Source organism: Chiloscyllium punctatum, chromosome 18 (genome assembly GCF_047496795.1).
Source record: "Chiloscyllium punctatum isolate Juve2018m chromosome 18, sChiPun1.3, whole genome shotgun sequence".
NCBI classification, from domain to species: domain Eukaryota; kingdom Metazoa; phylum Chordata; class Chondrichthyes; order Orectolobiformes; family Hemiscylliidae; genus Chiloscyllium; species Chiloscyllium punctatum.
Genome location: NC_092756.1, coordinates 101,792,493 through 101,936,671, shown reverse-complemented (window position 1 = coordinate 101,936,671; position 144,179 = coordinate 101,792,493). Strand labels below are relative to the sequence as shown.

Sequence of the window (144,179 nt, the reverse complement as noted above, 5' to 3'; positions counted from 1 at the left end):
TTCATACAATTACACAATGAAACACAAAGAACAGAATAAAGAACCTCTACAGAACTCAACCCATCCAGCTAGACTTAATTATGCTGTTCTAAATACACACAACAGTCCCCATAAACAAACTCCCTTTAAAAACCATTTAAAAACTAGAGAGCTGACCATTCCCTCTCTCTTTTTACAGGTCACTCCTCAAACATGACCACTTTGGTCTAAAGTCTCATCTGTTTCCATATAAACAAAAGACCTCTCAAAATTCTTTTCATCACTGTACCAAACCAGACTGATCAGAGTCTGGCCCGATTTATTACCCCTCTGAAAGAAATCAAGGACAGAGTCTCCTTGAACCAAGGAACAGCTCTTAGAATAAAAGAGACTAGCTTTGTGACACTGCCCCCTTAAAAAAAAGAACCATCAATACCAAACGCTTGCTTCATTTTTAACCTTTCAATACCCCAGTTAGTAGTTTAAACACACATATACACTAAACTATGTTATCTATCTGGACTTCCAAAAGACCTGTGATAAGGTGCCTCATGGGAGGCTGCTGAGTAAGGTGAGGGCCCATGGTGTTCGAGGTGAGCTAGGATTGGGGATTGGCTGTCTGACAGAAGGCAGAGTTGGGATAAGAGGTTCTTTTTTTGAATGGCAGCTGGTGACAAGTGGGGTCCCACAGGGTTCAGTGTTGGGGCTGCAGCTGTTCACTTTATATATTAATGATCTGGATGAAGGAACTGGGGGCATTCTGGTGAAGTTCACCGATGATACTTGGTTAGGCAGACAGGCAGGTAGTACTGAGGAGGTGGAGAGGCAGCAGAAAGATTTAGACAGTTTAGGAGAGTGGTCCAGGAACTGGCTGATGAAATTTAACATGAGCAAGTGTGAGGTCTGGCACTTTGAAAAAAAGAACACAGGCATGGACTATTTTCTAAACAGTGAGATAATTCATAAAGCCAAAGTACAAAGGGATCTGGGAGTGCTAGTCCAGGATTCTCTTAAAGTTGAATTGTAGGTTGAGTCTGTGATTAAGAAAGCAAATGTAATGTTGTCATTTATCTTAAGAGGGTTGGAATATAAAATCAGCGATCTGTTACTGAAACTTTATAAAGCTCTAGGTAGGCCTCATTTAGAATATACTCTGTCCAATTTTGGGCCCACACCTCAAGAAGAACATCCTGGTACTGGAGCATGTCCAGCCGAGATTCACATGGATGATCCCTGGAATGGTAGGCCTAACATATGATGATCAGCTGAGGATCCTGGGATTGTATTCATTAGAGTTTAGAAGGTTGAGGGGAAATCTAATAGAAACTTACAAGATAATGCATGGCTTGGAAAGGGTGGATGCTGGGAAGCTGTTTCCATCAAGCAGGGAGACTAGGACCCGTGGGCACAGCCTTAAAATTAGCGGGAGTCAATTTAAGATGGAAATGAGGAGATGTTTCTTCAGCCAGAGAGTGGTGGGCCTGTGGAATTCATTGCCATGGAGCACAGTGGAGGCTGGGACATTGGGTGTCTTCAAGGCAGAGATTGATAAATTCTTGATCTCGCAAGGATTTAAGGGATACAGGGAGAGTGTGGTTAAGTGGAATTGAAACACTTATCAGCCATGATTAAATGGCAGAGTGGACTCAAGGGTCCAAATGGCCTTGCTTCCACTCCTCTGTCTTATGGTCTTATGGTCTAACTATAAACATGCAAACATGCACAAACATACAAACATGCAAACATGCACAACCACGTGCAAACTCAGGTCGTGGTACACCCACCACCAAATCCCTCCGTAGCTCATTCAAGTTTCGATAATGCATCAACAATCACATTTTCGCCACCTGCCACCTGTACAATTGTCAAATGGAATGGCTGCAACAATAAGTTCCATCCAAAAAGTCTGGCATTTTTATCCTTAAATTTTTCCACAAACATCAATGGGTTGTGACCGGTGTACATGATTGTCTTGGATGCATTGCTGGTAATGTAAACACTGAAATGTTGTAATGCCAACACCAAGCTTAAAGTCCCTTTCTCCACTATTGAATATTTCTGTTGATGAACATTCAACTTCCTGGAAAAATATCCGAAGGGTCTTCCTATCCCCTTGTCACCCTCCTGCAGGAGCACCATGCCGACACCCACATCACTGGCATCAATAGCCACCTTAAAAGGCTTCGTGCAATCCAGTGTGGCCAATACTGTGGCAGTGGTTAACACAGTTTTCAGGCTGTCAAATGTCTTTTGACAGTCCTCTGAAACTTCTTGCCATTTATTACCAATTTGGTGAGTTGTTAATTGCTGAAGTTCAGCACAAACCTTTGGTAAAATCCACTCAACCCTAGGAACTGCAGTACTGCTTTTTTAATCGACGGTGTGGGAAATTCCCCAATTACTTTCATTTTCGCATCTTGTGAGGCCATTTGTCCATGTCCAATAACATGGCCCAGGAAGGTGACTTGGGCTTTGGCAAATTCACTTTTAGCCAGGTTTACCACCAAGCCTGCCTTCCAAAGTCACTCAAACAAGTCCGATAAATGCTGTAGATGTTCCTACCATGAGGGACTTAAAATCACCAGGTCATCAATATACACCACACAGTCGGGTAATCCGGCAATTATCTTATTAGTCAGTCTCTGAAATGTGGCTGGAGCGTTTTTCATACCAAATGGCATGACGTGGAACTGGTACAGTCCATTTGCTGTTATGAAAGCTGAAATTGCCTTTGCTCTCTCTGACAGAGGTCCTTGCCAGTAGCCTCTGAGCAAGTCCAACTTAGAAATGTAAGTTGCTTGTCCCACTTTTTCGACACAGTCCTCCAGCGATGGAATTGGATATGCATCAGTCTTTGTAACGGCATTGACTTTGCAATAGTCCACACATAACCATTGGGTATCATCTAGCTTTGGCACCATGACTATGGGTGAGCTCCAGTCACTATAACTCACTTCAATTATGCCATCTTGGAGCATGCACTCTATCTCCTTCTGAACCTGTGCCAATTTTAGAGGGTTATGCCTGTAAGGATCAGAACAGCATCTCCTATATCTACATTATGCACAATTAGGTTAATACCTCCCAGTTTATTTCCGCATATCTCCCCATGCGATAGTAATAACTCTTTCAGGTCATTTCGATTTTCATGTGGAAGGTAACTCAATAATGTTTTCCAATTTTTGACAACTGCCTCATTGTCCAATTTGATTTGAGGAATGTCCAATTCAGAAACTTCTGAACTTGGTTCTTCCTTCTGTGCTGTAATAATTAACACCTTCTCCTCTTGCTTTCCTCCCCCATCAAAATACCTTTTGAGCATATTCCCATGACACACTCTGAGATTTCTTCCTGCCTGGAATCCTTATCAAGTCATTCACATCACTCAATTTCTTCTCAATTTGACAAAGTCCACTAAACCTCGCTTTTCAAGACTCACCTGTTACTGGGAGTAACACCAATTCCTTATCCCCAATTGCAAAATTGTGAATTTGTGATTTCTTATCCACTTCCTGTTTCATTGAATGCTGTGGTACTTTTAAATGCTGTCTAGCCAACTCTCTAGCTCTATTTAATCGATGTCTAAAATTTGACACATAGTCCAAATGGGTGGTCACTGAATTCTGACTTATTAATTTATACTTAATCAATTTTAACAGTCCTCTTACTTCATGCCCAAAAATTAATTCAAATGCACTGAATTTGGTCAATTCATTCAGTGCATCTCTGATCACAAAAAGTACAACCAGAACTCTCTTATCCCAATCATCTGGATAATCCTGACCATAAACCCTCAAAATGGTCTTTAGTGTTTGATGAGAAAGCGAGGACTGCAGATGCTGGAGATCAGAGCTGAAAATGTGTTGCTGGAAAAGCGCAGCATGTCAGGCAGTATCCAAGGAACAGGATGAAGAAGGGCTCATGCCCGAAACGTCGATTCTCCTGTTCCTTGGATGCTGCCTGACCTGCTGCGCTTTTCCAGCAACACATTTTCAGCTTTAGTGTTTGATGTTAGCTCTCTAGCGCTCTCTGTGATTCCAGATGGTACACAGCAGATTTGAATTGCTTTATTCCCAAGTTATCCATAATCTTCTTGAATAGTTTGGATGTGAAATCTGATCCTTGATCTGACTGGATCTCTATTGATGGGCCATATCTAGTAAAAAAAATGTAGTAGTTCTTCTATAGCCCTTTCAGCTGTGACGCTGCATAATGGGATTGCATTTGGAAATCTAGTCAACACATCCATTATTGTTAATAAATACTTACTCCCACTTTTTGTTTGAGGTAGGGGATCTCCTACGCAATCAATCAAGACTCTTGTGAAAGGTTCCTCAAACGATGGAATAGGTATTAAAGGTGCAGGTTTTACTACTGCCTGTGATTTTCCAATTAGCTGATATGGATGACACATCTGGCAAAATTCAATTACACCTTTATGTAGTCTAGGCCAGTAAAAATGTTTGTATTTTAGCCTGTGTTTTCCTCACCCTAAATGACCTCCAAGTAGTAGCTCATGTGCCACTCGCAACACGTCCTTTCTATACCCGACTGACAAAACAATATGATGAATCTCTGCCCATTTCTCATTTGCTTGAATGTGTGATGGTCTCCATTTCCTCATTAAGACATCATTTAAGTAAAAACACAGGAATGCAGTCACTTTCTTTCTCAGTAAATGCTTTTTGATATAACTCTTTTAATTCATGTTTCTGCTGTCATTCAATCAGCCTAGCAGATGTAAAGATACTGGCATGTTTACCTGTTTGCTCCTTCACTGTTCCACTTATCTGATCAACAAAAGTCTTGGATAACACTATGTCAGCTTCCTTATCTGTGCCTTTTGATCTCTCCTGCTTTAATTTGTGCCTCTGTGATCTTGTGATCACATAATCAGAGAAAATTCCTGGATAAACATGCTCCAGGTCTTCATTTGCCTGTGTCTCCACTGGCTTTTCAGCTAGAGTAGGCAGCACGCCGACCAGTGAATCATATATCATTTGCAAGGACAAATTGTATTCCTGGAGCTGAGAATTTGTCCAGTACTCCTACCACAAATTCTCCACTCTTCTCTGGACTCTCTAGTCTCACTTTACATAACTGAGCACTTTTTGTCTAACCATGAATTCCTGTTATCAGTACATTCTCTGGCAATAGTCTCTCAGGAGTGCGTATCTCCTTAGTCCTCAGCATCACAGACTGAGAGGATCCTGTGTCCCTTAATATTGTAATCTCCTGATCTATTATTCCCGGCCTATGTGAATAAACTTTACCCTTGCATGTATATGATTAGATTAGTTTAGATTCCCTACAGTGTGGAAACAGGCCCTTCGGCCCAACAAGTCCACACTGACCCTCGAAACAGCAACCCACCCAGACCCATTCCCCTACATTTACCTTTGACTAATGCACATAACACTACGGGCAATTTAGCATGGCCAATTCACCTAATCTGCACATCTTTGGACTGTGGAAGGAAACCCATGCAGACACGGGGAGAAGACACGGGGAGAATGTGCAAACTCCACACAGACAGTTGCCCAAGACAAGAATTGAATCTGGATCCTTGATGCTCTGATGCAGCAGTGCTAACCACTGAGCCACCGTGCCACCCCCATACTTTTTACGTAGATCTAGCACTTCCTCCTTAATCAACATATGATCATTTGTCCACTCTGAGGCAGTTGTCTAACTTCCCTTGTGCTTTTTGTTACTAGTCCAACAAAACTCCCAGCCTTTTCTGGTTTTCCTACATCTGGCTTTCTCCTCGCCCACCAACACTAGGATTTTGTGTGGCCCAGTTTATTACAATGAAAACACTGGAGCTTTTTGACTTCTTTGTCCTCTTCAAGGGTTTCTTTTTCACTCTGTGATAAGAAATCCACATTAGGATTTCTCTTTACCCCAACTTCTATCCCTCATGGACTGAAATTGATTCTGGAAGCCAAACCGTGTTTTATTGACCAGCTCATAGCCACCAGCCCCTTCAGCTGCTAACCTCGCTGTTTTAACTCTCTGCTCTTCCACATGAGTTTGCATTACTTCAGGCAGTGAATTTTTGAATTCCTCCAAAATACTAACCTCTCTAACGGCATCATAAAGTTTGCTTGATGTTTAAAGCTGTTATCCATCTATCAAAATTACTCTGTTTGATCCTTTCAAACTCAAGATAGGTTTGACCCGGGTCCCTCCTGAGGTTCCTGAAACATTGTCTCTAGGCTTCTGGCACAGGCTCATTTGTACTTAAAATGGCTTTTTCACCTCCTCATACTCCAGAGATATCTCCTCTGATAGGGATGCAAATACTTCACTAGCCCTACCTACAAGTTTCGTTTGGATCAACAAAACCCACATGGCCACTGGCCATTGCATTTGTTTAGCCATCTTTTCAAATGAGATGAAAAAGGCTTCCATATCCTTCTCATCAAATTTAGGAAATGCTTGAACATGCTTAAGCAGTTTCTCACTAGCCTCCTGACTAATGGAGCTTCCTCATCCTCACTAAACCTACCCTCAGCCTTTATCACTGACTTTCCTTTTTAAGTGTCAGTTTTTGAAGTTCAACGCTCTCTCTTTTTTTCTTCCTCTGCTCTCTCCTGCTGCTTTCTCTTTTTCTCTCTGTTCTGCTGCTCTCTGTTTTTCCTTCTCTTCTGCTTTTCATCATAACTCAAACTGTTTCATTTCTGCTGCCCTTTCCTTTTCTCTCACCTCCAAATCAAGCTGCTTCATTTACAATTGAATCCTTGCCATCTCTATAGATTCTCCAGCGAGTTTAAATGCTGAGCTACTGCTGTAATTATCTCTCCTTTCCTCACATAAGCAGGCAGTTCCAATTTCAGCTTCTCTGTTAATTCTTGCAACTTGGTCTTATTCATTTTTTGGAGGAGAAAGTGAGGACTGCAGATGCTGGAGATCAGAGCCGAAAATGTGTTGCTGGAAAAGCGCAGCAGGTCAGGCAGCATCCAAGGAGCAGGTGAATCGACGTTTCGGGCATAAGCCCTTCTTCGGGATCTCATGCCCGAAACGTCGATTCTCCTGCTCCTTGGATGCTGCCTGACCTGCTGCGCTTTTCCAGCAACACATTTTCGGCTCTTATTCACTTTTTGCAAAACTTCCAAAGTCACCGCATCCACATCCAGAAAACTTTTGGCAACTGCAAGAGCCATTCTTATCCCAAGCTTTGTCTACCCAACCAAACCAACACCCGAAATAAAGACACACACCTATCACTCACTGTTCAAAATCCCACAAAGAGTCCCCAGTCTGTAATGGACTAGGCCAGACCACTCAAAACATTCTTAAGCAGATAGCCCTCGACCTAGCTTTGCAATTTGTTTTAGTAAGTATACAGTGAAAATAACCCGGGGTAAGATAGCTAAGTTGACTACTAGATTTTAAAACAGACAAAAAAATTTATTCACACAATGAAACACAAAGAAAAGAATAAAGAACCCCGACAGAACTCAGCCTATCCAACTAGACTTAATTATGCTGTTCCAAACACACACACATCAGTCCCCATAAGCAAACTGCCTTTAAAACCCAGAAGAATTTTTATTTCTTTACTGGGGACTAGTTAAAAAATTACTTCGTGTTTTTTTTTGTGTGTATACATCAAGTCCTTACTTAGGGTAAAAAAAAACTATAGCAGAGAGGTATCAGAAGGTATTCTAACTCATACTTGTACTAAGTAAGTAATTAACTAACTAAGCAGAGATGGCTGGGCAGGTGATGTGCTGTTGCTGTATGATGTGGGAGCTGGCTGATCCCATTGTGAACGGCAGTGACCACATCTGCAGCAAGTGTTGGTTGCTGGAAGAACTCCAGATCAGAGTTGATGATCTGGAATCTGAGCTTCAAACACTGCGGCATATCCGGGAGGGGGAGAGTTACCTGGACGCTTTGTTTCAGGAGGCAGTCACACCTGGGAGATTAATTAATTCCCACTCAGCTAGTGATCAGGCACAAAAGAGTGTGACTGTAAGTGAGGCAGGTAGGGGGACCCAGAGTTCAGGAGTGGAGGAGCCTCAGCCCTTGACCTTGTCCAACAGGTACGAGATTCTTGCTCCCTGTTCGGATGAGGAAAAGGGCTCTGGACAGGATGAGCCAACTGACCAAGGCACCATGGTGCAGAAGGCCATTCAAGAGGGGGGAGCTAATAGACAGGTAGTGGTTATAGGGGATTCTATAATTAGGGGGACAGATAGTATCCTTTGCAAGCCGGATCGGGAGTCTCGCATGGTGTGTTGCCTGCCCGGTGCCAGGGTGCGAGACATCTCTGACCGGCTTGAAAGGATATTGGAGTGGGAGGGGGAGGATCCAGTTGTTGTGGTCCACGTTGGTACCAACAACATAGGCAAGACTAGGGTGGAGGACCTGTTTGGGCATTACGAAGCACTAGGCAGGAAATTGAAGCACAGGTCCTCAAGAGTCATAATCTCCGGATTACTGCCCGAGCCACGTGCCAATTGGCATAGGGACAAGAAAATTAGGCAAGTAAACACGTGGCTAAGGGATTGGTGTGGGAAAGAGGGATTCCACTTCATGGGGCATTGGCATCAGTTTTGGAACAGGGGGGATCTGTACCGATCAGGTACCAATGTTCTGGCGAAGAGGATAAATAGGGTGGTCAGTAGGACTTTAAACTTCTGAGTTGGGGGGAAGGGAAAGTGAAAGCGACAGGGAGTATGGAGGTAAATGGAAAGATAAGCAGCAGGATAGCATGTTTCCAGGCGGATTTAAAATTGAGGCAGACTGAGAATGCAGAAAAAAGCAAGGATAACTTAGGACATATGACTTACAACATCTCTAATAAGGAAGTTAGCATTAAGGCACTTTACCTGAATGCTCGTAGCATTCATAACAAAGCCGATGAATTAATGGCACAGATAATAGTGAATGATTATGATGTAGTAGGCATCACAGAGACTTGGTTACAGGGGGGTCAGGACTGGCAGTTAAACCTCCATGGTTTTTCGACTTATCGAAAAGACAGAGAGGTGGGCAGAGGGGGTGGGGTTGTCTTGTTAGTTAAGAACAAAATTAAATCTATGGTATTGAATGACATAGCGTCGGATGATGTGGAGTCTGTGTGGGTGGAATTGAGGAACCACAAAGGCAAAAAAACCATAATTGGAGTTGTGTACAGACCTCCTAACAGTGGTCAGGACCAGGGACGCAACATGTACCGGGAAATAGAGAAGGCATGTCAGAAAGGCAAGGTTACATTGATCATGGGTGACTTCAATATGCAGGTGGACTGGGTAAATAATGTTGCTAGTGGATCTAAAGAAAGGGAATTCATGGAATGCTTACAGGATGGCTTTTTGGAACAGCTAGTCATGGAGCCCACAAGAGAGCAGGCTATTCTGGACCTAGTGCTTTGCAATGAACCAGACTCTATAAAAGATCTTAAAGTAAGGGAACCCTTAGGAAGTAGCGACCATAATATGGTAGAGTTCAGTCTGGAGTTTGAAAGGGAGAAGGCGAAATCTGATGTAATGGTGTTACAGTTGAATAAAGGTAATTATGAGGGCATGAGAGAGGAACTGAGTAAAATAGACTGGAAGCAGAGGCTAACCGGGAAGACACTAGAGCAAAAATGGCAGGAGTTTGTAGGTATAATTGAGGACACTGTACAGAGGTTCATTCCCAAGAAAAGAAAGATTAACCGGGGAGGGATTAGACAACCTTGGCTGACAAAGGAAGTCAGGAAATGTATTAAAGAAAAAGAGAGATCCTATAAAGTGGCTAAGAACAGTGGGAAATCAGAAGATTGGGAAGGATACAAAAGCAAACAGAGGATAACAAAGAGTGTAATAAGAAATGAGAGGATCAAATATGAAGGTAGGCTAGCCAGTAATATTAGAAATAATAGTAAAAGTTTCTTTCAGTACATAAGAAACAAACGACAGGCAAAAGTAGACATTGGGCCACTTCAAACTGATGCAGGGAGCCTAGTGATGGGAGATAAGGAAATAGCAGGAGAACTTAACAAGTACTTTGCGTCAGTTTTCACAGTGGAAGACAGGAGTAATATCCCAAAAATTAAAGGGTGTCACGGGGCTGAGTTGAGTATGGTTGCCATTACGAAAGAGATAGTGCTAGAAAAGTTAAAAAGTCTTAAAATTGATAAATCTCCTGGCCCCGATGGGATACACCCTAGAGTTCTGAGAGAGGTTGCTGAGGAAATAGCAGAGGCATTGGTTGAGATCTTTCAAGAGTCACTGGAGTCAGGAAAGGTCCCGGACGATTGGAAGATGGCTGTAGTAACCCCCTTGTTCAAGAAAGGATCAAGGCAAAAGATGGAAAATTATAGGCCAATCAGCTTAACCTCGGTTGTTGGTAAAATTCTAGAATCCATCATTAAGGATGAGGTTTCTAAATTCTTGGAAGAGCAGAGTCTGATTAGAACAAGTCAACATGGATTTAGTAAAGGGAGGTCATGCCTGACAAACCTGTTGGAAAAAAAAAATTTTTTTGAAGAGGTAACAAGTAGGTTAGACCAGGGGAACCCAGTGGATGTGGTCTATCTGGACTTTCAAAAGGCCTTTGATAAGGTGCCACACGGGAGACTGCTGAGCAAGGTGAGGGCCCATGGTGTTCGAGGTGAGCTGCTGGGATGGATTGAGGATTGGCTATCTAACAGAAGGCAGAGAGTTGGGATAAAAGGTTCCTTTTCAGAATGGCAGCCGGTGACGAGCGGTGTCCCGCAGGGTTCGGTGCTGGGGCCACAGCTGTTCGCATTATATATTAATGATTTGGATGAGGGAACCGGGGGCATTCTAGCGAAGTTTGCCGATGATACAAAGTTAGGTAGACAGGCAGGTAGTACTGAGGAAGTGGGGAGGCTACAGAAGGATCTAGACAGGTTGGGAGAGTGGTCCAGGAAATGGCTGATGGAATTTAACGTGAGCAAGTGCGAGGTCTTGCACTTTGGCAAAAAGAATATAGGAATGGACTACTTTCTAAATGGTGAGAAACTTAATAAAGCCAAAGCACAAAGGGATCTGGGAGTGCTAGTCGAGGATTCTCTAAAGGTAAACATGCAGGTTGAGTCTGTGATTAAGAAAGCGAATGCAATGTTGTCTCTTATCTCAAGAGGGTTGGAATATAAAAGCAGAGATGTACTACTAAGACTTTATAAAGCTCTGGTTAGGCCCCATTTGGAGTACTGTGTCCAGTTTTGGTCCCCACACCTCAGGAAGGACATACTGGCACTGGAACGTGTCCAGCGGAGATTCACACGGATGATCCCTGGAATGACAGGTCTAGCATATGAGGAACGGCTGAGGATACTGGGATTGTATTCGTTGGAGTTTAGAAGATTAAGGGGAGATCTAATAGAGACGTACAAAATAATACATGGCTTTGAAAAGGTGGATGCTAGAAAATTGTTTCTGTTAGGCGAGGAGACTAGGACCCGTGGACACAGCCTTAGAATTAGAGGGGGTCATTTCAGAACGGAAATGCGGAGACATTTCTTCAGCCAGAGAGTGGTGGGCCTGTGGAATTCATTGCCACGGAGTGCAGTGGAAGCCGGGACGCTAAATGTCTTCAAGGCCGAGATTGATAGGTTCTTGTTGTCTAGAGGAATTAAGGGCTACGGGGAGAACGCTGGCAAGTGGAGCTGAAATGCGCATCAGCCATGATTGAATGGCGGAGTGGACTCGATGGGCCGAATGGCCTTACTTCCACTCCTATGTCTTATGGTCTTATGGTCTTATATGCTTACAGGTTGAAGTTGAAGGGCAGAAAAGAGAGAGAGTTTCCACACAGCTCCCTGTTGAATTTCCCACTTCAGGACTGAACTAAACTGCTCAGCTCAGCTAGAGAGCTTACCACTCCTCTCTTTATTCAGGTCACTTCTAAAACATGACCACTTTGGCCTGAAGCCTCATCTGTTTCCATATAAACAAAAGGTCTCTCAAAATCCTTTTCATCTCTGTACCAAACCAGACTGATCACAATGTGTCCCAGTTTATTGTCCCTCCGAAAAAGAATCAAGGACAGAGTATCCTTGAGCCAAGGTACAGCTTTTAGAAAAATAGGACTTGCTTTGTGACAGTATCTTCAATGTTTGATGGAGATGCAGAACTGGAACAGTCAGAAAGGAAGTCAAGGAGCTGAGCATATTTTGCACCTGCACCATTTTTAACTTGGCAGCTTTCCTATGGTCTACGTGCTTGTTCAGGACCATTACACCTACCCGAACTTTATATGTCACTGGATCTGACAAACTTCAGGCCCTCTCTCACTTAGCAGTGTCTTCTGTCTAGCATTGACATTCTTGATGCCATCGCACCTGCTCTCACAAATTAATTTTTTTAGAAAACTTCAAAGCCCAACTGGTGCAACTATTCGAGCAAATAAAGGTATAGTATTTGGGGTATTTTAGGAAGCTGATTAATGCTGCTGGATCAAAAGGAAGCCATTAAATGGAAATTCTCAGATCAATTAGAAATAATTGTTGCAAGTGTAGAGATATTCTCCCCAAAAACTTTCCTATTCATGAATTAATGAAGGGATTTGCTTTTAACCCCATAGGCTGGAGGGAAGAACAGAATCAAACATGTACACACATAAAACAAGCCCCCCCCCCGCCCCCCATGTCAGCCCCAACACTTGGATTATAAGACAGGAAGCAGCCTTCCAGGACCCTGCTGTTAACGGCAGTGGCCGCTGCAAGGCAGTAGTAACATAGACCAGGATTATCCGGTGGCCAGATAGTCATTTCTGCAAGTGTAAATAGTATCTGTATATCAAGACCCTGCAAAATCCCCACACAGATAATCTGAGAGAATTGTCTGGGAAATTGAAGATTCTGATCAGTCATTTCCTTCTTTCTGGAAATCTCTAAAAGTACCTATTTAAAACTGGAGAATTGGGACGATTTAGGTGCAGTTAACAAATAGTCACTTAGAAAAAGTTAGATTATTTAATACTTAGTTTAACTCTTGAGTAACTATTCAACTAACATTCTCTACAACATCATACACCCACCCCATCCCCGACACCCCCCACAATCTGATCCAACATAAAACATCCTGCACCCAGGACAGAAATCCATCTGTCACCTGACCCAATATCAGCTGCTACCATCCATCCAGTGAGTCCAAACCACTCTATTGCACCGTCACCCTGGCAGCCACTCACAACTCTCCCTAACAGCCAGACCTGACAGCAAACCCCTCAACTCCCCAATACCTGACAGAATCGCCCCCACCCTACCAGGGACATGCCTCTGTTTGGGATTCGACAAACCCTAGACTCAATGCCAGAACCCATTCCCCCGTCCCAAGATACCAATCAACCTAGCAACATCCTAAGACTACCTGACCTACCAAAATATTTAACTGGCCTCATTCCCATCCCACTCACCCGTCACCCTGTACCCCACTCGTCCGTCACCCTGTACCCCACTCACCCGTCACCCTGCACCCCGCTCACCCGTCACCCTGTACCCCACTCACCCGTCACCGTGTACCCCACTCACCCGTCACCCTGTACCCCACTCACCCGTCACCCTGCACCCCGCTCACCCGTCACCCTGTACCCTGCTCACCCTGTAACCCTGCACACCACTCACTCGTCACCCTGCACCCTGCTCACCCTGTCACCCTGCACCCCGCTCACCCTGTCACCCTGCACCCCACTCACCCTGTCATCCTGTACCCCACTCACCCTGTCATCCTGTACCCCACTCACCCTGTCACCCTGCACCCCACTCACCCTGTCACCCTGCACCCCACCCACCCGTCACCCTGCACCCCGCTCACCCGTCACCCTGTACCCCGCTCACCCGTCACCCTGTACCCCACTCACCCGTCACCCTGTACCCCACTCACCCTGTCACCCTGTACACCGATCACCCGTCACCCTGCACCCCACTCACCCGTCACCCTGTACCCCATTCACCCTGTCACCCTGCACCCCACATACCCGTCACCCTGTACCCCACTCACCCGTCACCCGTCACCCTGCACCCCACTCACCCTTCACCCTGTACCCCATTCACCCTGTCACCCTGCACCCCACATACCCGTCACCCTGTACACCAATCACCCTGTCACCCTGTACCCCACTCACCCTGTCACCCTGTACCCCACTCACCCTGTCACCCTGTACCCCACTCACCCTGTCACCCTGCACCCCACTCACCCGTCACCCTGTCACCTTGCACCCCACTCACCCGTCACCCTGTACCCCACTCACCCTGTCACCCTGTACCCCACTCACCCGTCACCCTGCACCCCGCTCACCCGTCACCCTGCACCCCACTCACCCGTCACCCTGTACCCCGCTCACCCGTCACCCTGTACCCCGCTCACCCGTCACCCTGTACCCCGCTCGTCCGTCACCCTGCACCCCACTCACCCGTCACGCTGCACCCCGCTCACCCGTCACCCTGCACCCCACTCACCCGTCACCCTGCTCACCCTGTCACCCTGCACCCTGCTCACCCTGTTACCCTGCACCCCCCTCACCCGTCACCCTGCACCCCGCTCACCCGTCACCCTGTACCCCGCTCACCCGTCACCCCGCACCCGTCACACTGCACCCCACTCACCCGTCACCCTGCACCCCACTCACCCTGTCACCCTGTACCCCACTCACCCTGTCACCCTGCACCCCACTCACCCGTCACCCTGTACCCCGCTCACCCGTCACCCTGTACCCCACTCACCCTGTCACCCTGCACCCCACTCACCCGTCACCCTGCACCCCACTCACCCTGTCACCCTGTACCCCGCTCACCCTGTCACCCTGCACCCCACTCACCCGTCACCCTGCACCCCACTCACCCTGTCACCCTGCACCCCACTCACCCGTCACCCTGTACCCCACTCACCCTGTCACCCTGCACCCCACTCACCCGTCACCCTGCACCCCACTCACCCTGTCACCCTGCACCCCACCCACCCGTCACCCTGTACCCCGCTCACCCTGTCACCCTGCACCCCGCTCACCCTGTCACCCTGCACCCCACTCACCCTGTCACCCTGTACCCCGCTCACCCTGTCACCCTGCACCCCACTCACCCTGTACCCTACTCACCCGTCACCTTGCACCCCACTCACCCGTCACCCTGCACCCCACTCACCCGTCACCCTGCACCGTGCTCACCCTGTAACCCTGCACACCACTCACTCGTCACCCTGCACCCTGCTCACCCTGTCACCCTGCACCCCACTCACCCGTCACGCTGCACCCCGCTCACCTGTCACCCTGCACCCCGCTCACCCGTCACCCTGCACCCCGCTCACCCTGTCACCCTGCACCCCGCTCACCCGTCACCCTGTACCCCGCTCACCCGTCACCCCGCACCCCACTCACCCGTCACCCCGCACCCCACTCACCCGTCACCCTGCACCCCACTCACCCGTCTCCCTGCACCCCACTCACCCTGTCACCCTGCACCCCACTCACCCTGTCACCCTGCACCCCACCCACCCGTCACCCTGTACCCCACTCACCCTGTCACCCTGTACCCCGCTCACCCTGCACCCTGCACCCCACTCACCCGTCACCCTGCACCCCACTCACCCGTCACCCTGCACCCCACTCACCCTGTCACCCTGTACCCCGCTCACCCTGCACCCTGCACCCCACTCACCCTGTCACCCTGTACCCTGCTCACCCTGTCACCCTGCACCCCACTCACCCTGTCACCGTGCACCCCACTCACCCTGTCACCCTGTACCACGCTCACCCTGTCACCCTGCACCCCACTCACCCTGTCACCCTGTACCCCACTCACCCTGTCACCCTGCACCCCGCCCACCCGTCACCCTGTACCCCGCTCACCCGTCACCCTGCACCCCACCCACCCGTCACCCTGTACCCCGCTCACCCGTCACCCTGTACCCCGCTCACCCGTCACCCTGTACCCCACTCACCCTGTCACCCTGCACCCCACTCACCCGTCACCCTGTACCCCACTCACCCGTCACCCTGTACCCCACTCACCCGTCACCCTGCACCCCACTCACCCTGTCACCCTGTACCCCGCTCACCCTGTCACCCTGTACCCCGCACCCCATTCACCCTGTCACCCTGTACCCCGCTCACCCTGCACCCTGTACCCCACTCACCCGTCACCCTGTACCCCACTCACCCGTCACCCTGTACCCCACTCACCCTGTCACCCTGCACCCCACTCACCCGTCACCCTGTCACTCTGCACCCCACTCACCCGTCACCCTGTACCCCACTCACCCGTCACCCTGCACCCCACTCACCCGTCACCCTGTACCCCACTCACCCTGCACCCTGTCACCCTGCGCCCCACTCACCCTATCACCCTGCACCGTCACCCTGCACCCCACTCACTCGTCACCCTGTACCCCACTCACCCTGTCACCCTGCACCCTGCTCACCCCATCACCATGCACCTCGCTCGCCCATCACCCTGTACCCGACTAACCCTGTCACCCTGTACTCCGCTCACCCGTCATCCTGTACCCCGCTCATCCGTCACCCTGTACCCCACTAACCCCGTCACCCTGTACCCTGCTCTCCCGTCACCCTGCACCTCGCTCACCCGTCACCCTGCACCTCAATCACCCTGTACCCTGCTCACCCTTCACCTTGTACCTCGCTCACCTATCACCCTGTACCCCGTCCTCCCGTCACCTTGTACCCTGCTCACCCGTCACCCTGTACCCCATCACCCTGTACCCCCTCACCCATCACCCTGTAGCCCCTCACCCCACACAATCTGACACCCATTTATCTAATACCACACCTTTCCATCAACCTGCCACCTTACCCACCTTGCACCTTCTTTACCTGACACTACAACCTCACACTTACAGGAGCTGGCAAAGCAAGTGTCTGTAATGTTGGACTTTTAAATCACAGAATATACGAATTGGCAACTGCTAAAGAGCAGCGTATGGTTTGTCTTCCCTCCAGTATCCCTGTCAGATTTAAAATAGGCTGTGTATTTTGTAGGAGCCTGATCAGAATCTCCTTTCAGAAATGTGGATCGCACTCTTAATGTAAATATAGTTTCAACAGAGTGCAATCTAACGGTCATTGTCACTTCTCAGAAAAACCAGGCCATAAAGATATGGGACCCAAGGTACAACTCTCCACAAAGGAATCTGCTGTAGTTACTGGAACTACCTGGTGTGTACAGAGAACATAGAACAACACAGCACAGTACAGGCCCATTGGCCCTCGATGTTATGCCAATCTTTTATCCTCCTCTAAGACCAAATTAGTCTACACACCCTACATTTTAAAACCATCCAAGTGGCTATCCAAGACTCGCTTAAATGTCCCTAATTTATCTACCACTATCTATCTTTACTACCACTTCTGGTACATTCCATGCACCATCACTCTCTGTGTAAAGAACTTCCCTCTGACATCTCCCCTAAACCTTCCTCCAATCACCTTAAAATTATGCCCCAAAAAGTCTCTGCCTATCAACTCTATCACTGCCTCTCATCATCTTGTACACCTCTATCAAGTCACCTCTCATTCTTCTTCACTCCAATGAGAAAAGCCTCTACTCCCTCAAATTTTTTTCACAAGACATGCCCTCCAATCCAGGCAGCATCCTGGTAAATCTCCTCTGCACCCTATCTCAAGCTTCCACTTCCTCCCTTAATGAGGCAACCAGAACTGAACACATTATTCCAAGTGTGGTCTAAGGACTTTATAGGGCTGCAGCATAACCTAGCAGCTCTTAAACTCAGTCCCCCTGCTAGTGAAAGCCAACACACTGTGTGCCTTCTTAACAACCCTAACAACTTGGGTGGCCAAAGTTAAAAATCACCCAACACCAGGTTATAGTCCAACAGGTTTAACTGGAAGCACACTAGATTTTGGAGCGACGCTCCTTCATCAGGTGGCTATGGAGGACACAATTGTAAGACACAGAATTTATAGCAAAAGTTTACAGTGTGATGTAACTGAAATTATACATTGAAGAATACCTTGATTGTCTGTTAAGTCTCTCATCCGTTGGTCATTCTAACAGGTAGATGTTAGGACCAGTAAGTCTGAAAGGAAGGGCAGGCAGAGACAAGTAAAGGAATATGACGGTACTATTGGACTGAAGTGTGTTTATTTCAATGGAAGAGTATTGTAGGTAAGGCAGACAAGCTTAGAGCCTGGATCAGTACATGGGACTATAATGTTGTGATCATTGCAGAGACCTGGTTGCAAGAGGGACAGAAAGGACTGACTGCTCAATGTTCCAGGGTTTTATTGTTTCAGATGAGGTAGAGAGGAAGGTAAAAAAGGTGGAGGACTGGCGAGTAGCTACATTGTTCCTCTGTTCAAGGAGGGAAATAGGGGCCGTTCAGAATATAGACCTGCGAGTCTCACATCAGTGGGAAAGAATTTTTAGGGATAGGATTAACTCATATTTGGAAAAGTATGGTCTAATTATGAACAGTCAGCGTGGCTTTGTGCAGAGTAGGCCATGTCCTACTAACTTCATTGAATTTTTTAAGTAGATGACAAAGATGATGGATGAGCAGTGGATGTTGTCTACATGGATTTAAGATAGGCTTTCAACAAGGTCCCTCATGAAAGGCTCATCCAGAAGATTAAAATGCATGGGATCCAAGGTGACTTGGCCATTTGGATTCAGAATTAGCTTGCCCATAGAAAGCAGATGGTATGGTGGAACAGTGTTTGTCTGGCTGGAGATTCATAACTAATGGTGTTCCACAGGGGATCAATACTGGGACCTCTGCTTTGCAGTGTATATAAATGACTTGGATGAAAACATAGATAGTTGGGTTAGTAATTTTACAGATGATACAAAAATCATTGGAGTAATGGATAGTTAGAAGGTTGTCAAAGGATACAGCACGATACGGGGAGAACGCTGGCAAGTGGAGCTGAAATGCGCATCAGCCATGATTGAATGGCGGAGTGGACTCGATGGGCCGAATGGCCTTACTTCCACTCCTATGTCTTATGGTCTTATGGTCTTATGATATAGATTAGTTGTAGGTATGGACAGTGAAATGGCAGATGAAATTTAATCCGGGCAAGTGTGAGGTGTTGCCCTTGGGGAAATCAAATGTTAAAGAAAAATATACAATTAATGGCAGGACCTGAACAGCACTGATGTACAGAGAGATCTTGGAATTCAAATCCATAGCTCCCTAAAAATGGCCACACGAGTAGATAGGATGGTAAAGAAGGCCTATGGCATGCTTACCTTTATTGGTTGGGGCATTGAATACAAGAGTCAGGATGCCATGTTGCAGTTTTATAAGACTTTGATTAGGTTGCATGTAGTGTATTGCATTCAAATCTGGCCACTGCATCACAGGAAAGATGTGGAGGCTTTGCAGAGAGTGCAGGATAGGTTTACCGGGATGCTGCCTGGATTAGAGGATACGAGCTTTAAGGAAGGGCTAGAAAAACGCGGGTTGTTTTCTCTGGAGCAGTGAAGGCTAAGGGGAGACTTGATAGTAGTATATAAAGTTATGAGATGCATAGATAGGGTTGACGGTCAGAATCTTTATCCCACAGTTGAAATGTCTAATACCAGGGGATATGCATTTAAGGTGAGACGGGGAAAGTTCAAAGGAGATGTGAGGGGCAAGTTGTTTTACACAGGGAGTGGTAGTGGCTAGAATGTGCTGCCGGGGAGGGGGGGGGAGCAAATATGCTACGAGTGTTTACAGGACTTTTAGATAAGCTCATGAATATACAAGGAACAGAGAGAGATGGATCAAGGACAGGCAGAGGGATTAGTTAATTTGGAATCACGTTCAGCATAACATCATAGGCCCACGGGCCTGTTCCTGTGCTGTATTGCGCTATATTCTAACATACTTGAATGAAACTGTTAAATACAGGTAGATTGCACAGTTCCCTTTAACAGCCAGAGAGGTACATGAGAGATAGTATTGCTATCAGTGGCCCAGTCATTGCAGGTAGTTAGAGATACAGATCCCAACAGTCAGAAGGCATTGAACACATAGGGTCTGGACATGAGTGCACATAAAATATTGCATTGATGGGTCCTAGCAGAACATGTGAAGGGATTGTTGGAACCAGTACGTCAACCCCAAAAGGCAGCTGTAAGAGAAGTTATGACACATCGGGAGGACCATGCCCAGTCCAAAGGGGAGATTGGTGAGCAGGTGGGTTAGTAAAGGGAATACCTGTAATAAGACCCTCAGTGACAGCCACTGGCCCAGAGTAGGTGAATGTTTTTTTTTTTCAAATCCCTCCAGTGGGGAAACAGGCTATTCAGCCCAAAAAAGTCCACACCCACCCTTCAAACAGTAATCCACCCAACCCATTCCCCTACCCTATTAGTCTACATTCAGCCCTGACTAAGGCACCTCACCTACACTATGGGCAACTTAGTATGACCAATTTACCTAACCTGCACATCTTTGGGCTGTGGGAGGAAACCGGAGCACCCGGAGGAAACCCACACAGACACGGGGAGAATGTGCAAACTCCACACAGACTCCTGAGGCTGGAAATGGACCCAGGTCCCTGGTGCTGTGAAGCAGCAGTGCTAACCACTGAGCCACCGTGCTGCCCAGAATGTACAAGATCAAACACCATTTTTGGGGGAAGTGAGGTTTGGGGTAGTGGTGTGCAAAGATAGATGTGGAATTTGAGAAAGGAGTGTTATTTACAACTGACTTGACTGCCTTTGGATAGTCCTTCACTTTACTATTGATCAAGAGTAGACTGATTGGGTAGTAATTGGCAGGGTTTGGTTTGTCCCACTTTTTGTAGACAGGACACACCTGGGCAATTAGATTAGATTAGATTACTTACAGTGTGGAAACAGGCCCTTTGGCCCAACAAGTCCACACCGACCCGCCGAAGCGCAACACACCCAGAGCCATTCCCCTACATTTATCCCTTCACCTAACACTACGGGCAATTTAGCATGGCCAATTCACCTAACCTGCACATTTTTGGATTGTGGGAGGAAACCGGAGCACCCAGAGGAAACCCACGCAGACACGGGGAGAATGTGCAAACTCCACACAGTCAGTCGCCTGAGGCGGGAATTGAACCCGGGTCTCTGGAGCTGTGAGGCAGCAGTGCCCACTTCAGATTGTCAAGTAGATGCCAGCTTTTAAACTATACTGGAAATGCTTGGATAGGGATGAAGCTAGCTTTGGTGCATGTCTTCTGTACTATTGCCAGAGTGTTGTCCAGGACCGTGGCCCTTGCTGTACTTAAACTGGAACATCCTTTACAGAGTTAAAGTATGGCGTTGGCCACATTAGAAATGGACAGTTCTACCAAAGTCCAGGTTGAGTTTTAGTGCGGCCAAATATTTTGCAGTTCTGCACACGTTTGTGATGAGTTTCAGGAGATGAGTAATAAATTATACAGAACACTCAGCCTGCAAGGTCTCAATCCTGACTGACATCACCTTTAAAGGCCACTTGAACAGTTCTGCACTCTGTCAGCTTGCAGCATTGCTGCAGTCTGTCTTAGTCACCCCCAACACATCCCACTGGAGATGTCTCAAAGTAAGCAGAAACCAGCCTCAAGGTTAAATGCTGCCTCATCTGAGGCTCTGCTCCAGGTCATACCCAAAAAGGGTTGCCCTCCCATCAGGGATGGCAGCCCAGGCCAAGGGCACAGTGCTGGCCAGCGTCTGGCACCCTTAAATTATTACCCAGATCCAGTGCAGGAAAAATGATGAACAATTTCCTGCACTCTGGAAAGGTATCAGCTCTTTGATACAAACTGATTCACACAGAGGCAGCACACAGTCCAACTGCTATTACATATCCATCGCAAAAACCCACAGCATCACATGGATGACTAAGATACACTGAAGGGTTGACATTCCTCTCAAGTAATCAATATTTCTAACATGTCCTGAGCACTGTGCCATTTACAGGGGAGGCTCATTCATGAGCCCAATGTGATCACAGTCAATCCTTCTGTTTCCATCTTTACTGGACAAGGTTGCCCAAACAGGTGGTAGAGGACTGACCGACAGACAGGAATGTACTAAGTACTCAGATCCTCTTTTGAAGAGCAGCCCATGGAGCTGGGAAGGGCAGAAGATGTCAGTGAGGAAGATTAGAATCAGTTCTTTGCAGACTCACACAGAGTTACACTCGGGATTCCGCATCTTTATCAACTAATTCTCTTTATTTTTCACTTTCACACAACACTCTCACATAAAATGCCACAACAGTTCGTCAGCAGCAGACCATCTATAAGGCCAATGACCCTCGAAAGCCAGAGGAGATTCCAACACAATATTCACCAGGAACTGCCACCAAATCAGAGACATTCACCTCAGTGTGTCTGTCCATCATGATAGGCTCAGGTTCCCAATCCAATGAGAAGTCACTGACATGGGTCCATGGGCAAGTATCAGAAGGAAAATCTGATGCTCTGTACCCTGGAGCCCATTGTATGTGACATATTCCTGAACTCCACAAGAAATAGGACTTTCAATGAACCTAGAGACAGGGAAAGGAAACAGCAACAATAAATTAGGAAATCTAACAGAATATATTATTTATTGTAAGAGGAATTGAACACAGAATGGGGGAGGTCATTGTTTTAGTTGTACAGAGCATCAGTGAGTCCTCAACTGGATTATTATGCACAGTATTGGTTTCCTTATTTAAGAAAGGATGTATATGTGTCAGAGGCAGTTCAGAGAACATTTATTAGACTAATATCTGAAAGAGGTGGGGTGTCTTAGGAGTAAAGAATGGACAAATAGGCTTATATTTGCTGTGGTTTAGAAAAATAAGAGGCCACTTGATAGAAGATCCCTAGGGTTCTTGACAGCATCGATGTGGAGGAAGGTTTCTCCCTGTGCGAGCATCTAGAACTGAGGGTTACTATTTAAAAATCAGGGATTGCTCAGTTAAAACAGAAAGTAAGCTTTTGTTTTCTCAGTGTGTCATCTGTCTTTGGAACTTCCTTCCTGAAATGGCATTGATGCAGAGTCCTTGAAGGCATCAAGATTCTTGTTCAGCATGAGGTTGAATGGTTATCAGTGGTATGTGGAAATGTGATTTGAGGTTACAATCAGATCAGCCATGATCTTACTGAACAGAAGAGCAGGCCTGAGGGGCCAAATTACCTCCTCTTGCTCCTGATTTGTCATTTCACCAGAGGCCCTCATTAGACTGAAAGAAAATACTCCATCCAAGTTCTGACCATCACTGTAGCTCTGGAATGTACGCACTTAGCTGCCCCAATGGAAAGGATAGCAGATGTCTTGGAGATCCAGTTTACAGATGTACTCCTGGATCTGATCAAACCATTGCTGCAACAATAGCAAACTGAGAGATGAACAAGATACCACAGTCTCTCTTCAGATGCCATTTCATGTCAAGGAGACAGAGAAGAAACAGAAGGAACCCACAAGGAAGCGGAATGCCAGCCAAGAACACTAGGGGTTTCATTTCAGGATACTCCAGAAGTGCCCTGCCTCTTTCTCACCATTGCCTACAGCAGGTCAAGTCAAGGAGAGTGCACTTGTATTTGTGCAAAAGACTCTCAGCAGCTGTGAATCTGTAGCCTTGAACCCCAGAGGATGCCTGCTCAAGTCATCACAGGCACCAGAGTGGACCTTCAGCAGAATCCCTCTAGGTCAGCTCTACATTTCAGGGCACAGCCTAGACATAATGAAGGCAAAGAAAGATGATGATAGTTTTAGGGCACATCGAATGTCCATTATATGTCACCCGGTAGTCTGAACGTTTTATGAATATACAGTCTAATAGATATTTCTATAAACTATAGAATCACTTGTAGTGTTCTATTTACTGCCGTCTCACTCTGCCTCCAGGTTCTAACTGTTGAATTGAAATCATACTGCATCTTCTCCCATTTCAAGGAGATGCTGGTTTTCATCACAATATTTTTTACTATCTCACACCATGTGTGGACCTACATTGTAATGACCCAGTGAAGCTTGACAGAGCTTTGGGATTGTAGTCATGATTCCTGAGGCTGTTTTCAAAGGGCAGTGCCTCAATCCAGTAATCATAGAATCCCTATAGTGTGGAAACAGGCTCTTCAGCCCAACAAAGTCAATAACGATCCTCCAAAGAGTAACCCACCCAGACACACACCCCCTACCCTGTATCTACCCCTAACTAATGCACCTAACCTATACATCCCTTAACACTATGGGCAATTTAGCACAGCCAATTCACCTGCACATCTTTGGACCATGTGAGGAAACTGAAGCACCCGGAGGAAACCCACACTGACACAGGGAGAATGTGCAAACTCCACACAGACAGTTGCTCAAGGCTGGAATCGAACCCAAGTCCCTGGCGCTGTGAGACAACACTGCTTACCACTGAGCTACTGTGCCACTGTGCCACCCAGTGTCCTGGGATATACCAAGCTGCATTTGGCAATGTCTCTGCCTGGATGCAAGTTTTGGCCAATGTCCCTTGTTGTCCTGAATGCTGCATTTTTACAGGCCTGAATGATAGCTGCAATTGAATTACTTAGATTAGATTACTTACAATGTGGAAACAGGCCCTTCGGCCCAACAAGTCCACACCGCCCCGCCGAAGCGTAACCCACCCATACCCCTACATCTACATCTACCCCTTACCTAACACTACGGGCAATTTAGCATGGCCAATTCACCTGACCTGCACATCTTTGGACTGTGGGAGGAAACCGGAGCACCCGGAGGAAACCCACGCAGACACGGGGAGAACGTGCAAACTCCACACAGTCAGTCGCCTGAGGCGGGAATTGAACCCGGGTCTCCGGCGCTGCGAGGCAGCAGTGCTAACCACTGTGCCACCGTGCCGCCAATTCTATCCCATTGGTTCCTCCTCAGTTGCCAGATGACCAGACCAATTACTCCATTGTGCTGTCGATTTCAGAAGATCTGTGAAGACTGCCATATGATGCATCCGAGCATCAGTCTGTCTGATTTTTACCATTCATGCCTGCTCAATAATTGTCTGAGCTAAGTTCAACACTGACCACTGTCCACAACACACCAAAGACTCCGCCCCCCCCGCCCCCCCCGCCCCCCCCGCCCCCCCCCCCCCCCCCCCCCCCCCCCCACCCTGACCCCGTTCCGTACCTCTTTCAGTGTGTTGCAATTCCTATCGGCCCTAGGACCAACAAAACTCCCCATATCCCGGTTTCTCTCACATTCTCTTCCAGCTGATCCCTCAACGTTACAACTGATTGCCTCATTTTCCCCACTGAATCCATAACTATGCAAGGCTCCTCACGCCCTTGCTTAGGCTCTCAATCCATTCTTGATTGAGGTGACTCGCAGCATCACATCTCTTAAGAATTGGTCCAGACCTGCTAAATTCCACCCTGACCAGATCCTATTCCTCAAATCATTACTGTGACTGTATCCTCAGAAAGCAAATACTTCCAAACATAGTCATACCAGAGCTTCTTGCAGCAATGGATAGATCATCCATCAACTTTCCCATTACACCCATGGTCTCATACTCCCCAGGACAGAGGACAGAACAGGACAGAAACTGCTGAGGTAATTTCCACCCTCTTCTCCCAAGAGAGACACTGTTCCACCTTGAGCAATCAATGACCAGACAACCACCCAACCCCTGATAATCCCTGCATTCACTCCCCCTTGAACCATTGGGCCCTTCAGCTACAGCTTGCCTCTTCTCCTTAGCCACTTGGGCTTTAACATGGTCCATGGGCACAGCTGCCTTCCATTCTTTGATGCTTCAACTACACATAGTGAGCTTGCACTGCAATCAATTCAAGGATTATAGAACCATAGAATGATTTAAAGGTGTACAATTACATGGACAAAGTAGCAAGCACTTACCCCAAAGTTCAAGAAGCACTGTCTTCCATTGGATTGGTCCATGCTTTTAGGATTTGAGGACTGACGTATTTTGCATTTGCTTTCAGAGAGATGGCTGACCAGGAGACTGGCCTGACCAGGAGACTGGCCTGCTCTTACTGTTGCCATTGGGTGTATTGGAAGGATTTTGACGCTGACAATCGACCTGTTTGGCCATGTCACAAAAGGACCTTCCACAGCTTGGGACTCAAACCCAAAGCTTCTGGCCCAGACGTAGGGATACTACCTACTGAGCCACAAGACCCTGCTCCATGAAGTATTCATATAAAACTCAGCTGAAATGTTATGGGCAAAAATACAGTTCCTCCCCATCACTTCAGTTATTTTGTATCAAATGAAACATTGCTGCACCAGCAAATGCAGTTGTTTTATTGAAAATTTCTATCCTTTTGCCCCCTGTTTTGGTTGGACTTGAGTTACACTCACATAGATGAGAGTTGAAGGATTGAACAAATTGTGTCCATGCTACCATTTTAATGAGTCAGTTTTCTGGCTCTAGAGGAATTACTGGCTGTGTACTCCTATCTCTGGGATTACTAGGTATTACTAGGATTCGTATCCCTGCTGGGATTACTCAGTTTACGTGGCCACTTTGAACTACTGGGATTAGTTGGCCTGTTGGGATCGGTTGGCTTGCTGGGATCATGAGAGGTACTGGGATTGGTTGACTTGCTGGGATCACTGGGATCAGTTGGCTTTCTGGGATCATGTGAGACACTGGGATTGGTGGGCATTTTGGAATCACTAGAATTGGTCATCCAGTTGGCATCACTGGGATCAGTTGGCTTGCTGGGAATTGTAGTTGCTGTGGAACTAGAGAATTCACTTGGCCTAGAAGATGAACTAGTATTACCGATGCTGGATTTTCTAAATGTAAAAGATTCTTCCAGATTTTTGTTACGCTCGTGAATTAAGTTCAGCATTGAGTCCAGCTTGATATTTTTACGATCTATCTCAACCTCCTCTTCCTCATCGTATGGTTCAATTTCACTGTCACTGTAACGAGGAGTGGACGCAGCAGAGAAGGATGGAGAAGGTGGGGATGATGTCGGCTGTGAATAGTGCAAACTCTGAAATAATGAAGAACAAAGATTATTGATCACACTAAGTAAATTAAAATGGTTCAAGAAGATCAATTATAAATATCAAGATCCTTTTACAAGTGCAAAGAAAATGATGTTCATGTATTTTTCACATTGAAAATCAACTAAAGGTCTTTTAATATTTTTAAAATTTCAACCAGTTTAATCCACTTCCACTGCTTGGCCAGCTCTCTAAATTAACCCACTTCAATATTAATGCAGTTAAAAAATGATCAGGTATTATGTTTGTTTTATGGGTGTACAGCAAAAAATGTCATAGAAACATAGAATAGCAGGAGTATGACTAGGCCACACAGCCTACCCCAATCATGGCTGACGCTCTATCTCAGTGTCATACTCCTGCTCTCTTCCCAACCCTTGACATCTTTACCTTCTAGAAATCAATCTTTCTTTCTTAAATATACTCAGTGTATACTTATCTATGCTAGAGAATTCCATAGGTTCACCACCCTCTTAGTCAAGACATTGCTCCTCATATTTGTCCGAAGTGGTTATCCTGTAAATGTGACCCCTTGTTCTGGCCTCTGCTGGCCAGGGAAACACCCTACCTTTGACCAGCCTGTTCAGCCCTATCAAATTATGTGTTTTCAATGTGATTCTCTCTCTTTCTTCTGAAGTCCATGGAATACAGGCCCACTTGGCCCAATATCTCCTCGTACTGCAAATCCACCACACAAGAAATCAGTCTGATGAACCTTTGTTGTTCGCAGGTAAAAGGAGGCTGGGACATGGTAAGCCTTCAAAGATGAGATAATGAGATTCCAGAGATAGTATATTCCTGTTAGGGTGAAGGGCAAGGCTGGTAGGTGGAGGGAATGCTGGATGACTAGAGAAATTGAGGTTTTGGTTAAGAAAAAGAAGGAAGCATATGTCAGGTATAGACAGGAGAGATTGAGTGAATCCTTTGAGTATAAAGATAATAGGAATACACTTAAGAGGGAAATCAAGAGGGTGAAAAGGAGACACGAGATATCCTTGGCCAATAGGGTTAAGGAGAATCCAAAGTGAATCCAACAAAGTACTCCTTCTCTGGCAAGTCTATCTATCCTTAAGTAAGGAGACCAAACTGCACATAATGCTCTGGTATGGTTTCACCAAGACCTTGTGCAGCCACAGTAAGATATCCTTGCTCATGAACTCAAACCCTCTTGCAAGGAAGGTCAACATACCATATGTCTACTTAATGGCTTGCAGCAACTCCATCTTTACTTTCAGTGACTGGTGTACAAGAACACTCAAGACCCTTTGTACATCAACCTTTTAAATAATATTGTACCATTCTGTTTCTCCTACCAAAGTGGACAACATCACATTTATCCATGTTACAGTGCATTTGTCACACATTTGCCCACTCACTCAACTTGTCTACACAGGTACTTGGAAATGCAAACATAAATATTACATTTAATTCCCTCATCAAAATAATTAATGTATATTGTGAATAGCTGTGACCCAAGCATTGATTCCTGTGGTACCCACTTGTCACAAACTCCCACTCTGAAAATAACCCATTTATTTCTACTCTGTTCCCTGTTTCCTAACTAATTCTCAATCCATGCCAGATAATTACCACCAATTCCATGGTTTTCAATTTTGCAAAATAGCCGCTTATGTGGGACTTTATCAAAAGCTTTCTGAAAAACTAAGTATGCCACGAATACTGGTTTTCCCTCATGAATTCTATGTCAATTGGTCTTTGTGCAGAGCTAACTGATCCAGACAGAAACAAATAACCAGTTAGGATCCCCACATTTCAGGAAGGATGTGCGAATCGTTGAGAAAGTCCCAAGGAGATTTACCAGAAAGATTGCGGGCCTGGGGGATTTTCATTACATTTTTACATTGCAGGAACAAGAAGAAAGGAGATCGAGGGAAGATTTGAAAAATGTCTACCATTGGTTTAGAAGCTAGACAAAGAAAAGCTGCTCCTGTTGATTGATTGTGCAAAGACATGGGGATATTAAAAGTTCTAGGTATGAAATAATTGGGGAAATGTGTCACAGTCATGCAGTCACAGCAACAGGCCCTTCAGTCTACCATGTCTATGCAGACCAGTAAACACACTGGTATTCACACTGGAAAAAGACAATGTTGTTGAGGAGAATACTGAGATACAAACTACTAGACTAGACGGTATTGAGGTTCACAAGGAGGAGGTGTTAGCAATTCTGGAAAGTGTGAAAACAGATAATAGGATTCTCTGGGAAGCCAGGGAGGTGATTATAGAGCATTTGGCTTTGATCTTTATGTCATCATTGTCTACAGGAATAGTGCCAGAAGACTGGAGGATAGCAAGCAGAGTCATAGAGATGTACAGCACGGAAACAGACCTTTCATCCAACTAGTCCATGCCAACCAGATATCCCAACCCAATCTAGTCCCATCCGCCAGCACCTGGCCAATATTTCTCCAAGCCCTTCCTTATTCATATACCCATCCAAATGCCTTTGAAATGTTGCAATTGTACCAGCCTCCACCACTTCCTCTGGTAGCTCATTCCATACATAGAACATTACAGTGCAGTAGAGGCCCTTCGGCCCTCGATGTTGCACCGACCTGTCATACCAATCTGAAGCCCATCCCACCTACACTATTCCATGTACATCCATGTGCTTGTCCAATGACGACTTAAATGTACTTAAAGTTGGTGAATCTACTACCATTGTAGGCAAAGCATTCTACACCCTTACTACTCTCTGAGTAAAGAAACTACCTCTGACATCTGTCCTATATCTATCACCCCTCAATTTAAAGCTAAGCCCCCTCGTGCTTGCTGTCACCATTCTTGGAAAAAGGCTCTCCCTGTCCACCCTATATAACCCTCTGATTATCTTATATGTCTCTATTAAGTCACCTCTCAACCTTCTTCTCTCTAACGAAAACAGCCTCAAGTCTCTCAGCCTTTCCTCGTAAGACCTTCCCTCCATACCAGGCAACATCCTAGTAAATCGCCTCTGCACCCTTTCCAAAGCTTCCACATCCTTCTTAAAATGCAGTGACCAGAACTGTACACAATACTCCAAGTGTGGCCACACCAGAGTTTTGTACAGCTGTAGCATAACCTCATGGTTGCACAACTTGATCCCTCTATTAATAAAAGCTAAAGCACTGTATGCCTTCTTAACAACCTTGTCAACCTGGGTGGCAACTTTCAAGGATCTGTGTACCTGGACACAGAGATCCCTCTGCTCATCTATACTACGAAGAATCTTACCATTAGTCCAGTACTTTTCATTCTGGTTACTCCGACCAAAGTGAATCATTTCATACTTGTCCGCATTGAACTCCATTTGCCACCTCTCAGCTTATCTCTGTCTCGCTATAACCTACAACATCCTTCGTCACTATCCACAACTCCACCGACCTTAGTGTCATCTGCAAATTTACTAACCCACCCTTCTATGCCCTCATCCAGGTTATTTATAAAAATGACAAACAGCAGTGGACCCAACACCGACCCTTGCGGTACACCACTAGTAACTGGACTCCAGGATGAACATTTCCCATCAACCACCACCCTCTGTCTTCTTTCAGCAAGCCAATTACTGATTTAAACTGCTATATCTCCCACAATCCCATTCCTCCGCATGCACGTACCACCCTCTGCATGAAAAAGTTGCCCTTTAGGTCTCTTTTATATCTTTTCCCTCTCACCCTAAACCTATGCCCTCTAGTTCTGGATTCCCCCACCCCAGGGAAAAGCCTTTGTCTATTTATCCTATTCATGCCCCTCATGATTTTATAAACCTCTATAAACTCACCCCTCAGCCTCCAATGCTCCAGGGAAAACAGCCCCAGCCTGTTCAGCCTCTCCCTATAGCTCAAATCCTCCAACCCTGGCAACATCCTTGTACATCTATTCTGAATCCTTTAAAGTTTCACAACATCTTTCCGATAGGAAACAGACCAGAATTGTATGCAATATTCTAACAGTGGCCTAACCAATATCCTGTACAGCTGCAACATGACCTCCCAACTCCTGTACTCAATACTCTGACCAATAAAGGAAAGCATACCAAACACTTTCTTCACTATCCTACCTACCTGCGAATCCACTTTCAAGGAGCTATGAACTTGCACTCCAAGGTTTCTTTGTTCAGCAACACTCTCCAGGACCTTACCATTAAGTGTATTAGTCCTGCTAAGATTTGTTTTCCCAAAATGCAGCACCTCACATTTATTTGAACTAAACTCCATCTGCCATTTCTCAGCCCATTGGCCCAACTGATCAAGATCCCATTGTAATCTGAGGTAACCTTCTTCTTTGTCCACTACACCTCCAATTTTGGTATCATCAGAAAATTTACTAACTATACCTCTTATGGTCAAATCCAAAGCTTTTATATAAATAATGAAAAGTACTCATCCTTGTAGCACTCCACTGGTCACAGGCCCCCCCATCTGAAAAACACCCCATCCACCATCACCCCCTGTCTTCTACCTTTGAGCCAGTTCTGCATCCAAACAGTGAGTTCTCCCTGTGTTCCATGAGATCTAACCTTGCTAACCAGTCTCCCATGGGGAACCTTGTCGAACGCCTTACTGACATCCAAATAAATCACATCTACCACTCTGCCCCTCATCATCCTCTTAGTTACTTCTCCAAGAAATTCAGTCAAGTTAATAAGACATGATTTACCACATACAAAGCCATGTTGACTATCCCTAATCAGTCCTTGTCTTTCCAAATATATCATAAATCCTGTCCCTCAGGATTCCCTCTAACAACTTGCCCACCACCAATATCAGGCTCACCAGTCTATAGTTCCCTGGCTTTTCCTTACTACCTTTCTTAAACAGTGGCATCACGTTAGCCACCCTCCAGTCTACTGGCACCTCACCTGTGACCATCAATGAGACAAATATCTCAGCAAGAGGCCCAGCAATCACTTCTCTAGCTTCCCACAGAGTTCTTAGGTACACCTGATCAGGTCCTGGGGATTTATCCACCTTTATGTGTTTTAAGACATCCAGCACCTCCTCCTCTTTAATATGGAAATTTTTCAAGATGTCACCATCTATTTCCCCACATTTATATCTTCTATGTCCTTCTCCAAAGTAAACACTGATGCAAAATACTCGTTTAGTATCTTCCCCCATCTCCCGCGGTTCTACACAGACTTCCTTGCTCATCTCTGTGGGGTACTATTCTCTCCTAGTTACCCTTTTATCCTTAATGTATTTATAAAACACTTTGGATTCTCCTTAACTCTAATGGCCAAGGACATCTCGTGTCCCCTTTTCAGCCTCCTGATTTCCCACTTAAGTACATTCCCATTTCCTTTATACCCTAAGGACTCACTCAATCTCTCCTGTTTATACCCAAAATATGCTTCCTTCTTTTTCTTAACCAAAACCTCAATTTCTCGAGTCATCCAGCATTCCCTCCACCTAGCAGCCTTGCCCTTCACCCTAACAGGAATATACTGTCTCTGGAATCTCATTATTTCATTTCTGAAGGCTTACCATGTTCCAGCCTCCCTTTACCTGTGAACATCTACGTCCAATCAGCTTTTGAAAGGTCCTGCCAAATACTGTCAAGATTGGCCTTCCTCCAATTTAGAACTTCAACAGTTCGATCTGGTCTATCCTTTTCCATTTCTATTTTAAAACTAATGGAATTATGGTTGCTGGCCCCAAAGTGCTCCCTCGCTGACACCTCAGTCATTTGTTCTGCCTTTTTCTCAAGAGTATGTCAAGTTTTGCACCTTCTCTTGTAGGTACATCCACATAGAGTCATAACTGAATCAGAAAATGTTCTTGTACATACTTATCAAATTCCTCTCCATCTAACCCCTTAACACTGTGGTAGTCCCAGTCTATGTTTGGAAAGTTAAAATCCCCTACAATTACCACCCTAATATTTATAGAATCACTACAGCATGGAAACAGATCCTTTAGCCCAACAAGTCCACAGTGACCTACCCAGAAACATTCCCCCTATCCATTATTTACCCCTGACTAATGCGCCTAACCTACAAATCCCTGAACACGATGGCCAATTTAGCATAGCCAATTCACCTGACCTGTGGGAGGAAACCCACACAGACATGAGAAGAATGTGCACGCTCAATACAGACAGTTGTCTGAGGCTGGAATCGAACCCAAGTCTCTGGCACTGTGAGGCAGCAGTGCTAACCACTGAGTCACCATGCCACCCACTATTCTTACAGATAACTGAGATCTCCTTACAAATTTGTTTCTCAATTTCCCGCTGACATTTGGAGTATCTATAATACAATCCCAATAAGGTGATCATCACTTTCTTATTTCTCAGTTCCACCCAAATAACTTCCCTCGGTGTATACCCAGCAATATCGTACCTCAGTACAGCTATAATGCTATTCCTCATCAAAAATGCCACTCCCCCTCCTCTCTCCCCCCTCTCTTTCTATCCTTCCTGTAGCATTTGTATCCTGGAACATTAAGCTGCCAGTCCTGTCCATCCCCAAGCTGTGTTTCTGTAATTGCTATTGATATCGCAGTCCCATGTTCCTCACCATGCCCGGAGTTAATCTGCCTTCCCTGTTAGGCCTCTTGCATTGAAATAAATGCAGTTTAATTTATCTATCCTACCTTGTTCTTTGCTTTGTCCCTGCCTGCCCTGACTGTACCAGTCTCACACTGATCTCTTTCCTCACTATCTCCCTGGGTCCCACCCCCTCCCCACCTTACTAGTTTAAATCCTCTTGAGCAGCTCGAGCAAATCTCCCTGTCAGCAAATTAGACCCCTTCAAATTCAGGTGTAATCCATCCTTCTTTTTCATGTCACTTCTACCCCAGGAAAGATTCAATGACCCAAAAATGTGAATCCTTCTCCCATCCACCAGCTCCTCAGCCATGCACTCATTTGCTCTATCCTCCTATTCCTACTCTCACTAGCTTGTAGCACTGGGAGTAATCCAGATATTACTACCCTAGAACACCTTTTTAAATTCCTGCCTAACTTTCTATATTCTCCCTTCAGGATCTCGGCACAGGGTGGCACGGTGGCTCCGTGGTTAGCACTGCTGCCTCCCAGCACCAGGGTCCCAGGTTCGATTCCAGCCTCAGTTGACTGTCTGTGTGGAGTTTGCACATGCTCCCCATGTCTGTGTGAGTTTCCTCTGGGTGCTCCGGTTTCCTCCCATAGTCCAAAGATGTGCAGGTTAGGTGAATTGGTCATGCTAAATTGCCCATAGTGTTAGTTGCATTAGTCAGAGGGAAATGGGTCTGGGTGGTTTACTCTTCGGAGGGTCGGTGTGGACTTGTTGGGCCAAAGGGCCTGTTTCCACACTAGGAAATTAAATCTAATCTCATCCTTTTTCCTTCCTATGTCATTAATTTCAATGTGGACAATGACCTCCTGCTGGTCCCACTCCCCTTTGAGAACATTCTGCACCCTTTCTGTGATAATCTTGGTACTGGCATCAGGGAGGCAACACAGCATTCCGATTTCTCACTGTCAGTGCAGAAACATCAGTCTGTGCCTCTGACTAGAGAGTCCCCTATCACAATCAATCGCTTGGAACCCAACGTACCCCTCATTGCATTACAGCCAGTCTTGGTGCCAGAAATTTGGCTGTTCTTGCTACACTCCCCTGACAGTCCATCACCCCCTACATGTTCCAAAACAGCATATCTGTTTGAGATGGGGGTAGTCACAGGAGACTCCTACACTACTTGCCTCCCTCTTCTATCTTTCCCGGTGGTAACCTGACTGTATCTGCAGCTTTTCTCCCTTCCTATAACTGTCATCTATCACACCCTTAGTTCCCATAAATCCCTCATTGCCTCTAACTGCTGCTCCAACTGATCCATGCAATATGATAGGATTCGCAACCAAACACATTTATTCCAGACATAATCATCAGTAATACAGAAGACCACATCACTCTACTAAAGGCCATCTTTGTACCTTAACATTCAACAGACCCACAAAACAGTGCAGTCTTACTATTTTAAAAATCACTGCTCCAGGATAACTTAGTACCATTGTTTTATATTTTTAAATTTTAATCAAGAGAGAGATCTCAATAAAACATATAACCAAAAATAACCCACCCTACTCACTATTAAAAAAAGACAGCAAGGTTGGACTTAAAAACCATGCACTTATCTGCACCTGTGTGCGAGCTCTCCCACACAGATTCCTCCAAGGTCATCTGTGAATTTCCCTGTTTATTCATTTTTCTCAGATGCATTCCGATGTTCAGAGATACTTGAACTCAAGCAGCAAAGGCAGTAGCTGTGCAGATTCACTGTGTCAGACAGTGGTGTAGGTTTCTTTCTCTCTCTCTCTGCTTCCCCATTCCCCATCCCCCATTCCATCCCCCATTCCACCCCCCCCCCACACCCCCCACACCCCCCACACCCCCCCCCCCACCATCCCCCACTGACCATGTGGTCGCTATCTTTGTCTCTCTTCCTCCTTTTTAAATTGCCATTGTTTTGATCTGTTTTTCCCCCCAAAGTTCCAAAACAACGCAACAGTTTATCAAACAGTAATTACTGCTCCTGGAATTCAAGGAAATATATTCTAAAACTTAAAATACCTCAAACAAGGATCGGCTCTTACAGCCACAATTTTTCCCATCCTCCATCTTGGATTACCCAGAATCCACCTCAGAGAAAATTTTCTCAAGTCTCGTCTAAACCACTTACTTCCTAAACTGATACCCTCTGGTCTTCTACATATCTGCCATGGGGAAGATTCTCACAATCTACTGCACGGTTCACGTACAAAATTATGACTGGCAATCAGATTCCCCTCAGCTTCCACTGTTCCAGGGAAAGCAAACCCAACCTATCCAATCTCTCCTCGTAACCGAGACATTTCATCCCAGGCAACATTCTGGTGAATCTTCTCCACACCCTCTCCAGTGTAATCTCATCCTTTCAATAATGTGCCAACTAGAACTGCACACAGTATTCTGTGGCCTAATCAATGTTTAATAAAGTTGAAACAAGACTTTCTTGCTCTTATTTTCTATGCCTCAGCTAATGAAGGCAATACAAATCTGTGATTATGGATGAGAAGTAATAATTTAAGACTTCACCCATGCCCACTGGCTCCATGCACAGGTTACTCCTTTGGATTCTAATATGTTCTTACCCTGGTAATCCTGTTACTCTTAATATACTTCTAAAAAGTGTTGAGGTTTTCTTGATCCCATCTGCAAAAAATATTTTGTGGCCCCTCTTTGCCCCCTTTATTTCCTTTTTAAGCAGGCTCTTACACTCTTACACACACCTTTGAAAGACCACCCCTCCCCCAGTTCTAAACTATCACACCCAACATATGGTTCCTTCTTGTTCTTTATCAAACTTTTGATATACTTTAACATCCATAATTCCTTTGCCCTTCATTCTTAGAGGAATACTGTAGCTCTGATTTCTTACCGTGCTGCTTTTGAAATACCCCCACTTTCCAAATGTAGATTTACCTTGCGAGTAATTGCTCCCAGTCTATGTTTGCCAGATCTAGTCTAACACCACCAAAATTGGCCTTCCCCCAATTTAGACACTTAAGTTCTGCACTATCCTTAACCCTTTCATATTGATTTACAGAGTTATGGTCACTATCCCCAAAATCTTTGCCCATTAAAACTTCAACCATTTGACCAGCTTCATTTCCTAGGATTAAGTCAAGCACCACCCCATCTCTAATTGGACTACCTATGTACACAAGGAGGTCTCTAGGATGCACTTTTAAAATTCTACTCCTTCCAATCGTTTCACACTAAGCTCAATGTTAGCAAAATTGAAGTCCCCTGCAACTAAAAACCTGTTTCTCTCACACCTCTCTGTGATTTTCCTACATATTTGCTCCTCTATCTCCCTCTTACTGTGGGAGGTCTGCAATATACAGAACAACCTCGATTATCTGAACAAGACAGGTAGGGAGTATTTTGTTTGGAAAACTGAGAGTTCAGATAACAGATAGTGCTTTTACAGGATCTCAAGATCCTGCTTGGATAATCCGAAATTCGGATAATCAGTGTTTGGATAATCGAGGTTGTTCTGTAATTCTAGTAATTCATCTCTTTTTTAAATTTCTAAGCTCTGCCCAGATGGCCTGATTTAATTTATTGTCACATGTACAGAAATACAGTGAAAAGTAGTATTTTGCGTGCTACCCAGACAAATCATACCTTACGTAAGCACATCAGAGTAGCAGACCAGAATGCAGAATATAGTGTTATAGCTAAACTGCAGAGAAATATCCACTCTAATCTATGAATTCTAATATATAATTTGAGACATTTCTAGGACATCATTCCTCCTTATGCAGTGATGATTTCCTTTATCAATAATGCAATGTCCCCACCTCCTTTATTTCCCTCCTCTCCCACATGAAGACTGAAACTTCCTTACCCTGGCATGTTGCCAGTGTTGCCCTTCCTTCAACCATGTCTCAGTGATTGTAACAATATTATATTCCCATGTGCTGATCAATGCTCTAAATTCATCTGCCTTACCGATCAAGTTCCTTGCATTAAAATAGATACAATTCAGCTTTCTAGAACTCACATGTGCCCTATCCTGCCTAGGTCTTCTCCGCCAACTAGACTGTTTCAACATTCCTTCTGTATCTGATTGGACCTTGCTCACAACTCTACACCTGCTCTGTCCCCTGTCTCCCTAAAATATTCCTAACAGCATAAGCAATCCTCCAGCAAGGATATTGGACTCATTCTAGTTCAGGAGCAACCCATGCAACTTGTACAGGTCCTACTTACCCTAGAAACTATCCGAGTGATTCAAAAATCTAATGTCCTTCCTCCTAGGCCATCACTTTAGCCAGATGTTCATCTGACCTATCTGCCTATTTCTATATTCAATAGCACATGGCATTGGAAGTAATCTAGAAATTACAACTTTTGTGGTTTTCCTCTTTAATCTACTACCTAACTCTCTAAACGCTTGCTACAAGTTGTTATTTCTTTTATTACCCATGTTGTTGGGCCGATATATACCATGACTGCTGGCTATTCACCCTTCCCCTTCAGAATGTCCTGAAACCGCTCTGACATGTCCCAGGTGGGCGGGGGGGGGGCAAACATACTATTCAAGAGGTGCATTTGTTGCCACAGAACCACCTGTCAGTTCCCCTTCTAATCGAGTCTCCGATCACTTAAGCTCTCCTGGTCTTTTTCCTCCTCTGTAGCAGAGCCAACCACGGTGCCACAAATTTAGCTGTTACTGCTTTCTTTAAAGAGACCACCTCCTTACAACAGTATCCAAAATGGTATATCTGAGAGAAGAATAGCCACATGGGACTCCTGTATTGCCCTCTCATGCTTCCCAGTATTTTAGTGGTCACTTAATGCTTTACTGCTGATTAACCCTTACTTGTGTGTAACCAGCTCACTAAACGTGCTTTCTGTAACATCCTCATCATCATGGATACTATCAAAAAGTGTGGTGCTGGAAAAACACAGCAGGGTAGGCAGCATCCAATAAGCAGGAGAATCACACTTTGGGCATAATCCTTTCATCAGGAATACCATCATGGATATTCCACATTGAGTCCACCTGCACCTCCAGGCAGTCCATGTGGCAAATCAGGAGTTGTAACTGATCACACTTCCTGCATATATAGTCATCATGGAGGCTTCCTGATTTGCCACATAATGCAGAAGCATGTCACAAGGCTGAGTTTTCCTGACCCACCAGCCTGACAAATCAGTTGTGAAGAAAGATTTTATTAGAGTAAATGGTGAATGCATACTGCCTTCAGCGGTGATGAAAGCAAAGATTTCTAATCATTTAAAAAGAAAACTGAATAAGTACTTGATGGAAATGTATTTTCAAGGCTACAGGGATAGAGTGGAAAATTGGGACTGCGTGTTGCTCTATAGAGAGCCATCAGGAATTAGATGGGCAGAAAATCCTCCTTCTGTACTGTACTAACTCTAGGGACTGGATTCACACCAAATCAGCTGACTCTGGAGAGATTTTAAAATGGCAGACAGACTCAATTCCAAGTTTCCTTCCCAATTCCCACTTCCAGCACTTTTTCCTGGAGCAGGTTAAGGACAAGATTGCCTCTAAAGTGCGCATATGCAGCTGCTCCAAGGTTCTATGGACAGTGTTCAGCATCAGAACACCATTGACTTCTGGTTCTGGAAGATGTAATATTTCAAGTCCACTATGGCTCTTTTTCAGAAATGAATGAACAGAAGGACAGTTCCAGAGAAGTCATTTTGGCCCCAAAACATTAACTCTGTTTCTCTCTCCACAGGTGCTGCAAGACCTGTGTAGTTTTTCCAGTCAGTCAGTCAGTCAGTGACCTGATTATCTACCAACCACTCACCAATCTCTCGGGTTAAAGTGTTCTAGCTCTAGAGTTTGGGTTGAGAACCCACAGCCACTATCCAAGGATCAGAAGCTAGTGGGAGATAACCAGGAGCTGAAAGAAGAGCTTTCAGAAAATATCAGGCACAAATAACAGGGTTTCAATCTGGAATTGTTTACAACTAGAAGTCAAATCCTGAAGTGTGGTGCAATCAGACCCTGGTAACTGATTTAAAAATTCCAAAGGCTCCAATTCTGCTTTTAGATCCTTTTTCATGTTGTCAGTGTGGGTGTTGTTCATCTCTGCAGAGGCACCATGTTTGCTACTTGTTATAACACACACAGATCACATTCTGTACCCTTCTCAAGCTGCTACTGATTACTGAGCAGATACGCATCCAAAAATGCTTCCAATCCTTCTCATTTTTTATTCTATGATTACTTACGGCAGAAATCTCCGCTAGGTCATCAGAAAAGTCACTGGGAAAGGCTTTAGAAAGGGCTAAGAGTCTGGCATGGGTGTAATACTGAAAGAGATACAAACACACAATTAAACAACACCACAACCCATACAGTAAACTAAGGAGACAAAGTTATGATCAAAGTGTGTCCAAATGGGACTTGATGTAATGTGCACACTCTATCAAATATGCTCACCAGCACCTGTCAGGGCATAAAAAGGTCAAAAACAGAAATCAAGTTAAGAAAATATCTGGCAGATATCCTACCAATACCCTAATGTTGATCAAACAAAATTCAGAAGGCCAAACCTTGGCAAAGTGAGGAGAATATTAACAAATCCCAGGAGGACAGCGATTGGGTGAAATTAGCAGGAGTATGGCAGATGCATTTTAACTCCGAGAAGTGTAAAGCAATGCACATTGTCTCTATTCATTTTTCCTTCCAATGTGAAGAAAATGGTACAAATTTAAATTTGGTACTGTAATTCAGGGTGAATGCATTGATCCAGCATGTAAAATGACCACAGATGCTACCAGATCTGAGTTTGCTCAGCATTGTGTGTTTGTGTGTGGGTGTGTGTTTGTAAAACTCCACTCTTCCAGCCGCACAAATCATATTTTTGCATATACTCCGTCTATTGGTTACACCCCCATTTCAGCCAAAGCATGTTATATGTGCATTAACAGTCAGCCTCAATTTTCCACTCCACAAATGGACGCTTTATTTCATGCTGGTTTATAACTACTTCCTTATCCAATCTGCCCACTAGTCCCACAGTGTTTATCAGCTTCCTGGATCTCGCGTCACTGGTGAAACTGATGCCTGATGAGAGATGGTACTATAAGGGATCAAAGATCTTTACTAAACAAAACAATTGTTTTCTATGGTTCCTTTCCAAATGAGTGCTTACCCGGCCAAGGTAGCGCCAGTCCAGCAAATCAGAGAGCCGCTCTGTGCGATTTCTCTGGATTATCCTTTGCCGTCGTGACTGTTGAGAGAAGCTGTAGAGGAACGAGGTTAACTGATTGCAGCACTCATCCAGGCTCTTAAACCGACGATCCAGAATATAGACTCCTGTCAGAAAAGTATCAATATTCTTAGGTTAACTGACATCCCTCAGGCTGGGCCAATCAAGTTAAAGTTTTCTTGAATACCAAGTTAGCAAGTATCTCCTGGAGTTCACTGATGTTTTCACTGAACTAATGCCTATTTCTAACAATTAAGGGCAGCATGGTGGCAGAATCATTAGCACTGCTGTTTCACAGTGCTGAAGTCCCAAGTTCAATGTTGTGGTTCTGTTCGCCGAGCTGGGAATTTGTCTTGCAAACATTTCGTCCCCTGTCTAGGTGACATCCTCAGTGCTTGGGAGCCTCCCTTCACAAGAGGCTCCCAAGCACTGAGGATGTCACCTAGACAGGGGACGAAATGTTTGCAAGACAAATTCCCAGCTCGGCAAACAGAACCACAACAACGAGCACCCGAGCTACAAATCTTCTCCCAAACTTTGAACCCAAGTTCAATTCCACCCTTGGGCAACTCCCCTGTGTGGAGTTTGCACGTTCTCCCAGCATCTGAGTTTCCTCAAGGTGCTCTGGTTTCCTCCCACAGCCCAAAGATGTGCAGGTTAGGTGGACTGGCCATGCTAAATTGTCCTGTAGTGTCGAAGAGCTGTGCAGATAGGTGGATCAGCCATGATACATGCAGGGTTGCAGGAACACGGTGGGTGTGGTGGTCTGAGTGGGATGCTCTTCACAGGATCGGTGCAGACTCAATAGTCAGATGGCCTCTTCTGCAATGTAGGGATTCAATGAATGCTGAAACTTACTATCTAATAGGATAGATTTTTTTCCCTGTCTCTGGTGCTCCCAGTTAGTTTAATTTGTCTAGACAGCAAAAATCAACACAACTCAGGGATAACAAAGGCAGATCGCACAATAAACATCAGAAACATGGCAAGTGCATCACAGAACTGCTGATAAAAGCTCACCATATGCAGAAGGGTCAGTGATGTGATGCTCCATGAAGCAACCAAAGCCGGACAAATTGGTAGAAATGCTAGGAATTCCCATAACTGTGCATTCCGCTGGGAGAAAAAGAATTATTCAGAAACACAATTAAAACAAAACAGGCATGAAACATCATTTTTATATCCTAGCCCTATACTTTTTTATAAAATTTATGAATCTATCTTCATAAAAAAGTACATGAGTCAATAAATATTACAATAACAGTTCAACATCAATGGTTCTCAAGCACATAGTTCCTCTTTACTGGATACAAGAATGGTATAAACAGATAATAATCTTGGCAGTGTGCAGCTCCAGACTTGACACTGCCACTCAACAGGCAGGAGCTGGATGCCCAGTAGTACTAGTGATGAACTCAAGAGAGATGCTCATTGGATTTCTCAGCCATGAAACCAAACTGACCAAATATCTGCTAGCTTCAATTATCAGCCTGTACTGAGTTCAAGATCTTTGGAGTGGTTCGTGGTTCTGTTCCATTTCTGATGCCTATTTGGGAGCTACCTGCTGGAAAATGCATCAATAGGCATCAATAGTAAGTGTACCCAACAGACCCAGTAGCAGCAGTGGATCAGGAATGAAATAACAAGCAGTTCCCAGAGTTTAGGGCAAGTGGGATAGGGACTCTCAGGGCCAGAGATTATAGGGTCGGATAAGGTGACAGAATGGTAATGTCAGTGGACTCATAATCCAGGGCACCAGGATAATACAATGCCATGAATTTCAATTTTCCTAGAATTCCTTATTGATATCATCTATTTCTGCCCTGATTGGAAGGGCAGTCATTCTCATCTAACCATCTGGGTTAAGCACTTTTTTGATCAGGTATATACCTAGACTGTAATCATCAGAATTGAAGCCAATGGGCCCTGACAGAAAACTTATAAACATTTATTCACAGACACTCCCCTCCAACTGAAAAACCATTAGTGTTTTAGAGTCATAGAGATGTACAGCATGAAAACAGACCCTTCAGACCAACTCACGTTCTAACTCATCCATGCCAGCCAAATATCCTAAATTAATCTAGTCCCATTTTCCAGCATTTGGCCCATGTCTTTCTAAACCCTTCCTCCTGATATACCCATCCAGGTGCTTTTTAAATGCTGTAATTGTACCAGCTTCCACCACATCCTCTGGCAGCTCATTCCATACACACACCACCCTCTGTGTGAAAAAGTTGCCCTTTAAGTCCCTTTTAAATCTTGCCCCTCTCACCTTAAAGCTATGCCATCTAGTTTTAGACTCCCCTATCCTGGAGAAAAGGCTTGTCTCTTTATCCTATCCACACTCATGATTTTATAAACCTCTATAAGATCATCCCTTAGTCTCTGACACTCTAGGGAAAACAATCCCAGCCTATTCAGCATCTCCCTATAGCACAAACCCTCTGACACTGGTAATATCCTTATAAATCTTCTCTAAACCCTTTCAAGTTTCACAACATCCTTCTCATAGCAAGGTGATCAGATGTGAATGCAGTATTCCAAAAGTGGCCTAACTGATGTCCTGTGCAGCTGCAATATGACCTCCCAACTCCTGTACTCAAAGCAGTGACTAATAATGGCAAGCATACCAAATAGCTTCTTCACTACTGTCTGACTGCAACTCTACTTTTAAGGAACTATGAACCTGCACTCCAAGGTCCTTCTGTTCAGCAACACTGCCCGGGATCTTACCATTAAGTATAGGGCCTGTCCTGATTTGCCCTTCCAAAATGCAGCACCTTACATTTATCTGGATTAAACTTCATCTGCCACTCTCTGCGCATCTGACCAAGGTCTTGTTGTATTCTGAGGTGAACTTCTTCACTGTCCAATACATCACTAATTTTGATGTCAACTGCAAAGTTGTTAACCAAATCTCCCATATTCACATCCAAATCATTTATCTAAATGACAAGTGGACCCAGAACCGATCCCTGCGACACACTACTGGTCACAGGTTTCCAGTCTGAAAATCAAGGTAACCATGTGTAGGATAAATATCCAGCTGTAGTTGCTGAAAATCCATGTTTCAGATCTGGAACTGCAGCTCAAGTTACTCTGGAGTACCACAAGAATGAGATCTTTGCAGATAGTACATAGAGTGAGGTAGTCACACCATACGTAAAGAGTGCACAGAGCGTAAGGGAATGGGTCACCACTCGACAGAGTAAAATCACCATGCAATTGATGCATGAGTTGCCTGGGGCAATCTCTTCTCTCTCTCTCGCAGCAAATATTTTAGTTTTGTATACTGCTGGGTGAGAGAGGAATGCAGTGAGAGCAGGTCCCAGCCACCAGAAGCTTGGGTGGGGAGGGGAGTGTTGGAGAAGAGCGAAAAAGTGCGAGAGCAGAGTCATGTGCATTCTGCTGTAAAGGGATAGAGGTTCCTCCATTTACAAACATTACACTAGGACGATACGTTGCGTCCCTGGTGCCAGGATCAAGGATGTCACTGAGGAGGTATAGGACATTCTGAAGGGAGAGGGAGAACAACCAGAGGTTGTGTCCAGACATACCTAAAAAGAAGAAGATGGGTCTGCAAGAAGAATATTGGAAATAAATTTAAAAGTCAGGACCTCAAAAATAGTAATCTCAGGTCAGGCATGGAAGAGTAGAGTGAAGGAATTTGCGGCTGAAAGCATGGTTTTGGACAGAGGAATTTAAATTCTTGAAGTGTCAGAACTGATTCTGGGGATAGTAGAACCTCTTGAAGCTGGATGGGTTGCACCTCAGTGGAACTGAGACCAATATCCTCGCAATGATATTTGCTAGTCCCAGTTGGAGAGAGTTTAAACTCGAGTGTCAGAAGGGTGTGAACCTGGCTGGGGAGACAAGACTGGGGAAACAGAGATGGACATAAAATCTGGAAACATAGAAAACAAAATTATAAGTCAGAGGAAACAAAAAAGTAAAATTTCAAAAAATTCAAAAAATATCTGAATGCATGGAGAAATCACACTAAAGTAGGCAAAATAACAGCACACACTGCTTGTAAGTGGGTTACAATGTGATTGGGAGAACAGAGACCTGGCTGTGGAGTAACTGACCAAGGTTGGAAACTGAACATTCAATAGTATCCAATCTTAGGAAGGACAAGCAAAACAAAAAAGATGCAACAGTTCATTATTGAGAAAGGATATTGGCACAGGAAATCTAGATGTGGAGTCAATTTAGGTGAAGCCAAGATACAACAAAGTGCAGAAAATATTTGAGAGAGTTGTCTATCAGTCTCCAAAAGTAACAGTGAGATAAGGGATGGCATTAAACAGGAAATCAGAAATGTATGCAGCAAGGGTGCGACACAAATCATAAATGATTTTAATCAATACATCGTTTCACACAGAGGGTGGTGCATATATGGAATGAGTTGCCAGAGAAAGTGGTAAACAAGACACAATTACAACATTTAAACAGGTACATGGATAAGAAAGGTTTTGAGAGATATGGGCCAAATGCAGGCAAAAGGGACAAGTTCAAGAAACTTGGTTGGTATGGACTAGCTGAGCTGAAGGGCCTGTTTTCTATGCATGACTCTATGACTGGGCAAACTCAAACTGCGGTGGATGAATTTCTGGTGTGTGCGCCAGATACAAGGTGGATTTTTACCAATAAATCCAACTTGCAAACAGGGTAACCTCAATGTGATTTTGTGCAATGAGAAAGGGTTATTTCATACTTTTGTTGTAAGAGGTCTTATAGAAAAAAAAGTGACAACAAAGAATCCTTAAATTGTGGAAACAGGCCATTTGGCCGAGCAAGAGTAACCCACCCAAACCCATTCCCCTTCCCTATTATCCTAGATTTACCACTGACTAATGCACCTAACTTACACACCCCTGAACACTATGGGCAATTCAGCATGGCCAATTTACCTAACCTGCACATCTTTGGATTGTGGGAGGAAACTGGAGCACCCAACGGAAACCCACACATACAGTCACCCAAGGCTGGAATCAAACCTGGGTTCCTGGTGCTGTGAGGCAGCAGTGCTAACCACTGAACCACTGTGCTGCCCCAAATATTACAGAGGTCTTCATTGGACTAGAAAGAGTTGTAAAGTGTGGTGCTGGAAAAACACAGCAGGTCAGGCAGCATTCCTGATGAAGGGCTTATGGTTGAATGTGAAGTATTGGAAAGGCACAGTAGGTCAGGCAGCATCGGAGGAGTAGGAGAGTTGACATTTCAGGCATAAGCCCTTTATCAGCATTCCTGATCTGCTGTGCTTTTCCAGTGCCACACTTTTCATCTCTGACTCTCCAGTATCGGCAATCCTCACTCTCTCTGAGCTGGAATAAAAGTGAAATTGACCAAACAAAAACTGGTTTCCAAAAAGGAAACCTTAAAGTTATCAGAGGTGAGTTATAGAATTTTACAGCACAGAAAGAGGCCCTTTGAGTCTGCACCAGACAAAAGGCATGTTTTCCAATACTTGATCTGTCGTCTCGTACGCTGTGGCATTTCATGTAACCATCTAAGTAGCTCTTCAGTGTTGACATGGTTCTGCCTCTATCACTCTTTCTGGCAGTGGGTTCCAGATACATACCAACCTCTAAAAAAATTCTTTGTTGTAACCCCTCTAAACCTCCTGCCCTTTATCTTAACGCTCTGCATCTCAGTTAGTGTTTACTAAGAGTTGTTGTTGTTGTGGTTCTGTTCGCCGAACTGGGAATTTGTCTTGCATATATTTGGTTGTTGAATGTGAAGTGTGTTGTGAGGCACAAGTCCAGTCATTTAAGTATGCCGTCTTTGTTGATAGGTTCAACGTCCTGTTGTCTGTTAGGAAAGGTTATTACTATCCACCCTGTATGTCCCTCAGCCTTCTCTGCTTGAAGCAAAACAACACCCTATCTAGTCTCTCTTCGTAGCTGAATCATTCCAGCTCAGGCAACATCCCAGTGAATCTCCTCTGCAATCACACCTTTCCTACAATACAATGACCTGAACTCTGCACAGCACTCCAGTTCCAGCCTAATGTCTTACACAGCTCCATTATAATCTCCATGTTCTTATATGCAATGCCTTGTATAAAGGCAAGTGTCACATATACCTTCTTAATCACCTGATCTACCGGTCTTGCTGCTTTTAAGGATCTATGGATATGTGCATCAAGGTTCCTCTGATCCTCTGCACTTCCTAGGATCTTGCCAATCATTGGGTACTCCCTTGCCTTGTCGGTCTTTACAAAATGCATCACCTCATACTTCTCATTACTACACTCTACTTACCACTGTTCTGTCCTTCTGAACAGCCCATACATATCGTCCTAAGGCTTTCCCCCTCAAAATATTTACCACACTACCACTTTTAGTATTATCTGCAAACTTACTGATCTAATCTCCTCTATTCATGTCTAGATCATTAATGTACACAATGAACAGCAAGGTACCCAGCACCAAGCCCTACTGGATACGGGCTTCCAGTTTCAAAAATAACATTAGACTATCCTCTCTGTTTCCTGTCAATAAGCAAATTTTGGATCTAATTTACCAAATTGCCCTGATCCCGTGGACTCTTATTTTCTTGACCAGTATCCTGTATGAGACCTTGTCAAAAGTTTCAACTCCATGGAGACTACATCAACTGCACTACCCTCATCCATACTTCTAGTCACCTCCTGAAAAACCCAATCAAACCTGTCAGACTTGATCTCACCCTGACAAAGCCCTACAAATTCACTGGCCTATAATTCCCAGGCTGATTCCTGCCGCATTTCTTGAATAATGGTACCACAGTAACAGTCCTCCAGTCCTCTGGCACTTCTCCTGTGCCCAAAGAAGACTTGAAAATTAAAGGCAGGACTCCTGCAACTTCCACCCCTTCATTAGCCTGGGATACAGCTCAGCTGAGCTTGGTTAATTATACAATTTCAAGTCCACTAAAACTGGCAATAGCTCCTCCATCTCAATTGTAATTTGTTCTTGTTTATCAAAGTCCTCTTCCATTACTTCTGTACCTACATTGTTCTACTCTGTAGTTAATAAAGATGCAAATGACTCATTTAAAACCTCACCTATATCTTTTGGCTACACAGATAAGTATCCAATCAGATCCCAAATGGGCCCCACTCTTTCCCTGGTTACCCTCTTGCCTCTAACACATTTTGGATAACTTTTACCCACCAGTGTTTGTTTCATGGCCCCTCTTTAGTTTTCAAATTTATTTATTAATGATTCCCTACACTTTTTATATTCTTCTAGGGCTTCTGCTATTCTGAGCTCCCTGTACTGACCATTACCTTCCCTTCAGTCCTTATCCAGTCCTGAACGTTCCTCAATATCCAGGGTTCTTTGGACTTGTTGGTCCCACCTTTCACCTTTATAGGCATGTTGACCCTGAAATTAAACTAGCTCCTTCTTGAAATTACTCCCAGCGATCTGATGAAAATTGTTTGCCAATAACTGCTCACAGTCCACTTTGGCCAAAAGTGACTTAACAAATTTTTAAAAAACTTCAATTTCAAACCCTTTACTATTGGTCAATTTTTATCCCTATCCACAATTACCATAAATCTTACTAAATTAGTTGCACTGTCACTGAAATGCTCTCCCACTAATACTTCTACCACTTGCCTAAAATTAGGTCCGTTTACCTCTCCCTGACTGGGGCCTATAGTACACTCTGAATTACATGATGGTATTGTTTTTACATTCTACCCTTGTGACTTCAATTGAGGAAATTTCGAAGATATTATTTCTCCAACTGTAATAATTGATTCATGGATCAATACTGCAATGTGAACTCTGCTTTTATGCTTCTCCCTGTCTCACCTGAAGATTCTATACTCCAAAATATTGAACTACTATGTCAGCCTCCTTCAACCATGTTAGCCATAAGTCTAATGGTGAGTCTACTCCGCCATTCAATCATGGCTGATAAGTTTCTCAATCCCATTCTCCAGCTTTCCCCCCATAACCCTTGATCTCTTCATACTCAAAAACCTATATACTTGATGACCTGGCCTCCACAGCCTCCAGTGGCAGTGAATTCCATAGACTCACCACTCTCTGGCTGAAGAAGTTTCTCTTTATCTCCATTCTGATAGGAAGACCTACTCTAAGGTTATGCCCTCGGGACCAAGTCTCTCCTACCAATGGTGTTACGACATGCTAGTGAACCCTACTGCTAATTAAACCAAACATAGAAAAGCTCACCTGGCCTCGTAAACTGTTAAAGTATGAGTGACAGCAAACTACCTAAATTCCACTATTTTAAGGAAAAATAACAATTTTATTCTTTAACTCTAAAATGAACATTAAACAATGATTATTTACATCTCTAAGCCTCTTTTCTCTTCAAGGTTTGTTATTTCCCTCCCATTCTATAGCAAGATACTGATCCAATAAAGTCCAAAATAAATCTACAGCAATTCAAGTGTCAAAACCAGACAGTGGCTATCATCTCTGGTGTCGATCTTCCTGTTTGTAGATGTCCCTGGATTGACTTCGGCCTTCTGCTGCACATATTTTTTATGAAAAAAGGTACCTCTTATAGAGTGTGTTTTGGCCAGTCTGTCTGACAGTGGCAGGTGGTGCTCTTTCTGCTAACTGCCCAAAATGCCTGCTTTTTATACCCAAATATTGGACGGTCTCATTGGTTTGATATTGTCAAAACAGTAAAAATTTGATTGGGTTTTATTATCTTGCAGTATAATTTAAATTGATTACTTAAATTCAAACAGCTGTGAAAACAACTGGTATCTAGGTTACAGACAAAATGTTAGATGTTTCAATTTCCCAGCACACTATGTGACAGAACAGGTGCTTTGCAGCTTTCACTCTCTCTTAAAGGTAAAATACACACCTTCAACTTCAAAACGATGGAAACATCTTCCCAACATCCACTCTGTCCAGGCCATTCAGTATTCTGTATGTTTCAATTAGATTGCCCCCCCATTCTTCCAAACCCCATCATGTATAGACCCAGAGTCCTCATATGTTGAGCTCTTCATTCCTGAGACCATTCTCTTGTTCAAACCTCTTCTAAACACGATCCATAGCCAGTACATTCTTACTGAGATTATGGGGCCCTAAACTGTACACACTACTCCAAATGTGCTCTGACCAGAGCCTTACAAAGCCTCAGAAGTCCATCCCAGGTTTTATGTTCAAGTCTTCTCAAAACAAGTGCCATCATTGCATTCGCCTTCCTAACTACTGACTCAACCTGCAGGTTTACCTTGAGAGAATACTGGACTAGGACTCCCAAGTTTCTTTGCACTTCAAATTTCAGAATTTTCTCCCCATTTAGAAAATAGTCCATGCCTCACACTTTCTCTTAATGTACTCCAACTGTCACTTCTTTGCCCCTCTTCCTTATCTATCCAAATCCTTCTGCATCCGCCCTGCCTCCTCAATGCTACTTGACCCTCTACCTATCTTTGTATCATCTGCAAACTTAGCCAGAATACCCTCCATTCCTTCACCTAGATCGTTAATGTATAAAGTGAAAAGTTGTGGTTCCAACACTGAGCCTTGTGGAACACCACTAGTCACTGGCTGTATCCTGAGAAGGACCCTTTTATCCCCACTCTCTGCTTTCTGCCAGACAGCCAACCTTCTATCCATGCTAGCACCTTGCCTCTGACACCATGGGACCTTATCTTATCAGGAGCCTCCTCTGTGGCCTCCTGAAGTCCAGGTAAGTAATACTCATTGGCTCTCCTTAGTCTAACCTGTTCATTACTTCCTCAAAGAATTCTAGTAAATTTGTCAGGCATGACCTCCTTTTGATGAAACCATGCTGACTCTGTCCTATTTTACCATACACTTCCAAGTATTCAGAAATCTCATCCTTCATAATGGATTCCAGGATCTTACCCATGACTGAGGTTAGGCTAATTGGTCTGTAATTTCCATCTTCTGCCATGCTCCCTTTTTAAACAGGGGTGTTATGTTGGGGAATTTCCAGTCACCTGGGACCCTCCCGGATTCTAGCGATTCCTGAAAGATTACCACTAACATCTCCACTATCTCTGGGGTGTAGTCCACCTGGTCCAAGTCATTTATCCACCTTCAGGCCATTCCATTTTTTTTAGCAGCTTCTCCTTGGTGATGGCCACCATACTCAGCTCTGCCCCCTCACTCTCTTGATTTTTTTGGGATATTACTCATGTCTTCCACCATGAAGACTGACACAAAGTAATTATTCAGTTACTTGGCCATTTCCTTGTTCCCCACTACTATCTCTCCTGTGACATTTTCCAGCGGACTAATGTACACTTCCTGCTTCTCTTTTGCCCTTTATACATCTCAAGAAGCTCTTAGAGTTGTCCTTTATATTACTGGTGTGCTTACCCTCATATTTAACCTTCACCCTCCATTTTTTTGTTGCCCTCTGTTGGTCTTTGTAAGCTTCTCAACTCTCTTATGTTGGTACATAAGACAAGCTTCCGGCCAGAATTTTGTCCTGTAAGGGATAGAAGTTGGGAGAAGGGGAGATCCTACACACAGCGCCAGAGACCCGGGTTCAATTCCCACCTCAGGCGACTGACTGTGTGGAGTTTGCACGTTCTCCCCGTGTCTGCGTGGGTTTCCTCCGGGTGCTCTGGTTTCCTCCCACAGTCCAAAGATGTGCAGGTCAGGTGAATTGGCCATGCTAAATTGTCCATAGTGTTAGGTAAGGGGTAAATGTAGGGGCATGAGTGGGTTGCACTTCGACGGGTTGGTGTGGACTTGTTGGGCCGAAGGGCCTGTTTCCACACTGTAATGTAATCTAATTCTGAAAGAAAGAGTAGAGAACACGTGGTAAGTGTTTATCATAGGTTAAAAAAGAAGCTCAAGAGGGTGGAAAGGAGGTGAAAGGCTCCGGTATTTCTATGGAGGTAAAGTAGAACATGTAAAGTCACAGTACTAGTCATAAAAGAATGGCACGGTGGGAAAAGACGTGCTAAAAGAAGCTAAGCCAGTGTCATTAGTGAAAGTAGTAAAGGAAACCCCAATAAGAGCTGAGGTGCTGCAGGAGAGTGCACAGCCTAGGCAAGGGTTGGGTATGGAGTTAGTGCCTCATCTTGACAAAGGATTCGACTCTGGGTAAAGTTTACTCAGAAAGAAGGACAAGACGTTATAATTTTGAGAGATGCAGGATCTAACCAGTTTCTAATAGTAAGACATGAACATATTTGCACTCTTTCTGATCTGTTACCTGAGAGAGTGGTAATATTGTGGGATAGATGGACAAAAAGCTAGCATTCCCCTATGTAAGATCAGGTTGGACTGCCAACTCAAGACTGGGGAAGTTACAGTGGGAGTGATTGACAGAGTGTCAGTTCCAGGAATCCAATTTGTTCTTGGGAATGATTTAGCAGGGTCCAAGGTGGGAGTGACACCCTTTGTTGTGGAAAAGCCCAAGGAAGACCAAGAAACCAAGGAGTTAAAAGAAAAATATCCTGGTATTTTCACAAACTGTGTGGTAACAAGATCCAACTATAATAAGTCACAGCACAAAGCAAAAAGTAAAGAGAAAGATGGAGGAGTTGAGGTTCAGTTAGAAGACATCCTGTTTGTTGTAATGGTGCAGGAAAAACCTGAACAGGTAGAGAGTCGGACAGAAGTGATTACTCCTGAAAGGCTATAAGAGTTGCAACAGAAATACAAGATGATAAAGAGATATACATATGGGTGCGTACTCTGAAAAGGAGGCCAAGAATATTCCTGAGAGCTATTATCTTAAAGATGGAATCCTAAGATGGAAATGGAGACCATGGCAGGTTAGTGCAAAGGAGAAATGGGCAGAGGTGCACCAGATTGTGTTGTCAGTAGCATACAGATAGGAAGTGTTATGGTAGCACATGGACTACCTGTAGGAGGTCATCTAGGGGTACAAAAGACTCAGGCTAAGGTACAAAAACATTTTTATTGGCCTGGAATGCACAAGTACCTGGTTAACTTTTGCGGTACGTGTCATGCATTGCCAAATGGTAAGTAACCAGCACCTTTGTTGCCCATTCCTGCATTCAGAGAACCTTTCACGTGGGTTATCATTGATTGGGTAGGTCCCCTCCAGAGAACTAGGAGAAAGAAAGAACTGGAGAAACATGTGTTAGTTACTGCCCCACAGAGTGAAGGATCAAATCCAGATGTTCTGGAATTTGGTATGCCTCAAAATACATTAAAAAATGAAGTCCTTGAGGAGAGGGATAGGTTAATAAACTATCTGTCTCAGGAGCATAGAACACAGTTGAAAGGTTTGTTACTGCAGTATAAGGATATATATAGGAATCAGATGGGGAGGAATAATGCTATTGTACATGAAATAGACGTAGGGAATGCTGTTCTGATAAAACAAAATCCATATCGGCTTAATCCTTTCAAAGTCAGACTGGTCCAGAAAGAGGTGGAGGCCATGCTCAAAGAGGATATCATCGAACCGAGCCAGAGCGAGTGGAATTCACTGATTGTCTTAGTTCCCAAACCTGATGGGACTCAATGGTTTTGCATGGATTATCAGAAGGTCACTGCTGTTACAAATGTGGACTCATATCCAATAAGGAGATTGGAGGACTGTATCGAGAAAGTTGGACAAGCCAGTTACATCACCAAGTTGGACTTACTGCGTGGTTACTGTCAGGTACCTTTATCAGAGACAGCAAAAGAAATTTCTGCATTTGTAACCCCAAATGGGCTATATCAATTCAAAGTGATGCCCTTTGGAATGAAGAACGCACCCACCACATTCCAACAATTCGTGAACAGAGCTGTGGCTGGGTTTACAAACTGTGCAGTCTATTTGGACAATGTAGTGATCTTTAGTAAGTCCTGGAAAGATCATATGGTACAGTTAGCAGTGCTCTTTGAATGACTACAAGAAGCAAAACTGGTAATAAATATAAACAAAACTGAATTCGCGAAAGCAGAGGTGACGTTTTTGGGACATAACATCGGTCATGGAAGGTTGACCCCACAGAATGCAAAGATGAAGACATCGAGGAATTTCCACAACCACCCTCGAAAAAAAGAGGTGCTTCAATTCTTGGGACTTAGCGGATTCTACCAGAAATTTGTTCCAAACTTCAGCAGTGTAGTGGCACCATTAACTGATTTGCTGAAGAACAACACAAAGTTTCGGTGGAAGAACAATGCCAGGAGGCATTCAACCATTTGAAAGCAATATTAACCACTGTACTAGTTTTAGCTACACCAAACTTTTTGAAACCTTTCAAAGTTTCCATCGATGCTAGTGACACAGGAGTTGGAGCTGTACTGCTACAGGAACATGATGATGGGATTGAACTTCCAGTTGGTTACTTTTTGAAGAAACTCAACATCCACCAGAGGAAATAGTCCACGATCGAAAAAGAACTATTGAATTTGGTAAAAACAATGACCGCAGATGCTGGAAACCAGGTTCTGGATTAGTGGTGCTGGAAGATCACAGCAGTTCAGGCAGCATCCAAGGAGCAGCGTACTGGCTTTACAGCATTTAACATGTATGTCACAAACAATGTGTCAGAGACGGTTGTGTACACGGATCATAATCCTCTTACATTCTTGGAATGCTTTAAAGACAAGAGTATGAAACTGTTCCACTGGAGTCTAATGTTACTGACTTTTAATTTACAAATCATATATATGTTGCGGGTCGTAAGAATGTAATCGCAGATGCGTTATCATGGATTTAACTAATAAGGTATAGAATGAGATTGGTATCTACTCATATGGGAAGAAGCTAATATGAACTTGGATTAAAGTCATACATGTGTCATGGTAATGTGGTTAAGGAATAGAAGGAAAAAAAGCCATCTTTTAAATATGATGGTTCAGTTCTTTTCTTAAGAAGGGAGGTGTTAGAAAGGTGTAGGTGTGTACTGTACCTTAGAGAGAGAGAAATATCAAGGACTGACTAAAAGCAGAGAGTGTGCTGAACAATTTAAAAATGTAAAACTTGGTTCAAACAAATAGCTGGAGTCATGTTGCCATGGAATAAAAACAAATTCAAACTGGGCCAGTTTAAATTATGCCCTAGATACCAAAATCCAATCAAATTTGAACTTTGGTTTGATATTATCAAAACACTATGAAATGATCCAATATTTTGGGGTATAAAACCAGGCATTTTGAACAATTAGTGGAAGAACTAGCAAGCATCAACAAGTATAGATAGCTAGCCGAATAGCTCTTTGAAAGGTACCTGTCCATAAGAAAAGTTGTACAGCAGAAGACAGAGGAAGAGACAACCCAGGAAATCTACAGAGGAAAATCAACAAAGCTGACTGGTTTTGAAATGTGATCTTTATTTTTTAAATCTTAAATTGTTTTTTTTTTAAATCAGACCAGTATTGTAGAGTTGGAGGTAAAAGATAGGTTTAAGAGAAAGGAGTTGTAAACAGTGGTTTTAATGTACTCTGTTGGACTTAAAGAATAAAATTGTTAATATTTACTTTAAATAGTGAAAATATGGGATAGTTCTTTGCCTCTCAAAATTTAACAGATTACTGCATGAGGTGAGCTACTCTATGTGTCAGGTTTAAATTAGCAGAGGGGTTTACCGCATGTCATAACACCAGTGTTCCTCAAATATAAAGTCCTCCCTCCTACACCAACTCTTTAGACATACGTTCATCTACTGTTGTGAGCCATAACTATATTGACTAGAACACAGCACACATTAACTGTCACTAGAGACAAAGTACTAGGAAAACTAATAGGGTTAAAAACTAATATGGCCTCTATACATGATAGTTTACAATTCTTGGATGCAATCTAAGTAGCTATAGTGATAGTTGATGGACCAACAATCTTCCAAGAATCTTTAGATTTTAGGGAAGTCCCAAAAGGTGGGAAAACTGCCAATTGTAACACCCTTATTCAAAAAAAAGAGTGAGACAAAAATAAAGGCAACTAAAGGTTGTTTAGCTGAACATCTGTCATTGGGAAAATGTTAAGTGTCTATTATACAGGATTGTAAATCAATTACAAATTATATTTAGAAATAGAATAAAATCATCAGAGTCCAGCATTGCTTCATGAAGGGGAAATCATATCTGAAAACTTTATTTTAGATCTTTGAGGATTTAACAAGCTAGGTAAAGAGAACTAATGAAAGTAATATATTTGGACTTTCAAAAGGCACAGATGCTGAGAAGAAATTTGCAGGTGACATAAAAATAGCTGGGAAACAAGTGGTGGGGATGGTATGAGGAGTCTGCAGAGGGCTACAGACAGTTTGAGTGATTGGACAAAATACTGGCAAATGAAATATAATGTGGAGAAATGTGAGATTATATATTTTAGCAGGAAAAATGTAGAAGTTGAATGTCACTTAAATGGAGAAAACTGCCGCACAGAGGGATCCAGGGTCCTCATGCAGCAAGCACAAAAAGTTAGTATGCAGGTTTAGCAGGTAGTTTGGAAGGCAAATGGAATGTTGGTCTTTATTCCAAAGGAATTGGAGTATAAAAATAGTGAGGTCTTGTTAAAGCTAAACAAGGTACTAGCCAGACCTTGCATGGAATACTATGATTTGGAGATGCTAAAGGTGACAAAGTTAAATAAACCTGTTGGACTGTAGCCTGACGTTGTGTGATTTTTAACTTTGGAATACCATGAACAGTTTTGGTCCCTGTAACTAAGGGGAGATACACTGGAATTGGAAGCAGGTCCAGATAAGGTTCACTGGGCTGATACTGGGCATAAGAGGGATTGTCTTAAAGAGAGAGGTTAGGCCCATACTCATTGGAGATTAGAACAATGAGAGGTAACCTTATTGAAATATATATGGTTCTTAGGGGGTCCTGACAGGGTGGATACGGAAAGCGTGTTTCACCTTGTAAAAGTGTCTAGGATCAGAGGGTATAAACTCAGAGTGAAGAATTGCCTATTTGAGACAGAGAAGAGGAGGAATATTTTTATCTCAAAAGGTTAGTGAATCTGTGGAATTCTTTATTGAAGACAGCTGTTGATCCTAGGTCATTAAGTATATTCAAGCAGAGACAGATTTTATTCAGTCTGGGGGAAAAAGTCAAAAAAGTGGAGTTGAGGGTCATCAGAACAGCCATAATCTTTCTGAATAGTAAAGCAGACTCGATGAGCTGAATTGCTTACACCTGTTCCTATGTTTTATGGTTTTATAGAGTAATTTCAAGATTACAACCTCTGAGGTCCTGCTTTTCAACTTCTGTTTAATCTGTAACAAAACAATTTAGGAATTTTCTGTGGTCTTCTTCCACCAGGTTTCCATCCATCTTTGAATAATCTAGAGAAGAGGCTGGAGATTACATGAAAGTTTATATTGATTATAAGAGTGATGTGGAGGTGCTGATGTTGGACTGGGCTGGACAAAGTTGAAAATCACACAACACCATGTTATAGTCCAACAGGGGGCATATATCCTTAAGCATTTGGGTTAAAATTAGTAAATTTGATAGTAGGCATTATGCACCAGTTTCCCAACTGAAAACTCTGACATCTCTTGTGCAACCAGATAACATTAAAGAAGAATTAAACCAAACCTACAACTGCTAAAAGTTAAATATTCTTTATCATCTGACTTTAAATATACACATTTTCAAATATGGGACTTTGTATAGCTCTCATCAGCTTTCAAACCATTACAATTCCACATTTGAACTATGGATCTTGCTCTTCTCTCTGCCATTATCTCTCTGCTCCAGGCTATTCAGAGATTGGGTTGCAGCATCTTTTAGAAGGTTCCCAAAGCAGGAATATATTTTCTTTAGCAGTTCAGTGCACTCTGTCCTGTGGATGCTCGAGTATGGTTGAGCTTTTTCAAAGTCCAAGGGGAACAACGAGATGGCAGACCAATTAAATACATACTTTAAACACAAATAAGAGTCATATACCATAGAAACAGACCTGTCGGTCCAACCAGTCCATGCTGAACATAATCCCAAACTAAACTAGTCCCACTTGCCTTATCCCTCCAAGCCTTTCCATTCATGTATCTATCCAAATATCTTTTAAAAGCTATCACAATATTACGTAATTGTACCTACATCCATTACTTTCTCAAGAAATTCATTCCACATGCGAACCACTCTGTGTAAAAAATTTGCCTTTTATCTCTTTTTAAAATCTCTTGCCTCTCAGTTAAAAAATGTGTCCCCTCGTCTTGAAATCCCCTGTCCTCAGGAAAAGACAACTACCATTATCGCCATCTATATCTATTATTTTATAAGCTTTTATCAGATAACCTCTCAACCTCCTCTGCTCCAGTGAACAAAGTCCCAGCCTTCCTTTATAACTCAAACCTTCCAAACCTGGCAACATCCTCAAATCTCTTCTGAACTCTCTCCAGCTTGATAATATCCTTCCTATAACAGGGTGACCAGAACTGGATACAGTATTCCAGAAGAAGCCTCACCAATGTCCTGTACAACCTCAACATGACTTCCCAACTCCTATGCTCAAAGGAGTGGAGCCACAGCAAATGGAGGAGATACGAAATGAATATTTTGCATCAGTATTTATTGTGGAAAAGGATATGGAAGATATAGATTGTAGGGAAATAGATGATGACACCTTGCAAAATATACAGATTACAGAGGAGGAAGTGCTGGATGTCTTGAAATGGGGAAAGGCGGATAAATCCCCAGGACCTGATCAGGTGTACCCGAGAACTCTGTGGGTAGCTAGAGAAGTGATTACTGGACCTCTTGCTGAAATATTTTTATTATCGATACTCACAGGTGAGGTGCCGGAAGACTGGAGGTTGGCAAACATGATACCACTGTTTAAAAAGGGCGGTAAAGACAAGCCAGGGAACTATAGACCATTGAGCCTGACCTCGGTGGTGGGCAAGTTGTTGGAGGGAATCCTAAGGGACAGGATGTACATGTATTTGGAAAGGCAAGGACTGATTCGGGATAGTTAACATGGCTTTGAGAGTGGGAAATCATGTCTCACAAACTTGATTGAGTTTTTTGAAGTAACAAAGAAGATTGATGAGGGCACAATAGTGGATGTGATCTATATGGACTTCAGTCAGACGTTTGACAAGGTTCCCCATGGGAGACTGATTAGCAAGGTTAGATCTCATGGAATAAAGGGAGAACTAGCCTTTTGGATACAGAACTGGCTCAAAGGTAGAAGACAGAGGGTGGTGGTGGAGGGTTGTTTTTCAGACTGGAGGCCTGTGACCAGTGGAGTGCCACAAGGATCGGTGCTGGGTCATCTACTTTTTGTCATTTACATAAATGATTTGGATGCGAGCATAAGAGGTACAGTTAGTAAGTTTGCAGATGACACCAAAATTGGAGGTGCAGTGGACAGCGAAGAGGGTTACCTCAGATTACAACTGGATCTGGACCAGATAGGCCAATGGGCTGAGAAGTGGCAGATGGAGTTTAATTCACATAAATGCGAGGTGTTCCTTTTTGGGAAAGCAAATCTTAGCAGGACTTATACACTTAATGGTAAGGTCCTAAGGAGTGCTACTGAACAAAGAGACCTTGGAGTGCAGGTTCATAGCTCCTTGAAAGTGGAGTCGCAGGTAGATAGGATAGTGAAGGCGGCGTTTGGTATGCTTTCCTTTATTGGTCAGAGTATTGAGTACAGGAGTTAGGAGGTCATATTGCAGCTGTACAGGATATTGATTAGGCCACTGTTGGAATATTGCGTGCAATTCTGATCTCCTTCCTAATGGAAAGATGTTGTGAAACTTGAAAGGGTTCAGAAAAGATTTACAAGGACGTTGCCAGGGTTGGAGGATTTGAGCTACAGGGAGAGGCTGATCAGGCTGGGGCTGTTTTCCCTGGAGGTCGGAGGCTGAGGGGTAACCTTATAGAGGTTTACAAAATTATGAGGGGCATGGATAGGGTAAATAGGCAAAGTCTTTTCCCTGGGGTCAGGGAGTCCAGAACTAGAGGGCATAGGTTTAGGGTGAGAGGAATGATATAAAGGGACCTAAGGGGCAACTTTTTCATGCAGAGGGTCGTACGTGTATGGAATGAGCTGCCAGAAGATGTGGTGGAGGCTGGTACAATTGCAACATTTAAGAGGCATTTGGATGGGTATACGAATAGGAACGGTTTGGAGGGATATGGGCTGGGCGCTGGCAAGTGGGACTAGATTGGGTTGGGATATCTGTTCGGCATGGACGGGTTGGACCAAAGGGTCTGTTTCCATGCTATATATCTCTATGACTCTATGACTGAGTAATGAAGGTAAGCGAGCCAAGTGCCTTTTTATTCACCCTGTCTATATATGACACAAATGTCAAAGAATTATGTACCTGCACCCCTCTGTTCTACAACACTAAAGGCCGAACCATTAATTGTATAAGCCCTACCCTTGTTTGTTGTACGAAAATGCAATATCTTGCATTTATCCAGATTGAACTCTAGCCATTTTTTAGGCCATTGACCCGTTTGATCAAGATCCCTTTGTAATCTGAGAAAATCTTTTTCATTGCCCTCCAAGCCACCAATTATAGTGTTATCCACAAACTTACTAACCATGCCTTGTATATTCTCATCCAAATCATTTATATAAATGAAAATCAAAAGAGGACCCAGAACCGATCCCTGTGGAACGTCGCTTAGAGATGATGGCCTAGTAGTACTATCGCTGGACTGTTAATCCAAAGATCCAGTTAACGTCCTGTGGACCTGCATCCAAATTCCACCATGGCAGTGGACATTCAATAAACATCAGAATTAAGAGTCTAATAATGACCATGAATCTGTTGTCAATTGTCGGAAAAACCCATCTGGTTCACTAATGCCCTTTAGGGAAGGAAACTGCAATCCTTACCTGGTCTGGCCTACATGTGACTCCAGACCCACAGCAATGTGGTGACTCATAACTGCTCTCTGGGCAATTAAGAACGGGCAATAAATGCTAACCCAGCAAGTCATGCCCTCATCCTGTAAATGAATATGAAAAAAAGGCCTCCAGTCTGAAATGCAACCTCCACTATCATTCTGTCTCCTGCCATTAAGCCAATTATATATCCAATTGGCAAGCTCATCCTGAATCCCATGTGAGGAGAAAGTGAGGACTGCAGATGCTGGAGATCAGAGCTGAAAGATGTGTTGCTGGAAAAGCGCAGCAGGTCAGGCAGCATCCAAGGAGCAGGAGAATCGACGTTTCGGGCATAAGCCCTTCTTTAGGAAGGATTCCTGAAGAAGGGCTTATGGCTGAAACGTCGATTCTCCTGCTCCTTGGATGCTGCCTGACCTGCTGCGCTTTTCCAGCAACACATTTTTCAGCTCTGAATCCCACGTGACCCAACTTTACTAATTAGTCTAACATGCAGAATTTTAGTAAAACTATAAAGTCGAAATAAATAACATCTACTGCTCTGCCATCGTTAATGTTTTTGGGAACTTCCTCAAAAAAGCTCAATCAAGTTTGTGAGATATGATTTTCCTTGCACAAAATGATACCGACTATCCTTAATCAATTTTTGCCTCTCTAAATGTCCATAAATCCTGTCTTTTATAATCACCTTCAACAATTTACCCACAACCAAAGTCAAACTCGCAGGCCTTTCGTTCCCTGTTTTTTATAACAAAGGTACAACATTAGCCACCCTTCAGTCATCAGGTACCTCACCTGTCATTATAGATGATGCAAATATTTTCACAAAGGGTCTCCTAATTTTCTCTCTTAATTCCAACAATGTTCTTGGATACATTAGATCAGGTCCCAGAGATTTATCCAGCTTTAAATTCTCTTAGACCCCTCAAACTTTTTCTTCTATAAAATGAACTGTTTTCATATTCATCAGACTCTATTTCTTTCTCCACAGTAAAACCTGACACAAAATATTCATTTAGTATGTCTCCCATCTTGATAATGATTTTTTTTAAGAGGCCCTACCCTCTCGCTCTTAATATATTTGTGGAATCTCTGAATTATCCTTAATCTTATCCACCAATGCTATCTCATATCCCTTCTTTGCCTTCCTGATTTCTCTTTCAAGAATGCTCCTACACTCTTTATACTGATTGAGAGATTCAATAGAACAAAGTTGTCTCTGTCTGAAATAAGATTCTCTTTCATTCTTGACTAGAACCTCAACATCTCAAAAATATGAGGGAACACAGGGCCTAATGGGAAGAAGAAATCAAAAGGAATTAATATTAGTCGAGGGAAAGGATTCAGGAAACAAATGAGATTTACCCATAAGAACAAAAAAACATAAGAAATAGGAGCAGGATTAGGCCATTTGCTCCCTCTACCTTTGAAGATATGCCCTCTTGTCCCAGTTTCACCCACCAGTGGAACCATCCTCTCTTCTTCTATCTTATCCAGTCTCTTCATAATTTTTTATGTTACTATAAGATTCCCCCCAGTTCTTCTAAATTACAATAAATATAACCCCAGTCTACTCTCCTCATAAGCCAACCCCTTCAACTCCAGAATCAACCTGTGAATCTCCTCTGCATCCCCTCTAGTGCCAGTACAGCTCTTCTCAAGTAAGGAGACAGAAACTGTACACAGTACTCCCAGTTGTGGCTATACAGCTGCATGAGATGATAAACTTCACCCCAAAGTATTTAAGGAAGTGGCCTAGTTATCTCTATATGGATTGGAGGGTAGCTAATGTAACTTCAATATTTAAGAAGGGAGGCAGAGAGAAAACAGTCAATTATAGACAAGTTAGCTTGATATCATAGTGAGAACAATATCAGAGTTCAATATAAAAGATAGAACAGCAGAGCACTTGAAGACGACGACAAGATTGGGTAGAGCCAGCTTGGATTTCAGAAGGTTTTCAATGAGGACCCATATAATAGATCAGAATGCAAAATTAAAGTGCATAGGATTCAGGGTAGTGTACTGACAAGGATATGGAACTGGTTGGAAGACAGAAAACAAATAGGAATAAACAGGTCTTATTCCGAGTGGCAAGCACTGACTAATGGGGTACTGCAGGGAGCAGTACTTCCACCACAGCTATTTACAATATACATAATTGATCTGGATGAAGGAACGAATTGTAACATCTCCACATTTGTAGATGACACAAAGGTTGGGTGGGAGAGGATGCTTTGAGGATGATGCAAAGAAAAGTATTTGAGATTTGGTCCAGTAAAGTAAATGGAGACAATAAATGGCAAATGTAGTATAATGTGGATGAATGTAAGGTCATCCACTTTGGTAGCAAAAACAGGAAGACAAGATTATTTGAACGGCCACAGATTAGAAATGAGAGAAGTGCAATGTGACCTAGTGCCCTTATATACTCATTTTTAATGACTGGATACAGGTGCAGCGGGTGGTGAAGAAAACAAATGGCATATTGGCCTTCATTGTGAGGGGATCTGAGTATAGGAGCAGAGATATCTTGCTGCAATTCTACTGGGCTTTGGCGAGACCACATCTGGAGTATTGTGTGCAGTTTTGCTCTCCTGATCGGAGGAAGGATATTCTAGCTATTGAATTAAGATTAGCTTTATTGGCACATGTACTCACAGGAGTACAGTGAAAAGTTTACAAGCTGTCACTTACAGCACCATCTAGATACAGGTACAGATTCTTAATGACAAATCAAAGTCATACAGTCATAGCGTTCTACAGCACAGAGACCGGCCCTTTGGCCCAAACTGGTCCATGCCGACCAAAATGTCCATCCACATGAACTCCATTTCCCTGCACTCGGCCCACATCCTTCTAATCCTTTCCTATCCATGTATTTGTCTAAATGCCTTTTAAATGTTGTTAATGTATCCACCTCAACGACTTCCCCTTACAGTTCATGCCAAATGGGTATCACCCTCTGTGTAAAAAAGTTGTCCCACAGGTTCCCTTTTACTCTTTCCCCTCTCTCCTTAAACTGATGTCCTGTAGTCCTCAATTCCCCAACCATGGGGAAAAAACTGTGTGAATTCACCCTATCCATGCCTCTCATGATCTTGTACATACCTCTATAAGGTCCCTCTTCAGTCTCCTGTGCTCGAAAGAAAAAGGTCCTAACTTGTCCCCCAATAACTCAGACCACTGAGTCCAGGCAATATCCTTGTAAATTTCTTCTGCATTCTTTCCAGTTTAATAACATCCTTCCCATAACAAGCTGACCAAGACTGAACACGAAACTCCAAATGCAGCCTCACCAACGTCCTGTGTTACCTGCAAATGTAACTTCCCAAATTCTATACTCAGTGTCCTGACTGATGAAGGTCAGTGTGCCAAAAGCCTTCTTCACTGTCCTGCTTACCTGTGACTCCACTTTCAGAGAACCGTGCACCTGAGCTCCAAGATCCCTTTGTTCTACTACACTCCTTAAAGTCCGACATTCACTATGAAACTCCTACCTTGATCTGACTTTCCAAAATGCAACACCTCACACTTATCTATATTAACCATTTGCCATTTCTCGGAATACTACCCCAGCTGATCAAGGTCCTGCTGCAATTTCTGACAACCTTCCTCACTGTCCATGATACCACCTATTTTAGTGCCATCAGCAAACTTACTAATCATGCCTTGTACATTCTCATCCAAATCATTACAAACAGTAATCGGCCCATCACCGAACCCTGAGGCACTACACTAGTCACAGGCCCCTAGGCTGACCAGCATCCCTCCACTATTACCCTCTGCTTCCCACCATCAAGCCAACTGTGTATCCAATTTGCCAGCTCCCCCTGGATTCCTTGCGATCTAACCTTCCAGAGCAGCCTACCATGTGGAACTTTATCAAAGCCCTTAGTGAAATCCATATAGACTACATCTACTGCCCTCCCCTCGTCAATCTTCCTGATCACTTCATCAAAGAATTCTAAAAAAATTTGAGGCATGATCTCCACTCACAAAACCATGCTGACTAATTGGATAACTGCTTGAAACTATTTTAAGTTTCTGCTTAGTGTGAACTTTGTGGCATTACAGCAGAATAAACTGAGTGAATCCCTCCCTACAAACAGGAAGGTGAATGGAAGGTGAATTGAGGAAGTGCAATGAAGATTTATCGTACTGAATTCTGGAAATGGCAGGACTGACATACGGAAAGAGGCTAGGTCAGTTCGAATAGTTTCAGGAAGTATGTTCTTGATGACTGGGAATTCCAATACTGAGGGTCACAGTCTAAGGATAACACTTTTAGGACAGAATTGAGGAGGAAATTCTTCATCCAGGGAGTGGTGGGTCTCTTTCTGCTCTATCACAGGATTCCGCCAAGGATACCACTCACTGGGTGAACATTGAGGACTTTCAAGAAAGATCTAGATATTCTTAGGGCTAAAGGACTAACACAGATATTGGGGGAGGGGGAACGGTACAAGGGACCATGTGGATAATTAAATATAATCATATTGATTGGCAGTACAGTCTCAAAGGGCTGAAAGGCCCTCATTTTCCATGTTTCTACAAACCACAGCTGCCTCCTCAATCCAATGGCTTACGATAACAGAACAGATGTCACCTCAACATGCTCTGAAAGAATTAACAGCTCATCATGAATGCTGGTGCTTCTTCTTTCAGAGTTGCCATGACTCTTTTATATGATAAAACAGCTTAAGATACTGCTTCTGCTACACATTTACAAACCCATAGCTAGCTCAATCTTAGCTCAATATATCAGACTATTCCTGCAAACTGGCCTTTTTGACTGGAGAAGGATTTCCAATTCATTAGTCTCAATTATTTCTCCTAAAATGTCCTGTCAGAAATTATGCCTTTGTCCTCTTTCCTCATGCAGTCAGCCTTTTCAGCAGCTTACAGCCCTTCGGATTGAGGATATCCTGAGATTCTCATTACGTGTAAACAGCTAAGTGTTGCACTAGATCCATTGGGGTCTTCAATGCAATTGTATTTTCCTACAGACACCAAGCCAACAGAACAGCTCAAGCTTTCTGTGGCACATTTAGTCAAAATCTATACTATTAGCGTTTCACTTCATGTTATTTAAATACATTTAAATGTGGAATCATGTGGTACAATTATAATTTCAGAAAGCCTTTTGAGGAGCAGTGAATCTTGGACAAGAATCTCTGGATTTTTGTGTCTAAGTACATGTTTGGTAATTGGAAGCTGTTGTTTGATTTTTACAGAAATAATGGTGTGCTGTAACATTTCTCGAAAATGTGCGAGCTCCTGATGAGAAGCAGTGTGTGCCAGCTATCAATATTTCCTCTTCTCGACTATAAATCCAGTTGAATGCAGTTCAAGCACTGCCCTCACCTGGTGTATAACCCCATGGCTCATAGTATGAAGGAAATACGCCCAGGTGACAACCACGTACAAACTCTTCATAGTCAAGTGGCAGCAGTGGGCTGGTGGAAGACAGAAATTCAGGATGGAAGATCACCTAAACAATGAGAACATGGTTATTTTTGCACCTTTGCCATTTGATAAAACATCTGTGAACAAGTATGAAATGGAGAGGAAATAGTGAGGGGCCACAGCACCATTGTGCAGATGCACACAATAGCTTCAGTTACGTTTGGTGAAATGCTGGGATATCTAGATTGCAACAATGTCAGAAGCAAAGTGACAACTTAATATAACAGCACAGAGCAGCATTCAGCCGGAAATTCAGGTGAAAGCACTGGAAAGTTGGAGAGATACTAATTGTCTTTCACTGTCTGTTTTCCAGCCTATCAATAATGGGAAATGTTTGCAAGTCCACATGCTGATTCTGATCCTTGCCAATTTCAAGACAAGTGCTGAATCATTGCCTGACGTGGTTATAGGAAATAAAAGAATTGCTCCAATTTTGACCAGCTGAAGCTTCAAGTTGAAGGAAAAATAAATATGCTTTTTCACCCTACAGTTTTAAACATATGAACATCAAGCCATAAAAAGAATCTTGTGTGAAGGAGTCTGAAGGAAATAATATTGAGTAGAGTAAGTGTCACAAAGCTGGTCCCTTTTTTCTAAAAGCTTTCCTTTTCTCAAGGAACTGTGTCCTTGACCTTTTTCAGAAGGATCGTAAACGGGCCGGGCTCCGATTGGCTAGTTTGGTACAGAGATGGAAAGGATTTTGAGGCCTTTTGTTTATATGTAAACAGATGAGACTTCAGGCCAAAGTGGTCATGCTTTAGAAGTGACATGTATAATAGAAGGGGAGTGGTCAGCTCTCTAGCTGAGCACTTCAGTTGAGAACCAATTGGGAGTTCAGCAGTGGAATGTGTGAACAGGCTCTCTCCCTTTCTGGATAAAAGCAAATTACTGCAGGTGCTGGAATCTGAGCTTTGACAAAGGGTCAGCTAGACTCGAAACTTCAGCTCTTTTCTCTCCTTACAGATGCTGCCAGACTTGCTGAGATTTTCCAGCATTTTCTCTTTTTTGGTCTCTCCCTTTCTGCCTTTTTAACTTCAAACTGTAAGCATATGTTCCTTTCTTTTACCGTGTTTTAAAGGGGTTTGCTTATTGGGACTGTTGTGTATATTCAGAACAGCATAATTAAGTCTGGTTTGGATAGACTGAGTTCTGTAGGGGTTCCTTACTCTGTTCTGTGTGTTATATTGTGTAACTGCGTGAATAAATTTTTGTCTGTTTTAAAACCTGGTAGTCAAGCTAGCTAACTTACTCTGGGTAATTTTCACTGTATGCTTACTGAAACAAATTGTAAATTTATCATCTGGGCTGCTTGCTTAAGAATGTTTTGAGTGGTCTGGCCCAGTCCATAAGTGACAAACTTAGGATGATGAATAAACATCTTCCCACCAACTTTAGGAAGGCAATAGCCTAGTGGTATTATTGTTAGACTATTAACCAAAAAACTCAGCTAATGTTCTGGGGGCCCGGGTTCAAATCCCATCATCCCATCAAATAGGTGACAGAATTTGAATTCAATAACAAATCTGGAATTAAGGTTGTAATGATGACCATAGGATGGACAATAAATGCTGGCCTAGCCATAGTTGCCCACATCCTGTGAGCAAACAAAAAAAATTAGGATATGTTACTAGGATGTAACCAGAACTACTAGCCTCCAATGCAGTGTTCGGAACAGCTTAATCCCCGTTTTACTCAGGTTAAGGGATAAACTGACACACTTATTTTCAGCAGCCAGCAAACTGTCATGGTAAACATGCTGGGGAGTTGTTACAGGGGCTGGAGCAAATGTAAATTCAGGTGTGGAGCAAGATGAAGGCTCATACAATGACTTAGTGCTTAGCACTGCTGCCTCATAGCGCCAGGGACCCAGGTTCAATTCTAACCTCAGCTGACCGTCAGTGTGGAGTTTGCACATTCTCCCTGTGTCTGTGCAGGTTTCCTCTGGGTGCTCTGATTTCCGCTGTAGTCCAAAGATGTGCGGGTCAGATGGATTAGCCATAGGTAGTTGCATGGGTCCAGGGATGTGCAGGTTAAATGGGTTAGCCATGGGAAATGCAGGGTTACAGGGATGAGGGTGGGTGCTCTTTGCAGAGGCGGTATAGATTTAATGGGCCGAATGGCCTGCTTCCACACTGTATTGAATCTATAATAAGTAACACAAAATCTTGCTGCATCTGACCTGAGATGCTGAGCAGAGAAAGGATTTGCATTTCAATTGCACTTTTTTTTAAAATTACCTGCTATAGTTCACAAATAATGAAGTATTTATAAAGTGTAGAAAGGGCAATAATGTAGGAAAGGTGTGGCAAATGTATTTAATTCATCTAAAAATGTATTTATCTCATGTAACTCTCTGGATATTGGTCGCCCAGAAGGAGAAGGGTTCTATTCCCCAGCATTAGCATCTTTTTCAGCAATGAACACAAAACTCACTCAAATATATCGGACTCGGTTCAAGAGCGGAGCACCTAGGTACTCACCTTTACTCGGTCATTGGGATGATTGAACAAGCCAATACGTCGAATTGTGCTCAAAATTGGATCCGTAGAGTCATCCAGCATGTTGTGTGTGCACACCGGAGGCAATGACTGGCGCTGAAGAACAGAAAGAAAAATATAAAATGAAAGAACTAATGAATTTTTCAGCAGAGATCAGTGCTTTTTCATTTTTGCCAAATCTGTCAAATGTAAAATACAAGATTAGAACCTGGGAGCAGCATTTCAGCTCCTTGAGCTAGTTTTGCTTTTGAATTAGATCCTGGTTAATCTGTAACTCAATTCCTTTGATCCATATCGTGGATGTAACAAAGGGGCAGAGTGACTGCATGTTGGCACTAAATTGATCACTTCATAGATTTCTAAAGATTAAGTTACGTCTAATGAATCTAAATGAATTTCTTATGGAGATAATGAACATGGTAAATAAGCAAGTGTCTGTGGATTTTAATTACAATGACTCCTAGAGATCATTTAACAAGGTTCCACATTACACACTGTTAGGGAAGATGAGGAATAATAAAATTCTTGGTAATACATCAGAGAGTGTTAGTTAATTTGTAGGAAATAGAATAGCCTGCCAGTTGGGCTATCCTATCTCATGTGCTGTTCATCAGAGGTTACTGGTCCTCTGCTTTTCATTACATTTATCAATAACTTAGATAAAGATGGGAGCATCTTCTTTAAGTTCCACAGAAGATACAATTGTGAGTCTTGGATCCTTGAATATAAGGAACTTAGATCACTTTTTTCTAAATGATGAAAAGCTGGGGCTGTGGAGGATAAGAATGGCTTAAGGGCCACATGAAGAAATGACAAACCAGTGCACCAATAGATAACATAAATGAGAAAGCTAACAGAACAGTATTAGTTTTTATCTTAAATGTGTGAGAGAGGTTATGTTACAGCTGGGCAGAGCTCAGCAATTTGAACACAGCTGTCAGCTCAGCTTCAAGTCAAGTCCCTATAGTGTTACCAGACCATAGAACTGCTTTATAAATAGAGATGACTGGTGATGACTTAATTGAGGGCCCCAACATCTCAAGGGAAGGGAGAAATTGAGAACAAGAATCCATCATGGTAATCCCAAACAGTGTGGAAATGGAATGCACACACCTGACCTTTAGGGAATGCAACACAGATTTATCGAAACGATACAGGTGTAAATGGTTTCATTATGATGACAGAGTCTATGGCATTTAAAGTTCCAATTATGCTGGCGATTGTTTCATATAAACATTCTTCGATGCCAGCAAGGTTTGGGCAGATTTGGAGCTCAGGTTGAGGTTCTGAATGTAGATTTGCTCACTGAAGTGGAAGGTTCGTTTTCAGACGTTTTGTCACCACACTAGGGAACATCACCATGATGCTCCAGATGAAGCACCGGTCGTATGGCCTGCTTTCTATTTGTGTGTTTAGGTTTCCTTGGGTTGGTGATGTCATTTCCTGTGGTGACGTCATGAATGATGCCCACAACAGACTTCATAAATACAATCGGGAAATGTTGCGCCAAAGAATGCAACAGACCATGAATGGACAGACAATACAACAAGCCATCGACATTAGACAGTGACAAACACAGAAAATGAAAAATTAAGACCTGCAGAAAAAACTAGACAAACTTACACAAAATAATAACACAGAAGCATAGATTTTAAAAAAAACTTATCTGACCGACCCTTAACAGACAGTGCAAAAAGCAGTCTTAGTAAGAGGATTAAAATAAAACCTCCAGGATTCAGACAAGAATGATTTTTTAGCAGCATTAGAAACAACATTGAAAGACAACCAACTCACAGAGGAAACCCAACAAAGCATCAGATGGACAGTCAAACGAACATTAAGCAGGAAAAAGGAAGCTGAAAAATGTGTTGCTGGAAAAGCACAGGTCAGGCAGCATCCAAGGAGCAGGAGAATCGACGTTTTGGGCATAAGCCCTTCTTCGGGAAGATTCCTGAAGAAGGGCTTATGCCCGAAATGTCGATTCTCCTGTTTCTTGGATGCTGCCTGACCTGCTGCGCTCTTCCAGCAACACATCTTTCAGCTCTGATCTCCAGCATCTGCTGTCCTCACTTTTTCCGCAGGAAAAAGAAAGGAAACACACACAACACACAAGAAAGGAAAGCAAACACACTGACTTGGATGCCATTTACAACCCCCTGGGAAAAGGAACAGATGATGTCACCACAGGAAATGACATCACCAATCCAAGGAAACCCAAACATATAAACAGAAAATGGGTTACACCACCAGTGCTTCATTCGGAGGCTCACTGATGCTGTTACCTAGTATGGTTTCAAAACATCTAAAAATAAACCTTTCAGCTCAGCAAGCAAGCCTACATCCATTCTTCAATGCCTTTCACCTTTGCTCCCTCTAAAATTTTTAACTACTTCATCAATGACCTTCCTTCCATCACAAGGTCAAAAGTGGGGATGTTCTCTGATGATTGCACAACGTTCAGCAGCACTCACAACTCCTCAGATACTGAAGCAACCCATGCCCAAATGCAGCAAGTCTTGGTCTATATCCAGACTTGGACTAACCAATGGTAAGTAGCATTCATATCACACAAATACCAACTGCAACTAGAATGAATGTAACCAGAGCCCAAAAAACAATCAGAAGCATTACCAGCAGTGAAGCCCACAACATGTCTGGTGTGACCACTGACCAGAAACTGAACTGGACTAGCCATATAAACACTGTGGTCATAAAACCAGGTAAGAATGTAGGAATCCTGCAGAAGATAACTCACCTCCCGATTCCTCAAATCTGTCCACCATCTACAAGTCAGAATGAGCATGATGGAATACACCCCATTTGCCTGGAAGAGTGCAGCTCCAAAACCACTCAGAAGGCTGAATGCCATCCAGGATTAAGTAGCCCATTTGATTGGCACCAGATCCACTCCTTCCACCTTGACGTTTAGTAGCAACAGATTATATCACCTCCAAGAAGCATTGCAGAAATTCACCAAAGATCTTCAGACAACACCTTCCAAACCCACAACCACTTTCATCGAGAAGGATAGGGCAGCAGGTACATGGGAACACCATCCCCTGCAGGTTCCCCTCCAAGACACTCACCATCCTGACTTGGAAATATATCACTATTCCTTCACTGCTTGTGAGTCTATGAATTGCAAGGGCTGAGGAAAGCAGCTCACCATCACCATTATCTCAAGGTCATTTATTAGAGACAAGCAATAAATACTGACCAGCCAGTGACACCCACATCCATGAAGGAGTAATAAATAAATGTTGATGCAAGTTTCACATCATTTTAATCACATACGAAATCAAGTCAAGTGCTTTGTTTTCTTTTTTTAAATCTGCTTTACTACTTTTTGTGATTTACACACACATTCTTATTGATTTCTTTTTTTCTGTAAACCACATATTTATTTGCTAAGGAGTTAAATGATCTTTTCATTCTTTCTTTAAAATGCACTGAGCTCACCAATTACACAACCATCCAACAGGTTTGTGCCTACCTTCTTGAATTTTATCACTTCAGGAGCAGGAGCCGGACATGTGGTCCTTCGAAACCCACTCTGCCATTCAATGAGATCATGGCTGATCTTTTTGTGATCTCAGCTCCACCTACCCGCGCTCTCACAATAATCTTTATTTCCTTCACTGTTCAAAAAATTACCTGTGTTAGTTTTAAATTATTCAATGAGGAAGCCTCAACTACTTCACTGAGCATGAAATTCCATAGATTCACAACTACCGGATGAAGACATTTCTTCTCAATTCCATCCTAAATCTGCTCCCCCTAATTTTGAGGCTATGCCCTCTTGTCCTAGTTTCACACGCCAGTGGAAATATCCTCTCAACATCTGTCTTATCTGTTCCCTTCATAATTTTATGTTTCTATAAGATCCTCCATCATTCTTCTAAATTCAAATGAATATAATCCCAGTCTCCCATCACAAACCAAACCACTCAACTCCAGAAATCAACCCTGTGAACCTCCTCAAGTACGGAGACCAAAACTGCACGCAATATTCTAGGTGTGGCCTCACCTGCACCTTTTATAGCTGCAACATAACCTCCCTGATTTTAAACTCAATCCCTTTAGTAATGAAGGACAACAATCCATTTGCCTTCCTAATTACCTGTTGTACCTGTGGACGAACCTTCCGTAATTCATGCTCAAAGACACCCAGGGCCCTCTGCATAGCAGCATGCTGCAACTTTTTAACCGTTCAAGTAATAGTCCTTTTTACTGTTATTCCTAATGAAATGGATGACTTTACATTTATTAACATTGTACTCCACCTGCCAGACTACTTTGCCAATTAACTTAAACTATCTATGTCCCTTTGCAAAATTTCACAGACCTCTGCATACTTTGCTCTACCACTCATCTTAGAACATAGAACATAGAACTATACAGCACAGAACAGGCCCTTCGGCCTACGATGTTGTGCCGAACTTCTAACCTAGATTAAGCACCCATCCATGTACCTATCCAAATGCCGCTTAAAGGTCGCCAATGATTCTGACTCTACCACTCCCCCGGGCAGCGCATTCCATGCCCCCACCACTCTCTGGGTAAAGAACCCACCCCTGACATCTCCCCTACACCTTCCACCCTTCACCTTAAATTTATGTCCCCTTGTAACACTCTGTTGTACCCGGGGAAAAAGTTTCTGACTGTCTACTCTATCTATTCCTCTGATCATCTTATAAACCTCTATCAAGTCACCCCTCATCCTTCGCCGTTCCAACGAGAAAAGGCCGAGAACTCTCAACCTATCCTCGTACGACCTATTCTCCATTCCAGGCAACATCCTGGTAAATCTTCTCTGCACCCTCTCCAAAGCTTCCATATCTTTCCTAAAGTGAGGCGACCAGAACTGCACACAGTACTCCAAATGTGGCCTAATCAAAGTCCTGTACAGCTGCAACATCACGACTCTTGAATTCAATCCCTCTGCTAATGAACGATAATACACCATAGGCCTTCTTACAAACTCTATCCACCTGAGTGGCAACTTTCAAAGATCAATGTACATAGACCCCAAGATCCCTCTGTTCCTCCACCTGACTAAGAACCCTACCATTAACCCTGTATTCCGCATTCTTATTTGTTCTTCCAAAATGGACAACCTCACACTTGGCAGGGTTGAACTCCATCTGCCACTCCTCAGCCCAGCTCTGCATCATATCTAAGTCCCTTTGCAAACGACAAATGCCCTCCTCACTGTCCACAACTCCACCTATCTTCGTATCATCTGCAAATTTACTGACCCACCCTTCGACTCCCTCATCCAAGTCATTAATAAAAATTACAAACAGCAGAGGACCCAGAACTGATCCCTGTGGAACTCCACTTGTAACTGGGCTCCAGGCTGAATATTTTATGTTTCTATAACAGCATTTGCAAACTTTGACACACTATACATGGTCCCCAACTCTCAATTATCTATGTAAATTGTGAATAATTGCAGTCCCAACACTGATCCCTGAGGCACACCACTCGTCTCTGATTGCCAACTCATTTATCCCCACTCTTTGCTTCCTGTTAGTTAGGCAATCCTTGATCCATGCTAATATATTGCCCATAACACCTTTTATCTTTACCTTATGCAGCAGCCTTTTGTGTGGCACCTTGTCAAATGCCTTTTGTAAATCTCAATATCCCAAATCTACTGGGTCCCCATTGTCCACTGTGCTCGTAATGTCTTTATAGAACTCCAGTAGATTATTTAAGCATGACCTGCCTTTCATGAACCTATGCTCTGTCTACCCAATGAGATATTTTCTATCTAGATGCCTTCCTATTTCTTCCTTGATAATAAACCTAAGCATTTTCCCCACAAAGAAGTTAAGCTAACTGGTCTATAATTCCCCATTTTTTGTCTACCTCTCTTTTTAAACAGTGGCATCACTGTTGTTTTCCAATCTACTGGGACTGCCCCAGAGTTCAGTGAATTTACCACCAGTACATTTGCTATTTCTCCCACTATCCCACAATCTCTTTTGGAATACCTGAGATGCATTCCATCATGGCCAGGAGATTTGTCTACCCTTAGCTCCATTAGCTTTCCCAATGCTTACTCTTCCGTGATGATTGTTTCCAAGTCCTCACCCACCTTTGTCTCATTGTCCATGACTGGCATGTTATTCATGTCCTCCACGGTGAAGACCAACACCAAATACCTGTTCAATGCCTTGGCCATTTCCTCACATCCCATTACTAAGTTCCCCTTCTCATCCTCTAAGGGACCAATGTTGCTTTAGTCACCCTTTTCATTTTATGTATTTATAGAAACTTTTGCTGTCTGTCTTTGTATTCTGAGCTAGTTATTCTCATAATCTATCTTACGTTTCTTTATAGCATTTTTCCTGGTTTGCTGTTGACCTTTAAAGCTTTCCCAATCTTCTAGTTTCCCACTAATCTTGGCCACTTTGTATGCCTTCTCTTTCAATTTGATATCCTCCCTTATTGCCTTAGACACCCAGGGCAGGTTACCCCCTTTTCCTACAGTCCTTCCTTTTCACTGTACCCTAACCCTATTGGTCATGTTAAATTGCCCATAGTGTTAGGTAATACAGAGGGAAATGGGTCTGGATGGGTTACTCGTCAGAAGGTCAGTGTGGATTGGTTGGGCTGAAGGGCCTGTTTCCACACTGTAGGGAATCTAATCTAATCAAAATTTTTGCTGACCACTTTGAAAAATTGCTTTGAAAGTCCTCCACTGTTCATCAACTGTCCCACCATAAAGTTTTTGCTTCCAGTCTCTACTTTAGCCAATTCCTCCCTCATCCTATTAGAGGATCCTTTGTTCAAACACAGGACCCTGGTATTGGATTTTATCACACTTTTCACCTATATTGTAAATTCAACCATACTGTGATTGCCCTTTCCAAGAGGATCTTTAACTATGAGGTCATTAATTATTCCTGTCTCATTACACAGGACCAGATCTAGGATAGCTTGCTCCCTCCTCGGTTCCATTACATACTGTTCAAGAAAACTACCACAAATACATTCAATGAACCCCTCCTCAAGGCTACCCTGAGCCACCTGGTTCAACCAACCGACATGTAAATTAAAATCTCCCATGATAATTCCCATGCCATTTTTACATTTGTTAATTCTTTGGTTATTGCCCTCCCCAATGTCATATTATTATCACACCTTCTTTTTAAGCCACATTTTCTAATTGGGTGTCATCCACAAATTTTGAATTGAATTTACATGACTCCAAATTGTGCATGTAAATGGTGCACAATTTCCATCATTTTCATCTACTTAATTGTTGATCCAAGTTTAAAACCAGCTGACTATCATACTGCTCCCTCACCTCCACACAGAGCCATACAGCACAGAAACAGACCCTCCGGTCCAACTAGTCCATGCTGAACATAATCCCAAACTAAATTAGTCCCACCTGTCTGCTCCTGGGCCATATCCCTTGAAACCTTTCCTTTGCATGTACTTATCCTACATGTTATGCTGTTACTCACTAGTCAACGACACAATACCTTTCATTCTTGGAAGGGATGTGGGGATTTCTGTTGAGGCTGGCATCTGTTGCTCAATTGCCCTTGAATTGATTGAAATGTCCTACAAAGCCAAACGGCAGTTAAGAGTCAACTACATTGAAACAAGTCTGGAGGCCCACGTAGGCCAGACTGGGATAGATGATGTTTCCTTCCATAAAGGATATTGGTAAAGCAGACTTTTTTAAAAATAACAATCACCATTAGATTCAATTTTAATTCCAATATTTCATTTGATTCAAATTTCATTTCTGCCAAAGTGGAATTTAAACTCATATCTCAAGAACAATAGTCTGGGGTCCTGGATTACTAGCCCAGTGACATAATCACTGCGCTACCTCAATTGAAGGCTTTTTTTGGAAATCCAGATTTATGACATTTAATGCAGTCCCTTTATCTATCCTTTATGTTACATCTTCAAAGAAATTGATAGAGTTTGTCAAGCATAGCTTCATGACTTTTCCCATTTGGAATCTCACCTAACTTCATTATATTTTCAGAATTCATTCTTTTCTTTGAAATTAACACCCCCAGGTCAAATTTCCATTACCCTTCCATTACACTTAAGTCTATATCTTTCTGGACTGGTTTTACTTCCCTTATACACCGATGTCCCCGTTTCTCTATCTTCATATCCAACATTTAAAATGCTGTTCGAAAATTACAATTGTCAGAAAACCTGACCTCTTTCCCCTGAGGAGATCTGAGCTCAAAACAGTAAGCACAGGAATTAAGATGCTATTCTCAACTGATCCCACAGGATGGCATAAGTAAACATTGAGCACATACAGAAGCCAAATCCATTGCATCACTTTTAAAATCTGGCCTTCCCTGTTCTCTGGACAAACATTCTTCTCTTTCAAACCAGGGAGTAATCCAGCACGGTGTCAGTCCTGAGAGTGCTAGAGTATTAGACATTACAATATATATTGCTCCCCTAACTTCTTTTCACATATTATGTGTATTTATCTAGTGTCATTCTTGGAACATAGAAAAGCACAGCACAGAACAGGCCCTTTGGCCCACAATGTTTTGCCAAAGTTTAATCCTAATGTAAAATATAGTAACTTAACCTATGCACCCCTCAACTCACTGCTCTCCATGTGCATGTCCAGCAGTCGCTCAAATGTCCCTAATGACTCTGCTTCCATCACCACCGCTGGCAACGCATTCCATGCATTCACAACTCTCTGTGTAAAGAACCTACCTCTGACGTCTCCTTTATACCTTCCTCCTAATATCTTCAAACTGACTCCTCGAACCAGTCAATGCTGCACTGGGGAAAAATCTCTGGCTATTGACATTATCTATTCCTCTCATTATTTTGTACACCTCGATCAGGTCTCCTCTCTTCCTTCTTCTCTCCAGAGAGAAAAGTCCAAGCTTATTCAACCTTTCTTCATAAGACAAACCCTCCAGGCAGCATCCTGGTAAACCTTCTTTGCACCCTCTCCAAAGCCTCTGTATCTTTCCTATTGTAGGGCGACCAGAACTGGACACAATATTCCAAGTGTGGCCTCACCAGGGACTTGTAGAGCTGCAGCAAAACCTCACAGCTCTTAAACTCGATCCCCCTGTTAATGAAAGCCAAAACACCATATGCTTTCTGAACAACCCTATCCACTTGGTTGGCAACTTGAAGGATCTATGTACTTGCACATCCAGATCCCTCTGTTCCTCCACACTTCCAAGAATCCTATCTTTAATCCTATATTCAGCATTTGAATTTGACTTTCCAAAATGTATCACTTCGCATTTATCCAGGTGAACTCCATCTACCATTTCTCAGCCCAGTTCTGCATCCTGTCTATATCACGCTGCAGCCTGCAGTAGCCCCCTATACTACCAACGACACCCCCAACCTTTGTGTCATCTGCAAATTTACTAACCCACCCCTCAACCAAGTAATTTATAAAAACTACAAAGAGCAGAGGCCCAAGAACAGAGCCCTGTGGGACCCCACTCAACACTGATATCCAGGCAGAATACTTTCCATCTACAACTACTCTCTGCCTTCTGTCAGCCAGCCAATTCTGAATCCAGACAGCCAAATCTCCCTGTATCCCATACTTCCTGACTTTATGAATGAGCCTACCATGGGGAACCCTATCAAATGCCTTGCTGAAGTCCAGATGCACCACATCCACTGCTCAACCGTCGTTGACGTGTCTTGACACCTCACGATCATACTACATTCCAAAGTGTTCTACAGTCAACAAAATCACTAAAATGGAAATTACAGCAGTCAATTTATACGCAGAAGCTCCCACAAACAGTAATGTGATAATGACTAGACAAATTTTTTTTTTTGAAAAGTCAGTGTCAGGATATATATCAGTTAGGACTGTATACGATTCCCGTTATCTTTGAAATAGTGCCACTGGCTTTTTTTTAAAATAATAAACTGACAAATTACAGCAATCCATTGGACCATATGCTTTTTGTTCTCCAAATTTAATCATCAATTTTCTCCTCCCTTTCTCTCTTTAAATGTTTTCGCATCTTCTTTTGATCTTATCTTATAATGTCATGTTCACAATGTTGGCCTACCTGATAAATACAGAACAAAGTAAATGTTCAATATTTCTTAAATTAAATTATTTGTGAATTTATCATGAGTAGCCTTTCTCTGGCTTATCCTAATTTTGTTAAAGATGGTACTGCAGAAAACCTTTCCACTTCTGGCCTTCCTTTTTTTTTCTAACCTTTTTGTGTTTCCTTTAATATCTTTGTCTGATATTCTAGTGTTGTATTCTTTCACAGAACAAATTAGAGTTCTTTCAAGGAGCATGCACACACACAGCTGTTGAACAACTTGTTCTGCACCAGGTCACTCCCTAATTCTAATCCACATGTCATGAAACACAATTAAACAACATTTAGGGACACACAGAGTACATACATTACACTTAATCTGCTATCACAGTACTGCTTCACCCAGGTAATAAGTCAGTGACAAGATAGACCTGACTTCCTCTCCCAACGTGTAAACTGATCTTTCTCACCTGGGTAGACAGCAGGGCTCGCTTCATCATGACAAAATCCTCCTGGTCAATCATTTGTTTTGCTTCGGGTAGCTCTCCACTGCACTCAAACAAAAATGAAAAGCGAAGCTAAGCTATATATTGTGACATTAAAACCTCAGTTCCCCATTCAGCATTGTCCTGGCAGTATTCAGCAATTTGTTGTTGCCCTGCTGTTCATCATAGATTCTAACTCTCTACAGAAGAGAATGCCAAAACCTAATGAGCTATCAGCTCCATTCATGTATTGCACCCAATCAAAACTTTCATATATTCATATATTTAAGCAGCTAATTCAGCTTGCTTCCACATTTGTGTTAAAGTGAACATGAGATATCAAAACACCGTAGTAGGTTATAAAAATAACTTGTACTCATATAGTGCCCATTATACAGAAAAACTCAAAAGATGCTTCAGATACAAAAACGACAGGGCTGAAAGAATAGAAATCAGGAGCAATGACTGAAAGATGGGAGCATAAAAGGTTTTTTTTTAAAGGGGGAAAGGAAGGTAAAGAGGCAGATATAAGGAAAGAATTACAGACCTTTGGGCTCAAATGGCTTTAAGGGTAGAGAATATGTGGGCGGCACGGTGGCACAGTGGTTAGCACTGCTGCCTCACAGCGCTGGAGACCCGGGTTCAATTCCCACCTCAGGCAACTGACTGTGTGGAGTTTGCACGTTCTCCCCGTGTCTGCATGGGTTTCCTCCGGGTGCTCCGGTTTCCTCCCACAGTCCAAAGATGTGCAGGTCAGGTGAATTGGCCATGTTAAATTGCCCGTAGTGTTAGGTATGGGGTCGATGTAGATGTAGGGGTATGGGTGGGTTGCGCTTCGGCGGGGCGGTGTGGACTTGTTGGGCCGAAGGGCCTGTTTCCACACTGTAAGTAATCTAATCTAATCTAATCTAATCTAATCTAATCTAATCTAATACACCAGATGGGCATTACGTAATTGTTGACTTGCCAGAGGTATCAAGGTTGGAGGTTGAAGGAGAGTGATAACCTATGTTGACCAGCAAACACAGAAGGTGCATAAAGTCTGGTACAAAATGTACTACAAGGATGAGACAAGATCTTTGAAGCTCAGAGGCTGGAAAGTCTGTGCATTATTTTTCACTTCAGCACAGTGAACTTGCAAGTTACAGTCCCATACAGTAATATATTGAACTAACTTGGTTTGGCCCTCAAAACCATTCCTATTCATGTACCCAGCCTGTGCCTTTTAAATGTTGTAATTGTACCAGCCTCCACCACCTCCTCTAGCAGCTCATTTCAAACATACAACACCCTCTATGTGAAAAGCTACCCCTCAGGTCCCTTTTAAATCTTTCCCCTCAGAATCCCTACAGTGTGGAAACAGGCCCTTCAGCCCAGCAAGTCCACACCTACCCTCCCAAAGAGTAATCCACCAAGACCCTATATTTTCCCCTGACTAATGCACCTAACCTACACATCCCTGAACACTATGGACAATTTAGCATGGCCAATTCACCTAACCTGCACATCTTTAGATTGTGGGAGGAAACCAGAGCACCCAGAGGAAACCCACACAGACACAGGAAGAATGTGCAATCGCAACACAGACAATCGCCCGAGGCAGGAATTGAACTCGGGTCCCTGGCGCTGAGAGGTAGCAATGTTAACCACTGAGCCACCATGCTGCCCTCTTACCTTAAACCTACGTCTTGTAGTTTTGGACTTACTTACCCTAAGAAAAAGACCTGGTCTATTTACCCTATTCAATCCCCTCATGATTGTATAAATCTCTATCAGGTCACCACTCAGTCTCTGACAATCCAGGAACAACATCCTTCCAATAGAATGGCAACAAGAATTGTACACAGTATTCCAAATAATAGGCCTAACCATTGTCCTGTACAGCCATAACATGACAACCCAACTCCTACACTCAATGCTATGACCAATGACATACCTGACCAATGACACCGTCCTGCCTACCTGTGGCTCCAATTTCAAGAAACAATGCACCTGCACCCCAAGATCTCTTTGCTTAGCAACACTGCCCAGGGCCCTACTACTAACTGTATAATTTCTGCCCTGGTTTGCCTTACCAAGATGCAATAACTCACATTTATCAAAAATTAAACTTCATCTGCCACTCCTCAACCCATTATCTCATCTGACTGTTTTACTTGGAGATAATCTTCTTCACTGTCCCCTAGGAGAAAGTGAGGACTGCAGATGCTGGAGATCAGAGTCAAAAAGTGTGGCACTGGAAAAGTACAGCAGATCAGGCAGCATCCGAGGAGTAGGAGAATCGATGTTTCGAGCATAAACTCTTCATCAAGAATGTGGGATGCACCATAGGGGCTGAGCGATAAATGGGAGGGAGGTGGGGCTGGGGGAAAGGTAGCTAGGAATGTGATAAGTAGCTGAAGGTGGGGTGGGTGATGGTGATAGGTTGGAGTTGAGGGTGGAGTGGATAGGTGGGAAGGAAGATGGACAGGTAGGACAGTTCAAGAGGGTGGTGCCAAGTTAGAGGCTTGGATCTGGAATAAGGTGAGGGGTGGGGTGATGAGGAAACTGGTGAAATTGGCATTGATTCCATGTGGTTGGAATGTCCCAAGACAGAAGGTGAGGTTTTCTTCTTCCAGTCATCAGGTGGCTAGGATTTAGCACTGGAGGAGGCCCAGAACTTGCATGCCTTTGGCGGAGTGGGATCCAAATTGTGATGGTCTGAATGTATCCTGGAGTCCATATTTGACCAACCGGTTGCACAGGCAGACACTGAGGCAGGAGATGTGACTGTGGTAGTGGGTCTGCTTCTGAGCATGGCTGAAGAGCTTCAGGGCAGAGGAGAAGACCTGGGGGAGGTGCAGTGAGAGACATACCCACTGAGATCCTTGTAGAGAAGACTGTCTCATTACACCTATTCGGTGTACTCTGCAAATGTCCTTTTGAAGCTGTTCTTGATATTTTTGGGAGAGATCATTTCTGGTTTTTGGGCTCCTTTTGGTTTTCAGTGGCTCCCTTTTCCTTCTCCCAAATGCCTTTATTCAGTTGTGCCCTCAGCTGAAGAAATTCCTCATTCCAGATCTAAAGGGTTATCCCTTCACTCTGAGGTTCTGTTCTCCCGTCCTAGTTTCTCCTAGTCATGGAAACATCTTCTCCACAGCCACTCGATCCAGGTTTCTCAGTATTCTGTAAGTTTCAATCAGAACCGCTCCCCCCCACCCCCCACCCCCACCCCAACCTTCTAAACTCCACTGAGTACAGACCAAGTTCTCATATGATAAGCCTTCATCAGCAGGATCATTCTTGTAAACCTCCTCCGGACCCCCTTCAACGCCAGCACATCTTTCCATAGATATGGGGCTCAAAACTGCTCACAATATTCCAAATGCAGTCTGACTAGAGCCTTATACAGCCTCAGCAGTATGTTACTTCCTGCTCTTGTATTTGAGCTCTCTCGAAATGAATGCTAACATTGCATTAGCCTTCCTAACTGCTAACAGAACCTGAAGGTTTATCTTAAGAGAAACCTGAACTAGGACTCCCAAGTTCTTTTGCACTTTAGATTTCCAAACCCATTTTACGTTTAGAAAATAGTCTATGCCTCTATGATTCCAAAGTGCATAATCTCACACTTTCCCACATTGTATATCACTTGCCATTTCTTTGCCCACTCTCCTAGCCTGTCCAAGTCCTTTTGTAGCCTATCCACTTCCTCAACATTACCTATCCCTCCATCTATCTTTGCATCATTTATAAACTTGGCAAAAACATTCTCAGTTCCTTCATCCAGATCATTAATGTAAACCCAGCACTCTAAACTCCTACCAACAACTAAGGTCAGGCTAACGTTTCTTGCATTCACTCACAGGATGAGGGCATTTCTGGCTAGGCCATCATTTGTGGCAATCCCTACTTGCCCAGAGGACAGTTAAGTCACCACATTGCTGTGGGTCGGGAGTCACATGTAGGCCAGACAAAGTAAGGATGGCAGTTTCCTTCCCTAAAGGATAGTGGCCTATAAATTCCTGTCTTCTGCATCCCTCCCTTCTTAAACAGGGGTGTTACATTAGCTATTTTCCAGTCCTTTGAGACTCTTGCTGACGCCAAATATTCCTAAAAGATCACCATCAGTGCCTATCCAATTGCCTCAGCTATTTCTTTCAGAACTCTGGGATGTAGTCCATCTGGTCTGGGTGATTTCTCCATTATCAGATCTTTCAATTTCCCCAGAATCTTCTCCTTCATGATGGTCTCTACATTCACCTCTGCTCTTGACTCTCTTGAAGGTCTGGTCTGCTGCCCATGTCTTCCACTGTGAAAACTGGTGCAAAGTACCTATTCAGTGTTGTTCCCCATTACTATTTTTCCAGCCTCGTTTACCTGTGGTCCAAAGTCCACTTTTGCCTTTCTTACATTTTATATATCTAAAAAAAACCTTGTGCAACCTTATTTTACATTTCTAGCCAGCTTGTCCTCATATTTCATCTTCTCCACTACGGCTTTTTTTTAAAAAATTCTCCTCTACTGGTTTTTAGAGGCTTCCCAATCCTCTGGCTTTCCATTAATCTTCACCACATTGTATGCTTTTTCTTTTGCTTTTATGCTGCCCTTGACTTCTCTTGTCAGCCATGGTTGCCTTGTCCTCCCCTTAGTAAGTTTCTTCTTCTTTGGGATGAATTTCTGCTGTGCCTCCCAAATTACCCCCAGAAACTCCTGCCATTCCTCCTCTACTATCTTCCCTGCTCGGTCCCCCTTCCAATCAGTTCTGGCTAGCTCCTCCCTCAGCTCTTTGCAGTTACTTTTACTCAATTGGTTACATCTGATTCAAGCTTCTCCCTCTTAAAATGCAGGGTGAATTCAATCATATTATAGTCACTGCCCCCCAGGGGCTCCTTCGCCTCTGTCTAATTAAACATCACCAAATCCAGAATTGCCTGATACCTAATGAGCTTTACCACAAGCTTGTCCAAAACAACCATCTCATATACATTCTACAAATCCCTTTTCTTTGGATCTGCAATCAACCAGGTTTTCCCAGTCCACCTGCATATTGAAGTCCAACCAAGAGTGTAATCGTGCCTTTCTTATGCCTTTTCTATCTGCTGATTTATTTTCTGCCCCACAACATGACCATATTAAATGAATATTAAAATTAAATAATAAATACTTACCTTACAAGCCAGCAGCCTACATTTCAGTAGCAGGAATCAAGGGAGTGCGAGCTGCAGGCAGTTGGGAAGGAAAGTTAGAATGTTAAATACTTACCTCATAAATCAGCAGAGCAAAGGCTGAACAGGAGCAGAAATAGCCATGGTGACTGCTGGATAAGTTAACTAATATATTTGTGCAGTGGCTAAACCCGAAACACTGCATTGTTTTCCACATGTAGGGTCTCACACTTGTCCTCCTCCTCTAACCAAAAAAAGACTGTGTGAAGGTAAGGATTTTTAAAAATCTCTTTTGGCAATTTAGAGCAGAGGGATGGAAGCTACGGCAGTTGCATGTGTCACCATTCGTGTCCCTGCTGACTTGACCTGCAAGAACTGGAACCAACTCCAGCTCCTCAGAGACCGCGTTAGGGAACTAGAGCTGGAACTGGATGAACTTGTGATCATTTGGGACAGGGGTGAGGAACCTGCAGCCTTAAGGCCATTGTGTGTAGCCTTTTGAATGAATCTAAATTTTGCAGAACAAATCTTTTATTTTTTATTAATATGTTTTTTCGTCCTTTATTATTTTTATTTTAATCTTAAAATGAATGTATTTAAAATACCAGAGAGTAAAAGAAAATTCAACGAAATAATCCCCACTTATTGCTGCGAATCTACATTCTCCTACTTAACCACAATAAAGACGCCCTTAAGGTCACAAATGATGAATACTCATCCAGAGGATCAGCTAAAACTGCAGACCTCCATGCTGCAACCAAATATTCAAATGCTTTCCTACAAAAAGCAGTCACAACAAAGTCATTAAAAGGTTAGTTAACTTTAGAATTAACTTTTTTTTTCTTTTTCTTAGTTAGTACATAGTAGTTAGATTTTTACAAAATAATGTGAATTTTGAAGAATATATAATTGAAGTTTCTTGGCTGCGGCCTTATTAGATTACAACTAACATAATGCAGCCTTCCAACATGAAAAGGTTCCCCATCTCTGATTTGGGAGGTATAGGGGGCAATTAGAGAGGAGTTATAGGGAGGTAGTCACACCTAAGTTACAAGATAAACATAGCTGGGTGATCGTCAGGAGAGGGAAAGGAAATAGGTAAATCAGTGCAAGGATCCCCTGTGGCCATTTCCCTCAATAATAAGTATACCACTTTGGATACTGTTGTCGAGGGTGACATACCAGCGGAAAGCCACAGTGGCCAGGTATCTGGCACTGAGGCTGGCTCTGTGGCTCAGAAGGGAAGTGAGGAGAATAGGACAGCAACAGTGATAGGAGATACAATGGTTAGAGGAACAGACAGGAGATTCTGTGGTCGCCAACAAGACTCCTGGATGGTATGTTGCCTCCCTAGGTGCCTCTGACTGAGTCTACAGGATTCTTAAGGGGGAGGGAGAGCAGCCAGAAGTCATGATACACATCGGTACCAATGACATAGGTAGGGAAAGGGATGAGGACCTGAAAAGTCAATATAGGGAGTTAGGTTGGAAGCTAAAAGGCAGAATGAACAGTGCAGTAACCTCCAGATTGCTATGGATTGTTCTATGACCATTTTTGTAGGCCTGTACATAATGCCCTTTGCAGTTCCTTAACATTACCCACACACATTCTACCCCTTCCGACTCTATATCGCTTCTTGCTATCAATGGAATTTCATTTCTTACTACAACATCATACCTGCCAAGTTCAATCTGCGTTACAAGCTCAGTTACCTTGTTCTGCATACTCTGTACATTTAATCACAACACTCAGTCCTGCCTTGCCTGTTTACCTCACCCCCCCCCACCATTAGTTGTCCCTTTACCTACTGTAATGAGATTACTGACCCTTTCCATAATCACTGGACACTTTAATAACCTTCTCTGAGCATCCCCTTTTAAACTTATTCTATAAGTTTCCATACCAGTGAACCCAACCACCATTATTTAATTTAAAGCTCTATCCACAATGATTCATCAAGAGTCTGGTCCTATCAAGGTTCAGGTGGCACCCATCCCATTGGAATAGCTCCCTCCATCTCCAGTCCTGGTGTTAATCTCCCATGAATTCTAACCTGCTTCTCCTAAACCAAGAACTAGGAACACAACAATATAACACAGGAAACAGACCCTTTGACCCTCCAAGCCTGTGACTTTCCATACTAAAACTGTCTTCATTTACAGGATCTGTATCCCTCTAGTCCCTTCCTATTCATGTATTTGTCCAGGTGCTTCTTGAATGCTGCTATTGTGTCTGCTTCAACCATCTCCACTGACAACGCATTTCAGGCACTCATCACCCTCTGTATGAAAAACTTCCCTCACATATCTCTTTTAAACTTCTACCCTCGCACCTTGAGCCTGTGTTCCCCTTGTAACTGACCCTCCACCCTGGGAAAAAACCTCATCCCCTCCACTCTATCCATGCCATTCACAATCTTATAAACTTCTTTTAGGTCGCCCCTCAACCTCCAGCATTCCAGTGAAAACAAACCCAGTTTAGCCAATCTATCTTCATGGCTAAAATCCCTCATACCATACAACTAAACCTTTTCTGTGCCCTCTTCAAAGCATCCACATCCTTCAGGTAATGTGGTGACCAGAACTGTACACAATATATTCCAAGTGTGGCCTAACTATAAAGCTGCAGCACAATTTGTCTATCCTTAACCTGAATGCCCCTTCCTAAGAAGGCAAGCATGCAATAGGCCTCTTTTACTATGTGTATCAATCTGTGCTGCCATCTTCAGTGGACCTACACACCCAGATCTCTCCGCATATGAATACTCCTAAAGCTTCTGCCATTCACTAAATAATTTCCACTTGTACTTGACATTCCAAAAGGCATCACCTCACATTTAGCCATTTTTTTGCCATGACTCTAATTGATCAATATCCTGCTGTATCCTCTTGACATTCCTCCTCATTTTTTGCAACTCCAACAATCTTCGTATCATCTGCAAACTTACTAATTAGACCAGCTATGGTTTCCTCCAAATCATTTATGTAGATCACAACAGCACAGGTGCCAATACTGATCCCTGAGGAGCATCACTAGTCACAGCTCTCCATTCCAAAAAGCATCCTTCCCCCGCTACCCTCTGTCTCCTGTGACTAAGCCAGTTCTGTATCCATCTTGCCAGCTCACCCTGATACCATGTGACTTCACCTTTTGTACCAGTCTGCATGAGGGACCTTGTCAAAGTCTTTACTGAAGTCCAAGTAGCCAACATCAGCTACTTTTCTCTCATAGTCTTTGTCACCTCCTCAAAAAACTACATCAGGTCAGTGAGGCATGACCTCCCATGATGTCTATCTTTAGTAAGTCTATTTGCTTCTAAATGCGTATAGATCTTGTCCCTGAGAATCTTTTCCAATAATTTCTCTACCACCGACATGAGTCTCACAGGCCTTGAATTTCCAAGATTATGTCATTACCCTTCTGAAACAATGGGACAACATTGGCTATTCTCCAGTCCTCTGGGACTTCACCTGTGGTCAAAGAAGATGCAAGGATATCTGTCGAAGATCTGGCAATTTGCTCTCTTGCCTCCTTCAAATATTCTGGGATAGATCCCATCAGGATTATGGAAAGGTTTGCCTTAGAAACTCAATACTCCCTTCCCTGAGATCATCCTCCACCAATTCCTTCTCTTTGGTGATTGACAAACCAATCTTTCAGCCATGCATTTACCTCTTTAATCTTGTTGACCCTGTGCCAATTGCTTATGGCTCAGGTAGTAATCCAGAAATTATTACTTCTTTGGTTCTGATTTTTAAACTTAGCCCCTAGCTGCTTATTTCCCGTTAGCAGAGCTTCTTTCCTCTTTCTACCTGTATCATTGGTACCTACATGGATGACAACAACTGAATCATTCCCCTCCCACTCTAAGTTCCTCTGCAGCCCAGATGAGATAACCTGGGACACCAGGCAGGCACCACAGCTATTGGGACTTGCGCTCTTTGCCAGAGAGAACAGTATCTATTCTCTTGTACTATCCTCAATTACACATGTATCTGCAAAGAAGTTATCATCTCAGTAATTTAAAGTTATTTGCCTCCTAATTAGCGGAGTATTCCTTTGTTGACAAGTTTTAAACTGTCCATTTGCAGTCTTCCTCTCCCCACATCCCCTTTTTCAGGCTTTGTCTCCCCCAGATACCCTTGCAGCTTCCAACTATTATTCACTTCACTTTTTGGAGTAACCACTTGCCCCCATCAAACCCACTTCCCCACCTGAATATGGCAGACAACTCCTCAGCCTTGCAGAATGTCACTCCAGCAAGTGACACCACCTCAATACAGCAAGGAGTAGTGAACACTAGGGATTAAAAACAATGTCAGATTGGTGGATCTCATAGAATATGAATTCTCTGATTAGACCAGGTTAAGAGCCCCATTCAGGGAGCGCTGGCTGACAGACATACAGAAGTGTTGGGGATTCTGTTCACTCTAGCAGCCAGCTCTGTGCTAGCTGGGTCAGTATCATGTACCGTGCACGTGTAAGTAAAGGGTGACTTGGCGTTGGGATATTGATGACCGTGGAATTGTTTCACCCACGGCCAATGGCAAAAGACCGTCCAATGACTCCTTCATTGTCATTGCTTATTTGTCTGTTATAGCTCATCCAGAGGCCTCCTCTTGTGTTGGCTGAACCTCAATGCAGCAAGTACAGTAGATAATCAGCCTGTGATTGAAATAGGAGGTCCTCATCAGCTCTGTCCTTTCTACTTACAGGATGACTTTCTTCTAACTGGTTGCCTTCACAGTTAAATTTTCCTGCCTATTTTGAGGACAGGTTCACTCACTGTACTGCATGATTCAGCCTTGATTTAGAGAATCAGCACGTGTGCCTGCACTGGATTCAAGGTGCCAGGAAAATTGTCTCCAGTTAAAATGAGAGCAGGATAGATCCACTCTGCAAATCGCAGCACTGATAAATGGATGTAAATTAGCCTCAATAATGAGTCACTTGATACCAATAAACTAATGTTCAAGGGAATTACTGGGCCACCCAAGTTTCCTCACATATCCAACATGGTACCCAGCAAACTGGCCAGGTTTCCCGGAACTTCTCAGAGGAACCTCTCAATGACAAGCACCTCACCCAGATTGAGGGATCCAGCATCAGGAAGCAGGCATCCACTGATAATCCCACATCTTCCTACTATTACACCTCAGACTCCTAACAATGATCCCTGGTGAAGACCACAAAGCTGCGGAGGCAGTGCAGAGCTTCTGGTCTCTAACTGGTCAGCAGCTCTTTCTGCTCCTGAGAGTGAGTCCTAAGTCTTTTGGAGGCAAGTTAAGTCCCTCAGGACTCCCCCACAAATGTGACCAAGACACTGTGACCATTGAGAAGGTACAAACGTAAGGTCTATACCATCTTTTACTAGGTTTGCACAGGATACATCAAACAATACTCAGGGATTCACAGGATGTGGATGGCACTGGCTGGGCAAGTATTTACTGCCTATCCCTAACTGCCGTTGAATTGCTTTCTTAAACCACTGCAGTCTATTTGTCCACAATGTCATTAGGTAGGGAGTTCCAAGATTTTGACTCAGCGACCCTGAAAGAACAGTGAACATAGAACGATACAGCGCAGGACAGGTCCTTCAGATCTCGATGTTGCGCCAACCTGTGAATTAATCTAAGCCCATCCCCGTATACTATCCCATCATCATCCATGTGCTTATCCAAGGATTGTTTAAATCTCCCTATTGTGGCTGAGTAACTACATTGGCAGGTAGGGCATTCCATGCACTTACCACTCTCTGAGTAAAGAACCTGCCTCTGACATCTGTCTTAAATCTATCACCCCTCAATTTGTATTTATGCCCCCTCATACACACTGATGTCATCATCCTAGGAAAAAGACTTCCACTATCTACCTTATCGAATCCTCTAATTATCTTGAAGGTCTCTATCAGATCCCCTCTTAGCCTTCTTCTCTCTAAGTTCTGTCAGCCTTTCCTCACAAGACCTTCTCCCCAGACCAGGCAACACCCTGGTAAATCTCCTCTGCCCCTTTTCCAATGCTCCCACATCCTTCCTGTAACGGGGCAACCAGAACTGTACACAATATTCCAAGTGTGACCACACCAGCATTTTGTATTGTTGCAGCATGACATTACGGTTCCCAAACTCAATCCCTCTATCAATAACACCTAACACACCATATGCCTTCTGAACAGCACTATCCAACTGGGTGGCAACTTTCAGGGATCTATGTACATGGACTCCAAGATCCCTCTGCACATCCACACTATCAAAAATCTTTCCATTGACCCTGTATTCTGCCTTCCTATTATTCTTCCCAAAGTAAATCACCTCACATTTATCTGCATTGAACTCCATTTGCCACCTCTCAGCCCAATTATCCAAGTCCCCCTGCAACATTCTCCCTCACTGTCCACTACTCCACTGACATTAGTGTCATCTGCAAACTTTCTAACCCATCCACCTATGCCTGCGTCTAAGCCATAAAAATGACAAATAGCACTGGTCCCAAAACAGATCCTTGTGGCAGACCACTAATAGCTGGACTCCAGGCTGAAAAGTTTCCATCAATCACCACTTGCTGTTTTCTTACAGAAAGCCAGTTTCTAATCCAAACTGCTAAATCACCCTCAATCCCATGCCTTTGCATTTTTTCCAACAATCTACCATATGGAACCTTTTCAAATGCTTTACTGAAGTCCATGTATACCATGTCAACTGGCCTACCCTCATCCACATGCTTGGTCAGCTTGTCAAAAAACCTTTGCAGTTTTGTGAGTCATGACCTGCCCTTGACAAAACCATGTTGACTATCTGTATACAAATTGTGACTGGCTAGATGATTATAAATCCTATCTCTTTTAATCTTTTCTAAGGCTTTTCCTACAGACGTAAGGCTCACTGGTCTGTAACTACCTGGGTCATCTCTACTGCCCTTCTTGAACAAGGGCACACAGTTGCAAACGTCCAGTCCTCTGGTACTAAACCTGACATATTTTCCAAGTCTGGATGATTAGTGACTTGGATGGGAGCTTGCAGGGGATGGTGCTCCCATGTATCTGCTGCCTTTGTCCATCTGGATGTAATTGGCTATGGGTTTGGAAAGTGCTGTCTGAGGAGCTCTAGCTCCCCTGGAATCGGTCTTTGGTGTACACGGCACAATTTCAAAATTTGTTAAGAACAAAAACTTGGAAACTTTGGAGAAAGATAGCAGAGAACTTCAAAAAGGGCATAGACACAAAGGCACAACACCTGGACAAGTGTTAAATGAAATTTAATACAGATGTGTGAATTGATTCATTTGATAAAAAGAACATAGAAAATATAAATTAAACAGTAAAATGTGAAAGGAGCAGGAGCAGGAGCAGAGGGATATCTATGTCTGCCTACATAAACCATTAGTAGCAGCACAGGTTGATTGAGTGGTTAATAAAGCATGGGTCCACATAAGCAGGAAATATGTTAAATTTGTACAGAACATTTAACTGCTTCAACTGGATAATCCCATTCCAGTTCTGGGCACCACTCTAGGAATGATACAAAGATACTTCAAAGAGTACAGAAAAGATTCCCAAGAATTCTCCCTGAGGAACCTAATTACATAGATAAAGTGGAGAAGATGGGACTGTTTCTCTTGGCAAAAGGCGAGAGATTTGAGCAAATTATTCAAAATCATGAAAAGTCTAAACCGAGGGGATAAGTAAGAATTGTTTCTATTGGTGGAAGGATTGACAACAGAAGACATAGATTAAAGTAATTGGCTACACAATGAGGAATGTCTGTCAAATATCTTTCGTGAAGGGGAGTGCTTAGGATTTGGACGTACTGCCTGAGAATGATGTAGAATCAGGTTCAATCCAGGCATCTGAAAGGACTTGGCTCATTACCTGAAAAGGAACAATATGCAGGGGTACAGAGAGAAGATCTCGGAGTGGCATTAGGAGAATTGCTCAATGCAAGACCCAGCACAGACATGATGGGCCGAATGGCCTTTTCAGCTGTAATAATTCTGTGACACTTACAGCTTTTGGACAGAGTTGGCTGAAGCAGTATTGACAGACTACCACCTGAACACATTTCTGACCTTCTGCTGTGCTGTGCAGTAGTGCGAGTTTACTTTTCTGAGTTAGCAGATTGATGGTGTGAGGTGTTCAACCTCTCAGTCACTTACCTGAGGAATCTCAGCTTACCAATCACTATTTGCTCCCTTCACCTCCACCATTCTATGAATTAGCAGAAGTAGCTAATAGGTTGTGATTCCTTATAATCCTTCTGAAAAATATTCAGAATTTTCACCAATACACAACTTCTATTAATTGTCCATTTCCAGTTATGTTTTAGTGTGCTAAATGCTTAGCGGAAACATTAAAATCTGAACATCAACCATCTAGTTTGCCACTAAAAATTAAGTACAAACTGTCAGTTTAAAACCAGATGAGTCCTAGCAAAATTTGAGCTGTTATAATAGATATTTTACTTTATCTTAACTCAGCTTTAGTAGTCTAATCTATGTCAACCTCTTTTTGTCATCCATGAACTACAATACTTACCTCAACAATGATTCATATAACTTCTTCCCAAACTTCTCCTTCACTGCATTTGCTGTATCCCTGAGGACAAAGAAAAAGCAGGACAAGATTCCCATTTAAAAAGCACCCAAAGACTTTCAAGCAGCATATAATTTGTACAATATCACGACATATACAATCTATATTAAGAAAAACGAATGTCCACTGCACAGTGTGGGCACATGAACGCACGCTGGATAATATAAAACAGATCCATCCTAGGACATGCTAAGCAGAGACACGTATGAAATTCCTAGAGGCCTGGCATTTAAACTGGAACTCCATCAATAAACACATCGATTTGGACCCCATTTACAAACCTCTGAGGAAAAAAAAACGGAAATGATATCACCCGCCTTAAAAGACCAAGACACAGAAATAGAAAGTGGAACAGAACACCAACCCTTCACTAGAGGCTCACTGATGATGTTACCTAGCATGGTGACAAAATGTCTGAAAACAAACCTGACAGCTCAGCAAGCTTACAACCTGAACCTCAACCTGAGCTACAAATCTGCTCAAAAATTGTTTTTTCCTTATCTACTCTAGTTACATTCTCAAAACTCCAGCAGTTAAGCATAACTTCTGGTTCATATACCTTCATTAAGTTTTTCTAACCCAGTTAATGCTTTCCAAGCATTCTGTTATCACTCCGGCATGGACCAATTTGAGCCAAAGAGCCTGTCTTCATGCTCTATGACTCCATGTCTTTTATAACAGGTGCTTGCATTTGTCCCACTACTGATGTTAGTCAAGCTGGTCTATGAATCGCCATACTTTCTCTCTTTCCTTTCTAAAATAGTGGAATTACATTTGCCATTCCCCAATCTATAGGAATTTCTCCAGAGTCTATAGAATTTTAGAAACGACCACAGATGCATCCAATATTTCCAAAGCCAGTTCCTTTAGTAGATTCTCAGGCCTGGAGAAATTAATGAGATTAATCTCATTAATCTCTCACGCACATTTTTTATTTTACTGACTTTCTTCAAATCTTCCCTCTCACCAGGTGCTTGGTTCCCTCTGATTTCTGGGAAATTCTGTGAAGCCAGAAGGAAAGTGTGTGCTCAGTTATGGGTTCAGGGAGCTAATCACATAGCTGTTGGCAGGCAGAAGACCTTTGTTATAAACAACTGGTCATGCGCCCACAGAATAATTAGCTCCTTGCTGCCGCTGATTCTCCGTTCTCTCACACTCCAGCTCCTGTAATAGTGTCCTCCACTGGTTGAGCAAACAGTTATGTAAAATAGTACTTACTTAGAACGTCATTAACCTGCTCTTTAAACATGCAGTAAACCTTTCCACAATCCTTGGTTTTCAAATTCTTTTTTTCATCTTAGTCCACAATCAAAGTTACTGCAATGGAATGTTTAATTTTGTAAAACTCACATTGGATGTAATTTGTGACATTGGCAGGTGCTGAAACCTAACTTGAAAAGACCCAAAATTTCAGGAAAAAATGGGAACGGACTTGCTAATTACAAATTAATCAAGGTTCTCAGTAAGTCCAGAACAGAACTAGAGGGCATAGGTTTAAGGTGAGAGGGGAAAGATTTAAAACGGAACAGAGGGGCAACGTTTCCACACAGAGGGTGTGGTGTGTATGGAATGAGCTGCCAGAGGAAGTGGTGGAGGCTGGTACAATTACAACATTTAAAAAACAGTTGGATGGGTATATGAATAGGAAGGGTTTAGAGGGGCCAAGTGCTGACAATTGGGACGAGATTTATTTCGGATATCTGGTCGGCATGGACGAGTTGGACTGAGGGGTCTGTTTCCATGCTGTACATCGCTACAAGTCTATGACGGGGTGACGGGTTAGTATTTTGAGAAGACATGTGATCATGGCAGACTTAAAAGGAGAAAGGGAGCCCCAGAGTGTGAACAAACTTCACCTGGCTGCAACTATCATCAATTTGTAAGTTATATCAACATTTCAGTCAACTCCTTACCATTGAAGCTACTCACCACAACTGTTTACGAACTGCCTGCCCTTTCAACGTCTCTACATTGAAGTTGTTGGTTCGTGCAGGCATAATGAAGAATGCAACCACCGTCACACGACTTTGATGAGTCTGCAAAAAATGATATTTTTAAAATGAGTCATTCACGTAAAACCAATGAGAAAACTTTTCATTACTGGCAATTTAGACAAATGTTGCAAGCATTTCAGCATTCTCACAATTTCTAGGATGAAAAAATGGCAACAGCACAAAATGTACTTCGAGATATGATCTGATGATATTCATTATTTCAGCTCAAGATTAACAACAATAAAACCCAGCCCAACCACTCAAGTGTGAACAGAACACAAATTCTCTGCAGACAAATATATTCTAATTCACCTTATTTTTTTATTTGCTCATGGAATGGAAGTTTTAGCAATAAGACCAAAATTTGGTGCCTATTCCTAAGTGCCCTGAAACAGGTGGTGAAGAAGCGCATTCTTTAACTGCTTCAGGCCACATTCTGGGTAAACCCAAAGCACTGTCAGGGAGGGAGTTGCAAGGTTTTGATCAAGGCAAACTGAAAGAACAATCAATTTAGTTCTAGTTCAGGATGGAAGGGATAGTGTTCCCATGCTTCTGGTGCCCTTGACTTTCCAGGTGTTACAAATCATGAAAAGAGTTTGTATTAAAGAGGGTTGGAAGGTTTGAGCTATAGGAAGAGGAAGAATAGACTCGGGCTACTTTCTCTGGAGTGTCAGACACTGAGGGGTGACATAGAGGTTTATAAAATCATGAAGGACATGGATAGGGTGAATAGACAAGGTCTTTTGCCCAGGGTGGGGGAGTCCAAAACTAGAGGGGCATGGGTTTTAGGTGAGAGGGGAAAAGATTGCTTCGTACAACTTTGTGGGAAACTTGGGAAGAGGTAGCTGGGCCCCTTGCTGAGGTATTTGTATCAACAGCCAGGGCCGAGGTGACAGCAGACTGAAGATTGGCTAATGTGGTGCCACTATTTGAGAAAGGTGGGAAGAAAAAGCCAGGAAACCACAGACCGGTGAGCCGGACGTCAATGGTGAGCAAGTTGTTGGAGGGGTTCTGAAGGACGTGGTTTATATACATTTGGAAAAGCAAGGACTGATTAGGGGTAGTCAACATGGTTTTCTGTGTAGGAAATTGCATTTCACTAACTCGATTGAGTTGTTTGAAGAGGTGACAAAGAAGATTGATGAAGGCAGAGTGGCAGATGTTGTCTATATGGACTTCAGCAAGGCCTTTGGCAAGGTTCCACATGGTAAACTGGTTAGTAAGCTTAGATCACGTGGGATTGGGGGGAGCTCGCCATATGAATACAAATTTGGCTTGAAGGTAGGATACAGAGAGGAGGTAGAGGGTTGCTTTTTGGACTGGAGGCCTGTGGCCAGTGGTGTGCCATAAGAATCAATAATGGATCCACTACTTTTCATCATTTATATAAATGATTTGGATGTGAATATAGGAGATATGGTTATTAAGTTTGCAAATGTCACCAAAATAGATCAGAAATCACATGACACCAGATTAGCATTATCTGAAATCACTAGCTTTTAGAGCACTGCTCCTTTGTCTGGCGAAGAGATTTCACGAAGAAGCAGTACTCCAAAAGCTTGTGATTTTGAATAAACCTATTGGACTATAACCTGGTGTCATGTGACTGCTGACCTTGTTGACTCCAGTCCAATACTGGCACCTCCACATCATGGCTAACAAAATAAATGATGTAGTGGATAATGAAGAAGATTATTTCAGAGTACAGAAGGACCTTGATCAGATGGACCAATTAGTGGCTGATAGAGTTTAATTTAGATAAATGCGAGATGTTGCATTTTGATAAGACAAATCAGGGCAGGACTTATACAATAAGTGGTAGGGCCCTGGGGAGTGTTGCCAAACAAAGAAAGAGATGCACAGTTGCTTGAAAGTGGAATCACAAGTAGACAGAATAGTGAAGGAGATGCTTGCCTGCTCCCCCCCCCCCCCCGCCCCCCCAATAAGAGTTGGGATATCATGCTGCAGCTGTATAGGACATTAGTGAGGCTACTTTTAGAATATTACGCGCAATTCTGGTTGCCCTTCTGTAGGAAGGATGTTGCTGAACTTGAGAGAGTGCAGAAAATATTTTCAAGGATATTACCAGGACTGGAGGGTTTGAGTTATGGGGAGCGACTGAACAGGCTGTGGCTATTTTCCCTGGAGCATTGGAGGCTGAGGGGTGACATTATAGACGTCGATAAATTCGTGAGGGGCATGGATAGGGTAAACAGCCCAAGGCGGGGGAGACCAAAGCTGGAGGTCATAGGTTTAAGGTGAGAGGGCAAGATTTAAAAAAGAGGATATGGAAGATATAGACTGTAGGGAAATAGATGATGACATCTTGCAAAATGTCCAGATTACAGAGGAGGAAGTGCTGGATGTCTTGAAACGGTTAAAGGTGGATAAATCCCCAGGACTTGATCAGGTGTACCCAAGAACTCTGTGGGAAGCTAGAGAAGTGATTGCTGGGCCTCTTGCTGAGATATTTGTATCATCAATAGTCACAGGTGAGGTGCTAGAAGACTGGAGGTTGGCAAACGTGGTGCCACTGTTTAAGAAGGGTGGTGAGGACAAGCCAGGGAACTATAGACCGGTGAGCCTGACCTCAGTGGTGGGCAAGTTGTTGGAGGGAATCCTGAGGGACAGAATGTACATGTATTTGGAAAGGCAAGGACTGATTCAGGATAGTCAACATGGTTTTGTGCGTGGGAAATCATGTCTCACAAACTTGATTGAGTTTTTTTGAAGAAGTAACAAAGAAGATTGATGAGGGCAGAGCAGTAGATGTGATCTATATGGACTTCAGTCAGGCGTTCGACAAGGTTCCCCATGGGAGACTGATTAGCAAGGTTAGATCTCACGGAATACAGGAAGAACTAGCCATTTGGATACAGAACTGGCTCAAAGGTAAAAGACAGAGGATGGTGGTGGAGGGTTGTTTTTCAGACTGGAAGCCTGTGACCAGTGGAGTGCCACAAGGATCGATGCTGGGTCCTCTACTTTTTGTCATTTACATAAATGATTTGGATGCGAGCGTAAGAGGTACACTTAGTAAGTTTGCAGATGACACCAAAATTGGAGGTGTAGTGGATAGTGAAGAGGGTTACCTCAGATTACAACAGGATCTGGACCAGATGGGCCAATGGGCTGAGAAGTGGCAGATGGAGTTTAATTCAGATAAATGCGAGGTGCTGCATTTTGGGAAAGCAAATCCTAGCAGAACTTATACACTTAATGGTAAGGTCCTAGGGAGTGTTGCTGAACAAAGAGACCTTGGGAGTGCAGGTTCATAGCTCCTTGAAAGTGGAGTCACAGGTAGATAGGATAGTGAAGAAGGCGTTTGGTATGCTTTCCTTTATTGGTCAGAGTATTGAGTACAGGAGTTGGGAGGTCATGTTGCAGCTGTACAGGACATTAGTTAGGCCACTGTTGGAATATTTTCCCTGGAGTCTTTTCCCTGGAGCTGGGGACTTCAGAACTAGAGGGCATAGGTTTAGGGTGAGAGAGGAAAGATATAAAAGAGACCTAAGGGGCAACTTTTTCACACTAAGGGTGGTACGTGTATGAAATGAGCTGGCAGAGGACGTAGTGGAGGCTGGTACAATTGCAACATTTAAGAAGCATTTGATTGGGTACATGAATAGGAAGGGCTTGGAGGGATATGGGCCGGGTGCTGGCAGGTGGGACTAGATTGAGTTGGGATATCTGGTCGGCATTGACGGGTTGGACCGAAGTGTCTGTTTCCATGCTGTACATCTCTATGACTCTATGACCAAAGGTGTAACATTTTCACACAGAGGGTGGTGCATGGACTTCAAGCTGCCAGAGGAAGCGGAGTCAGCGAGTTGAATTCGAGCATTCAAAAGGCAATTGGATGGGGATATGAATGGCAAGAGTTTCGATTGACATGGGCCAAATACTAGTAAACGGGACCAGGGTTACATTGGGATGTCTGGTCGGCGCAAAGGAGTTGGACCAAAGGACCTGTTTGCGTACTATATAAGCGTACTATATAACTTTAAGGGTTTAGAAGAATAAGAGGCCTTGCTAATTGTCAGTTTATGGAACAGCTCAACAATTCTAGCACATCCCCAGATGTTGGTGCTGAGCATTTGCAGAGGCAACTGAGAATCATTTGCTTCTGTCATTTCTGGTACCCAGATCAATGATAGTTCATCAGTCCAATTTTTTTTAACTTTTTTTATGATAATCTGTTCCAACTTAGTGGCTTGCTTGGCCATTTCAGAGGATACTTAAAAGTCAACCACATTGCTGTGGGCCTGGAATCACAGCCTAGGTAAAGATGGCAATTTCTTCGCCCCTAAAGAACATCATACATATAAGATGGATTTTCATGGCAATCTGCTGTTTTGTGGTCACCATTAATGAGACTAAGTTTTTATTCTTCAGTTATTATGAATCAATTTCTAATTTCCTTTAGCTGTCATGAGAGGAGTTGAACACATCTCTGGAGAATTACTCCAGGCCTTTGATCTCATGATTTGTACTTAAAATCATCCCAATGGCATCAAGCGCAACAGCCTCTCTCAATCAGTCAATGTGCACATATAAACCAACTATGGACACTCCTGAACTGTACAATTCAGCATCTTATTACAAGAACAACCTCTACCACTACTAGCAAATTAGCTTTAACAACAAAACTTCCTAAAAGAATAATTAAAGGACAGAGTGAACCACAAACCATACGAGATGACAGAGTCTCTTCCTTCTCCAATCTCTAGCAAAATAATACATTCAGAATCCAAGTTTAAAAATATGAAAACAGATAAATTACCCGGAGGAGATAATTGAGACGTGCTAATGCTTCCAGGAATAAATCTGCACCTTTGTTGGTAAATTCGTATCGCCCAGCAATGAAGAAATAGACAGTCTTATCCAGGTCAAAATCCAAATGACTAGGAAGAATCAAGATCAGAATTGTTTAAAATTTAATAACAAGGTGGGAAGAGCCCGGTGCTGGGCTAGTTATTACGCTATGATTAAAAATCAAGTATCAAAATAAAAAATTCTGAAAATACAGAGATGAATTAGCAAAACCAGAACAGTCCTTCTGTAGGTCTCAAAACACTTTTCAATACAATCAAAAAGTGAGGAAGGAGATGACCTATCCCGAGAGTGGTAGATGAATTTCAAATCTGACATCAGGAAAAGTCAAAACCAAGGGAGAAGTGTTAAGATTGACAAAGAATAAATAAAAACAAAGAGCTGGAGAAATTTAGCAGGTCTGACAGTGTGTGTTAATATTTCGAGTGTGGTATGACTCTTCTTCAGAACTGTCCTCAGGTTTGGTCTTAACTGAGTCTTAGACTGAAAGCTTGTGCATCATGCAATCCATGTTAGGAATCAATGCTGCTTTCTTTAATTCACTTCTCAGGGTCAATGCCTCTGTTTAATTTTTACAACTACTCCCATTTAAATTTTAAGCCTGCTTTACATCCCTGAAACTCCATCTTCATATAATACACAGTACAGCAAGAATATTACAGTGATGAGGGGAAATTAAGTTCGCCCAGCTAATATCAGGGATAAAAGAAAGCAATTATGAATCATGAGGACACAAGAAAGGATACGTGATATCACTACGAAGGTGTCTGACAGAGTAAAAGGTTGGAGATAAGTTAGTAGTGGCATAAAACCTAGAACAATACTCAAAGCCTAATGAGATTATTAGATTATTTTCTAATGAGGTTCAAAGTTTTCATATAATCAATTATAACATAAAATAATAAGCAGACTAGCATTATATTTGAGCAACCATATTGGTTCATAAATTTAGATCAATACAAAACAGCAAATTCTTCCAGGATATGTAGTAGGAGCAAAATAACGTGATTAAATTCCTGCCAGATCCCTCACTGGCACTCGCAGGCACAAACTTGCTTTTGTTGAGAACAATACATCAGTCTGACTAAAAAAACTCATCGTCTTACCCATAGAAATGGCCTCTCACAAACTCCTGAATCCGCATCTTGCTCTTGGAGTGCAAATTTTGAAACTCATGCACTGCAGAGAACTTCCTCAAATTCAGTCCATTTGGAGTCACAACATCTATTGAAGAAAATGGAACTGAATATTAAAGGCAGAAGCTCTAAGGAATAATTAACATAGCAATGCTGTGATGGGACTTTCATAATTCTGTTACTCTTCCTGAATTTACAGCTTTAATTCCACAAGTTACTGGGTTCAGGAGCCAACCTACATCCAGGGAAACAATTTCAAGGCTGCTACAGATCTCACAGGTAGGGGTAAAAACAAGACAATCTAACGGATCTGTCCTCTGGGGGGAATAACATTGGAAGAGGACGATTAATTGTGTCAAAGGTAAGGAGAGATAAAGCACCTCACAGTCAGGGAGAAAGTGGTTGTAACTTTGAGTAAGGGTTTTCTAAAGAAGATGGATAGAGCTATTATCAGAGGAATTGACACAAGATGATAAAGGCTTATTGTATTACATGGCAATAGGACAGCCTACAACTTCAATCATTTAAAGGCACAGTAGAAGTCTTCCTAAAATTCCTAAATTTCACTCACGAGGTTTGCATTTGAGTAGGTATCCTGCTTCCACTGCTGTAATCTCCGACACAGTTGTGAAGACATGAGTACAATGAACAGCAGCACGTTCCATGCAGTATCGGTGGTAAATCTGCCTCTCTCCTGCTTCACGATCTACATCAAACTAAAAGAAAGACCATCCGTGTCACCATCATGTGGAGTTCATCAATGCACTAATGCCCATAAAGTGAACACCAGTGAGTTCCTTGAAAAACATAATCATTCATACCCTGTATTTTTCTCAAGGAACACAAAGGAATCCAGAATAGTTTGCTTCAGTCTTAATATGAGAAAGTGAAATAATTTTTTCAAGATTTGCTAATAAGGAAGTAAAGATAACCAACAAGTAAATTACATTATGATCTCACTGAAACTTGCAAAATTCTTAAAGAACTTTACAGGGTGAATGTAGAAAGAATGTTTCTCTTGGCTGGAAACTTTAGAACTTGGGGAACTAATCTCAATACAGAGGTGAAGCTATTTAAGACTGAGATTAAGAGGAATTTCTTAATTTAGAGGGTTGTGAACCTTTGAAATTATCTATCCCAGAAGGCTGTGGAAGTTTAATCATGGATGTAAATACATGTAAATCCTGTCCTTCAGAATCCCTTCCAAAAACTTACCCACCACTGATGTAAGGCTACATGGATATATCTACTACAGAAGGCGCAATACTTGACCTTTTGTTGGGAAATAAGGTAAGGCAAGTGAATGAGGTGTCAGAAGGGGAACACTTTGGGGCAAGTGATCATAATTCTATTAGTTTTAGAACAATTATGGAAAAGGATAGAACATAGACCATTACAGAGCAGCACAGGCCCTTCGGCCCAGTATGTTGTGACGACCTGTGGAACCAACCTGAAGCCCATCTAACCTACACTATTCCATTTTCATCCATATGTCTATCCAATGACCATTTAAAAGTCCTTAAAGTTGGCGAATCTACTATTGTTACAGGCATTGCGTCCCCCGCCCCTACTACTCCCTGAGTAAAGAAACTGCCTCTGACTTCTGTCCTACATCTATCACCCCTCAGTTTAAAGCTATGTCCCCTTGTGCTAACCATCACCATTCAAGGGAAAAGGCTCTCACTATCCACTCTATCTAACCCTCTGATTATCTTATATGTCTCAATTAAGTCACCCCTCAACCTTCTTCTCTCTCACAAAAAAAGCCTCAAGTCCCTCAGCCTTTCCTCATAAGAACTGCCATCCATAACAGGCAACATCAGAGTAAAACTCATCTGAACCCTTTCCAAAGCTTCCACATCCTTCCTATAATGCGGTGACTAGAACTGTACGCAATATTCCAAATGTAGCTGCACCAGAGTTTGGTACAGCTGCAACATGACCTCATGGCTCCAAAACTCAATCCTTTTACTGATAAATGCTAACACACTGTATGCCTTCTTAACAACCATATCAACTTGGTTGGCAACTTTCAGGGATCTATGCATATGAACACCGAAATCTCTCTGCTTATCTACATTACCAAGAATCTTACCATTAGCCCAGTACACTGCATTCCTGTTGCTCTTTCCAAAGTGAATCACTCACACTTTTCTGCATTAAACTCCATTTGCCACCTCTCAGTCCAGCTCTGCAGCTTATCTATGTCACTCTGTAACCTACAACATCCTTCAGCACTATCCACAACTCCACCAACCTTACTGTCATCCACAAAGCTACTAACCCATCCTACTACACCCTCTTCAAGGTCATTTATAAAAATGACAAACAGCAGTGGCCGCAAAACAGATCTTTGTGGTACACCACTAGTAACTGAACTCCAGGATGAACACTTCTCATCAACCACCACCCTCTGTCTTCTTTCAGCTAGCCAATTTCTGATCCAAACTGGCAGAACACCCTCAATCCCATGCCTCCATATTTTGTGCAATAGCCTCCCATGGGGAACTTTATCAAACGCCTTACTGAAATCCATATACACATCAACCGCCACTCGAATCGAGACTCTGGTTTTCCAGCATCTGCAGTCATTGTTTTTACCTTCTTGAACAAGGGGACGTTTGCTATCCTCCAGTCTTCTGGCATTATTCCTGTAGACAATGACAACAAAGATCAAAGCCAAAGGCTCTGCAATCTCCTCCCTGGCTTCCCAGAAAATCCTAGGATAAATCCCATCTGGCCCAGGGGACTATCCATTTTCGCACTTTCCAGAATTGCTAACACCTTCTCCTGGTGAACCTCAATCCCATCTAGCCTAATAGCCTGTATCTCAGTATTCTCCTCGACAACATTGTCTTTTTCCAGCGTGAATACTGATGAAAAATATTCATTTAGTGCTTCTCCTATCTCTTCTGACTCCAAGCACAACTTCCCACTACTATTCTTGATTGGCCCTAATCTTTCTATCGTCACTCTTTTATTTCTGATATACCTATAGAAAGCTTTAGGGTTTCCTTGATCCTACCTGCCAAAGGCTTCTCATGTCCCCTCCTGGCTCTTCTTAGCTCTCTTTAGGTCTTCCCTAGCTAACCTGTAACTCTCAATCGCTCTAACTGAGCCTTCACGTCTCATCCTAACAGAAGTCTTCTTCTTGCTCTTGACAAGAGATTTAACTTCTTTAGTAAACCACAATTCCCTTGCTTAACCACTTCCTTCCTGGCTGACAGGTACATACTTATTGAGGACATGTAGTAACTGTTCCCTGAATAAGCTCCACATTTTAATTGTGCCCATCCCCTGTAGTTTCCTTCCCCATCCTATGCATCCTAAATCTTGCCTAATCACAGCATAATTGCCTTTCTCCCAGCAATTAACTCTTGCCCTGCATTATATACCTATCCCTTTCCATCATTAAAGTAAACATAACCGAATTGTGGTCACTATCACCAAAGTGCTCACCTACCTCCAAATCTAACACTTGGCCAGGTTCATTACCCAGTACCATCCAAGGTGGCCTCGCCCCTTGTTGGCTTGTCTGCCATCCTGCACATATTGAACAAAAACTAACCCATCTAAAGTACTTGAATTATAGTATTTCCAGCCAATATTTGGAAAGTTAAAAGGCCCCCATAACAACTACCCTGTCACTCTCGCTCTTGTCCAGAATTATCTTTGCAATCCTTTCCTCTACATTTCTGGAAATATTTGGAGGCCTATAGAAAACTCCCAAAAGGGTGAGCTTTCCTTTCCTGTTTCTAACCTCAGCCCATACTACCTCAGTAGGCGACTCCTTAAGCATCCTTTCTGCCACTGTAATCGTGTCCTTGATGAACAATGCCACACCTTCCCTTCGTTTGCCATCTTCTCTGTTCTTACTGAAACATCTAAACCCCAGAACCTGCAGCAACTATTCCTGTCCCTGCTCTACCCATGACTCTGAAATGACCACAATGTCAAAGTTCCAGGTACTAACCCATGCTGCCGGTTCACCCACCTTACTTTAGATGCTCCTGGCATTGAAAAACACACACTTCAACCGACCTTCCTGCTTGCTGGTGAACTCTTGGCATCTTGAAACCATATTTCTGACCTCACTACTCTCAAGCCCCTGGACACTGGAACTACAATTTTAGGTTCCCATTCCCCTGCTGAATAACTTAAACCCTCCTGAATAGCATTAGCAAATTAAGGTTCAAAATTAGAGTAAGGCTAATTTTGATGGCATGAGACAGGAACTTTCAAAAGTTGATTGGGGAAGCTATTTGCAGGTAAAGGGAAGTTGGGATCTGGAAAGCCTTTAAGAATGAGGTAATGAGAGTTCAGAGACAGTATGTTCCTATTAGTGTGAATGGCAAGGCTCATAGGTGTAGGGAATGCTGGGTGACTGGAGAAATTAGATAATTGAATATGTGACTCCAAATGTATATAATCAGGGGCGGCACGGTGGCACAATGGTTAGCACTGCTGCCTCACAGCGCCAGAGACCCGGGTTCAATTCCCGCCTCAGGCGACTGACTGTGTGGAGTTTGCACGTTCTCCCCGTGTCTACGTGGGTTTCCTCCGGGTGCTCCGGTTTCCTCCCACACTCCAAAGATGTGCAGGTCAGGCGAATTGGCCATACTAAATTGCCCCTAGTGTTAGGTAAGGGGTAGATGTAGATGTAGGGGTATGGGTGGGTTACGCTTCGGCGGGGCGGTGTGGACTTGTTGGGCCGAAGGGCCTGTTTCCACACTGTAAGCAATCTAATCTAATCTAATCTAAAAAAAACTTTAATTATAACTATTAGTTGAGGGCCCATCACTTACATTCTCTAATGAGAATGCCTGTTATCCTTGCTCTGTGTTTTGATGCTCAGCCAATTTCCTATACTGAGCAATAATAGCCTTTCAATTCTACTGGCTGCGCCTTTTAGCTAATTGTGTATTTTGAAGGATGATATTGAATACCTCTGGACATGCAAATAAATAACATCAGAAAGACAACTGCCTGTACACTACTTTAGTCACCTCTTCAACAAAATCAATTTGATTCATCAGGCACGACATATCTTTATAAATTCATGCTGTCTCTCTGCAACCAGCTGAAAGTTTAAGCTGTGTCCAGTCAGCTTATTCTTATACAAGTCTGTAAGCAACAACGTGACAACAGATGTTAAGCTAACTGATCCATAATTTTCTGGTATTCTCCCAATCTTTCAAAATAAAGTGCATTTTTCCAGTCCAAGGGCATTGTCCCTAAATCAGAAGAATTTTTAAGTGCTTGGTCATGAGTAATGTTTTAACTTTATTTTGTTTTTTTAAAAAATCTCATCCTGAAGGAATTATCACAGTTGGATATCATAATTTTCCTCATACCTGTTACTATACAAATGATAGTATTGGTGAATATCTGACCCTGATATTTTCAATAAATTCAACTCTTCCTTTGCTTAAATTTGATTTAAAATGATCTTAAAACATGTCAGCCATTTCCATATTATCATGATAATGTCAGCATTATCAATTCTTGTAGGATCTCAATGACCTCTTTGTCTTGTTTTGGAAGGTTTCTTTGTTAATTTTGATACTCAAGTTTCTTGCCGTATTCCTGTTTCATACTTCTGACAAAAACATCTGGGACTCTTGGTCACTCTGTTGTTTTTTGTATCTTTACAACTTGCCAACATTTCTTTTTGAATTTTGACTGTTCTACTCACCTGTTTGTTCTTTCTTATCTCTTTAGGCATCTATTGCAGGATTTTTTAAAAATCAAGTAGAATTCTTGTTTCTTAAGGGTTTAAACTGTTTCTGTACTATATTAAATATTTTTAAAGTTTCCCACACAGTTTCTGCCATCACATCCATTGACAGTTCAGTTCACTACAGGCAGTCTCAGATCATTAATGTCACCTTCACTTTAATCTACAGTCAACTATGCTCACACATCTTCCTGTTAAGCTCAACATTGAAATCAATCACATTATGATCACCATTAGATAAATGTCTATGCACCTTAAGAGCAAAGGAACAGGAATGGGTCAGTCAGCCCTTCCACTTCGTCTAGCATTCACTTAAATCATTGCTGAATGTAGTTTAGCTTCATATCTCTAAGGTGCATTACATCTTTCAAATCTTTTCACTAACAAATATCTATTTCAAACAAGAACTAATCTAGCACTATTGATTGGTTACTAAACCTAAAACAATGTGCCCACTTGTCTCATAGCTGTCGATTATACGCGACTCTCATTGTAGTCTGAAATTCTCTTCCTTTTTTTAAATTGTACCTGCAAGATCGAGGGTTATCTCTAACTGATTAAACTAGGAAGGTTATTACGCACATAGGCAAGGTTGTTGTAGAAGTCGACATTTCCAGCACAGAGATAACGTCCCAGTAATGTGGCATGTGTCGTAAAGATTGTGGCTACAGGGATCTTACGGAATCTGCACATAATCAAACCAACGCCAGACAGCCATTCATGGAAGTGAGTGATGATAAATGGACAGTTCCCCTCACACTGAGAGACAAACTAAACAGGAAAGAAACCAGGTTTAATCAAGTAAAGAAACTTTTTCTAAACATTAAATCTCATCAAGTCTTATGCAATATGTGCTCTTCCCAATATCAGCACTTGGGAGGTTAAAGGAAATAATTCACTCCTGTTTAGAATGTGGTCATTCATGCATGTCTCAGAATTATTTGCAAAACGTGCATAGAAAGACTGGGTAAATAGAATCAAAGACCAGAGATACATGAGCCGACTATAGATCACAATGAGCTTAGTATATAATCTACAACTTGACACATTTGCTGTTCTTTCCCTGAAGCCCTTTAATATTTAATGCAATTGTTAATTCATTTCTCTGAAATACAGAGGTTGCTTTGCAGTATAATCATTTATTCCAATTTCTAGTAGCCCATTACATCAATTATTTTTCTAACCTGCTTATTGTTTGAGTTTTAAACCGTTTATTTTCCCGGGTTCACCACCATCAGGAATTCCCTAAGCTGATCCTGCTGGCTTTCTCTCTTTGCCACTGTATGAGTAAACCCGCCAACGTTCACCAGTTTATTCCAGCTTAGGAACTAGAGTGAATTATTCAATGCCTCCATTCATTCAAAATATGATTGATCTGTAGCTTAACACAGTTTACCTCTTTATTCCACATCTCTCAATGCCAAATGCATCCTAAGTGGGTTTTTTAAATTCATTCACGGGATGAGGGCACACTGGCCAAGGCAGCATTTATTGCCCATCCCTAATATCTGTGAGGCTGGGGAACCTCTGGAAGAGGCTAAGATGGATCATTCACTCGGCACTTCTGGTTGAGATTGTTGTAAGTCTTACTGTCTTGTTTTTTGCACTGATGAAGTGGGCCCTTCCATCATTGAGGATGGGGATATTGGAGCCTCCTCTACCAGTGATTAACTGTCCACCATTAAGCACAACTGGATTTGTGTTATAGACCCAGATCAAAACCCCTCAAAATATATTCAGAAGATATCTTTAAAATAAGAAAATGTTAGCATCTAGGCTAAGTGTGAGGTGTTGTGTTCCAGATATAATTCGATTGGTCAAACTACTTGACTTTAAGGAAAAGACATTTCATTTTTTACACTACAGTTAAAATACAGATAAAACAAAAACAAAAGAAAGAATGGTCTTAATTGTAACACTATCTAAATGCTTAACAAAATAACATAAACTTCTAGTCATTAACTGTTCCAATATGGTAACACCCCATAAACAGACCCTTTTGCGAAGACAAATCAAGTAAAATAGATTGTCTCACATGCAATTCGAGCAGCAGAAGGAGAACTCCAGATTTTGGCTGTAACAGGAAAGAGGAATAAGATCTTCCAAATCCAGCTTCAAGACCCCAGTAACTACGGAAAACTAAAGCTAAAAGCCCCGGTTCTATGGGAGCCTGACCTCATCCAATCCAGCTGTTTGTATTGTTCCAACTTCAAAAAAACACCTAAGACCACACAAGCTGTTCGCTGGCTTTGAGCAGACTGCTATCTCAATCTTTCTTCATTAAAATGAAGTACAAAATACAGTTCTCCAAGATATAGCATTGTCACATATAAGAGGAAAGACGAGATTAAATCTGTTTCGTTGGTTGTGGGGTTGCTTAGCTTTGTCACTGCTGTTTGACACACAGGTAGTCCTGTTTGGTAGCTTCACCAGGTGACATTTCATGGAGAAAGTAAGGAGTGCAGATGCTGGAGATCAGAGTCAAGAAGTGTGATGCTAGAATAGCACAGCACCTCAGATGCTGTCTCACTGGCTGTGCTTATTCAGCACCACACATTTTGACTGAGGTGGCATCTCATCCCTGGCATGCCCTCCTGCACTTTCCATTGAACCAGGGTTGATCCCCTGGGGCTTGATGGTAATAGTTGAGCAGGGGACACACAAGGCCATGAAGTTGCAGATTCTATTGAAGTATGCTGCTGCTGCGAACAGTCCACAGCATCTTATGAATCACCAGTCTTGAGTTGCTAAATGTGTCCAAAGTCTGTTCCATTTAGCACAGTGATATTGCCACACAACATGATGAAGGGTATTCTCAATGTGAAGGCAGGACTTTATCTCCACAAGAACTGTGTGATGGTCACTCTTACTGGTACTGTCATGGACAGATGCATTTGTAACTGGCAGATTGGTGAGGATGAAGTCAAGTATGTTTTTCCCTCTTGCTGGTTCTCTCACCACCTGCCACAGACCCAGTCTAGCAGCCATGTCCTTTAGGACCCAACCAGTTCAATCAATAGTGCTGCTGCCAAGCCATTCTCGATGGTGGACACTGAAACTCCCCAAGAGAAAGTGAGGACTGCAGATGGTGGAGATCAGAGCTGAAAATGTGTTGCTGGAAAAGCGCAGCAGGTCAGGCAGCATCCAAGGAGCAGGAGACTCGACGTTTTGGGTATCAGCCCTTCTCCAGGAATCTGAAGAAGGGCTGATGCCCGAAATGTCGATTCTCCTGCTCCTTGGATGTTGCCGGACCTGCTGCGCTTTTCCAGCAACACATTTTCAGCTCCGATCTCCAGCATCTGCAGTCCTCACTTTCTCCTCGAAGATGTTAATCTACTGCGAGTCCTCTTACAAGGATGCCTTCCTTGAAAAAGCTCTCTTCCTCATTCCTGAAGAAGGGCTGATGCCCGAAATGTCGATTCTCCTGCTCCTTGGATGCTGCCTGACCTGCTGCGCTTTTCCAGCAACACACTTTCAGCACTGAAACTCCCCACCCAAAATATACTTTACACCTTTGCCACCCTCACAGCTTCCTCTAAGTATTGTTCAACATGGAGGAGCACTGATTCAGCAGCTGAGCGAAGTCATTATTGGTAATCAGCAGGAAGTTTCCTTGTCTATGTTTAACCTGATGCAAGCAGACTTCATGGGAGTTAATGTTGAGGACTCCCTCCCAACAACATACATTGTGCTGCTACCTCTGCCATATCAGGCAGTGGTTAGCACTGCTGCCTCACAGCGCCACAGACCTGGGTTCAATTCCCAGTGACTCTCTGTGTGGAGTTTGCACATTCTCCCCGTGTCTGCGTGGGTTTCCTCCCACAATCCAAAAATGTGCAGGTTAGGTGAATTGGCCACGCTAAATTGCCTGTAGTGTTAGGTGAAGGTAAATGTAGTGGAGTGGATCTGGCTGGGTTGCGCTTCGGCGGGTCGGTGTGGACTTGTTGGGCCGAAGGGCCTGTTTCCACACTGTAAGTGATCTGATCTGATCTAATCTCTGCTGGTCTGCCCTGCCAAGGGGGCAGGATATATCCAGGGATGGCGATGGTCTTGTCTGGGATATTTTCTTGAAAGGTACAGTTCTATAAGCATGACTTCGTCAGCCTGTTGCTTGACAGGTCAAGACATCTCTTCCAATTTTGGCACCAATGTCATTAAGGACGACTTTGCAGGGTTTGAGTTGCAGGTTGCGTTTACTATGTTCTTTTCTGATGCCTAGGTCGTTGCCAGGTGGTCTGGCCAATTTCACTTCATGTTGATATTTTGCAGCAATTGATAAAACTAAGTGGCTTACTAGGATATTTCAAAGGGCAGTTCAGAGTCAACCACATTCTGTGGGTCTGATATCACATGTCGACCAGAGCAACTGAAGATGGTAGATTTCCTTCTCTGTAGAACATTAGTGAACCAGGTAGCTTTTCCCGACAAGTGACAGTATATTCTTAATTCAAGATATTTTTATTGAATTCAAATTGTCCACCATCTGATACAGCAGGGTTGAAATCTGGCTCTCCAGAACATTAGTTGAGTTTCTGCATTAATAACAAAAACTGAAATTGCTGGAGAAACTCAGCAGGTATGACAACATCTGTGGAGAGAAAAAAAAACTTAATATTTTAAGTGCAGAGACCCTGCATCAGAATTAGTAGCTGCTAGGAAAAGGTGGTATATGCACCAGGTTCTGGGGGTGAGGGGATCACAGGGGAGAGTGTATAGGAGTGAGGCCCCAGCCACACCTTCCAGATGAAGCAGTAAAGCTATGTAGTCTATTGCTTGCAAATGTGGTCTCCACTATATTTGGAAAGTGAAACAGCACTTAGGCAACCATTTTGAAGAACACCTACTTCTGTCCACAAAAATGATCCCTAGCTTCCAGTTCCCTCGCCAACGTGTGTGCTTCAGGCTTCTTGCAATGTTCCGATGAAGTTCAATGCGAGTTGGAAGAACAGCATCCCATTTTCCATTTTGGGATCCTGCAATCTTCAGGACAAAATATCGAGTTCAATAATATTAGGGTCTGAGCACCTTCTCTCGTGTCCCTTAACCACCCAATACCTCAGGCCTTGTCATCACAGCCAACCCACTCTTACCTACTTACGGTCCCTATTATCAGCTTTTCTTCTTCCCTGGCATATCATAATTCATCACTTCTGTTGCCTAAAATCTCCCTCTCTCTCTCTGTCTACACTCTGCCTTCATAGAATCATAGAATTCTTACAATGTGAAAACAGGCCCTTCGGCCCGACAAGTCCACACCGACCCTCCAAAGAGTAACCCACCCAGACCCATTCCCCTACCCTGTTATTCTAGATTTACCACTGACTAATGCACCTAACCCACACATCCCTGAACACTATGGGCAATTTAGCACCGGCAATTCACCTAACCTGCACACCTTTGGATTGTGGGAGGAAACTGGAGCACCCGGAGGAAACCCACGCAGACACAGAGAGAATGTGCAAATGCCACACATTCACCTGAGGCTGGAAGGCAGCAGTGCCAACCACTGAGCCACTGCACCTTCATCGGTCCTATCACTCCTTTATGCAAGACCAAACCACCACCATTCCCCAACTTTGGCTTTAGTGCATATCCCACCTCTTCCCAGCTACTACTAATAAAGTTGATGATCTTACTGAAAAGCAGAGCAGACTCGATTGACTGAATGGTCTGCCTCTGCTCTCAAGCCTTACGTTTTTTTTCACAATAACCCCGGTATTGTAATTGGTATCATATCACTTGTTTAAGGTACTGTGAAGAACTATTGTAGATTCAAATCAGTACAAGCATCTGTATCAAGTCCTGCAAGGACCATCCAACACATATTCCACGACTGGCAAAAGAACCAACACAGACAGGAGGAAGAACTTTATCTTTAAACAGCAAGTGGAGACGATGTGAAATACACCGAGTGTGGAGGTAGAATCAATTGCGTGTTTGAAAGGAATTGGATAAGCATCTGAAGGGATGAAGGATTCTCTAGGTTTTGGGAAAAGACAGGGACTGCAACTAATTTGCACATATTGACATGCCTCCTTCTGTACTGTAACCATTGTATCATTTTTACCATCAAATAATAGACATGGATTTCACTGACCTCTCCCAGGAACCAAGTGATCAGAAAACCAAAGAGGACAGCATCATTTGCTTCTCTGTCATACCAGGGAATCCCAATAGAGCAACAATCCCACAATTCAGCTTTCCAACGGTCCAAGCTCCAAGCTGTAGCTCCAACATCAAACAGAATAACACAAGGATTCCCTTCAATCAACCATCGCCCAAAGTACACCTGTACAGACAGAGGGGAATAGAACAGATGGTTTAAATATTGCATTGTTGCCTGAAGATTCAATACTTTTTTTTATTATTTGTTAGATTACTTACAGGTGTGGAAAGTCCACACCGACCCGCTGAAGCGCAACCCAGCCAGACCCATTCCCTTACATTTACCCCTTCACCTAACACTACGGGCAATTTAGCATGGCCAATTCACCGAACCTGCACATCTTTGGACTGTGGCAGGAAACCAGAGCACCCGGAGGAAACCCACGCAGACACAGGGAGAACGTGCAAACACCACACAGACAGTCACCTGAGGTGGGAATTGAACCCGGGTCTCTGACGCTGTGAGGCAGCAGTGCTAACCACTGTGCCCCCGTGCCGCCCACATTTGATGTTGCATCCTCCTCAAGGGAGATAAGTTTTAATGATAGAGCACACGAGCATTGTCCAAGCGTAAATGCTGTAAATTCAATTTCAGGATTTAAACCTACAAATCAGTCTGACATTACTGTACAGTATTTGGAGATAATGCTGCCCTATCAAAGATGTGAAGATAAATGGAGGTCCTATTTGCTCTCAGGTGGTGGGTAAAGATCCAATAGGTCCTTTTCCAAATAACTGTTCTCCAAATGGCCTGGTCACTATTTATTCTTCAATAAGCAAAACAGAGTACCTGATCATTTAGCTCTCAATGGTTTGTTAGACCTTGCTGAATGAAAAGTGGCAACTCTTCAAAACTAATTGTTGCCTGCACAGCACTTTGGGACATTGAAAGGATGTAATCTCTCCTAGACCATAACTTTCAAATTTATTTAAAGGTAAGTGTAAGGTGCTATGTGCCAGATTAATTTGTTTGGTCCATCATTATTCTGTAAGAAATACACACTGCCTGGAGCAGATACCTTGGCACCAAGGTGACAATATCAGTCTACAAGAACATAGAACATTACAGCGCAGTACAGGCCCTTCGGCCCTTGATGTTGCACCGACTTGTCATACCAATCTGAAGCCCATCTAACCTAACTAATCCATGTACGTCCACATGCTTGTCCAATGATGACTTAAATGCACTTAAAGTTGGCGAATCTACTACCGTTGCAGGCAAAGTATTCCATACCCTTACTACTCTCTGAGTAAAGAAACTACCTCTGACATCTGTCCTATATCTATCACCCCTCAATTTAAAGCTATGCCCCCTCGTGCTCGCCGTCACCATTCTTGGAAAAAGGCTCTCCCTGTCCACCCTATCTAACCCTCTGATTATCTTGTATGTCTCTATTAAGTCACCTCTCAACCTTCTTCTCTCCAATGAAAACAGCCTCAAGTCCCTCAGCTTTTCCTCGTAAGACCTTCCCTCCATACCAGGCAACATCCTAGTGAATTTCCTCTGCCCCCTTTCCAAAGCTTCCACATCCTTCTTATAATGCGGTGACCAGAACTGTACACAATACTCCAAGTGCAGCCTCAGAGTTTTGTACAGCTGTAGCATAACCTCATGGTTCCGCAACTCGATCCCTCTATTAATAAAAGCTAAAACACTGTATGCCTTCTTAACAACCCTGTCAACCTGGGTGGCAACTTTCAAGGATCTGTGTACCTGGACACCGAGATCTCTCTGCTCATCCACACTACCAAGAATCTTACCATTAGTCCAGTACTTTGCATTCCAGTTACTCCAACCAAAGTGAATCACCTCACACTAGTCCGCATTAAACTCCATTTGCCACCTCTCAGCCCAGCTCTGCAGATTATCTATGTCTCTCTGTAACCTACAACATCCTTCGTCACTATCCACAACTCCACCGACCTTAGTGTCACCCGCAAATTTACTAACCCACCCTTCTACGCCCTAATCTAGGTCGTCTATAAAAATGACGAACAGCAGTGAACCCAACACCGACCCTTGAGGTACACCACTGGTAAATGAACTCCAGAATGAACATTTCCCATCAACCACCACCCTCTGCCTTCTTTCAGCAAGTCAATACACAGAACATAGATGATTACATTGATGGTAAAGGTAACTAGGTCACTCAAATGTCATGGTATCTTTGCCATCTTTGGCAACTTCTTCAAATAAACTCTTCCTCACTTGGTTGCAGAGCCTGATGGTTTTAAACTAATGTAACTGGCCTGAATTTCATGACAACACTATGGTTACAGTTATGTTTCCACTAGTATGAAAGACCAGAACCCAAGGACATAACCTCAGAGTGAAGACATGACCTTTTAGAACTGAGGAATTTCTTCAGCCAGAGACTGGTGAATCTGTGGAGGCTAAGTCATTGAGTGTCTTTAGGACAGAGATAGAGAGGTTCTTGATTGGTAAGGGGATCTAGGGTTACAGGGATTGAGAAACATATTAGCCATGATCGAATGGCAGAGTAGACTCGACGGACTGAATGGACTAATTCTGCTCCTATCTCTAATGATCTATTATGTCTTCTGTCAAAAAGATGAACAGAATAATCACCTATTTAACATAGATTCAATGCTGTAGTATCTTGATTCCAACTCAAATCGGCATCACGGACTACTCACAGGCTGAACAACACAGTGAAATGTTGGGTACTATTCGACTTCGGACTTAACTCTCACATTCTACCCACACCAGGACAGTCAGCCAATCTCCACCATATATCTTAACATTTCTGACTTCTGCTCTAAACTTCAGCTGAAATCCAGATCCATAAGACAATAAGACATAGGAGTGGAAGTAAGGCCATTCGGCCCATTGAGTCCACTCCACCATTCAATCATGGCTGATGGGCATTTCAACTCCACTTACCCACATTCCCCCCGTAGCCCTTAATTCCTCGAGACAACAAGAATCTATCAATCTCTGCCTTGAAGACATTTAGCGTCCCAGCCTCCACTGCACTCTGCGGCAATGAATTCCACAGGCCCACCACTCTCTGGCTGAAGAAATGTCTCCGCATTTCTGTTCTGAATTTACCCCCTCTAATTTTAAGGCTGTGTCCACGGGTCCTAGTCTCCTCACCTAACGGAAACAATTTCCTAGCGTCCACCCTTTCCAAGCCATGTATTATCTTGTACGTCTCTATTAAGTCTCCCCTTAATCTTCTAAACTCCAATGAATACAATCCCAGGATCCTCAGCCGTTCCTCATATGTTAGACCAACCATTCCAGGGATCATCCGTGTGAATCTCCGCTGGACACGTTCCAGTGCCAGTATGTCCTTTCTGAAGTGTGGGGACCAAAACTTGACACAGTACTCCAAATGGGGCCTAACCAGAGCTTTGTAAAGTCTTAGTAGCACATCACTGCTTTTATATTCCAACCCTCCATGTTCTAACTGCCATTGATCTTGGTGTACACAACAGCCTCTGAACATTTGACACCAGCATTTGAAACTGCCTCCCACATCATATCTCCCTCACCTGTAACCCTATTCTCAGTAATTTCCCCTGGCTTCCAACACCCTGAATGTGAAAATAAAACCTTTCCTCCACCATCTACCTATTCACCAGCTGTACAATCCAACTCTGACCTAGTCCTGGGAATTCACGCCATACACTACATTTTTAAAATTACATTCTAATTAAGTCTAAGACTAAACATAGGACTTAAGTGTAGTATAATCAATGCTTGTAAAAACTATTTAGCATAATTACAAGACTTTTTAACCCTATATTCCAATTTACAAAGTGCCTCCACCAGAGGTTCCAGGCATCACAGATGCCAGTCTTCAGCCATTTAATTCACTCCATGTGATACCACAAAACAGCTGAAGGATTTGGTACCTGCAAAGGCTATGGGTCCTGGCAACATTCTTGCAACAGCGCTGAAGACATGTACTCCAGAACAAGCCAAATAGCTCGAGTACAGTGACAACACAGGCACCTACCTGACCATGTGGAAAACTGCCTAGGTCAGCCTTGCCCACAAAAAGCAGGATAAATCCAATCCAATCAACTACCACTCCATCTCTCTACACTCACTCAATCAATCAAACATCTGGAAAATGATGAAAGGTGTCATCAACAGTACTAAGATGGAACACTTGTAAAGGAAAATCCTGCTCACTGTTGCTCAGCTTGGGGGTCTGCCATGATCGCTCAGCTCCTGACCTGATCACACCCTCAATTAAAACATGGACAAAAGAGCCGAACTCCAAAAGTGAGGCGAGAATGATAGCCTTAAACATCAAGGCTGCATTTGACCAAGTGAGGATGTTCACTGATAATTGCACAGGGTTCGGCACCATTCACAATTCCTCAGATACTGAAGCCCCAACCACAGCCATACACAACCAGACCCTGGCTGGATTCAGACTTGAGCTGATAATTCACAAGTAACCTTCATGCCACAGTTGTGCTAAACAATTATCACCTCCAATCAAAGATTCTAACCACTGCTCTTGATATTCAATGGCATCACCATCACTGAATCACCAATTATCAAATCCTAGGTAGGCTAGGAATGCTGCAGCAAGTAACTTACCTCCCAACTCTCCATAGCTTGCCCACCATTTACAAGGCACAAGTCAAGAGTATGGTGAAATTCTCCTCACTTGCCTGGATGGGTGCAGCTCCAACAACTTTTAAAAATGGACAACCCATTGACACAGCAGTGGCAGTGTGCACCATCTACAGAACTACAAAAATTCACCAAGACTCCTTAGATAGCACCTCCCAAACCCATGACTACTTCCATCTAGAAGGACAAGAGTTGCAGAGACAGGAGAACACTGTCACCTGCAAGTTCCCCTGCATGACATCCACCATCCTGACTTGGAAATACATCACCATTCCTTCAGTGTCACTGGAACCCTCTTCATAATAGGTCTTCCTACTCCAAATGGACTGCAGCAGTTCAAGAAAGAAGCTCAACACCACCTTCTCAAGGGGCAATTAGGGATGGAAAATAAATGCTGGCCCAAAGCAATACCCAAATCCCATGAACAAATAAAAAATGTGCGGATAATTGAATATTTTTACATGCTGGAACGCATCGTCATAGAGTCAGAAAAATATATTTTAAAAAGCACTAAAGGATAAAATATAAAAATAAAGCATTCAGTGTAAAAGTCAGACAATACAGCTTGATGGTGTTATAAATTTCAACAAGGATCAGTAGTTAGAGGAAGGGTGAAGTATAATTTTACAGAAAACATCACTATTTGCTGACAAAAACTATTGTCAGGAAAGTTGCAACCAGTGCTGTATATCTGAATAATGGAGACAATAGAGGAGGCTCTATGAAAATGTGAAGACTCTGCCCATAATCTGACTAAAAATCCTTGGAACTTCCAAGGACCAGTACCACTGCCCTGGATAATCAATGATGATCCACTCTGTTCAATAAGGGTGGAGGTCAGCAGACAAGGCAGAGATTTTGATAGTTTGTGTAAACTATCACGAGATTTACAAGTTCAGATCTCCTTCAGATCATTGCGATTTATCTTGATGTGGCTTTCTTTAAAAAAATTTCTTGTGAAGCACCACAGAAATGTTGCACACATTGAAGGCACTCTATAAAAGCTGTAAAAATCAAAAGAACTGTGGATGCTGTAAATCAGAAACAAAAACTGAAATTGCTGGAAAAGCTCAGCAGGTCTGGCAGCATCTGTGGAGAGAAACCAGAGTTAACGTTTCAGGTTGAATGACCCTTAGAACATTACAGCACAGTACAGGCCCTTGATGTCACACTGACCTGTGAAACCAATCTTAAACTCATCCAACCCACACTATTCCATGATCAGAACCTTCTCTCCACAGATGCTGCTTGGCCCACTGAGCTTTTCCAGGAATTTTTTTTTGTTTCTATAAAAGTTGTATTCGTAATAATAACGTGTTTCGTTTTAGCTCCTTTACAAAAGGACGGAATGAGCTAAGAGAGGCGAGCTTGTGCTCACAGGCTCTAGTTGAATTGGAGAAACGGGACCCACTTTCCTGGGTGTGACCTCTCCCCATTGGTACCTTACAGCCTTTGGAGTTCATGGAGTCAATGGTCCGTTTGATGGCAGGATTCTGCGGTTCAACCAGCTCCACCTGGGTCCTCACGTTATGCTCAAAATATGGTCCCATCATCACGTAATTCTCGCCCCACTCGTCAATGGTGACCTTTGCCTTGGTTTGAATCACGGTGTAGATGCCTCCAACTAGAGAGACAGATAGAGCTGGCGACAGTTAGACTGACCCCAGCAGCACACAGCTCCCTGGCAGAGGACACTCGGCCCACGTTCCTCCTTACCTTTGTTGGTCACTTCCCAGGCCACCTCGACCAGAATCACATCGTCCCGGAGCGAGTGCCCGGAGCTCTCCGGCCGCCGGAGAGACTCGGAGACGTCGCCAAACACGGACATGTTCGACCCGCTGAGAGCAGTAATCAAAATGCATCAGAACAGCAAAGGGATGGGAGTGGACGCGGACGGCGCTAAGCAATGGCAGCACCAGGGGTTGCCCCCTTCACAGGGCGATACGAAGTCGCGGGCAAATGTTATACTAGAGCCCTGGCTGGTGGGGGTGGGGGGGAATGGGGATGGGGTCGGGCTCAGGGGGTGCTTTGGCCCGGAGACCCCCCTCCCCCTGACAATGAGGGGCTGCTCATCACTGTGACTGACAGAGGTGAGCACCAATCACAAACTATGAGGCGGGGCTTACTGCTACAGGTGTCACGTCAACCTTTTGCCCTCATAATGTCTCTCATCACCCCCATCATATCATACCCTCCTCAATCCCCTCACAATATACCCCTGAGAGTCCCTAAACCCTCTCTCAATCCAACTATATTCCCTCCCTCCCTTTATCCCAAACCCCCTCAAAATTACTCGAAATGGGGAAAGGGGGAATGAGACCAGTGTGTCCTCATGCAGAATGATGTCGAGGAGCCTGTGTTAGACTGGGGTGGTCAAAATCAGAAACCACACGACACCAGGTTATAGTCCAACAGGGTCATTTGACATCACAAGCTTTCGGAGTGCTGCCCTCAAGTGAAGTGAAACAGAAGCAACAGAACACAGGATTGATGGGCAGGGAGACCAAAAGATCATACGAATGCTGTGAGTGGAATGTTGCACAATAAGCCTCTGCAGGAGACCAAGCATGTTAGCAGATCTGAGTAAAGTGTCAACAGCTGAACAACAAGCAAAAGGATGATCTATAATCCGATTAAACGAGGCATAGAGATAATCAGAAAAAAATAAAAATAAGGTGGTGGTGGAGGCAAACCAAATGATTGGAACGAAAACAGAAGCCACTGGTAAAGCTCAGCAGGTCCAGCAGCATCCAAGGAAACAAACCAGGGGTACAGTCACTAGATCCAAAAGGTTAAAAACATAGAACAGTACAGCACAGTACAGGCCCTTCAGCCGTCAATGTTGTGACAACCTTTTATCCTTCTCTAAGATCAAACTAACCTACATACCCTTCCTTTTACTATCATCCAAGTACATATTCAAGAGTCACTTAAATGTCCCTAATGTATCTGACTACCACCACCACTAGCAGTGCATTCCACACATTCACCACACTTTCTGTAAAGAACCTACCTCTGACATAATTCTATTACATTTAAAATAATGATGGAAAAGGATAGACCAGATCTAAAAGGTGAAGTTCTAAATTGGAGAAAGGACAATTTTGATGGTATTAGGCAAGAACTTTCAAAAGCTGCTTGGGGTCAGATGTTTGCAGGTAAAGGGATGGCTGGAAAATAGGAAGCCTTCAGAAATGAGAGAACGAGAATCCAGAGAAAGTATATTCCTGTCAGGGTGAAAGGGAAGGCTGGTAGGTATAGGGAATGCTGGATGACTAAAGAAATTGAGGGTTTGGTTATGAAAAAGAAGGAAGCATATGTAAGGTATAGACAGGATAGATCGAGTGAATCCTTAGAAGAGTATAAAGGCAGTAGGTGTATACTTAAGAGGGAAATCAGGAGGGCAAAAAGGGGACATGAGATAGCTTTGGCAAATAGAATTAAGGAGAATCCAAAGGGTTTTTACAAATACATTAAGGACAAAAGAGTAAGTAGACAGAGTAGGGCCCCTCAAAGATCAGCATGGCAGCCTTTGTATGGAGCCACAGAAAATGGAAGATACTAAACGAGTATTTTGCATCAGTATTGACTGTGGAAAAGGATATGGAAGATATAGAATCTAGGGAAATAGATGATGACACCTTGCAAAACGTCCATATTACAGAGTGCTGGATTGCTTGAAATGCATAAGAGTGGATAAATCCCCAGGACCTGATCAGGTGTACCCAAGAACTCTGTGGGAAGCTAGGGAAGTGATTACTGGGCCTATTGCTGAGATATTTGTATCATCGATAGTCACAGGTGAGGTGCCAGAAGACTGGAGGTTGGCTAATATGGTGCCACTGTTTAAGAAGGGCGGTAAGGACAAGCCAGGGAACTATAGACCAGTGAGCCTGACCTCGATGGTGGACAAGTTATTGGACGGAATCCTGAGGGACAGGATGTACATGTAATTTGGAAAGGCAAGGACTGATTAGGGATAGTCAACATGGCTTTGAGAGTGGGAAATCATGTCTCAAAAACTTGAGTTTTTTGAAGAAGTAACAAAGAGGATTGATGAGGGCAGAGCAGTAGATCTATATGGACTTCAGTAAGGCATTCGACAAGGTTCCCCATGGGAGACAGGTTAGCAAGGCTAGATCTCACAGAATACAGGGAGAACTAGCCATTTGGATACAGAAATAGCTCAAAGGTAGAAGACAGAGGGTGGTGTTGGAGGGTTTTTTTCAGACTGCTGGCCTATGACCAGTGGAGTGCCACAAGGATTGGTGTTAGATCCTCTACTTTTTGTCATCTACATAAATGATTTGGATGCGAGCATAAGAGGTATAGTTAGTAAGTTTGCAGATGACACCAAAATTGGAGATGTAGTGGACAGCGAAGAATGTTCCCTCAGATTACAACAGGATCTGGACCAGATGGGCCAATGGGCTGAGAAATGGCAGATGGAGTTTAATTCAGATAAATGTGAGGTGCTGCATTTTGGGAAAGCAAATCTTAGTAGGACTTATACACTTAATGGTAAGGTCCTAGGGAGTGTTGATTAACAAAGAGACCTTGGAGTGCAGGTTCATAGCTCCTTGAAAGTGGAGTCACAGATAGACAGGATAGTGAAGGCGGCATTTGGTATGCTTTCTTTTATTGGTCAGAGAATTGAGTACAAGAGTTGGGAGGTCATGTTGCAGCTGTACAGGACATTGGTTAGGCCACTGTTGGAATATTGCATGCAATATCAGAAAGATGTTGTGAAACTTGAAAGGGTTCAGAAAAGATTTACAAGGATGTTGCCAGGGTTGGAGGATTTGAGCTATAAGGGAGAGGCTGAACAGGCTGGGGATGTTTTCCCTGGAGCGTCAGAGACTGAGGGGTGACCTGATAGAGGTTTATAAAATTATGAGGGGCATGGATAGGATAAACAGACAAAGTAGTTTCCCTGGGTGGGGGAGTCCAGAACTAGAGGGCATAGGTTTAGGGTGAGAGGGGAAAGATATAAAAGAGACCTAAGGGGCAACTTTTTCACAGAGCGTGGTACATGTATGGAATGAGCTGCCAGAGGCAATGGTGGAGGCTGGTACAATTACAACATTTAAAAGGCATTTGGATGGGTATATGAATAGGAAGGGTTTGGAGGGATATGGGCCTGGTGCTGACAGGTGGGACTAGATTGGGATATCTGGTTGGCATGGAAGAGTTGGACCAAAGGGTCTGTTTCTATGCTGTACATCTCTATGACTCTCCCCTAAATCTTCCTCCAATCACCTTAAAATTATGCTCCCTATGAAAGCCATTGCCGTCATGTGGAAAAGTCTCTGACTATCCACTCTATCTATGGTTCTTATCAGCTTGCACACCTCTATCAAGTCACCTCTCATCCTTCTTCACTCCAATATGAAAAGCCCTAACTCACTCAACCTTTCTTCACAAGACATGCCCTCCAGTTCAGGCAGCGTCCTGGTAAATCTCATCCGCACCCTCTCTAAAGCTTCCACATTCTTCCTATAATGAGGCAACCAGAACTAAACACAATATTCCAAGTGTGGTCTAATCAGGGCTCTATAGAGTTGCAGCATAACTTCACAGTTCTTAAACTCAATCCCCTTGCTAATGAAAGCCAACACACACATGCCTTCTTAACAAACCTATCAACTTGGGTGGCAACTTTGAGGGATCTATGGACCCCAACACCCCTCTGTTCCTTCACACTACCATGAATCCTGCCTTTAACCCTGTATTCTGCATTCAAATTTAAATCTTCCAAAATTAATCACTTCACACTTTTCCAGGTTGAACATCATCTTCCACTAATCAGCCCTGTTATGCATCGTGTCAATATCTCGTTGCAACCTATAACAACTTTCTACACTACCCAGAACTCCATCAACCTTCAGGTCATCGAAAAACTCACTAATCCACCTTTCCACTTCCTCACCTAAGACACTTGTAAAAATCACAGAGCAGAGGTCCCAGAAGTGATCCCTGCGGAACAGCACCGGTCAGGCTCCAGGCTGAATACTTTCCATCTACTACCACCCTCTGTCTTTTATGGCCCAACCAATTCTGTATCCAGACAGCCAAATTTCCCTGCATCCCATGCCTCTTTACTTTCTGAATGAATCTAATATGGGATACCTTATCGAACACCTGATTTTTTTTCTTCACAAATGCCACCAGGTCCAGAGTTCCCGAGCAACCTCTGCCCCTGATTTACAGCATCTGCAGTTCTTTTGGTTATTATTTGACTGGAATAATGTGATAGATACAAGAGTTGCATGTTGAGGATTTAACCGAAGTAATGAGTAATCCAGAACTATATAAATTAATTAAGATGTTTCCTTTAAAAAAAATCTTTCTATATTCACTCATAGGACATGGTGTCACTGATTCAGCCAGTATTTAAACCTGTCCCTAGTTTTCCTTGAAACAAGTTGGAGGAGAGATGCTTTCTTGAACCACTGATGTCCATATGACAACAGGGATGCTCACAATGCTAGCATTATGATCCAGCAACAGTGCTGAATTTGCAAATCAATATGGGGAGTGGCTTGAGGGAAACCTGCAGGTGGTGGTGTTCCCATGTGTCTGTGGCCCTTGTCCTTCTCAAAAGAAGGAAGTTGTAGGTTTGGAAGGTGCTGTACACCAAAGATTGGTGTATTTGCACAGGGCATCATGCAGATTGATACTTAATATTAGCAGTGTGCACTATGTTGGAGGAGTGGATTCTTGGGGGGAAAAAAAACAAGGGGGGGGGGTAGAAAAAGAAAAGAGAAGAGAAAAGAGAGATTGAACTATAGAAATTGGCATTTAGATAGGAAAGCCAGCTTTACAGGATGAAGACAAAGGTAAGCTTAGTGAGGAAGAACAAACCCATAGTAGTCAAAGGCCTGGTGAGAACTTTTTAAATATATTCAAGTTATTGCCTAAACTGGACGAGAAGGATGTGGAAGCCTTTTTCATCTCATTTGAAAAAGTGGCTAAACAAATGAGGTGGCCAGTGACCATGTGGGTTTTGTTGATCTGAACAAAACATGTAGAGCTAATGAGGTATTCACTTCTCCATCAGAGGTGGTAGCTGAGGTGTACGAGGTAGTGAAGAAAGCCATCCTTACTATTGCAGGACATATCCTGGGATTTTTCCTGACTGTATGGTAATGAGGTCACAAAACCACCAGTTGAAACAGGAGAGATCAAAAAGAGTACACTTAAGAAAGTTGAAGCGGAATTAGCAGAGACCCTGTTTGATCAGATGCTTGAGACAAGCCAGGAGCAGATATAGATGACAACGCAGACATCTTTAGCTCAGAAATTGAGTTACAGCAGAAAGATGAATACTTAAGTAATCGTATCAAAAGGCAGACAGAAAAAGAATCAGAAATGTACCCCTGAATGTTATCTTAAAATAATGTCTTAATGAAGAAATAGAGACCAACATACATTCAAGTAGATAAGACCTGGACAGAAGTTCATCAAGTCATATTGCCCATGGCTTACAGAAAGGAAGTGTTGAGTGGCACATGAACTACCACTAGGGGATCACTTGAGAGAGAGAGAGAGAGAGAGAAAAACTCAAGCCAAGACAAAAATATTTATACTGGCCTGGTCTGCACAAGGATGTAGTTGAATTTTGTCAGACATGTCACACTGCCTGGAAAACCACAGGCAGTAATAAAACCTGAACCTTTAACACCTATTCCTGCATTTGAGAAACCCTTCACAAGAGTCTGGATTGATTGCGTAGGTCGCTACCTCAAACAAAAAAGTGGGAATCAGTATTTGTTAACAATAATGGATGTGTTGATGAGATTTCCAGAGGTCATTCCATTACACAATACCATGCACAGCTAAAACTATTGGAGAGAGTTACTCAAGTTTTAGATGTGGACGATCAGAGATACAATCAGATCAAGGGGCAAACTTCATATCAAAATTATTCAAGGAAGTTATGGACAGTTTAGGAATAGAACAATTCAAATCTACTGTGTACAATCCAGAATCACAATGGAGCACTAGAAAGGTGATATTAGACATTTAAAGACCACGTCCTTTAGGGAAGGAAACCGTCATCTTTACCTGATCTGGCCTACATGCAACTCCAGACCCACAACAAGTGCTCTCTGGACAATCAGGGATGGGCAGTAAATATTGGTACAGCCAATGGACTCATCCAATGAATGAATATCTAAAAAAAAGTTGAGGGCATATAGTCAAGACTATCCAAATGATTGGGATAAGGGATTTCCATTTGTACCTTTTGCGACCAAAGATGCACCAAATGAATCAACCAAATTCAGTCCATTGGAATTAATTTGGCATGAAGTGAGAGGACCATGAAAAATTGATTAAGGAAAAATGGTAAATTAAAATTCAGAGACAACATATTTGGACCAGGTGTCAAACTTTAGGGAACAATTAATTAGAGCTAGGGTGTTAGTTAGACAGCATTTAAAAGTATCACAGTATACAATGAAACAGGAAGCAGAGAAGAAATCAAAAAATTTGCAATTTTATTAGGGATAAGATATTAGTGTTACTTCCAGTGATAGGTTAATCTTTAAGAGTAGTGGACCTTATCAAGTCAAAAAAAGAAATTGAATGAGGAACTACTTGATCAGGACTCCAGACAGAAACAAATCTGTCATGTAAATATGCTCAAAAGGATATTTTTTGACAGGAAAGCAAGAGAATGTATTATTGATTACAACACAAAAGGAAGAACCAAGTTCAGAGAATTCTGAATTGGGCATTCCTCAAAATTAAAATTGGACAGTGAGGAAATTGTCAAAACTTGGGATAAATTAATGAGTTACCTTCTAGAGGAGAATCAAAGTAGCCTGAAAGAGTAATTACTATCACATGGGGAGACAAGTGGAAATAAGCTGCAAATTACCAACCCAATTATGGATGATGTAGATATAGGAAGTGCTGATCAGATCAAGCAACATCCTTATAGGCATAACCCTCTAAGGTTAGCACAGATTAAAAAGAAATTGATGATAATCTCTTGATAGCATGACAACATAATTGAAATGAGTTAGTGACTGGAGCTCACCCCTAGTATTGGTGCCATAACCAGATGGTACCTAACAGTTGTGTGGATCATCTCAAATCAATGCAGTTAGTTACAAAGACTGATGCATATAAGATTCAATGTTTGGAAGACTGTTGAAAAGATGGGACAAATAACTTATATTTCTAAGGTTGATTTGGTCAGAAGATAATGGCAGGTACTTTTGTCAGAAAGAACAAAGGCAATTTCTGCTTTCATTACACTGAATTGAGTATCAGTTTAAAGTTGGCATGAAAAAGTGCACCAGCCACATTTCAGAGACTAACCAATAAGGTCATCAACAGACTACCCAACTGCATCACATAAATTCATCAGGTCATTGATTCTGAGTCACGCATAGAAGGAACATTTATCAAACTTGTTCGATCAACTTCAAAAAAGGCAGGACTAAATGATAAACCGGGAAAAAAGTAAAGTTGCCAGAGCTGAAGTCACCTTCCTGGACCATGTTGTTGGACATGGACAAATGGCCCCCCAGGATGCAAAAAAAAAAACAACAAGTAATTGGGGGAACATTTCCCATACCATCAAAAAGAGTTAGTATGGATCCTGAGATAGAGTGGAATTTATCAAAACTTTGTACCAAATTTTTAATGTGGCTGCAGCCACTCACTGAATTGCTAAAAGACAAGAAGTTTCTGTGGGCAGCCAACTGTCAGAAGCCATTTGACAGCCTGAAAGTGGTGTTAACCACTGCTAGTGTCAGACACACCTAATTATGCAAAGCCATTCAAGATGGCGATTAATGCAAGTGACATGAGTGTCCATACAGAGCAAAGAAAAGAAAAAAGAAAAAAGGCCTATCGGTTATTTCTCCAGGAAATTGAACATTCATAGACAGAAATATTCAACAGTTGAGAACGAGACTGAGTGGGGTGTTGGCATTGCAACATTTCAATGTATGTAATGTATCGGAGATAACCATATACGCTGATCACAGCCCATTGAACCTTGGGAGAAATTCAAGGACAAAAAAAGCCAGACTGTTAAGATAGAATTTCTTTAACAACAAGCTCTATTAGAAAATTAAGCAGCTGGCAGGGTAAGAAAACATGATGGCTGACGATTGTCAAGACTTGAATGAGAAAGAGAGGCATTCAATGGCAGGAATACAACAGACTGAAATGAAATGTATTGTGCATGTTTATAGTTGATATAATATATAGGTGTGTTTAGATATAACATTTAGGTTTAAGGGGTTTTAAAAATGAAGCCATCTATGAATAGTAATGTTTCTTTTTTAAAAAAAAAAGGAGGGGAAAGTTGATGAAGCTGTTCCTCTAACAAGGTTATGACTGAGGACAGCATAAATGACAGACTCTGAAAAGTCTGAGGTTGTAGGCTTTCAGGGCCCATTTGATTATAGATGAAAGCCTTTTGCCTGAGGCAGTACCTGTTAAGTTTTAAACACTTGTGCAATGAAAAGGAGAATGGCCAGTTCTCCCAGCTCAGTTTTTCTCTAGTTTGTTTTTTAAAACCCAGTACTAGAGGAAAAAAAGCTGCTGGACCCAAAAGAGCAGGTGCAGGCTAGTACTCACCTGACTTCTCTCCTGTAAGACCAGTGTTTGATTTTACCTTTTGTGCAAAGGGGTGTTTATGGGGATTGTTGCAAGTATTTGGAACAGCATCATTAAGTTGGTATAATCGGTTGAGTTTTCAGATAGGTTAAGTTATTTGGTATGGTGTTCTCCTTAATTTTGTCATTCAGTAATCTTACAAATACATTCTGCTTTGTTTAAAAACAAGTGGTTTGAGCAGCAGCATTTCTCCTGGAATATCCACATTATAACTTTACTAATGGTTTGAAGCAAGTAAGGTCTGGGCTACTTTCCTGAAGTGTTTTGAGGGGGTCTGGCCTGGTCCATAACCAGTATTCCTAGTGTTTGATCTGTAACCATTATACTTATGTGGCTAGTCCAGTTCAATTCGATTTCTAGTTAATGATCACTTCCAACATGTTAATAGCAAGGATATAGTCAAGTTAAGAGATCAAAGAAAAATATCAACTAGAATTTTAAACTGGAAAAGAAAAACTGGTTTGCATTTAATCTTTAGGTGAAAAGATGATTTATTTTGTCCATTCACTCAGTACAAGGGTTCAACGTGAAGCTATTAAAAAGAAAAACACAAGTTTGTTCCATTTTTTCCACAAAAAAATCTGCCAAAACTAATTAGAAACAATTCAACTTTTAAAACAGATTGCTTCTGGAACAGTCAGATTAGTGTCCACCACTGATCAAATCCACTCCATCAGAATAACTTAATTCCACCTGTCGGAGATAGTAACAGTGAGCCCAACAAGCAGGATGAAAATGGTTACAGTCAGGAGCACTGTGATCACAATCATGGCAGCTGACTGCATGCCAACATTCCAAACCTGGATAGAGTGATAGGATGGAGGGTCATCTGCAGAAAGAAAAAAAAATGAACAAGATCAAGTTAGTGCTCTGGTTTCAGAGAATGTTTGGAAGGAAACCTCAAATCAGATTTCTGCAAGTATTTTCAACTTCAAATATGCAGTTTAAACAAAGGGCAATAAGAACAGACAAATGGAATAAGGAAAATGTGAAATTGTTCATTTTGGCCGGAAATGAACAAAAGCATTGCATTTTAATCAGAGAGACCTGGGTGTCCCAGTGCATGAATAGCAAGTGTTAGTCGGGAGGTACAGCAAGTAAATCAGGTAACCTAATAGAATGTTTGCATTTATTGAAGTGGGGGGAGAAAAGAAGGGGGGGCATTGAGTATAAGTGTATGAGTTTATGCTGCAGTTGTACACAGCATTACAGAGATCTCATCAAGAGTACTCAAGATGATGTCAGAGATGACTTAAATATTGGAAGTATCTCAAAAGAATGTTATACAGGTTGAACTGTACCTTTTTTAAAAAAAATCAGACGGGTAATGACAGATGAAACAAAGAATGTTTCTTGTGGAGTAATCTAGAACTAGGGTCACTAAAATTAGGGATCACACATTTTAAGGGAAAGGGGTGACATTGGAAGGTCATGGGCATTTGGAATTCTTGCAGGGGCAAGGTGGGTGAAAGCAGAGTCTTTGAATTTAAGGAAAACATCAATACATTCTGGAGTGAAAAAAGGCAGAAATGTAGTTTGGGGTTACAATCAGATTAACCATGACCTTACTGAAATGGTAGAGAAGGCTCAAGGGACTGAATGGCCTAATCCTGATTTATTTAGGTGTTCATAAACAGAGGATGAAGGGGAAAAATTTAGATTTAGATTTAAAAGGGCACAGATTCTCTGAGCTAGATTCGCAGAACCATAAAAAGTGCAGATGGGGGATCTTTGCCCTACTTGTCCTCACCAACCCATGAATGCCCAGATGCTCTCTCTAATCCTATCTTTAGGCACATAGCCCATAGCCCTGCAACTTGCAGTACTTAAGGTGGAGATCCAAGTATTTTTAAGAAGTTAGAGAAACTAACTATACCAGCTCAGGTAGTGAATTAGATACTCATCCACTGCATATAAAACTAACATTCCTCTCATCCCCTCGAATCCTTCTGCCACTTGGCTTGAATTTATGATTTCCAGCTTTTGAACTTTGCCAAGGAAACAGATTCCTCCTGCCTACCCCTCAATCTTATCAGTATTCAAAAGGAAAAACCAATCTCTTTTCATAGCTGCAATTAGAGGCCTGGCAACATTCTAGTTAGTCTTTTCAAGCTTACCAAATCATTTTTATCCTTCTATAACGTGGTGACCAGTACCGCACAACAGTCTAGACATTGCCTTGCTAGGGTGTTGTATAGTTGCATCATTATATCCTACTATTGTATTCTATATTTTTAGACCTGAAGGAAGACATTCCATATGCTTTTAAAAAAAAAGCAATCTTACCTATTCTGCTTTCTTTACCAATGTATTTGCACAGCAACATCGCTCACACCATCTATCTCACAGTATGTTCCTATTTATTAGGTATTCCCTTTTACTGGTTGACCTCTCCAAATGCATTACCTCACACTTCATTGAACTCCATCTGTCACCTCTCTGCCCACTCCACCAACCCATCAATGCCATGATGTTAAAAAACAGCCAACTGGTGTCTCAACAAGTTAATCACAATTGTAACCACCAAAATTTCAACTTACCGCGAGTAGTTATAGCATCAGACCACGAAGTGACCACAAGACGTTTTGCAGAGGAATCCAAAATGATGTACCGAATCCTAATTAAAAAAGTGGTCTTTCAGTAACATCCCAATTTAACTATTCCAAATCTAGTTGGGATTTATAAAATCTAGGAATAACAAATGCTATTACAAAAAAAAAAATTAGGAAGAAAGTGATTGCATGAGAGAGGGTACAGGGATTTACTCAGCTGCTGCTGGGCTGGAGGGTCTGAACTAGGAGAAAAGGGAAACAACAACAACAACGTTATTTTACTTGGGCCAGCAAAGGCTGAAGGGCATGGATAGGAAAGCACTTTGCCATTGTCAGGCAGGGTCAATAACCAGAGACTTAAAAATAATGCAGACGCTAAGGAGATATAATTTTCACTAAGAGACTGACAGGAGATTGGAACTCTGCCTGACACTATGGGTCAAAGTTTTGTAGGATTTAAACTTAAAATATTCACCATTTCCATAGCCCCCAGGAATACAGCCAATTGTAGGAAAATGGAGTTAGCAGAGTCTGACCTTTGCTACTCAGGTCTATGCTGATCAAAATGGCCTCTTATGCTCTAGATGGTTTAAAGGCCTTCTTGTGACAGTGGTGCTTTCTTTACCCCTAGGCAGAGGCCAAGGTTCAAGTCCCACTTGCTCCACAAGGTGTGTCATAACATCTTTGATTAGAAAAGAAAAGTCAAGAATTAAAATGAATACCACAGAGGATTTGCTGATTAAAAAAAAAGACTAGTCTTTAGCCTTGTTGGGAGACAAGCATCAGATACAGTTAAACCCACTGGCTGTAGAAGCTATAGACTGCCCAAGGTTGGATGGCTCAGGAAGCAGCTCCTGGCCACAAAGTAGAAAGCATTGGGCCTTTGTATCCTACTTTACTGGTTGTAGCCAGTGTCTGCCATGGTAAGACAGACCTAGTGTTGACAGACCATTAAGACCTGAGTAATGACAAAAAGTCTCCCATGAGATTTAAAAAAGTTTTGAATAGGTTGAAGACTCAAACCTCCATCTGAAAAAAAAACTTAACAGCAAAATGTGAAAGCAACAACTCAAACATCTGCTGAAAGAGAAAAGATTAAACCTTTGGAACTTGCCAGGCATTTGAAGCAGCAATACTTTAATCAGTTGGTGGCAAACCTCCATTCAAGCTGGATGCTAGACCAGATGGCCTGTCAAGTCGGTCCAACTAGTTAATATCTGAACAGGGAGAGCTGGTTTCTTTCAACCCTTCCTCAGTTTAAAAACTTGTAGAGAAACAATTATGACAGATGTTTTCCACATCAACATTTTGGTCAACTCATTTTACAAGTTTCATGCTCTAATTAGAGTAAATCAGATTATGTCACTTTTGACATTAACATTAATGTTAGGGACCTGTTGAGTTTAGGATTCCGAGAGAATAGCATCTTTCCTCTTTCAATTTAGTCCAAAAATGGATTTGTTAGAATGGGAAAGGACATTCTTCCAAGCCAGCTAACTTTCAGAAATGGGTAAAAAAGTTTTCCCAACTGAAAAATCTAACCCCACTTCCAATGACAAGCAGCCAGTTTGCTTGAAGCAGAATAGGAAGAATCTAAAGTACAATCTAGCCCTTCAACCCAGCCACTCCGTGTTGGTAAGCTTTCTCCCATCTGATCATCCTAACGCTCCATTTCTCTTTCGCTAGTCCAGCTTCCTCCTCAAATAAATCTGTTATATCCTTCAAATACAGTGGTAGCAAGTTCAACTTTCTAATTTTTTGGGTTAAAAAACCTTTTCCAAATTCAGTTTTTTGGGCAACTGGTTGTTCTGGCTACTAAAACCTTCTACATTTACAATGTAATAAGCAAAAATTACAAAACATTGCTTCATTTTGGCAGTATATTTTAGGATTAGTTTTATGGAATTGAGACACTCATTTTACAATAAGTTCATTTTTTTGTTTGGGACACCTACCTGAAGGCCTGTCCTGGTAATACATGTTCAATGCAGCTGCCATTCCTGCAAGCAATACTAGGTCCCATTCGATAGGCAGGTTCTGTTGGCTCAGGGGAGGAGTGGGTGCAAGGAGGTATGGAGTACTTCCGGGTCAAGACAAAAGTGTTATTATCTGTTAAATTAAATTGAATGTGTTAAAGAGCAAAAGAAATATAGTAGATGCTGGAGATCTGAAATTAAGTAAAAGCAACAGAGAATCTCAGGTTTCACAGGATCTGTTGAGGGGAATCAGTTAACATTCAGTCCAATATCAAATAAAAAAAAACACCTCTGGACTCAATATTCTCTCCACAGATGCTGCCAAACCTGCCAATTTTCCTCAATCATCTGATTTTGAAACAAATTTGGGAATAAACATTTCACTTTATGGTGGACATTTTTTTTTATTTTTAAATTTTCTGCAAATTAAACAAAAATAAGTGTTACTAACAGATTACTCCAGCAGCAACACAAATGATTCCCAAACACACATGGGTAGAGAGAATGGACTATGAACAAAAATCTGTGGAGTGAAATGTAGGATGGAAAATTGAAAATTGTCCATTTTTGGCAAAAAAAATAGTGGATTTTCTAAATGGAAACCAGTTATGAGAACAAAAGGTGCAGAAAGGTCTGCATGTCCTATTGAATCAAGTCAATAAGGTTAGTATGTGCATACAGGAAGTAACTAGGGAAGCTAGTACAATGTTCTCATTTGAGGTGGGTTTGGAATACAAGAATAAGTGCTTGTGCTTCAGTTATACAGATCATTGGCAAGACTAACACTACTGAAAATGTGTTGCTGGAAAAGTGCAGCAGGTCAGGCAGCATCCAAGGAACAGGAGAATCGACGTTTCGGGCATCAGCCCTTCAAGAACCAACCAACCAAGACTAACACTACACAGAGTTTTCTGGATGTAGTTTCATTATTTAAGGAAGGACATTGTATTGGAAGTAGTTCAGAGAAGATTTACGAAACAAACCTGGAATGGGCAGGTTGTCTTATGGGAAAGAAGGACAGACAGGTTGGGCCTGTACCAGCTGGACAACTTGATTGAAGCAAGAATCCCAAGGGGTCTGGACAGGTTGGATATTATAAAGATGCTTCCTCTTGATGGAAGTATGTAGACTGAGTAGGGTCACTCATTTAAAATAGCTGAAAAGATTCCTCCCAAGTGTGTCATGAATCTTTGGAACCCTTTTCAAGGGAACAAACTGTTGGAGTTGAGTATCTTTAGGTCAAAAGTGGATAGGTTCTTAATTAGCAAAAAAAAAAAGAAGAAAATTTCTCTGATCCATGTTCCCACCTGATCCTGAGGTTACAAATAAGTCAGCCACATCTTAAATGTCACAGCAAGTTTGATGGGCTACTCTAGCTCCTGTTAGCCAGATTATACAGGCATTTTTAAAATCATAGCATCATGCAAAAACAACTGTTTTGGAAAATTCTGTCCATTTCATAAGCTTGGCACTGTCTAATTCTTTGTCAACAACCATAAATACTATTCTTGAAGGATTTGTTTTAAAACTGTTCATTGCTGGACAAGTTAAAAACTCATGCTCAGAATTAGAAAATTAACCAATAATTGTTGGGTACAGTGAAATTCAACCATGTATACCATGAACATTTCTACAGTATCTTTCATGACTATGAAGTTCATACTTAGAAGACAAATATTTCAGCTTACAGCATTTTTACCTTCTCTCAAGACCTCAATAGTAATGGATGTGGAGGAACGATCAGTGATGCTCTGACTAGATGTCTGTGCAGCCCATGTTTCAAACAGACAATGAGCAGGTTGTAACCAAACCAATGTAGCAAGTCGTGACAAGTCACCATTGCAAGGGACAATATTGTAATCTGGAAAATAATGTGCAACTCATAATGAAGGTAGAGATACAGTTGAGGCCAAGTGCTAATAAAGCAGTTGTAAAAGCCTATATTAGCTAAAAATGGAAACTGCTAAACAAGAACATAGAACGTGAAGCAAGAGTCATTTAAGTCTTTTTATATTTATTTTCAAAAAATATCACGGTCTTGGGTTCATGACATGCAGCCCATCAAGTCTAACCTACCATTCAATACCTTCAGTGACTTTTACTCAATCCTTATTACTAATAACCCTTTACAATATTGCTAAACAAGTAATTAGCTACTTTGAAACCTCAATGTCTAGGTTTATAGCCCCCGGTGAAGACACTCAACCCTCCAAATGTTTAGATCTCAGATCCAAGTGGTATTCCTGACAATCTTGAAAATGTTAGCCTTGGCTCTAGATACCATAACTAATCTATGAAATACATTTTGTTAGTTAGTGTTATGATCCACATATGTTACAGATAGTTGAAAGCCCTGTTATTTACTGAAAGGGCATAGCCTCAAGGGTCTATTTTACTCATGTCCCAGACAAGGTAGTGGCAAATGGAAGTAGCTTTTCTCTATATGGACAGAAGATGTGGCTGTGTTATAGTGTTTTCCCTTCCAAAAAGAGACAGGGAGGTATTTTCATCAAGAGTTTAAAAAGCCACAATTAAAACAAAGCAATTTAAAATTAGAAATCCAGTTTATTAATACACTTAAATTCAAAGTGGAGATATTGGGACAAAGCAGAAAACATTTAAAAGTTAATTAAAAGCACAGATACTACCATAGAGTTAATTCATTTTTAAGAGAGACTAATGCCTAGTGAGGGTCCTTTCCTACAGGAACCGTTACAGATGTGTTTACTCGCACCAATGCAGCGTTGAGAAAAGTGCTAGTAATAAGAGGCTTGTGAAGAGAGAGACCTGGTCCATTTGTCATTTGAAAACAGAAAAAGAGGGGTTTATGTTAGGAAAAAAAAAGACTTCAAAAAGGCTGGACTTACAGGCTACTGACTTGGGTGTGAAGTACACTGGAAATTACTAGCTAGTTAGCTTCTCCATTAGAGAGGAGCGAGCGAGAACAAGAACAGCAGTGACAGAAGAAAGAAGTTACAAAACTCTTTTCAAAAACCAGATCACCTTGAAAACAGCCAAAGTTGACCTTAAAAAGGTCTAATGAAAAAGTGGATAATCAATATAGCCATTATTTATTTCATAAGTTTACTAGTGTCTTAGTTTCAAAGATTTGATTACTCCCTTAATTATAACAAGTGAAATTTAACACAAGATCAATCATCTGTAAACAGAACCACACCATAACCCCTTCAGATCACAACATTATACTTCCTTATTCAGAGCTTCTTACCTACAAGAAGTTGTGAATTACAGCAACAGAACATCAACAGAAAACTAGCCACCCTCCTTACAAATACTTGCATCATTACTACACCCAAACAAAATCACATAGGAGTAGGCTTTGTCCTTCAATTTATTCTGTCTATGATTAACCAGATTCACCTGTCAAATGTGGTTCAGCAGCAAATCACACAGATTTTAATCAGGACTGCCTCACATTGGTCACTGCTGATATTGGGCACCAAGGGAAAAGTATTTTATTGACTTCCATATCCAATGTTGTCTTCGTGCCTTACATTTGAATCCAGTAGCTCTGGGTTCAAATCCTGCTCTAAGTTTGTAGGCAGCAGAAAGAAAATTTCCAAAGTGGTCTAAACAAGTTGTTTAACCACTAAATGAACATTTAAAACTTCCTCACTGTTTCTCAAGAGAAAGAATGAATACATCAAATAAAACAAACATGAAGTTGTTCAATTTAATTCAGATTATTCATGGTGGCTTTTTAAAAAGAGCAGGGCACGATAACAGCACCTGTTAAATATTAAGGTAAAAGAAGTAGACCAATTGTCTCTGTAGGGGATGGAGTGCTTTACCTTCCGTTCCAACTCTATTTTGATTGAATCCCCAATCTCCTGCATCCTTGATGTTATTGCACAGCTCTTGGTGGGTTTTGAAGGTGAATTGGTTGACTGGAAATGCTGAGGTGATTTAGTGCTGGGTAAAGGTATGAGGTTAAAGTCTCACCTGATCCCAATGTGTGTCATTAACATCTCTGAACAGGTTAATTGGAAAATATCTATCCTGTTCTACCATGACCGGTAGCCTGTTTAAAGCTTCCTCAGGGGCCATGTTTTTCTGAGACTATTGAAGGGACATTATTAGGGCTGTTGAGACAAATTGGTAGTGTTCCTCCAGAGAAATATAATAATATGTGAGCAGGTTGATTAGGAATATATCTAGACCAATTGTGAGAGGGCTCTTGTAGTGTGGTGGTAGTGTTGCTCTCTCTAAGCTGGGAGGCCAGACTTAAGTCCAACATTCTCCAGAAGTGTGTCATGCTGTTGCTGAACAGGCTGATTCAAAATATTTAGCCCAATATTAGCTCTACATCACTAAACTAAAACATAGTAGGCCTCACCATTAAAAAAAATTCCATCCAAAATAAAATGATGAAATGTGAGTTAAAAGGAAATGTTCAGTCCATATTGTGCAGTATTCACTGCTCCCTACACTCTCGCCCACAGCTCAGAACAGTGTCCAGGAATCCTACTGACCATCTTCAATTGAGTCCAATAAATGAAGGTTTTAGTCAGACCGACATGAGGGTCCTCTACCCACTATCCTCAGTCGGTAGCTAAAAGTGAAGAAATACAGAAAACTGCTGAGAATCAGCAGTCTTATTTACAATCCAATCTATTGCATTCATCACTCATCCACTTGTAGGCCTGCAGTTCTCAAACATTTTTCAAATCCTTTTCAAATGGTTGAGTTTCTAAATTATAATATATAGTTCAGCTTTAGCTCAGGGATTTGAATATGGCCATTTGGACATTTAAATCAGTCAGAGGTAGGCAGTCTATAAGTCTACAGTCTGGGGACTGAGCCACAGTCAGTCCTTCAGGACCAGTGCACCCAGTCCAGGGAATCATGGTAAGTCTGTCAGGCTGCAGAGAGATCTGTCCAGAATCTGATCACCCATCAGAGCTCACCTTCAAAGTTGGTCATGGAGGTCCTGGTCAGTCCTGAACAATAACAAATCTTCTGCTACCCTCTGCATTAGAGATAGAATAACATTTCTTCAAACAGAGTTCGAGCATGTTATGGTGCTTAGGCCAGTAACATAAATACTTTGATTCTCATAGTTGTAGTTACAGTGATCAGGCAGATATTGATGTAAGTTAACAAACAGATTTATGAATGTGAGATTCTACTTGCTATAAAGTGTCATCTGTGCCACTGAACAGCCTTCAGAAACTTTCCTCTCACTCTATGTACTGCGAAGAGCTATTTGTGTCAGGCAGTGACTGATCCAATGCCGAGCTGGGTTTAAATATGGTACCAACAGTGCAAATCATGGAAGGTCATGACAGTGGCAAGCACTTCAGTGACTGGTGACACACAAAAGCCCAGCACCAGAGAGGTACATGCTGAGAGCAACAGTGCAGAATTGTGTAAGATGGCTCACTAAAGTTCTCAGAAGCAAACCCTCCATAAAACTCCTTGAAATTGACACGTGGCCGGGTTTGGTAAATTTCAATCCTTACATACAGATAGATGTGGGATGTGTTCCTGATTCTGACAGTATTAACTTCCTGTTCTTGGTTTCGTGTTTGACATGGTAATTGTTTAATCATTCTGTTTGAAAACCAGCATTAATATTTAGGGAAAACTTAATGGTATTAAAGACCATAAAGAAATAGCAATAAGAATAGACCACTGGGCATCTTGAGTCTGCTCCACCCTTCAATAGGATCATGATCCAACATTCCTCAAGTCCATTTTCCTGCTCTTTCTCCATAATTGCTTTGGAGATGCTGCAGAAGAGGTTTACCAGAAAATTGGATGGATTAGACTGTATTAGCTCGAAGGAGAGGTTGGACACAATTGGATTGTTTTCACTAGAGCATCGGAGGCTGTGGGATGACCTGATAGAAGTATAGAAAGTAATGAGCAGTGTGAATAAGGTGTATAGTCAGAGTCTTTTTCCCAGGGTACAAATGTGAATATCAAAGCTACATAGGCTTAAGGTGAGAAGGGGAAGTTTAAAGGAGACATGAGGATAATAGATGCTCTGGGCAGGAGGTAGATGCAGATGCAAAAGCAAAAATTAAGAGGAACTCAGAACGCATGAACAGGCAGAGAATAGAGGGACACGGCCTATATGCAGGCAGGTGGGATTAGTTTAGAATAAGATCATGGTTAGCACAGAAATGGTGTGCTGAAGTGCTCTACTGTTCTATGTTCCATGTCCTAAGATTGGCTGAAGGATGGTCTCGGACTGGTTTCACTGCTTTATGTATCTCCTCAAGTGCCAGCAAATGCTTTGACTGTCCGTGTGATAATGAGCTGAGATTCAAGCTATTACCACAGTGCCTTGGTCAGTTATCACATCGCCAGGGTGGCTCGGCCTGCTCAGTAAACACATTCAATTATTTAAACCCAAAGAACTGCAGATACTGGAAGGTTAAGACCAAAACAAAAACTGCTGGAGATTCTCAGCAGGACTGATGCAACTGTAGAGAAAGATAGAGTTAAAATTTTGAGTTTATAACTCTTTATAAGAACTTCTGAATTCCTAATTTGGTTATATTCTGATGTTCCAATATCTGTTTTATAGTCGTACTGATTGCAGATTTGATCCTTTAAGTGTTGTCTTGGGATCTCTAGACATGGCTGTCAATGGTAGTATTGGTCTCCCAGCCCACACCCAGATTTGTGCCTTTCTGGTTGAAAAGAAGAGTTGAATCGCTAGAAAATACCAATTAAATCATGATTTAGCTGTACTTTTGATGGCCGTTGTTTGTGCATGTTACATGTTGGCCTTAAAAGTGATTCCCTCCTCATTTTCTGCAAGGTAGTTGCTAACCCACATCTACAAGAATAGATTTGACAGCTAACATAAAAATTGAACCCAAAGCTGTAATTCAGGCACATGAATGTACAGTGAAGTAGTGAGCCAAATTTATTGGGGCAGGCAGCAGTAAACATTAAATGAATACTTTGCTTCAGTATTTACCAAGGGAGGTAACTTTGCAAAATATATGATAAATGACTGGGATGAGATCAAAATAATTAAGAGATACCAGGATAGCTGGCTGTATCAAAAGTGAATAAATCCCTCATTCCAGATGTGGTGGGATTTGAAAGCTGCAAGGATAGATGTTGTGGAGGTATTCACCATCTTTTACCAATCTTCTCCAGTTTTGTCAAAGGACAAAATCGATGCAAATGTTAGATGCTCCAAAAAAAAAGAGCTATGGATGCTGGAAATCATAAACAAGAACAGAAGTTACTGGAAAATCTCAGCAGGTCCAGCAGCACATAAGGAGAGAAAGCAAAGTTAACATTTCAACAGACCTGAAACATTAACTCTGTTTTTCTCTACAGCAATTGCCAGACCTGCTAAATTTCTGCTCCAGGAATTACAACCCAATTAGTTTGATATCAATAGATTAGATTAGATTACTTACAGTGTGGAAACAGGCCCTTCGGCCCAACAAGTCCACACCGACCCGCCGAAGCGCAACCCACCCAGACCCATTCCTCTACATTTTACCGCTTCACTTAACACTACAGGCAATTTCCCATGGCCAATTCACCTAATCTGCACATCTTTGGACTGTGGGAGGAAACTGGAGCACCCGGAAGAAACCCACACAGACACAGGGAGAATGTGCAAACTCCACACAGAGAGTCACCTGAGGCAGGAATTGAACCCGGGTCTCAGGCACTGTGAGGCAGCAGTGCTAACCACTGTGCCACCCACTGGAGCAACAATGCATGGAGAGCCAACAAAAGGCACTGACGATAAAAGGGGAGCTAACATGTATTTTTAATGGCCATTTATTTGACCAACTTCCTGAGATTTTTGATGCTGTAACAGGGAGGCTGGATGAGGACAATGTCATCTATACAGTCTTCCAAAAGTGGTTTGATGAAACATCCTACAACCTTGCTGGCAAAATTAAAGCATGTGATGTAAGTGAGAACCTCGTTGCATGGATTCAAATTAGCTGGGAAAAGAAAAAGAGGTGGTGACGAATGGATAGCTTTCATGTGAGATATGTTTAGAACTCTTCCACAATTCTTTAGATTTGGGAGCATTATGGTGAATTGGAAAACTGCACAAACCACTGCATTGAAAGAAGAAAACCTGGAAATTATAGCCAGTTAGCCTAACATCTGCGGTGGGTAAATTGCTAAAGTCTGTAAATAATAAGAGGGTGGGTGAACACCTTGAAGATTTCAGCTGACCAGAATGAGCCAGAATGGGTTTGTAAAGTGGAGGGGGTGGGGAGGGTGCTCATGACTTGAAGACATGTTTTTTTTTAGATTAGATTAGATTACTTACAGTGTGGAAACAGGCCCTTCGGCCCAACAAGTCCACACCGCTCCGCCAAAGCGCAACTCACCCATACCCCTACATTTACTCCTTACCTAACACTATGGGCAATTTAGCATGGCCAATTCACCTGACCTGCACATCTTTGTGACTGTGGGAGGAAACCGGAGCACCCGGAGGAAACCCACACAGACACGGGGAGAACGTGCAAACTCCACACAGTCAGTCGCCTGAGGCGGGAATTGAACCCGGGTCTCTGGCGCTGTGAGGCAGCAGTGCTAACCACTGTGTCACCGTGCCGCCCACGACATTGTTTTGAAGACATGGTTTGTAGTTGACAGGAGTAAGTCGATGAAATTTATCTCAATGAACTTTCGGTGACATTTTTATTATTTGAGGAGTCAGGGTAGACAGGGAGAAACTGTTCTTACTCATAAAATGATCAAGAATCAGAGGTCACACTTTTAAAGTGTTCTGCAAAAAAGAAAATGTAACGTGAGAGAAAACACTTTCACACTGTGAGTAGTTAGGATCTGGAATGCACCATAGAACAGAGAACATTACAGTGCAATACAGGCCCTTTGGCCCTCTATGTTGCACCGATCTGTGAAACCAATATGAAGCCCATCCAACCTACACTATTCCATTATCATCCATATGGTTTTTTAATGACTATTTCAATGCCTGTAAGTTGGCATATCTGCTACTGTTGCAAGCAGAGCATTCCAAGCCTTTACTACTATGAGTAAAGAAACTACCTCTGACCTATATCCATCACCCCTCAATATAAAGCTATGTCCCCTTGTGCTAGCCACCACCATCTGAGGAAAAGGGCACTCACTATCCACCCTATCTAATCTCTGATCATCTTGTATGTCTCTATTAGGTCAACTCTCAAACTTCTCTCTAATAAAAACAGCCTCATGTCCCTCAGCCTTTCCTCATAAGCACTTCCCTCCATACCAGACAACATCCTAGTAAATCGCCTCCCTTTCCAAAGCTTTCACATCTTTCCTGTGATGCAGCAACCGGAACTGTACACAATACTTCAAGTGCGGCCACACCACAGTTACGTACAACTGCAACATGACCTCTTGGCTCTGAAACTCAATCCTTCTACCAGTAAAAGCTAACACACCATACGCTTTCTTAACAACCCTATCAACCTGGGTGGCAACCTTCAGGGATCTATGTAAGTGGACACTGAGATCTCTCTGCTCATCCACACTACCAAGAATCTTACCATTAGCCCAGTACTCTGTATTCCTGTTACTCCTTTAAAAGTGAATCACCTCACACTTTTCCACATTAAGCTCCATTTGCCACCTCTCAGCCCAGCTCAGCAGCTTATCTATGTTCCTCTGTAACACGAAACATCCTTTGGCACTGTCCATAACTCTACCAACCTTAGTATCATCCGCAAATTTACTAACCCATCCTTCTACACCCTCATCCTGGTCATTTATAAAACTGACAAACAACAGTGGACCCAAAACAGATCCTTGAACTCCAGGATGAACATTTCCCATCAACCACCATCCTCTGTCTTCTTTCAGCTAGCTAATTTCTGATCCAAATCATTAAATCACCCTCAATCCCATTCCTCCATATTTTCTGCAATAGCCTACTGTGGGGAACCTTACCAAACGTGTTACTGAAATCCATACACACCACATCAACTGCTTTACCCTCATCCACCTGTTTGGTCACCTTCTGAAGAACTCAATAAGGTTTGTGAGGCATGAACTACCCTTCACAAAGCCGTGTTGACTATCCCTAATCAAATTATTCCTTTCTAGATGACTAAAAATCCTGTCTCTTATAATCCTAATGTACATGTAGTGTAATGTAATGTAATTGAAACAAGTTCAATTGAGGCATTCAGGAGATTATCATAGGATGATTTAAATACAAACAGTATACAGGATTACAGAGAAAAGGCACCAGACTGGCACCAATTTAAAATGCTCACAAAACCTGTGGAGATATGATGGGCTGAATGGTTTCCTGCTTCTGTAATTTGATAAAGTCCCTCAAAAGAGATTGTCGGTCATATACAAAATTCGTAGGGCCTTCATCAGGTTTCCCACATTCCCTCAGCAGAAATGACAACAGCAAATGTCTGCCCCCTGTCCTTGGGAAGGCGAGGGGTGGGGAAAGGGTGCGCAGGGCTGAAGAGGGTGTGTAATGCAGTTCTGGGGGAGGCCCTGGATGTATTTGGAGAAGAAGGCAAATGTCAAAGAACTGCTGCCACTCAGATGGTGCAGGTAGCTTCACAGAGAGCTGTGAAAACTGCTGGTACTGGATGGAGACGATCATTAGTGGAGTCCGTGGTGGAGGGATGGCCATACTTTCAGCAGTGAAAAGGTAAGGAAGGTTAACAAAGAGGCTGGGGACCATGGGGCACAGATCTGTAGGAAAGAAAATGAAGGGGAAAAGGATGTCTGTGCCAAAATGTCTGAGGTTATCCATTTTGCTAAGAAAATTGAGCAGAAACAATATAAACAATTGATACAATTTCAAAAGGTGATGCAAGAAGAGAATAGGAATAAGTTGATTAGGGATAGTCAACACAGTTTTGTGAAGGGTAGGTTGTGCCTCACTAACCTTACTGAGTTCTTCGAGAAGGTGACAAAACAGGTGGATGCGGGTAAAGTGTTTGATGTGGTGTCTATGGACTTCAGTAAAGTGTTTGACAAGGTTCCATACGGTAGGCTATTGCACAAAATACAGAGTTTCGGGATTGAAGGTGATTTGGCAGTTTGGATCAGAAATTGACTAGCTGAAAGAACACAGAATGTGGTGGTTGATGGGAAATATTCATCCTGGAGCACAGTTACCAGTGATGTGCCACAAGGACCTATTTTGGGGACGCTGCTGTTTGTCATTTTTATAAATGATCTGCCTGTGGGTGTAGAAGGATGGGTTAGTAAATTTGGAGATGACAGTAAGGTAGAGTTGTGAATAGTGCCGAAGGATGTTGTGGGTTACAGAGGGATGTAGATAAGATGCAGAGCTGGGCTGAGAGGTGGCAAATGGAATTTAATGTGGAAAAGTGTGAGGTAGTTCACTTCAGAAGAAGTAACAGGAATGCAGAGTACTGGGCTAATGGTAAAATTCTTGGCAGTGTAGATGAACAGAGAGATATCGGTGTCCAGGTGTGTAAATCCCTAGAAGTTGCCACCCAGTTTGATAGGGTTGTTAAGAAGGCATATGGTGTGTTGGCATTTATTGGTACGGGGATTGAGTTTCAGAGCCACTAGATTAGATTTCAGCTGTACAATACACTGGTAAGGGCTGCACCTGGAGTATTGTGTGCAGTTCTGGTCACCACATTATAGGAAGGATGAGGAAGCTTTGAAAAGGGTTCAGAGGAGAGTTACTAGGATGTTGCCTGGTATGGAGGGAAAGTCTTATGAGGAAAGGCTGAGGGAACTGATGCTATTTTCATTGGAGAGAAGAAGCTTGATAGGTGACTTAATCGAGACATTTAAGATGATCAGAGGGTTAGATCAGTAGACAGCGAGAGCCTTTTTTCCCCTCGGATAGTGAAGGCTAACATGAGGAGACATAGCTTTAAATTGAGGGGTGATAGATTTAGGACAGATATCAGGAGTAGGTTCTTTACTCAGA

General features: G+C 42.6%; 1 protein-coding gene across 1 annotated transcript; it reads right to left on the bottom strand.

Moving 5' to 3' along the window:
* Positions 1–26,340: 26,340 nt before the first annotated feature.
* On the bottom strand, positions 26,341–118,924 carry LOC140489132 (glycogen [starch] synthase, muscle-like). The gene is made up of 16 exons (XM_072588367.1): positions 118,813–118,924; positions 118,539–118,720; positions 112,411–112,602; positions 106,896–107,084; positions 101,148–101,292; positions 100,547–100,664; positions 99,391–99,511; positions 94,543–94,649; positions 92,557–92,616; positions 78,865–78,943; positions 68,325–68,438; positions 65,743–65,869; positions 41,636–41,731; positions 40,559–40,722; positions 39,633–39,713; positions 26,341–26,874 (listed from the first exon to the last, which is right to left on the bottom strand). Exons 1-16 carry the CDS (start codon positions 118,922–118,924, stop codon positions 26,341–26,343), a joined length of 2,421 nt encoding a protein of 806 aa, XP_072444468.1.
* Positions 118,925–144,179: the final 25,255 nt, after the last annotated feature.

Bases quoted from the DNA above. Each gene is read 5' to 3' on its own strand.
- LOC140489132 (XM_072588367.1), bottom strand. From the start codon at position 118,924: ATGTCCGTGTTTGGCGACGTCTCCGAGTCTCTCCGGCGGCCGGAGAGC. The intron at 94,650-99,390 runs GTAATTTATCTG...CATTTTTTGCAG, and splicing joins GTCTCAATTATCTCCTCCGG to ACTCATCAAAGTCGTGTGAC. The intron at 65,870-68,324 runs GTGAGTACCTAG...CTCATTGTTTAG, and splicing joins ATCCCAATGACCGAGTAAAG to GTGATCTTCCATCCTGAATT.